Source organism: Thamnophis elegans, chromosome 1 (assembly GCF_009769535.1).
Source record: "Thamnophis elegans isolate rThaEle1 chromosome 1, rThaEle1.pri, whole genome shotgun sequence".
In the NCBI taxonomy this organism is placed as follows: domain Eukaryota; kingdom Metazoa; phylum Chordata; class Lepidosauria; order Squamata; family Colubridae; genus Thamnophis; species Thamnophis elegans.
Genome location: NC_045541.1, coordinates 117,421,497 through 117,565,675, shown reverse-complemented (window position 1 = coordinate 117,565,675; position 144,179 = coordinate 117,421,497). Strand labels below are relative to the sequence as shown.

Below are 144,179 nucleotides of genomic sequence, written 5' to 3'. Positions count from 1 at the left end.
AAGAGGTCCTGACTGGTTGTTGTTCTCTGAGTGTAGCTTCGGAGTAACATGATCTATCCAAAAAATGGTTGGGGGTATGTGTGTCCCTCTGAGCTCCAGTTCATAATAAATGTTTTGTAATTGCGGATAGTGAGAGTGAAGTAGGACAGTTTGGATTTGAAATGTGTTGGACATAACTTGCCAGTGAAATGGAGTGAATGACCATGTAGCCAAGGTCAGGCTTTCAGTGAGGGATTTTCCAACAAGGATAGAAAGAACATGAGTTCTATTCTTCTACAAACAGCAAAGTTTCTATTATTACTCTTGCCTAAGAAGTTTTCTAAAACTTACACTTCGATTTTTTTCCCCCCATGGGAGCTCATCCCTTCTCTGTCTGAAACGGAAATGTTCAGAAATATCATTATACATTATAATGTATAACATAGTTTGTTATTCTTCTATTCCATGTTGACTTTTGGTTGCATCAGAGCGGTGGACTATGGAGATTCTCAGTCATCCAGGTCATGGTTGTCTCAAAGGTGCTTTTTCAAAAGGCAACTGGACAAGACAAAGGTCATTCTTTTGAAGACAGCAAAGTCCACGTTCTGTGCAGAGAGGACCGCTGGTTTACAACACCGTCCTTTTAGCAGTTCCAAGAAAGTTCTAGACCCCCGTGCATCATTCACTGTGCCCGCTGTGAGGTCACAAATAAACCTCCAAGTGGCCTCGATGATCTCAGAAAGAGCGCTAATGACCATATGACTGCAAAGAATATAAATCCTTCCATCCTCCACCATTTAGTCAGAATTGAAGAACTAAAGCAGCTTCTTGAGATGAGAAGCAAAACGTCTTCAAGGGAAAATAAAATCCAGTTGCCTTTTGAAAAAGCACCTTTGAGATCAGAGCTGTGGGTTGATGGGCTCATTATGTTCCCTGGGAATCGAATTCAGAATGAAATGCATGGATTGTAGCATAACTTAAGAAAACAAATCCAAACGGAAATAAAGCCTAGAAATACAGAAAGTTTTTTTAAAAAGTTATTTGTATTTATAAATTGCCTCTAAAAATATCTGGATATGCACTACACAAATAGCACAATGCAAATTTAAAAAGTCTGATAGTAAAATCGTCCTGGCACAAAAAAACAAATACAAAGCCAGTGTGATAAAAAATATAGTCTTGTAAAATACAGGAAAAAGCAAGCTGAAGCCAGGCAAAAAACAAAACAGTAGTTAAAACAAGTGCTGTATGGTGCCAAGCAGAGATGGTGCAAAGTAAGCAGCTTTCAGAATAATACTGTGCATAGTTGATACAGTCTGGAATCTTTCTATGGTATTTGGCAATGCTCCTGGAAAAGGCACAGAATGAGCAAAGCTGAAAAGGAACTTTGTAAAGCCCTTGTGGTTAAGGTACCATTTTGGGTGTATGTATGTATGTGTGTGTGTGTACACACACATATTTATATATTTATATTTTCATATTCTATTTTGGGTGTATACATACACGCACAGACAAATACATACACACTTATACAAATTGGGCCTCTTATCCAACAAGCTGAAAAGAACAGCACTTTTGGAATGAATGCTGTTATTCAGAGCAAGTACATTTGTAATTATCCACAACAGTGGTGGATTGCAGGTGGTACGCCCCGGTACGGGCATACCGGAGCCTGTGTGGAGCACCGGGTACCGTTCCGGTATGGTGCTCCGGAGGGCCTACCCGGCCGCCCGTGTTCCTTACCTGTCCTTTAAAGCCTTTGGCGCTTCCGCCCACACGCATTGCGCGTACAGCACCTGCGCGACGCTCCGCCGAGCAGCTGGAGTGTCACGGAGGCTTGTGGAAGCGTCACTGGAAGGTAAGACGCATGCGTGCGCTGCACTTGTTCATGTGAAGGAACCCGGGCCCCATTGCAACCGTACTAGTTGCAATGGGATCCAGAATCCACCAGGGATCCACAATGACCAGGGAATAGGTTTCAATGAATTGAGGAGGGTTTTCTGCAGATTATATATGCACAGGTTTCTCCTGGATGTCATTCTTTGCTTTTATAATTGCTCTCCATATAACTTATATCTTTTTTATTTTTCCTTGTGACTTTTTATTGTGATCAGTGGGTGAATGAGTGCTGAAGAAAGTTTAAATATGTAAACTGTCATCTTTGAATTACTGCAAAACAGTAAACACTTTTGAAAATAAAATTGTAAAATTGTTTTTCTGAATGATCTTGTGATTTAGTACTTGGCAGCAATTCGATCTAACAATCATTATCCCAGAACACACCCTATTAATTTTTGGGATTGTGCATGCCTACTGATTGCAGGTAGTTACAACCACATCTGAGCCCAAAATTACTGTTGTTAAGTGAGACATTTGTTAGTGAGTTTTTTTCCTAGAAAGTTTTTATTTTCCATTTTCATAGCATATAATCACATGTATACTATTATATAGTCATTATCATGTTGTATTATTAAGTAATTACATCAATTCATCTTACCATCAACTACCAAAGGGGGGGAAACCCCAGTTATTGGCTCTTCTGCTCTCCATACACCATATTTATACCTTATCCGACGCTTTCTTCCCCCTCTCTCCTCCCCCTTTCTACATCCTGTCTTCCCTCCAACATTTTCTACTCTACTTCCCCTTCCTTTCTCGTTCTCCTCTCTCCTTATACCACTCCTCCTTATACACCTCATCTTCCCCCCTCACCCTCTCCCCTATCCCTCTCTTCCTATCTTTCTTCTCTCCTCTGCTTCCCACTCTTCCTCTAATTCACTTGGTTAAGTGAGTTTTGTTGATATTTCTTGCCACAGTTGTTAAGTGAACCACAGAAGTTCTTTAGTTAGTAACATGGTTCTTAAGTGAATCTGGGCTCCCTATTGAATTTGCTTGTCAGAAGGTCGCAAAAGGTGGTCACATGACTCTTGGGACACTGCAACTGTCCCAAATATGAGTCAGTGCCAAGCAGCTGAATTTTGATTGCGTGACCATGCGGATGCTCCAATAGTTCTCAGTGTGAAAAAAGATCTTAAGCCACTTTTTCCAGTGCCTTTGTAACTTTGAATAGTCACTAAATGAACTGTTGTAAGTTGAGGGCTACCTGTACTTCAATTTTCATATGCGATGAGAAAAAAGTTAATACTTCTGCTTCTGATTTGTACAGTAACCATTCCCTGTTTCATGTGGATACTGGAAACTATGGTTTGTACAAACTATCCTTATCAAATTAGAAACTTACTTTGAAATATGTATATATGTATGTATGTATGTATGTATGTATGTATGTATGTATGTATGTATGTACGTACGTACGTATGTATATGTGTGTCAGTGGTGGGTTTCAAAAATTTTTCGAACCTACTCTGTGGATGTGGCCTCCTTTGTGGGAGTGGCTTGCCGGCCATGTGACCTGGTGGGAGTAGCTTGCCGGCCATGTGTTTTCTTTCTTTCTTTCTTTCTTTCTTTCTTTCTTTCTTTCTTTCTTTCTTTCTTTCTTTCTTTCTTTCTTTCTTTCTTTCTCTCTCTCTCTCTCTCTCTCTCTCTTTTCTTCCTTTTGTCTCTCTGTCCCTTTTTCCTTTTTTTCTTTTATCTCTCTCACTCTTTCTTTCTTTCTTTCTTTCTTCCTTTCTTTCTCTTTCTCTTTCTCTCTCTGTGTGAGTCTTTCTGTCTGTGTATGTTTTGTGTGTGTGTGTGTGTGTGTGTCTGTCTGTCTGTCTGTATTCATTCATTCATTCATTCATTTGTCAAACATGTACAAAATAACAAGTATAGGTATGAACATAAACATGAACAAAGGAAGTAAATACAAATAAATGGGGACAGTAAGACAGGGATGGTAGGCATGCTGGTGCACTTATGCATGCCCCCTTAAGAATGACCTCTTAAGAATGGGGTGAGGTGAGAGGTGGATTCCTATCAGTTCGGACCAGTTCGGCCAAGTAGGTAGTAACTCGGCCTGCCACACCCCCAAATTGGTTCTATTGGCGGCGCCTTTGCTTCGCATGCGCAGAAGCTTTTTTTTTACTACTGCGCATATGTGTGTAGCGTGCATCAAGCGTGCGCATCCGAAGTACATCTCTGAGCGAAATGGCAGTAGCAGAAGCTGGAACCCATCCCTGGGTGAGGTCTATGGCAAACAGTTTGATATTGAGGCTGTGAGGGTTTGAGGCTGTAACAACAGAGTCGGGTAGAGCATTCCAGGTGTTGACCACTCTGTTGCTAAAGTCGTATTTTCTGCAATCGAGTTTGGAGCAGTTTATCTTGAGTTTGTATCGATCATTTGCCCAGTGTATTATTGAGGCTGAAGCTGAAGAAGTCGTTGACAGGCAAAACATTTTAGCAGACAATTTTGTGTACTATGCTTTGATCAAACCACATATTGATTTGTTAATTATGGTTTGTGCAAGGGCAAACTCTTAGTATATTTGGATGAAATGGGAAACCACTGAAGCTTCATTTCTCTTTCCTTCCCCCTCCCTCTGCCTTCCCCTCCCTCCCTCCCCTAATAGGTCAGACCTATGCATGTTCACTATCTTTCCAAAAATGCTTTTCAATCGAGATAGCTATTTGAAATTGTTTTATAATCACAAGTTTTGTGACATCAAGAGGTCTCAAATTATCTTCCCTGGTCTATAATAATTAAGAGGTATGTTCTTTGTACTGCAGAAAACTTTTTAGAGTTCTGCTCTTAAACATCCATAATAGTTAAAACCAGTCCCTCCATTTTCCATACTCCAAAAGAAAACAGATTCTATTTTTCTGAGAACAAATCTGCAACAGTTCTGCACATGTTAAACACAGCAATCTAAATAGTGGATCTTTAACACCAGGCTACTGATAAAACCTGATTTGGAACCTTCCCCTTTTATTTATGCATTTCTAGTGATTGTTTGAAAAGGACAGTATTTGTATGAGGAAACAACTTCTCAGCATGTAAATTAGCTGTTTTGCTTACCAGAGTCCTTAGATTGCCATCCCCCTCCCTGCGTATTGTATGGGGTGAATAGCTTTGCTTCGTTTTCTATTCATAATGAGCCTTTGCTTCATGATCTATTCTAGCACAATCTTGACTGTCTTTCAAAGTCACTTACTAATTTTGGAAGGCAACACTTCTCTCTCTATTACAATGCTCTGATTCTATTCAGCGGATTGCTGGTCCTATTGGGAGAAGCCAGGAAATCGCCCAGTATTCTGCTTTACACAAAGCAACTGCTATGGGTGAATTATGCTGCATCTGTAATTAATATGGCCAATACAGTACTGTGGATTGTTTGGAGGAATCTCAAGGCTCCCCTACACTAATAGTATGCCAGGAGTCAACTGTAGTCTTAATATGTAGCTTCCTTGCTGCGTTTCTCCATTTTCTAAAGCATTGAATGAATATATGCAATAGGAAACAAAGGAATTAGAATCAGTCCAATTGGCAATTAATTTTAAAAGTTACTCAATATGTATTCTTTACTTTGTCCCAGTCCTGCCTTTTGTACAGTATATGTATTATATACATATATATTTATAGATCTGTATCCGCACATATCAGTGGTGGGTTGCAGGCGGTACGCCCCGCTACGCGCGTACCAGTGCCTGCCGGAAGCAGCAGTCACCGTACCGGAACCGTGCTTTGGAGGGCCCGCCCGCCCTCGTTCCTTACCTGTATTTGAAGAAAACGGGCCATTTGTGCGCAGCATATGGTGCCTGCGTGACACTCCACTGAGCAATGTAGCATCGCAGGTGGTGGGTGCACATGCATGCTCAGCACACGTGCCCGTGCTGCACGCCTGGCTCCCGTTGCAGCGTACCAGTTGCAACGGGAGCCGAAACCCACCACTGGCACATATATACATACTGTATGTATACTAGCATATTATATGCATATAGTAATTTAGGTGGGGTGAGCTCCCATTATTTGCCCCAGCTCCTGTCTACATAGCAGTTTGAAAGCATGCAAATGAGATTAGCTAAATGCGTACCACTTCTATGGGAAGGTAATAGCATTCCGGGTTCCTTGGCATATCATCATGTGGGCCACATGACCATGGAAATATCTTCAGACAATGCTGGCTTCCTTGGCTAAGAAACGGAGATGAGCACTTCCCTTAGACTTGGACATGAGTGGACAGGGGAAACCTTTAGTAAGTTAAGGTAAAGGTAAAGATTCCCTTCACACACATGCGCTAGTCGTTCTTGACTCTAGTGGGCGGTGCTAACGCTGTCCAAAGACGTCTCCGGGGTCATGTGGCTGGCAAGACTAAATGCCGAAGGTGCACAGAACGCTGTTACCTTCCCACCAAAGGTGGTTCCTATTTTTCTACTTGCATTTTTATGTGTTTTTGAACTGCTAGGTTGGCAGAAGCTGGGACACGTAACAGGAACTCACTCCATTATGTGGTGCTAGGGATTCAAAACGCCAAACTGCCAACCTTTCTGATTGACAAGCTCAGCGTCTTATCCACTGAGCCACCGCGTTCCTCTTTTAGTAAGTTAGGAGCGAGCGATCACTTAAGAGTGGTTTCATCCTTGTTAAAGAGTGGATTCAATCATAGATTGAGAAAGTGGACATTATCTGTTCTAATAATGTCACCCCTTCCTTTTGGAAGGATTCAATTTGAGAGGAGCTTTCTTTCTTATAAATACAGTAGATGTCCTTATTCATCCCTACCGGTTTCTGTAAGATGAGGAGGTGTTTTCTGCATAATTAGTCAGGGAACTAGTTGCTGTTAAAAGGAGTTTTTTTTTTTAAAAAAATTTTTTTTTGTAGATGGCAATACAGTCTTGTCGGCTTGCAATATGTCCCCACTGCCAATTCAAGAAAATTAAATTATTCTGCCACACTGATGCTGTTGCCAAAGGGTGTGTCGTTATTTGCTACAGAGTGGCAAATTAAGTGGCATTTCCTGGCTTTGATTCCTTCTCCTCCCACAGATGTCATCAGCCATCTTTAAATTGCCCTGCAAAAGGATGGGTGGGTGGTGAGCTTACACTGATGACTGGACTACTTATGGGTTTTAACCATTCAGCTGGGACCAAAACAGCTGATCTTCTGAGCTTGGGAGAGTGTGCTGTTGCAGAGCAAGAGAGGCTCTCTTATGTTTTGTGTAACCCTCCTCAATCTGGCAGATTAATGCTGGGCTTGCTTGTGTCATAAAGGGTGGCAAAACAGGAGAGGCTGCCCTGCTTCATTATGGGGATTGACTGAGAGGATAGCCAGGTAAGTACCAGGGGTGGGCTGCTGGGGGTTCAGAGGGGTTTCGAAGAACCTCTAGCTAAGATTCTGCACAGTTCAGAGAACCCCCAAATCCCACTCCTGGCTGGCTCATCCACCGTACCCCTCCCCTCCCAGGAGTCCCCATGTCACCTGTTTTGGATGCAGGTAAGTGCAGGGTACGCTCGGAGAGGGCGAAAAATGGGCCTACTGGACATTCGGGAAGGGCCTCCGGAGCCCAGGGAAGGCAACCCCCTCCCCCGTTGTTCAGGAGAACGGGCTAGGCCACGCCCACCATGGCCATGCCCACCTAGCAACTGAGCAGAGAACCCCTTGCTAAAATTTTTGAAGCCCACCCCTACAAGTAACCATCTATCCTTGTTTCTCCTACTATCCTCTCAGCCATGGCAGCTAATCCCCAGGCTGAGGGAGCTGCCAGAAAAAGGAAGAAGCTGACTTTCCATCACTTGTTAGCAAGCTAAAAGGCCCTGGTGACACTGCATGCTGAAGTAGGAGAGAACCCCACTTTGCCACACACCCTCAACTGTTTTTTAGGGCTATTTTAAAACATGGGTTTAGTGGTCTTCTGAAGTAGAAGTAAGCCCAGATCAAAATCACAGTTCAAAAAAGGAAGAGTAACTGGCAACCAGGGATGGGGTTTTGTCCTGTAGAGAGTGTCAAATAAGGAAAGCTGGCTGTCTCCAGGTTTACTCCTTGTACTTGCTCTCATTGGTCAACTGCTGTTAGGGTTGATCCAAGTTTCTAAGCTAGGAATTGGATGGGAGACTTGGCAACTACAGTGGGAGAATCCAGCTTGAAAGAACCAGGTTCTCTAGTTACGCCTAGCCCATAGGGAAAGGACCATATGACCTTGTCCCCAAAGCAGAATGGCCCCAAGAAGCAGTGCCCAAGGATTGGAGAGGAGAGGGAATCCTGCTATAGGTTAAATTGACCAACAGGTGTAAGGCTCTCCCACCTGATAGGACAACTGTATGTGAAACTCATGAAGCATGTCATATTCCACTCATGACAAAGCTACTTTGGGGTTTTTTTGCCTGCTTAAAGAGAGGATCCTACTTTAATCTTGGAAAAGCTAAGGAGAACTCAAGCTTGAGTTTGGGGATGAGATGAAGCCAACACTGTAAAGATGTGTCAGGAAAAAAAGAAGTGATTGATGCATTTATTCATTAAATAAATATATTTATCCACCCAACTCATACAGAGTTGACTCTAGGAGGTGTACATTTAAAAATACATTGAACAAACATAAAAATCCCACGGAAACACCCCCCTGCTCCATGTGAGAACAACACAATCAAATCAATACTTGATGGGCTCTGTCTCCAGTAGTTGTCCCCAGGCCTACTGACAAAAGTGACAGGGTGAGGTCCAGCCATACCTCAGAGGGAGCTATACCCCATAGAGAAGGGACCACCATGAAAAGGCCCCTTTTTAGGATCCTATCAAATATACATCCCTAATTGTGGGACCTGTAACATATCCTGCCTTCCTGTTCTGGTGGTCTGGGTAATTGTAATGGGGTGAAGGGGCACTTCAAATAGCCTGACTCAAGCTGTGAAGGTCTTTAAAGTGATATCCAATGCCTTGAATTGTACCTGGAAACAGAACAGCAACTAGTGTAGAGATAACACCTGTACAAGTCTAGGCTTATGGAAAACTGGTTGAGCTGCTGCATTTTGAACCAACTGAATCTTCTGGATATAGTTCAGGGGCAGCCCATGTAGAGTGTAGTCCAGATAGGTGGTGACCAAAGCATGGGTGAGTGTGAGATGGGTACATTGGTCCAGAAATGGGCATAACTAGTGCACAACTCATATTTGTACAAAAACCCTCCTGGCCATGATTGTGTTGTGGTCTGCTGGCAGCCTAGGGAACTGGCAGCAGAGTCGGACAGCAAGGAGGTTGGGGAGGAACATGGGCCAGTCCTGGAGTCTGGGGAAGGCTCAGACGAGGGCTCTGCGTCAGAGGCAGAGAGGGGGCCAGGGCCATCTAGGAGTTATGTGCTGCTTCCGGAGCCTCCAAAGTCGGATAGCAGCAAGGCAGAGGAACGGGCTCCCCCTGTTCCCAGTGTGCGCATGCGCAGAGCTGCCAAAAGACAACAACAGTTAAGAAAGAAGAGATGACTTGGGAGTAAGGCTTGGAGGTGATTGGCCCCTCTCATAGAACATAAAGGAGAAGTAAAGGGCACAGGAGCCTTTGCAGGAAGCAACTTGGTTCATGCTGGTCAGTTTACCTTCTGAAGCTTTGTTTTGACTCTTTGCTCCATGTGGCCTTGCCAAGCTAATTGCCAATTAAGTCCTTGGCAGCATTTTAAGGAAGATAAAGGTTGGTGCTCATCAGCCTTATCCCAAAGGACTTTGGCAGCCTACTGTAGGACTCTTTACAATTATTTGGGACTCATTACAGGCTGTAAATGAACATAATTCACAGCCTTTGAAATAAAAAGAGAGTTTTTGGGACTAAGTGTCTGCTTTTTACTGTGTCAGGAAGCCTAGGTCAGAACAAATTGCTACCTGCTCCTCAACTAGGAGTTGCAAATACAGGAGACCCTCCAGATTATGTACCAGGTCAATCTGAGACAGTTGCAACTCCACCCATGACCAAAGAGGATAATTCTCCAAAAGCCAAAGAGCCCTTAACCCAGAGCCATGTTTTAGCCTGTTGCTTCCCATCCAGACCTCCAGCCACCGAGAGAAGGCAGGTGTAGTGTCACTTAACTCACCATGGGCAGAGGTGTACAGCTAAGGATCGTCGGCATACTGGTAATATCTCATCCATGTTGATGGATGATTTCTCCCATTGGGAGAAAATATGTAGGAATATGTTCAATATGTAGTTATTGAACAGGAGCAGAAAAAGTACTGGTCCTTGAGGGACCCCGAAAAGCAGGAGCTGGTTGTCAGTTCTCTCAACCATGATCAACACCATCTGAGAATGATTTTTGGGAGAAGGAAGTGAACCAGGACAACACAGTGCGCGCATGCGCACGCACGCACGCACACACACACACACACACACACACACTCCTGGAACTGTTCCAGAATATAGACCACAGATACCACAGTTGATGGGATCAACAGCTGCTGAGAGGTCAAGAAGAGTGAGAATGGACATGGTATAGCCCCTCTGTCTTGCTTCCATCACAGATAATCAAAAATCACAACCGATACTGTTTCCATCCCATATCTGGGCCCTTATTGAAAGGGGTCCAGATAATCTGTTTCATCCACCTCTGTTTGTGCCTTGGTTATGCTCATGTTGGAAGCCTCTGAATACGTATATTCTGTTTGCCTGACATCCTGGAACAGCTTGGCTATTTTGGCATTAAAAGGGATTTAAATACTCCAGGAAAACAAATGAGATTTATTTGTAAGAGCTGGCAATGGCCTGTGGCAATTGTTTCCAAGCTAAACAGAATGTATTTATTTTTCCCTTTTTCTTTAGCTTGATTTCCAACATAAATATATACTTAGGAAGAAACGTCATGATTGATTTATAAACTATGATTTGGTAAGTACTGCACGGATTGCTTTACAATGACCATCCTTGAAAGTGTCGTATATGGAAAGTTGAAAATCCATTATTTAGGGAACAGCTTCTTTAATGAAGAAGGTTCTTGGCTTTCTTGCCAAGTATGTCTTTCTAATTCAACTGAGTTGTTCTTTGATACGAAGAGGATGATTACATGCAGTTATACTATTTCTTCTTTTTTTTAAAAGAGTTATGAAATCCTGCTTATATCAGACCACATGACTCAAAGAGTCCAATTCCCTTTCTTCCCTTAATGTATTCTCAAATAATAGATGACTGAACTGTAATTCAGTAGTACCTTACTGGGATCCCTTTTTCCAAGGTGGAAATTAACTCCTTTGGGGGCCACAATTACTCCTTGTTGCCCTACAAGGCCTTGTAATTTCTACAAGTAGTCCTCCACTTACAACAGTTCATTTAGTGACCATTCAAATTTACAACATCACTGAAAAAAGGACTTATGACCATTTTTCATAATTATACCATTGCAGCACACCCCATGGACATGTAATTTACATTCAGACGCTTGACAACCGGTTCATATTTATGATGGTTACAGTGTCGCGGAATCATGTAATCACCTTTTGTAACCTTCTGACCAGCAAACTCAATGGGGAAGCCAGATTCACTTAACAACCCTGTTACTAATTTAACAATTGCAATGATTCACTTAATAAGCATGTCAAGAACAGTCATAAAGTGGGGCAAAACTCACTTAACAAATTTCTCACTTAACAACATAAATTTTGGGCTCCATTGTGGTCGTAAGTAGGGGACCACCTATACTCTTTAGTTAACAGAACATCAGGTTGAAAGACACATGTGTAAGTTCAATTCAGCTGATTTATTGCTAAAAGTATATGGACAGGAATCTTCTCAACTAAGGGTCAGCAACTAGTTGGATCAACGGAACCTAAGGGAGTTGCACTTAGTTCACTTGTGGCTACATAAAGATACTAGGCTGACCCCTATTTTAACTCCTTCCCCAGGTTCTGCCATTTTGTCTCTTACACAGAATAATAAAATAACAACTAGAAGGATCAGAGATCTTCTAGTTCAGTCTGCTTCCCAGCACAGCAACGTGAATTGTCTGGCTTATTGCACTGGAAATGCTTTTGACTATCAAGTTAGGACTTGTTGTGCTGCTTGTGTTTAGCCTTCATTATTTTGCTTGTAGTCAAAACGTTTCAGTGATGTGCTGTAATGTAGTCAAAACTTTTCAGTCCATCAAGGAGCATATTATTATACATTCCATGGATTTAAGAAAGCACGTTGAGCAATTAGCAACTTTGTGCTGTTAGATGTATGCAAGTTCGGCCTTCATTGTAACTGACATACAAACCAGTGCTTCAAAATGGAACAAACAAAGCCTTTTTCTGCCCTGCAAAAACTTAGCATTCTGTGAATTCTCTAAACTGGTGTTTCTCAGCCATGTCTGGCTGGGGAATTCTGGGAGTTGAAGTCCACATATCGTAAAGTTGTATATGTTGAGACACACTGTTCTTTGGCACCCGTTGCACTATAGATGGTCTAAATCTTACACTCTGTCAGATGAGCCAGAGGAAGAACAAGATTATTTCCTGTCAATGCTATCTGCAGATGTTTTGCCATTATAATCTATGTGAATAGAAAGTAATCATAGCAAATAATGTAATATTTTCAGTGCAAAAATAATACCATTTTTTAAATATACATATGCACTGAGAATACAGCGGAGCAAAGCTATGAAAAAAGGATTTTAAAATGGAGGACAAGGGTGAATTTGTGCTGTTGGTCCTAAGGTTAGGGTGATTTTTTTTTCCTTTTTGAATGGTATTTTGTTTGTTTAGGGTTAGGGTTAGGGATTTTTTTTTTTTTGGCATCCACTGTTTTATCTCAATATTTTTTTCTAATGTGGTTTGATTGTGGCTTAACATGTTGTATAAACCCAAACATATTCAGTAAACCGTGAAATCCAGCTAGGAGGCTTTGATTCAACCACTCTCTCTCAGCCTAACCCACCTCACAGGATTGTTGTTGTGGGGAAAATAGGAGGAGGAAGAAGTATTTGTACACTTGAGTTACTGTATTTTTTGGACTATAAGACGTTCCAGACTATAAGATGCACATTAGCTGTAGAGGAGGAAAACAAGAAAAATATATCAACCTCTGCCTCTGCAGCCCATTCGCCACTGCCACAGCCCATTCACCTTGGCCCAATCCCTGCCACCTAGAACAGCTGATTGGTGTCACACACACCCCCCCCTCAATATTTGCTCTATAAGACACACAGACATTTCCACCCGCTTTGGTAGGGGTGAGTGCATCTAATAGTTGGAAAAATATGGTATTTGTAAAAATAATAAAGCTGGGGTACAGGTAAGTAAGTAAGTGAATAAATAAATAAATAAATAAATAAATAAATACATAAAAATAGTTGTGATGTGTGAATGACCTAACCCTGTGATGGTGAACCTATGGCAGTGTGCCACAGGTGGCACACAGAGCCATTTGTCAGGACACGCGAGGCATTGCCCTGTCAGCTGACTTCGACCTTCTTTTGAGGCTAATTTTTGCCCTCCAGAGATTTCAGGGAAGCCTCCGGAGCACGAAAAACCAGCTCTGTGGGCAAACTGGAAGTTTAGGAATGGACTTCTGGTTTGCTTGTAGGGCCATTTTTCGTCCTCCAGAGCATTTAGGAGGCTTCCCTGAAGGCTCCAGAGGGCGAAAAATAGCCTACCAGCAAAGTCGGTTCCCAAACTTCCGGTTTGCCCGGAGGGCTTCTGGGTGGGGGGAGGTTGTTTTTGCCCTCCCTAGGCTCCTAGAAAGCCCCCGCTTTTGGCATGCATGTCAAAAAAGATTCGCCATCAGTGACCTAACCTATTTCAGCCAAACTTTATATTGCTGTTGTGAGACTGAATCTATGTTCAGTGCTTGAAAAATGTTTGGATTACAATTTTAAGAAACAAAAACATTGCATTTATAAATGAATTCTCATTGGACAGAAGTATTTTAAATTATATGATATAAAGTTATATATCCCTTTTGCAGCACCTTAAAGCTACAGGACATGAAATTAATTTTGAAGGCACCATGTTAATCTCCAAAACAGAACACATCAACAAGAGAATAAGTATGGGAGCTATCGAAATAGAGAAACACCCCCACAACATGAATAAACGTGATGATACCTCCTGTCTACCAGACAACTGGAAACCAGCCCTAGTCAACAAACGAGCCCCACTCACCACCCAGGCCGTTACAACACGAAACAACAATGGACACATAGCCAGCACCAATCAGCACCAATCTACCAATCATGATACAACCACACAACCAATCATTCCACTTACTGAAACAAAGCCAGTACTCCATACCCCCACAGCAAGATTTATAGAAAGACGGCAGCTCTGATCACACTTTAATCCCAAAACCCAGCCTGAAGATGGCGAGTGAGACCTCACTGAAACATTGCCAAAACAATCTCAATCTTACATGGGAAAAGGCCCAAATACAACAAGACCATATATATTGGAGCTGCCGTCTTTCTATAAATATTGGTGTGGGGGTATGTGGAGTGCTGGCTTTGTTGCTGTAAGGGGATTGGTTGGCTGTGTTCTTACATCTTGATTTAATCTTACATGGGGAAAGACCCGAATACAACAAGACCAGCATTGGGAATCCTCTTATCTGCATTCATATTTTACTGCGTAATATTTGAGTGGTAGATTGCTTCAGTCAGGTTTCCTTTATTAGTCAAGTCTCTGGTGGCACAGTCAAGGATCACTCAGAGGTTACTGGTGGTTTCTAAAGGCTGCCTTACGAAGGTTTGCAAAGTTCACAAAGTGTGGCTTTATGAGTTAGCAGGGAGTCCTAACAGTCACCTAGCAATTGCATGTTGGCAAGTGCTTAGTTTCTATTGATAAGATTTGGTTATAATGTTAACTTAAATATGCATTACTATATACTTTCCTGCATGTATTTCCTTATTAGATACCCTATAATTCTTTATAATTCCTAATAGAACTATAGATACTCTTTACATAATTTAACATTCTTAGAACCTCTTTAAAGACCAAGAACTCACTGGATCAAGGTGCTAAAATTCAGCCAGTGTGGTTTGGTGTGTAGCTTATTTATTAAATTTGTATGCCTCTGACTTGTGTCACACTAGATCTGGGGCACTCAGAAACCTATTACCTAAATAGTGAATTTAGATAATAGTGTACCTCAGTCTTCCTCAAAGGATTACTGCTGTGAGAATTAAAAGAAAGGGGATTCTAGCCAAAAGAAAAAGCAAGCAAGCAAGCAAGCAAGCAAGCAGGATCTAACTGTGTTGGAGTAGAGGAGCAATATAGTGAAATAGGTACTTATAGGTAAAAGTAAAGATACAATATAGTAATACACAGCATGGATTGCATCTAAGTAGGATAATCGCTTGGATAATCCTGAAAATAGGAGGAAATGACTCTCCTAATGAATTTCAAAAAAATAAGATTGTAGAGACTTGTCACAGCCCTGCCTTTTGTGTGCATATTGTTTAAAGTATGTGTGCGCGCGCATGCAGAGGCCTAGACATATATATCTATATGCATATACATATGTTGATTCTGTCTAAGTCATTCTAAAAAACCCTTTCCTATTCCCATATCTGATTAGAACACACATTTTATAGGTTTAAAAAAATGCCATAATACACTTTATGCACTATGTATTAGCAAAAAATACCTCAGCTCTTTGGAGGATAAGGAGTTCCAATACTAAACAGAATAAAATATTAATAATAAATAATATTTAGTAATAATAAAAATTATTATTCTGAAATATAAAAAAGTAATTCAGTATTTAATATTACTTATAATTACGGCAGCAAGGATTGCCTTTGTCCAGAAATGGAAAAACAAATTAATTCCAAGCGAAGATGAAATAATAAGAAAAGTTATGGACTGTGCTGAAATGGACAAATTAACAAAAGAAATCCAGGGAAAAGGAGAAACAGAATACTACCAGATATGGGATAAATGGTATCGGGGGATCGAGGAAAGAAACAAGGATCAATGAAGGAAGACAACAAAGCCCAAAAATAGTAGTTAAGGAGAACTAACACATATCTATGTATCCAAGTGGTTTAAATTTACTAGAGGTAATCAGCCAATATAGCAGACAGAGGAGTAAGATAAGAGGGTTAAGAATGGTGAAATACAAATGAAATATAATAAAAGGGGAAACAATATAAAGTGAGCGATATCGATTGGCAATTGCTTTTAGAAAGAACAGGAAGCTCCTGTTTGTATTGTATTGTGTAAATGTGGTGTACGTCTAAGTTTTGTGTGTGTGTGTATTTTACATGTTTGTAAATAAAATTTAAAACTATTTAAAAAATATTCTTTTGAAGTTAAATAGCTTCACCCTTGCGGGGTATTCCAGGCAAAGATCTATAAAAAATGGGCTGAATATTTGTGTGGACAATTCAGAAATAGGCACAAATTGCTTTTCTGCTTAAATGAAAAAAGTCCATATTTCCAGTTTTTCAGTTTTATAATGCTCACTTTAAGACTTCCTTTGTGACATTCTGCTTCTTCAAACTTTGCTGCTAGGAATATCTAGAAGCTTCAGCTCTTACCTGCATTTTGGTATTACTAAATCTCCCTTTGATATAGTGCTTAGGGAGATCTGTATGATGACAGTGTGAAAGTGCTGAGGTATTAAGCAAAGTAATTGTTGAAGGATGTGGTTTTTCCTGTAGGTAAACACCACTCCCTATTAGATAACATATACTGCTGACTTACATTCTTACAGAGCTGGGCTTCTTATTTGTAAAAACACCCATCTATCACTTACTATATTGAAAGTATAATGCTATTAAGTTCATACTCTTTCATGGAGTGTTACTGAAATGAAGGGGATTTAAGGTGAATGGTGAGATTAAAAAAAAAATAGAAAGGCAGGTAGAATAAGTCTCCTGTGCCTGCCTGTTCATTATGGTCCTTGTTCTGACATTTCAAGATTTAATTCAGCCTTTCAAACACTCCAAGCCTTTTCTGATAATTAATGATTCAGAACATACAATCCTCTATGACAGCATTATCTGTTCTTTAAAGTTATGAAAGCTATGGAAAAGCTGAGTTGATTTGCTGAAGATCACTGACGTGTTTCCACGCAGGAGGAAAAAAAAAAGGACTTCTTCCTTCTATTTTGTTATTTGTATTTCCACATGTGTATTTGATCTCCATGTTCGTATTTTAAGAAATGTTTATCAATAATTAGCTCATAATTATCTTCCTACATGGCTCGTACTGGTAAAGCCCTCTCACATATTTTCCCCCCAGTTTCTATTCCTGTCAATTAGTGTTACTTTTATTGTGTACAAAATATACTTGTCTTCTTTTGGTATAATGTTTATGTTAATTTGGAAGGTTAAAGGTTTAAAGATGAAAATGAGATGCTGAAGAACCAAAGATTTGGAATACGTGAAAAATCTGAATTTCTTATGATCACTAAAAGAATAGTTTTATCTTGATCTGTATTTCTGTAGAACAAAGATGTCAAACTGACGGCCCGTGGGCCGGATGCATCACGCATGCCACGTTCACTGCAGTTCCACAAAGGCAATAACGTCACGATACATCATCTGATGTCATGTGACGCAATCGAGTTTGACACCTGTGGCATAGAGGAAAGTTTACCTAATATGTGGTCAAGTGTAATTCACTGTTTGAAAACAGTGCTTTTTCTTAGATCTTCATTCCATTATATCATTTTTTTCTTGGTAATGTTTGTTATCATTTTTTGTTACGTTTCAGTATTCTTTTTCTGCATGTTAAAACCAATCATTTGATAGAAATATTAAGACAAGCATTGTTATGGATATATGTAGCTGTCTGACTATGTGATCAATTAGATATTTGGATTAGTTGCAGCTCTAACTAGGCTGCACCACTTATCGAAAGATAGTTCAGCATTTGATTTGGTCTGTATTATGTATATGAGTAATAATTGCATGATTTATCCCAATAGGTGGGTAGACTAATGAGACTTAATAGGTAACCCAGCAGTTTCCTGCAATTCATATCCCAGAGGCATGTTCATATAATTTCTCTCCAATGATTAATTAATTATGCCTTGTTTTTAATGTTTATTGTTTAAGGCCTCCTCTTCTTCTGCTATATCAGACATACTGCAATTAAATTCTCCAAATTAAAGAAAGGAAGGAAGGAAGGAAGTAGCTGAACTGGATTTGATGCAGTAGAATAAACTAAAAGCATGTGAGAGAAATTATATTTGGAATATGAATGAATGGTTAACTATGGGCTATTATTACCTTGGGTGTTTCAGTATCTGCCCTTCTCTGCAGCTGCCTCTTCCTCCTCCTCCCATTGATAAATATAATAGATCTTACACCTCACATATGATTTTCTTCTTAACAAAGGTGTTAGTAAACAAAGACCAGCATTGCATAGTGCCTGCAGAAAGAGCCTGGCATGTCCTCTGTTTTTATGCTTCCTTAACCAGTTCAACTTCATTGCATGCTCTGATCCCTTGCCATTGCAATCCCAGGAGAGAGTTCTGTTTTCAAATAATTCTGTTTACAAAGAGATTCAGGGTGGAGAGGTCAAAACAGATACAGCTTTGTATGTTCAAGAGTAGCGTCTTTAGTCTGTTGACATTGATAAAGTGATAAAATTTCAGTGTTTACCCCCTGTGATGAACATGTTGACAGGTCATATGCTTAGAGAATAACCATCTTGGGGTGATTCTGGTTTCTATACTCAAGACATGGCTAAAGGTTATCGCTGCTGTTTTCTGAAAACTCAGCAGGTGTATCCTCTGCGGAGTTCTCGTTTCCTGTTTATGTCAGAGGACGACAGGCTGAGTTTAACTGCCAGAGAGATGAGATATTTATTGATTAAAAGAAAAGGAAAGATGGCAAGATGTAAACCTCATCATCCCCAGATTTCCCCTTTGTGAAATGCCTTGCAATGCATTTCAGGGCATGAAAAATAATTAGCTTTGTAAAATATACATAGTCACTATAAGCATTTCGCCATTTCCTCTATTGCGTTTGGTTTTTTTGTCATTGCCAAACGTTGCTGTCTTCATTGTGTGCGTACGGTACATATTTAAGCAGAGTGATTGGTTGAGGGCTCCCGTTTTGTTGCTGTCCCTTTTCAGCATGTCACTAGCTGGTGAGAAAGTGCTGGGATCATAGCACTGCAGCAGAGAATGTTTTTTTTAAGTATACGGAAGAGAAAAGGGTGAGGTAGTTTAATGAATCTAAGTTCCCTTAGATTCAGATCCTCTTCTCACACAATTCACCTGAATGTATGTGAATGTGGTTGTTGTATCATGTTAGGGCTTGCTTGTTCTAGGGCTGTTCCTGCTCTTATCTCATCCTACCCAGAAAAATTTCATTGATAACAGGTGAGTCATATTTAAATTGGGTAGGAGAGACTATTTACCTTGGAGCAAATGCTTCCTGGATAAGATAGTATTGAAAGGACTTAAGAAATGTTTTTCACCCGAGTACCTTTCTTTCTCCTTCCTAGTGGTTTCCCACAACAAGTGCAGGTCTATTTTTTTTTCAGATGACCTGAGCGTTGATCCATTGGTTTTGACTGATTGGCTTGTCATCCGAGTCTGACATTTGGGCTAGGAAAGAGTGACTGTATTATGGTTCACCCAGCCAGCTTTCATGCCTGAGGTGGGACTAGAACTCATAGTCTCTTGGCTTCCAACCTGGCCTTCCCCAGCGTAAATTGCCCCTTCAAATCATAAATACTAGTCAATATTGAGTGCCTGGTTTATGTGGTGATTTAAGATTTCAAGAACCTTGTTCTTACAAATTATAAGAAAAGAGGCAGCACATAATGAAGACAAGTAGGAAGTGTGAGTTAAACACGTTTTTGGCATCTCATTTTGTACACATTTTGTTCCTTGTGTACAAGGTAGAGTGACTTTTCTTTGCCAACAGCCTGCTTTTCTGTTATATCAACTCCCCAGTTTTTTTAAATGTAAGAGTATGTACATTTAGGTAGACAGGCCCAGGTCAACATAGACATCCTGATTTTCAGCTGGAAATTGGACTGGAGGATTAACAAAAAACTTGCTGGTAATAGATTGGTTTCAAAATAGACATATGGGCATCTCTATTGCTATCTCAAAGGTGGTTTCTTCAAGAGGCAACTGGGCTTTCTGTTTTTACTTTAAAGATGTTTCGCTTCTCATCCAAGAAACTTCAGCTCTGACTGGATGGTGGGAAATGGAAGGATTTGAGTATAAATCCTCAACTTCCGCTGCCTCTTGAAAAAAGCACCTTTGGGGACAACCATGACCTGGATGACTGAGAATCTCCATCTCTATCGCTATATAGCAGCATGCTTTGGGATTTGTTAGAACAAAAGTGAGATATCAGTACATAAGGCACCTAAACAAATTACCTGATTGTAAGATATGGAATTCAAAAGTGGGTTTTTCTTCAGAGGGATCTGCAGTAGAATTGTAGTCCAGTACAGTTATTCAGAAAGGAGGAAGGCACCTTACAAACTAATAGACTATCCTCCCCCACCCATGTTGCTAAAATTATACTGTTTTCCTCTTGACATCACTGCATACAGTTTGTATGGTACATTGTACTTGTATGGCTTCCATTCAAAGAATAATCCTGCACTGTCCTTTCTGGGTGAACAGAATGAAGAATGGCTTCCTTAGGTTCTTCCTCACATGGACATGAATGTAGATGTACAGAAGGGGGTGTCCTTATCTGCAGGATGCCTTACAACAGGGGTCCTCAAACTTTTTAAACAAGGTGGCAATTCATGGTCCCTTAGACTGTTGGGAGGCTGGACTGGCTGGGTGAGTGTGGCTGGAGGGGGGGGGTCATGTGACTGGTGGGCATGGCTAAGTCATGTGTCTGGGTGGGCGTGACCAATTTAACATTCCATTGATCAATGCACACAAATTAAACTTTAATTTGTTTTGCTCCTGGGGCTGTTTTATCTATTTTGTTTGCATGTTGCTCTTTTGGTTGCCTTTTCTTTTTACTAGATTGTTTTTTCAGTTGTTTAGGAGTCTAATCGTCCACTTCAGGAAACTCAGTTTTGCAGCAATTCTTCTCAGCCACAAGGAGCTTGAAAAATCTCTCGCTGTCTCTTTCTCTTGCCCTCTCTTTCTTTCTCTCTCTCTCTCCCTCTCTCTCTCACTCTTTCCTATTTCTCTCTGCCCCTTTGTCTCTCTCTCTGTCTATCTCTCTCTCTGTCTATCTCTCTTTATCTATCTTCTGGAGGTGGTGGAGGTGAAAAACAAGACATTTTCGCAAGTTTTATGTCCTCCTGGGGCATCTGTATGCCGCATTTTTCACCCCACCCCCCAGAAGCATTCTGCAGGCCAAAAACAGGCAAAAATGCCTCGGGCTTTTGGCCAAAAATGAGCCATTTTCGCCAGATTTTTGGCCTCCTGGGGTATCTGTGCATTCCATTTTTCACTTCCCCTGCCTCCAGAATGTCACTGCAGGCCAAAATTGTTGGCCTTACCTTTCAGTTCCAACCCCTGGGGCTCATGAAGGAAGTCCTGCACTTGGCCGAAGGGTGGGCGGAGCGATGTGGGCGGGGCAGCCTCATGATCCTGCACAGGCCAGATTAATGGCTTTGGCGGCCCACATGCAGCTTGTGGGCCGTAGTTTTAGGACCCATGTCTTATAAGAAGTGTTCACGTAATAAGTATTCTATCTTTCGAAACAACAATATTGCACGTAAAATGTGGCGGTTTTGATCTTAGCATGCAATATACTTTTTCCTCCCAATAAATATTTCAATAAAAGGAAGATAAGCTTTTTTTTTCCTTTGTAGTAAAATGCCCTGGTTTTAACTTCGCTGCCAACATTTAACATGCCACCTCTTTTGTGCCAACACCCAGTTTTATGTAACAGAGGCACAGCCCACTGTCCACATTATGTATCTTAGGTTCTCATTGTCTGCTATAATCACACATACAATCCCTTTAAGTAAATAAGTACATGGACACATAAAAAGACCATGTGTTTTTCTGCTTACGAGTAGGCCACTGGGAATTGCCTGTGTTCAGCAAGTCTGGGATTCCTAAAAGAGGTAGCATTGTTAGGAGAAACATCAGTAAAACTAAATTAAATGGTGCTGAATCTTACTTTTTAGTTGTATGGTTTCCAGTACTGTATCTATACATAGTGCATAGTAGTATTTTCAAAATGAATGGTGCTTTCTCTGATTCTTTTTAAAAATGTATGACATTTGAATAAATCTACAAAAGCAAATGGTGAATACAGGGGACTGTAAGAACATGATAACAAATTGTATATAGATCTGGGAAACCAGGTAAACAAATCTAATCATACTAATATACTTCTGTAAGGTATTGGCTTTGTACAAACAGTATGCTAAACAAAATCAGTTGAACTCCTAGCAGATGAATTTTCACAATGATTAGAATTAAGCTTACATAAGATTTGTTTTTGCTTTGTGTTATAGTTTTGCATAAATATATCCAGCCTATTTGATTAATTTATAGTTCACGGTATTATTGCTTACCCAGAAGGTGGATTAATTGAGTCATCACGTTATATAATAACCTAGTTGTGCAGTCAGCAACCTGACCCTCTTAAGGCTGGTCTTTTCTATGCTAACAGAACTGTGGCAGAATGGAAGAGTTAGACACAGCCTGGCTACTTACCTCCTAGATCCGGGATGGCGAACCTATGGCACGCGTGCCACAGGTGGCACGCGGAGCCATTTGTCAGGGCACGCGAGGCGGTTGCCCTGTCAGCTGGCCAGTGTGGATGTGCACACTGGCCAGCTGAGTTCAGCCTTTTTAAAAGCCATTTTTCGCCCTCCCCAGGCTCCAGAGGCTTCATAGGAGCCTGGGGAGGGCGAAAAGAGTCCCCCCGGGGCCCTCTTGAGGCTTCAGGAGCTTCCCTGAAGCCTCTGGAGTGCAAAAAAAAAAATGGTCCTATGGGCAAACCGGAAGTTCAGGAATGAACTTCTGGTTTGCTCGTAGTGTCGGTTTAAGCCCTCTGGAGGCTTCATGGACCTTCAGGAGGTCTAAGCCTTTGGGGTCTAGGGAGGGCGAAAAAAGCATGAAAAAAATGGGGGGAGCGCCTCTCATGCATGCATGCACACTGAGGGGGTCGCACATTGCATTATGGGTGTGGCACGCCCACGCACGACCCCCTGTGTTCCCCCCTTGTGGCATGCGAGGCAAAAAAGGTTCGCCATCGCTGTCCTAGATGAAAGAATTTCAAAAGAGAGGCAGACATATTAAAGGGGTGGGGAGTTGAAATGGACTAAGAAGCTGACAAGAAGTTGGAGGAGAGTTGAAATTGTAGAAAGGAAAAGAAGAAAAAGGATGCTACTAATCACATATGAAATTAGGTAGTCTCAGGTTGCTGAGGAGGTCCAAAGAGGAATTGACATGGGTGTTACTATTCAAGGAAGACTCCACAGCATGGTATTTCAGAGGTCTACACTGTGAAATATGCAGAAAGAAAAAAATGCATCAGAAAGATGCATTGTTAGGTGTAAAAAGGTTGTCAGCTAAGTTTATATCTAAAGTTTTTAATTAACTCTATTGGGAATTTAATAGCAGCTGCATTCTAGACATTCTAGACACAGCTTCTTTCACAAAAACAGTAATGTTGCTGGCAGATAGGTAGTTATTCTCTGGAATGATTATAGAGCAATTAAGTCATAAAATAATTTGGTTCTTCCAAAGGTAGACAGAGAAGGTGAGGAGAACTATAGCTCTATTTTTATGCATTACTTGAATTGGGTTTGCTTAGATAGCAATTGGAAAATCAGTATGTCAGAGAAACTAACATCTTCCTACTCTTGATATACTCAGAATAAAGAAAAGAAATTGGAATGGTTCACAGGGAACAAGTTTGCATGTTCTATCTTGTCTGATCAATCCCAAGGTTGCACAACAAGAATAGTTCATATCATTTTCTCTCCAGCCTTATAAAGAGATATTTTAAGCAGTCTTGTGCAGCTGTGATCTCTATGTATAGTGCAGGGATGTCAAACTCAATTTCATTGAGGGCCGCATTAGGGCTATGGCAGAGGTGGGTTCCTACCAGTTCGCACCTATTCTGTAGAACCGGTTTGTCAAATCTACCGAACCGGTTAGAAGAGGTTCCACCAGTGGACCCGGAAAGCAGGCCACACCTACAGAAGAGGTTCCAAAAATTTTTGAAACCCACCACTGGTCCTTGGATATGATTATTCTACACTATCATGCTCATATTTATAAAACTCAGTGCCTCTGTGAAAAGTAAGGATGACTACTGCGTTTGTGGTGCAATCAGAACATTGCGTGTGTTGAAGTTGTCTTAACGCAAACCAAAGATGCCTTTTAAAAAACAAGTTTACATCATATTCTTATGCATGCCAGTGCTGTGTGTGAGGTAGTTTAAGGTGGTTCTGACAAGTGTCATTGGCATCTTCATAACCGGTCACATGGGCGGCAAGCCACTCCCATACGGTCACATGGGCGGCAAGCCACTCCCACAAAGGAGGCCACACCCACAGAGTAGGTTCGAACAATTTTTGAATCCCACCACTGGGCTATGGTTGACTTGAAAAGGGGCATGGCTGATTGGGTGGGTGTGGCCAGATGGATGGGCATGACCAGCTTGATGCCACTCCCCAAACTGTTGGCATGTTTCCTCTTTGCATTGGGTAGACCAGGCCGAAGCAACACAGGTAGACTGGGCTGAAGCGATGTGGATCGGCCCCTTATATTTTCCAGGAGGGCCCCATGGGCTGGATTTGGCCCACAGGCCTTGGATTTGACACCCCTGACATAGTGCAATTTTCCCAATTTGGTACATTCTAGGTAGTATGCTGGTTGGAGGGTATGGTGGAATTTTCAGTTCTTCACATCACAATGGCACTAGTTTAGCACTCATTATTCTAGCTATAAGTCGGACAACCAGAATAGTGTTTTCCCTTTGGCTTTTCAGATGAATCTGATCTGCTAAAATAAGACTAGATCCAAATGTGGCAACGTAACACATTCTCCACATATTTAGCCGTAACACAGTGAACCTTGAAATTATCAGCTCCTCTCTAAGGTTGTACAAAAGTGAAAAAAAGAAAAAGAAAAGGAAGAGCGGTAATTAGTCTTACCCCCTTTGTTTCTCATTATCATAAAGACATTTAGTGGGTTTGCGTAGGCTTATTATACTGTTGAGTATGAAAATTCAGGGAATTAGGAAAAATGTATGATTTTGTTTAAAAAGAACAAGTTGAAAGAACAAGTTTTAGAGAAACACCCTAGGAGCCATGAAAATTAAGCAGTGTAGGATGGCTAAGCGATAAGATCCCTTTTCCATTCCTAATAATATTTTTTTTTTAAAAAACTCAGTGGTTAAAGCTTGTCCATCATGCCATTTTTCTTACAAATATTTTTAAATAAAATATGCAATTACTGAGTGTGCCTTTTTTCCATTTAGTGGTACTCCAAAATATATTAGCCTAATCTTCTAGAGCAGGGGTGGTGAACCTTTTGGCATCGAGTTGCCGAAAACGGAGCATGTGTGTGCCTTGCGCTTGTGCGCGGGCGCCCATCAGGGCTGCAACCCAGAAGAGGAGTTGCCCAGGGGGCATGCACATGCTGGAAAATGAACTTCCGGTTTGTGGCATGCACATGTGCGCTTGCCAGCTATTCATCCAGTTACTGGTATGCATGCGCACAAGACGATTAGCTGCCCGGCACGCATCATCACACTGGAAAACGGAAGACCAGCTCTTTCAGTTTCCGGCACTGCAGCACGCAGAAAGGCCAGCTGACTGTTGCACACCCATGCATACCAGAAACCCAGTAGAGGAACGCGACACTGTGCGTGCCAGGCAACATGGCTCCGTGTGTCATAGGTTCGCCAATACAGTTCTAGAGTTAGGTATTGAATGGTACATGGTGAGTTTTCTGGCACAATGCTACGAACAGCAATCTCAGCATGGAAATAGATTTCAGCACATGGGTCCAGCAGGTTGTGTATTCAACAGATTGTTTGCAAGTAGAATGGAGAGTAAGTATTGCAAGTATTTACCTGGACAGTCCCTGCAGAAACTGTTAGGTAAGCTCCCCGTTGGGAGAGTGAGTACGCTCAGAGAAGCAGTGTGAGAGTTGTGTTGGAGAACATACAAACCAGCATACAAAGATACTGCAGTTTAAATAGGCTTTTACTTTCGTGGAAATAGAGGTATCAGAGTCCATCAAACAGTCCAAGTCATACACGGATAAGACAGTCAGTCATCATTGTCTTTCAGTTAAGGGATAATCCAAATAACATAGTCCATAATCATACAAACAGTCTGGTACTCAAAGTTTGCTAGCAGTTACAAAACTTACAATAGCTCACAGCACTTTTTAACAGCCAACTTCCAAAACACTCAGATTAGATCAGCCTAGCATCTAACGAACAGAGAGCTAACAGTCATTCTGGCTTTCTCTTATGGCCAATTGAGGAAAACAGCAAGCAATCACATTTTACAGTATGATTTAAAGAAACAGGTACAACATTGTTACATGATTTATATATTGCCAACCCAACCGTTAGATTATATTCCTAACAGAAACAATATGTGTTTTACATTGCAAGAATTTGGGTCAGCAGCTCATTTGAGCAACAGGATTTGCTTTAAACCTGAACCGGGATGGCAATCTGTGCTTAGAAGGACTTTTTCTCACCTTGCCAGTTGATTTGATCTTGATGTAGCTGAAAGATATGATGTGTGTTTGTGTGTGTGTGTGTATGCACCCACACACTGTTGTATTTATTCCCCATGGAGAATAAACACTTTGGACAAAAAAAGATTAAGTTCTATATGAATACATCAACTTGCTTTCATTTAGTCAGTGGAGAAAGTACATAACCCATTGAATTTGATCCAGAAAGGGAGCCTATTCAAAACTAGGTGTGATTCTTCTACAATTTTTCAAGGAATTCTTTTTATTTCATTTGGCCCCTGCAGTGCCTGGTTTGTTGCTTATTTATATTTAAGGAAGAAAAAAAATATTGCGTTAAGGCGTCAGGATAATGTGATCCAGAAAAATGCAAAGCAGAACTCCATATAAGCACAAGGAGAGCATGCCTGAGTTTCATTAGATATTTGGATTTTTGTTAATTAGTTTTATATTGGTGAATCTTAGATAACATGAATAAATCCTATGCCTCGTTAACTTGAATGCATTCTAAATTTAATAGGATTATCAGGATTCTACATGAGGATCTGATTTATCTAATTGGGAAATGGATGGAGGTTTGTAACAATAACTAAATGCTATACCCCTTCATACACTGTGTAGATGTTCATATGCAATTACCCCTTTTATTTTATTTTTTGTGTTTCAGAAAAAGGCATGGCAGACAATAAAGACAATTGTCAATTTGCCAGTCATCAGTCCCTTCAAAAAGCGGTATTCTTGGGTGCAGCTGGCTGGTCACACTGGTGAGAACTTTCTTTCGTTAATTGATCTACTATAGTAGAATGTAATTAAAAATTATGGTTGAAGTTGAAAACTTTGAATCTCCCTGCAAAACTCCTAGTTAAAAAGAATACTCATAATCAGAGCTGATAATTTATTTCTCAATATTCAGATCAAGAGTGTTTACATTATTCCTTCTATCTAAAAAATCCATACAGGATTTTGAGAATTAATAACCATGCACATTTAAATAATGACATAAATAAAGGTGGACTTTATTAAAAAATTAGATGGCTCAGTAAACCATGCAGTTGGATTATGGGCTGTTTGGGACTATGGTCAAGGGTGAGCTGCTGGGGGTTTGCAGGGGTTCGGGAGAACCTCTACCTAAAATTCTGGGCAGTTCAGAGAATCCCCAAATCCCACTCCTGGCTCACCCCGCCCTCCCCTCCCAGGAGTCCCCATGCAGCCCGTTTTGGATGCAGATAAGTGCAGGGTGTGTGTGGAGGCTTGGGGAGGGCAAAAAATGGGCCTAACGGAAGTTCGGGAAGGCCGGAGACAGGCCTATTTCCATACTCCAGAGGGTCTACAGAGCCTGGGGAGGCTGTTTTCACCCTCCCGGAGGCTCAAAAAAAGCCTCCAGAGCCCAGAGAGGGCAAAAAGCTCCTCCCCCTGCCATGGTGCAGGAGGCCAACTAGACCACGCCCACCACGCCCACGCAGCAACTGGGCAGAGAACCCCTTGCTAAAGCTGTGATACTGTTCCAACGTTACCAAAATCTCACAAGAACCTTGAAATCTCCTAACATCAAACTTTCTTGCTTTTAAATATAAAAGCAACCATAAAAACTCTCTCAAAATTCACCATGATTTAACTGGCATGTGATTTAAAAACATGTTTTATTCTCATCCATCTTTCGGTTATCCAAACATGACTCATGCTTTGAATTTAAAATTTGTAGAGATTTCAGAGTTATTCTTTCCAGTTTCTGGGGTAGGAGTTGGGGGAATGCATGCTAACATAATGGCTACCTTTTCTCAACAAATTATTTTGAATTGCTTCAAAATGCATGCTGCATTCCAGAGGTCAGCTTTCAGCATATGTCCCATTAACCCAAGCTTGTTCCTATATCTACTCTTGTTTTATATACTCTAATACCATTGGCCACTATTTCAGTTATGATCAGTTCAAATCATAGCAGTTAGGACAGTGTATTTTTAATCACCGGATCTGGCTCCTGAGTCATTACATAGCTGCTTCTGTGAAGCTTTTGTGCAGCCATGTGTATCTGGACTTAAATATATTTAAATGTTTCATGTAGATGTTTTTCACAGGATTTTTATGAAAGGGCTGTTTATTGCCTGGCTTTGTTTAGAATCAGAATCAGAATAGAATAGAGCTGGAATTGGCCTTAGAGGTCTTCTAGTCCAGCCCCCATTGTTTCTTGTTCTGCCCTCTTTTGCTTTGGAAAATAAATTGATCTGCTCTTCTTTGTGGCAGCCTCTCAAATACTGAAATATTGCTATCATGTCCTCTCCTTAGTCCTTCATTTCTCTAGACTAGCCAAACCCAAATCCTCCACCCGTTCTTCATATGTTTTAGCCTTCAGGCCTTTAATCATCTTAGTTGCTCTTCTTTGCCCTTTACCAAAGCCTTGTTTATCTTGGGGTATTCTTTTTACAGGATGCTGATTTACGTTTCCACAAAATTGGAGCAGAACTGGATAGGGAATGGGGGGAGGGGGGCTCTGCTGCTAATTGCAGCTGAACTGTGAAGAGAGGCCTTTGAAAATTCCAGTAACATCATGGTTTTGTTTCTGCAGGAAGTTTCAAAGCAGCCGATGCTGGGACGATTCTGAAACGCCACTGTGAGAACGAGGAGAAGTGCTTTGAACTGCTGATGAAAGATTCATTGCATTCCTGTGTCCCTGTCTTCCATGGTGTGGTGGAGAGAGATGGCGAGTCCTATTTACAGTTGGATGATCTTCTAGCTAATTTTGAAGGGCCTTGTGTGATGGATTGTAAAATGGGAGTCAGGTGGGAGATCTTAAACAACAGCTTCCCATCTCATTGTGGATAATTTGCTTGATAATTTGGATAATAGATATCCTTAGAGTGCTCATGGAAGGTCAACAGCAGAACTTCACGGCAGATCCCTTTCTATTATACTATCTGAGTTATGGACATTTTGAAAAATAACTATTTGAGAAGCAGCACCTGTAATTTAAGCTCCCCTATAGGCTGCTTAGGGACGCGGTGGCTCAGTGGCTAAGATGCTGAGCATGTCGATCAGAAAGGTTGGCAGTTCAGCGGTTCGAATCCCTAGCGCCGCGTAATGGAGTTAGCTCCCATTGTCCCAGCTTCTGCCAACCTAGCAGTTCAAAAGCACGTAAAAAATGCAAGTAGAAAAATAGGGACCACCTTTGGTGGGAAGGTAACAGCATTCCGTGCACCTTTGACATTTAGTCATGCTGGCCACATGACCACAGAGACATCTTCGGACAGCGCTGGCTCTTCGGCTTTGAAATGGAGATGAGCACCGCCCCCTAGGACCCCCAGGAATGACTAGCACGCATATGCGGAGGAACCTTTATCTTTACCTTACAGGCTGCTTGCTTGTTCCTTTTAGATTTATTAATATGTTTTCAATTTTTCAATTTTGTATTTTTATTGCTTTAAAAACTGTTGAAACAAGTTTGTAGCCAGATCTGTCTATCCACAAATGGCCAATATTTTCTTTATAAAGAACACCACTTTCTAAACCCTACATCGTTTTCAGAAACTGAACTGCATTTAGGACATGTTCATGGAAGTGAGTGGCATTTTCTAGCAAGATTTACTCAATTTGGACACATCCGTAGAAAGATTAATAGAAGAATTGATGTTGCTTCACTGGTCAAGCTTCAGCTGAATTATCTCTGAGCTTGACGTCAGGTCTCACAATCAAATTATGAATTATTTTTCTGTGCAGGAACATGAATTGATTGTGTGTGTATGGTGAAACTAACGTCAGAACTGAATTGTCACAACTTGCACTTCTATGTTTCTAGGGGTAGAGTCAATTTTTTGTTCAACATACAGACTATTATTAGATAAGGAACATTATGCACAGATCGTGGCTATAAAATATACTTGAAGCAGGATTCATTAAATTAAATCTCTTAAATATATGTCCATTTTGCATTGTGAAATTGTCATTGTCCCTACAGTAAAAACTTGCTCAAATTTTATAAGTTTCAAACTAGAAGAAATGTCTACATTGTCATGTTGAAAATATATTGTTGCTTTGTTTCTTCCTGCCATATACATTTTTTACATAGTTGGTCTGTCCAAATATTATGCTCTATTCAATGAAACGTTGTTTAAAAATGTTGGAAAAAACTGTACAATTCTTTGAAATATATTTAAATATTCCTCATCAAATTGTCCGTCCCCCCAATAGTCTTCAAACAAGTTCAGGACCAAAAGTTAATAATGAAAAATTCATTTCTTTTGAAATAGTTTTTTTAAAATAAAACTTTAATGAAAAGAGTTTTAGAAGTTAAACAAACTGACTTTTTTCTTTTTCTTCTTCTAGTTTTATAATTCTAGAGTTCGGTAGTTCCATGTTTGGAAAAAAACTGTGAAATTAGTCTTTTCAATGTGTTTTTTGTGGTCTGTCTGAGTCTGTTATAAAATATCACATTCTTCTATTCTGATTGAGATTAGCTAGCTATGCTAAGAGACCAATGCATTCTTTTTAGGATTACTTAACATATACATTTATAATTTCCCACCCATAAAGATCTCAAATCAGTTCATAATCTAGAAAACCCTGAATAAAAAAAAGGAAATCAATATAGAACTCTTATACTGTGAAAAGAAAAGGAGAAAAAACCCAAAGCAATAATGATGTTACCTATTTTGGTAATGAAACATCTGCAAGAAAACAACAATAATCTTGGAAAGCACGTAAAGGACCCCTCACATAAAATCTTAAATCATTCTGATACTTTTGATTTAAGGTATCTTCTTGGACTTGAAGAAAAACTAGAATCCTTTTGCTATGCCCTTTTTCTTTTACCCATACTGTATCTGCCCTGATCTTAATCTTAAAAATCTTGAAAAGAGAACTCTACTTTGTTAAATTCTCTTTGCCTGTAACTGGAATATTCCATTATATGGGATAGACAGCATGAAATGAAAGCTAACTTTTTTGTAGTTGCTAGAGTTCGAGAGATGCTCAACATCCCATTGTTTTTTGTAGGACATACTTAGAGGAAGAATTGACTAAAGCACGAGAAAAACCGAAGCTCCGTAAAGATATGTATAAGAAGATGATAGATGTGGACCCTTTGGCACCGACTGATGAAGAGAACACACAGCATGCGGTGACCAAACCTCGGTACATGCAATGGAGGGAGACGATCAGCTCCAGTGCTAGCCTGGGTTTCAGGATTGAAGGGATAAAGGTAAGAAACCTTCCCTAGCCTTTCCTGTTTGAAGCATTCATTCTGGTGTGCTTTTCAGAAGCTTCCATAGTAATGTGTCATTCATGGCCACACCTGGGTGACAGCGTCTGGTCTCAGAAGCTACGTAGGACGGAACCTGGTTGGTGATTGGGTGAGAAGTCAGCAGGAAATAGAAATGTGTACATTTGTACTTGACTGGAAAGTGTCTGTAGCTGATTCCAGTGCCCTCAAGGCAGGTATCTTCAGATATATTACACACACACACCCTCTTTCTCTCTCTCACACACACACATACACAAAGATAAACACACACATAAAATGACAGGTTAACAAACCAGCATATTTAGCTGGCTTGGATTACAATTTTTACAGCTACTTGCCATTGGCTATATTGGCTATAAAACAAGGCTGATGAAAGTTATATTCTGTACAGTTTACAGAGCATCAGATGAACTAACTGAACTAGGCTTTTCGAATAAAGCAACAGCAACAAAGCAAACATCACCCTCAAAAGGGAAGCAAAGGGCATGGATGATACGATTGTTGCTGGCCTGGGAAATAGTCATGTTAGAAGCCTGAATTAAAAATGTCAACCTTGATACTAATAAATTTCCGTATCACACACTATATGTGCTTGACTGCTGTTATCACTCTGGCCCTTACCACATTGGCTCTCATGCTGTTGAATGGGTTTAGAATTCTCAAAGGTTCTCTCCGTTTGGGCTTCTTCCCGGCATCTCAGACTTTGATGTTAGCAAAATCATTTGGAGGGTACTGTCAGATTTTTCTCCCTATGATGAAGTTATAGGCTGGTATGTAATAGCTAGTGTGCCATCTGGCAATAGGCAGAGAGAATTCTTTCACTGTACTCACTGAGTTCATCAGAGTTCTGCTAGATTTCTCTGCCCACGATGTGCCCAGCCGTTGCATAACGTTCTTGTGTCTTGTCAGGCACATGCATTTGGATCTATGCCAGACTCACCCTATTGGAGCAGAGGTTTTTCTTCTGAAGGAGGAGAAGCTATTAAAGGGGGAGGGTAGTAGATGCATGCCTGCCATCTACCGTAGATTCTACTCAGAAATAATTGTACTGTGTTTTCCCGAAAATACAACATGTCTTGAAACTAAGGCCATGCCACATTTTTCGGGTGGGCAAAAATATAAGCTCCCCAAAAATAAGCCTCCTGGACAATTCCCCCCCCCCCGGATAGGCAGGGCACCACTCGCTGACCTAGCGGTATCCTGAAGGCACCAAGCTGCGGGAACCCGGTAGGGGACAAAGGGGCTCGCATTGCTTGGCGCCTTCAGGATACTGCTAGGTCAGTCAGCGGTGCTGTGCCCAGCTGGAGAGGGGGGTTGCCAGGCAGCTGCTGTCTTGCGAGCGGGCTCCCAAAGAGCCGGGCATAGCCTCAGGGTCGAACGGCTCTACCAGCCCACAGTCTCCCAGCAACCCAAAACAATAAGCCCTCCCCTGATAATAAGGCCCAAGCTATATTTTGTGTGTCAAAAGAAAATAAGACCCTGTCTTATTTTGGGGGAAACACGGTATCAGTATGAATATATAGAATGTCACATTTCACTGGGCATTCATCTACAGAAAAAGTGAGAATATAAGCAGATGTATGCTCGTTTTAAAAAAAAATTCTTGCATATTTCATAGACAGAAATATGGTTTTAAGCTGCAGTATTCTTTCTATGGGATGTGGTGGCTCACTGGATAGGACGCTGAGTTTGTTGATCAAAAGATCGGCGGTTTGAATCCCTAGCGCTGCGTAACAGAGTAAGCTCCCATTACTTGTCCCAATTTCTGTCAACCTAGCAGTTCGAAAGCATGTAAAAATGCAAGTAGAAAAATAGGAACCACTTTGGTGGGAAGGTATCAGCGTTCTGTGTGCCTTCGGCATTTAGTCATGCCAGCCACATGACCATGGAGACGTCTTTGGACAGCACTGGCTCTTCTTTGAAATAAATGGGACTTGAAAAAGTTCAAGCTAAAGGAATTCAACCAATTATTCCAGTGAATCAGCTTTTAACCATGACTCTGTAATTATTGACGCAGTATCACTATCACTCTGGATAGCGATATGGGCGACATATAATAAAATAAAACAATATTCCAAAATATATCTTGTATTGCAGAAAGATAGTTTTTTTCCTATTTGTCTTACTACATTTCTCTCTTTCCTTTCTTCTTAGATTCTTAACCCCACTCTTCCCTGTTCCCACTTTTGCAAGAGAGATTAGTCTGAGTGTGTGAATGAGCCAGGGTCTTCCAGGAAGTTTCATGATAGTGTGAATTTGAACTTGGTGTTTGCAGTGTAACAGTTTAACTCCATCTTCTGGAGAACTGAATTGCAGCTAGATCTGTCAGTGTATGCATTGGGAGGATACCAGATTAGGAAGGACTCTGTATATCTGTACATCTATATGGACCTTCAAGTCAATGTTGACTCCTGGCAATTGACTGGACAAGTCCCTGAAGTTTTCTTGGCAAGATTTCAAAAGGGGGTTTCCATTGCCTCAATCTTCCTTAGGGCCAATAGAGAATGACTAGCCATGGTCATCCCACTGACTTTGGATCTAAGGTGGGATTAGAACTCACGGTCTTCAGGTTTCTACCCTGGTGCGTTAATTCCTTGACCAAACTGATCCTTTTTAGTTGAGAGGATTACTAAGCAGTTATGCTGTAAGATGTAGATTTTAGTGGATAATATACACAACTAGTTTTGCCATACTAGTGGAGCTACCTTGAGTTGCCTCAAAAGAAGACTTCTCAACCTGGGTCCAGTCCTGGGTCCAGTGTTTGAATACATTGTTTAAGATTTCCTCCATTCTTTAACTTCTTTCCTGGTTTCTTATTTCCACTGCCTGCAGAATGACTCCCCCCCCCTTTTTAATATTTACAGAAGGCTGATGGGACTTGTAATACCAACTTCAAGACAACAAAGACACGAGAACAGGTTTTCCAGGTTTTTGAGGAATTCATTAAGGGAAACACAACTATATTGGTAAGCTAACCATGGAAGTTTGTGGTGACAGTTTAAATTCTCGATTAGGGCTTGGTTGCCCAAACAGGTGCGGGATTTTGTGGATGATTCCTTACAGCAGTGGTTCTCAACCTTCCCAATGCTGCGACCCTTTAATACAATTCCTCATGTTGTGGTGACCCCCAACCATAAAATTGGTGTCTCGGTTCCTAAGACCATCGAAAATATGTGTTTTCCGATGGTCTTAGGTGACCCCTGTGAAAGGGTTGTTGGACCCCCAAAGGGGTTCCGACCCACAGGTTGAGAACCACTGCCTTACGGAGAGCCAGGATGTCATTATTGCCATCAAAAAAGAGATCTTAAATCTCTTTGAATTTTTCTTTTAAATCAGTGTCGTACCGGGGTGGAATGGGGTGGTCTGGTCTGTCTCAGGTGCAGGCAATAAGAGAGCTGCTGCCAAAGGTGAAGAGCAGGTTAGCAGAAGGAGTGCAGTGTAGTTACTTCTGCCAGCGTGCCAATCAATTGTGTAGTGATGGTGATGGTGGTAATGGTGCAGCAGTGGCAGAGAAAAAAAATGTGTGTCTTCAAGTCAGAGCTAAAAAGAAGCTTCTTGCTTGAGAAGAAAAACGTCTTCAAAGAAAAAACATCCAGTTGCCTCTTGAAAAAACACCTTTAGGACAACCATGACCTGGATGACTGAGAATCTCCATAGACATGTGGGCATTCAAGTCAGTTTTAATTTAACTTTCACTTCTAGTTGTGTTGGCAGCATTTTTCAGAACTGGCTTGCCACTGCCTCTTTCTTAGAGCTGAGAGGGTTTGATCAGCCCAAGGTTACCAAGATGGCTTTATGCCTCACACGGGACTAGAACTGGACTGTATCCTATTTATAACAATGCCTTAACTTCTATACCAAACTGGGTCTTAGTGATGGAGGAAGGGGATGTTAAATATTATTGTGATAAATAATTAAAACAATATATTTTGGGTGTCAAATATAGTAGATACAGGAAGTCTATTCAAATTAGACGTTAGCTCTGAATCAAAGAAAATCCAAGCTTTCTTTGATTTGAATTTTGGGTCTGGCTGAATGAAAATGCTTGATTGCCTTGAATTCTTTTATCATCCTCTTCAGCTTTTGATGAACTTTCGTACGTTATATTTCTTGGCTACCTGATCCGCTTTTGTACAATATATCTACTGTGTTTTCCCAAAAATAATAATTATTTTGACCCCCGAAATAAGCACTTGGCCTTATTTTCGGGAAGGTCTTATTATTTTTCAGGTGCAGGAGGCGGCGAGCGTGGTCACCTAATGGCTGCTGCTGTGTTGCAATATTTTCAGGAGAGGGCTTATTTTAGTGCATGAGCTCAAAAGCCTGATTGGGCTTATTATCCGGGGAGGGCTTATTTTCAGGGAAACAGGGTAGTATTACCTAAAGAGCAGGTGCAGAAGATGAGGCTGTGGAACAGCAAGTTCCCTCTTGTTATATATGAAACTACTTAATCAGATTGTTTATGGAGCAAAGTGTCACCAGTATATTGATTACACTCAGCTTAACAGAGACCAACCGGTTCAGCAGTGACACTATTGCATCAAAGGTGGGGGAAAAGAGATGATAGAAATAGATTACAGGGATTGGCAGACATTCTGTTATAGTTTTCAGCCAACTCTAGGATGGGTAGGAAATACCGTATTTTTCGGAGTATAAGATGCGCATTCAGAGTATAAAATGCCCCTCTAAAAGATCATGGAAATGTTGGTGCATCATACACCAAATTCAGCCATTTTTGGCCTCCCAAAGCCCTGTCCTCCGCATCCAGTTTTTGCAAAAAATGCAAAAAGAGGGTTTTGTCCTCCCTGGTCCCCAGGAGTACTCTGCAGGCTTCAGCAGGGCTGGGGGGAGGCAAAAATGCCCCAGTTTTTGCGAAAAATGACCCATTTTCCACCCATTTTTTGCAAAAATGGGGGCATTTTTGCCTTCCCCCAATCCTGCTGAAGCCTGCAGAGTACTCCTGGGGATCAGGGAGGACAAAACCCTTTTTTTCTTACTTACCTCTTCAAAATCTTGGTTCATCTTATACACCAGTGTGTCTTATAGTCTGAAAAATAAGGTACTTCAACCCCGCAGTCAGGAATTAGGTTTCTGCCACATTGTTGGTAGACTGTATGTCAAATGGCTCAATAACAATATACTTTCTGATGGTTTTTCCCACTATTGTGTTAATTTTCCTTTTGCCAATGTGGAAGAAATACTTTTAAGTGATTCACTGCTTCTGTTCTATTTTGGACAGAAAAAATATTTGCGGCGTCTGTGTGAAATTCGTGGCATTCTTGAGACTTCTGTCTTCTTTAAGCAACATGAGGTGAGTTGCTCTGATTGATCTAGTAAGTAGTGTTATATTTATTGAAACATGCTTATACAGATAGTCCTCAACTTACAACAGTTCATTTAGTGACCATTCAAAGTTACAACATCATGAAAAAAGTGACACGACCGTTTTTCATACTTACGACCGTTGCAGCATCCCCATGATCACATTCAGATTGTTGGCAACTGTCTCACATTTATGACAGTTGCAGTGTTCCAGGGTCGTGTGATCACATTTTGTGACCTTCTGACAAGCAAAGTCAATGGATAAACCAGACTCCCTTAACAACTGTGTTACTACCTTAACGGCTGCAGTGATTCACTTAACAACTGTGGCAAGAAGGGTTGTAAAATGGGGCAAAACTCACAATAAATTTCCTGCTTAGCAACATACAATTGGGGTCATAGGTCAAGGACTACCTGTATATGATCTGCTTCTCTTCAACAATTGCACGAAATTTTAAATACAAATGTGCTCAAATGTACCACGAAAGTCATCCCGTTCCAGGGCCTTTTTCCAATACAAAACCTTCTCTTTCTATGAATCAGCCTGAAACCAAATTGTGATACAATTCAGAAAAAAAAAAGCTGGGAATGGCGTGCTGAAACAGTGTACAGCCAAGCCTTACTGCTTGTTACAAAAGATGTCTGATACATATGCAAGGAATCCAAATTTGTGGAGCAATTCATGAATCTCTTCATGGCTTTGGCTTCAAAAATGGAAATATATGCCTGAATAAGCTTGCTTGTATCTAGTATCAAAAACAAAAAAATTGAAAGATCTCTATTGCCTTCAACCCATTGCTTTCAATATTCAACAATATTAGCTATTTAGCTCTGTGTCTATAATATTCAGGTGAAAGATATTAAGATACCATTAATACTGTATGCTCCTCTTGAAGTTGAAACTACAGTAAACTAGTGAATATAAAATAATCCCAGTAGATATTGTCTGTGGCAGTTTCATGTATGAATTAAGTGCCTCCTGTACATATATGAATTATGTATCTACTGTACAACAAGCAATATCATCTTAAAAACACCCAGGAAGTGGGCCTTCTCTTTTACAGCGGCAATGACATCATTCCAGATATATATATATGGATCCCACGCTAATGATGTTCAGGAAATCACTAAAACTTGATTGTTTTCATAGTCTGGGATACATTGGTTGTAGAGTCTCCATTATTTAAGTATGGTTAGTTGTATTGTTCCTCTAGTTGGGTATAATGTCTTTTTCTATATCCTGGGTGCAATTTTTGGGGGGAATTTGTAAGTTGCTAAGAAGTTGGGCAGCCTGAAAATTGGATAAATCAATCAATCAATCCAACAAAGTCCAATTATCCGTTGAGATAAGTCTTTGTTGGACAGAGCACGCATTTGTCTGTTTTATTAGTCAAAGGAGATTGTAAATGCACACATTTCTTTATAAACTGTTTGTGTGTTGGTTCTAACTATAGGTAACCTTTGATTTATGTCCACAATTCACCCCAAAATTTACCTTTCTAAGTGAGACATTTTTTAAGTGAGTTTCAACCCATTTTACAACCTTTCTTGCCACAGTTGTTAGATGAATCATTGTAGTTGTTAAGTTAGTAACTCGGTTGTTAAGGCAATCTGGCTTCCCCATTGAGTTTGTTTGTCAGAAGGTCACAAAAAGTCATCACATGATCCTGGGACACAGCAATTGTCTTAAATCAGTTGCCAAGCATCCAAATTTTGATCACGTGACCATGGGGATGCTGCAATGTTGTAAGTGTGAAAAACAGTCATAAGTCACTTTTTCAGTGCCGTTGCAACTTTGAATGATCACAAAGTGAACTGTTATAACTCAAGGACTACCTGTATATGGAGACTGGAATCACAACCAGCCAATCATCAGGTAACATGTAAAGTTTCAGGAAATTTAATAAATCAGGTTTTGGCCTTCATCTTTTGTCTCTTTCTATTTTCTGTAGGTAATTGGAAGTTCACTGTTATTTGTGCATGATGAAAGTGAACATGCCAATGTGTGGCTCATTGATTTTGGAAAGACCACTTTTCTTCCGGATGGGCAAATCTTGGACCACAGGATTGCTTGGCAAGAAGGAAACCGGGAAGATGGATATTTATTTGGACTGGACAATTTAATTGATATCTTAGAAAGTATGTTGGAGAGATGAGAAATACTAACCTGAAGTTGCTAACCTTTCTATAATTGCTCCCTCCGAAGCCTTTTAAAATTCTTCCAGGACCTTGGAGGTATCTAGAATATGGAAGACTTCAGCAAAAAAGATGTAATTCCTAACCAACCATGAAACCTAAACAGTTCAGAAGCTAATCTTGAATGCACCAAGCAAAGATAAGAGTTATGCAAGAAATAGGATGGTTGTGAACATTTGGATGATGATCAGGACATTTGCTTACATGTAAACCAACTAATTCAGTATTGCTGTTTATTGACCTTGGGCTTAGAGTAGAAAAAAAATATTTATATCAGAGATCTCCTTCAAAGAAGAAATCCTCAAAACCAACAAGCAGGCTTCCCTCCTTTCTCCAGCGTTTACACTGTAAATATTCCCGCGTTCGCATATATGCAACACATCTTGGAACTTGGTGCAGAATATATAGATTCATAGTTTTCCTTTTTTTAAAAAAAACAAATACTCTAGTTTCTATTCTTGTACAGAAAAAAAATGAAAATATGCACAGAATGCTGCTGAAGCTTTAGAAACCAAATGGCATCTCATAGACAAGGCAAGAATTTACTCTTGATCCTATCCTCACTGTCTAACTTTCTCTTTTTTTGTTTTTGGCTTAGCCTTGTTTCCTTTGAATTAGTTTTTCCCCCCTTCCCATTCCTGCAAAAATATTATGCACTTTGTCAGTACAACTAACCCTCCCAAAACATTGAATACCAAATTAACCTGTTTAACCTGCTCACATCTAAGTATAGATAGAGTTTTAAATTGCCATATATAAAGAACTCTGGGTATAACTGACATAAAATCAATTTGTGCAAAGGACACAAATAGCCATATTTATTCTGTTTCAGAATAATTAGTGAGTAACTGTCTCTGTGTGTTTGACACTCTCTGGTAGAGATGCTTAACAATTGTAAAAGGTAAAATGTTGGTTCTCATCTAAAGAGTTTGGTTCCTATCTAATTGCATTAATGTCTCTAATTGCTAACATGTTTAAAGAGAGGCTGGGATTGATTTTAAGGCTCCTAGATTTAAGATTCTTGTAATCCAAGAAATTGTAGAGACAAAGAAGAGCCATGTATTTTAAGATATTTAGCTTCAGGGTAATTCAGTGACTTTGGTGTGCATGAATACAGAAGTGACACCTAAGCAGTCACTATGAATTTGAATGTTTGTGGTATTATCCTACTTTAATGATTCAATTTACAAAATGAAACAATTATTAATTTATCTAGTTGAAACAGACTCCCCCCCCACACACACATCTAGAGATTAAATCTTCAGCCTTGTCATTCAGTGATAAAACAGTTTAATCACCAAGTGACTTCCCCACTTTGTACTTCTAGTTGGATCTACTAGCAGGCTTTTGAAGGTATAAGGGAAAAATTATCAAGCAGAATGTTTATGGGGGTTTTCAGGCCTTTAGTGCTTAGGCTTTGTGTTAAAAATCCACTTGGTACATCAATTAATCTAGTATGTTTAATTGATTGTTTGGATAAAGGCTCAGGAAGTGAATGCAACAAAATAGAAACTTTGCAATATTAATTCTTGGGTCTTGTGATTTGCGGTAGGCTTAAAATCACACTGATCAAAAATGCCCCCTCTAGTCTGCGGAAAAACCTCCCTTCACAGAATCGGTCTTTGGACCCCAAGAGGTTGGGGGGCTGCTGCTGTAGATAGTCTGATGAGCATTAACTTTAAAAAAATGGCCTCCCATTTGCTTGTCAGTTTCAACAGACTCACAAGTCAATTTTAGCCACACTTTAATTCTTTCATCTCCATGTCTCTTTTGGTCTTTTGGTCATGGATGAGACAATATAAATATTTTGGTATTTCATGGTGCAAAAAAACTAGAAGGCACTAATCTACACTAAAAGTCAGATAAATAAAATATACCCTCACTTATGTATAGATAAATTCTTGTTTAATAAATTGAAGCCGTCCAGGCCACACAACCATCATTAGGTTGAAGAATTCAAAGTTGCTGTTCACAGTTTTTAAACTTTCATAGCAACCCCTGAGTGTAACGTGAGAATCTTCAGAAATAACTAATTTTAAATTAAATTAGTAATTGGTCAGAATTTTTAAAAATGGCTACTAACTATATTTTTATATATGTAGTTTATTTTTTAAAAAATAGATCTTATAAAGTTGATACAGGGTTACCTGGATGTAGAATTTTGTATAATAATTAGAGATGGGATTGGAAATTATGATTTGGAACAAAATTATTTATAAATGTACCGTATTTTTTGGAGTATAAAACGCACCAAGATTTTGAAGAGGTAAATTTTTTTAAAAAAGTTTTTGCACTCTGCAGACCTCCCAAACCCTCTGCATGCCTCATTTTTTGTGAAAACTGGGGCATGCAGGGAGTTTGAGAGGCCTGCAAAGTGCTCCTTGGGGGAGGGGGCCAAAAACAAGCAAAAGAATGGCCCATTTTTTGCGAAAATAGGCATAGCCTTTAGGAGGCTTGTAGAGTGCTCTTGGGGGATAGGAGGGCAAACTGGTCAGTTTTTCGCTCGTTTTAGCCCTCCCCAGCTCCCAGGAGCACTTTACAGGCCTCCCAAACCTCTGCACATCCATTTTTGTAACGTGGGTGGGGTTTCAGGAAGCCAAAAATGCTGTATTCAGTGTATAAGATGCATCCAGATTTTCACTCTCTTTTTGGGGTGGAAAGATATTCAGTGTATAAGACGCACCCAGATTTTCACTCTCTTTTTGGGGTGGAAAGGTATTCAGTGTATAAGACGCACCCAGATTTTCACTCTCTTTTTGGGGGGAAAGGGTGTGTTTGATTCTCCGAAAAATACGGTATTTCAGCCTAAAAGTTATTTGTTTTTTAAAAAAATGAGAACAACTCATTTATATATTGCTGCTTCTTTGAAAAAGAGCTCAGGACACCAGAAAGTTTTATAATAAACTTTGCCTGTGACCTTCCATTCCATTTTCAAAGCATTCCAAGCCCATTCTTTCCCCAAAGGACCTTTCTTCAGTTTCTTCCACCATGAGCCCAATGCTTAACTCTTTTCTTGAGGATGAGGCAGCTGCTCTCCAATTGAAAAGTGAAGAATGAAATAAATGAATAAAATCTGCATTTTGGCCGCCTCTGGAAAAAAGGACAGTCCAGATTTGCCAAGATCTGAAATGTTGTTGTTTGGAATGCATCCCAGCTGGATTGTATGTCAAGGCTATGTCAAGATGCAGAGATGCTGTAACACTATCATGGAGGTAAAACTTCATAGAACCAGATAGCAAAAGTGGCTTGGGAATAATTTTGTTTTCATTTTCTTTAGGGTTTTCCAAATGATGGCTTGTTAGAGGGATATGCAGATGGTATCTTGGTGCCCTGTTTAAGATTATGCGTTTCAACATTGTTGGTTAATTCCAAGCCACTGGAAGAAGTTATATAAGAGTTTTGGATGAAAATATCTATGATTACTATGATACCAACTCCTAGTAGAGATTTCAAGGGAAGAGTTTAAAATAGAATCTTGTCAAGTTTTATCTTGAGTGTCATGGAAGATAACACTATAAAGGCAAGCTCCATATATCCACCTCCCCCCGTCCCAAAAATGTTTTGGGTAACCTCCGGTTTTCTTTTTAAGACTTTAGAAATACTTTGGTATTTCTCTGTACTTATGTATGGAGACACTCCTTCTCTTCCTTGTATACATTTTGCATCTGACAATCTCTTACCTGCTGTTCAAAGGATCAATGAGTTTTTGTTGCCTTTTGCTATTTTTTTTTAATCATTATCCTAAGTTGCCTCTCCATCTAAGATCTGATAACCAATCTGTAATTTCTGACTAGTTATTGCTCAGGCTACAGACGTATAGTAATACAAAAAGGATAGCTTTTGTCATTTCTAATTTCTCTTCTTCGTATCCTGATCTTTCCAAGCTCTCTCTGGTAGGATTGGCCTACCATATTTGACCATAATTATCTTATCTGGTGCCTTTTAGCTGTTTTATTAAAATGTGGTCTTTAGGGCTATCTAGGAAAAACAGATAATTCCTAAACAAATCCTGATCAAGGAAATTTTACGAAACACTTTTTTGGTTTCCCATCCCCTCTTAAAAGAAATAGCTGCCATAAGTTTCAGTGAGGAAAATGACACACTGAAAATTACTTCAAATTCAGTGCCACAAACATTTATCTTTCCATACACCTTCCAAGAAATATATTTTTCTTGACTTTTTTTAAAAAGTAGACATGCTTTTCACACAGGTTTGTTGTGGGACTCCATATATTGTTGTGATGCATTTACTTAAGAGCTGAAAGGAAAAGTGCAATATAGAGAATGGCAAATAATTTTGTACTTAAAAGAGTTTTACAATCCATTGAGAATTTAGAGTTGTGGGTTTTAAATAGAAAAAGCTGGACACTCTCCTGCTGAATTCTATGAATCAGATAGCCAAGTTGACTTTAACTACAACTCTAATTTTATTACTACTTGCATACAAAAACTTTTTTCATTTATAGACAATGTTGTGCCAAACACTACAGTGTGAAGAATTTGGGTATCCTAATTGTATGGGTTTAAGAACCTGAATAATCAAAATGTGCTATAACAAATAAATATAATTAAAAACATGTTCATTAAATTTTTATATTAGATGTCCTCCTGTTCTTGGTATCATGTCTCTTTCTTTACTGGGGACAGATGCATATCAAATTAGATAAAGAAATGGGTGCACAATAATAGTATTAAAGAAAACAAAGAATCCTTGGGATTTGCAATATTTTCCTCAGACCCATAGTGCAGAAGGAAAGATTTCATTAATTATTAGTGGATACTATTGTATGAGATTTTTTTTAAATGGAAGACTATATTGCCAAATGGTGGGAAGAGGAACTGTAAAAGAAAGTGATACAACACTCCTGAAGTTCTAAAACTCTTATCAGAAGCACAAGAGAGATTCTCTGTTTTGTTTCCTCTTTTTTTCTTATCCTTATCCTTACAAGGGAAAAAAAATATGCATTGAGATCAGCATATTAGTTGGTCTAACCTTCTTTCCATGATAAGTATGTGGGGGTGTTAAAAAGAGTGATGGAAACTGCACATGCTTTACTATTGCTGTACTTTTGGGCTGAGGTTGAGACTTCTCTTTCTTGGAATGAGGTTGGGTGGTAACAACAAATGTGACATATCAGTGTATATCCCCAACAGCCAGAGCCTGAAACAGAAAACTTCCTCCCACCCTTCTGGCATAGTTAAAAATGATATCCTGAACCACTAGGTCAAGCCATAGGAAGGAATAAAGATGTCTTCGATGGAGATATGCAAAATATGTTGCCTAGGCCAATGCCTGTTAAAGTGAGGTCCTCTGGAGGTCCCCAAGACCTTCTCAAGGGTCCAGAAGGTCAACATTATATGCCATCTTATGTTGAAAAATAATACAATATTAAACTCCCATCAAGTGCTGTGAGAAGCAGTAACAGTAGTGAATGTGTCAAGTTTAGTTTTTAAATATAATCCATGCAAACAAAAGCTCTTTAGATGTCCTCCATAATTGTTTAAAAGTGGGACAATATCATTACAGAAAAAAGTTTGAAGGACTGGTCTAGGCAAAAGGGATTGAAGTGTTTTTCAGGTCCATGATTGGATGACATTCAGAAGCAACTCAGGCATGTCCCTTCCTAATCCGCTGAGGAGGAGGTACAGAACTAGGGGTGGTATACACTTAAATTCCCTACTGGTTCGCAAATATGAGTGCTTGCTCGTACTTGCTTCACTCCCATGCACCAGCTCCGCGCATGCACAGATCTGTGCATGCGCTTTTGGTGAAAAAAGGGCCTAAATGGGATGCCTTCGAGCCAGGCATGGGTAGGCAGAGCCACCTGTGATTTAAGCTACAGGTTTGGGCGATCCGGCCTGAACCGGTAGAATACCAACTCTCTACAGAACAATTGTCTTGCAAGTTTCTGTTTTTATAGCCAATTTCAATAAAAGTAGTTTTAATCTGTCTGCGGAGCTGACTTCGTGTTCTGGTTTACTTACTTCTGGGGCTGACCGCATCACCCATATTTTCTAAAATGTAAACTGCTATGGGGACTGGTGAGCTGAGTTTTCATTAACATATCTTGATTGAAAATAGGCAGGGCTAATAAGATGATTTCAAAAATGCTTTTTTTTCCTTTTTGAAATGATGGGAAATTATGTGGAGTGCATAATTTTCACCTTAAAACAAGTAATAAACATTCTTCAGTCAACATAATGCCAAGATACACCCTGAAATACAGGTATATTCTAGTGAAGCAGCTGAAAGGATTTATCTTTTTACAGTTACTTTTATTGTATCAGGAAAAAACAATGAAAGTATATAGTGCTGTTTTTGCTTTTATTGCACAATAGTCTTGCCTTAGCATGGAATTTTATGAAGAGTCAATCTTTCTTTTTTCAATTTATAATCCTCTGATCTTACATATATTGCTACCATAATTTTTCTTCTAAAGAACTCTTCAGAGGCTGGAGAGAGAGGAAATAGTTCTAAGTAATTATAATGCAGGCAAAGGATAATGTTGCAGGATCCAATCTGGGTCAGTCTCTGGAACCAGAGGTTTAGTCTTCTGAGCTTTTGGACTTGTGCTGGAATCCTCAGAGAACTTCTTTCTCACCACAACGTGGGACACATTCTGATGAGAGAGTAGTTCTCTGAGGATGGGCTCCAGCATGAGTCTGAAACCTCGTAACACTAAACCTCTGGTCCCGGTGACCGACCCAGATTCTACCCTTCAATTATACAGATGCCTCAACAGACCTGAATCTGGAATTGACACTGAGTCTGCGGAGAAATTACAATTTTGGGAGAGTATTTTATCCATTAGCATCCATCTTCTCTAGGCTACTACAAAAAAAGAATGTCAGAACAGGATGGTAAATCAAATTATGCCTGGATCAAAGTAAACTATGAAGATAGCACAGCAAGCCATAATAAGTCGTGGAAAGGTAAGAAGTGCAACCAGGATCTTGGGATCCAGTGAGAAATTGTATAGCCACATAGATTATAGAGATACAAAATAAAAGGACTGTGCACTAACAATAAGGACTTTATTTTTCTAAAACGGTATTAAAGATCTTTGGGAAATGTTTCTTAATCATTAATTTTGCTAAATAAAGTTTTAACAGTGGTCTTCAAGAAAACTTTCTGCTCTTGCTGCACCAAACTAATGAATTACTTAGGCTTTACTTCATGATTCCAAAGTTTTGCGGAGTTTGTGGAAAGAAGTCCATTACTGCCAATAAGGCAGATAATTATATTGTGATTAAAATGACATACAAACATAACATATATACCTATTATTTGCACATTACACCAAACTCTAAGACAAGAATATACTGGTGTAAGCTTTTACAGCCAGTATCTGTTGAGCAGTGTTGGGTTTCAAGGTTTAGTAACGCTGGTCGTCTTGACAATAAATTTCATGACGTTTCACTTGGGCTTGTGGCTGGTATCTTCACAGACAAGGTAGTCTGTGTACCCTCTGAAAATCCCAGCCATAGTTGCCATCGAAATGTCAGGAAATCTCTTATCTCGACCATGGTCACTAAACCAAGGCCAAGAGAAAAGCTTAGCTAAGCTCAAGAACTGATAACAACAGAACAATACTGAACATCTTCTGAAGACTTTACCTTTCAGCTGGAGAACTGTAAAATAAAATAAATACAGCAAGACTGATTCTAAAAAGTAGCATATATAGCCTTGAACATGTCTCTTGAGCATCTATCCAGTTTATACACCAGGTACATGAACATACTGTACACAGTCCTCTGAATCCTTTGACAGCTCTGAAGTCTGTATTGATTCCCTGCAGTGAAACACGCTCAAAAGTTACCTTGTGTAAAACAGAAATGCATCCATGAAATGACTAGGGCTAAAATGGAATTTTCTATGAAGATTTATGATTTAAAGAGTTACATTGCCTAATAAATTCATGCTGCTTCTAAATATCCTTTTCTGTCCCCCAATCCTGTTCTGAACTTGCTAATAGGGAACATGGACCATAACTCCTTAATTTTCAAGAAGGTTGGTGACCCTTGGTCTGGATTCTATTGAACACAGACTGCTTGTACGTTAGGGCTGCCTTGTGAGGTCCATTAAAAGCATTTAGCCCACTGAGTATAACTAATGAGGAATAATTCTCACTAAAGAGACCTAAGTTGGACTTTGTGGGGCAAAACCATTTTCAGTAATGAAAAGGAAGGCCTCTGTTCTGCTTGCTCCTTTGCAATCTTTTATTTGTTTTCTGTGCTTTTTCTGCAGAAAACAGATAATTTCTGTCCTTTTTAAATCTAGTTTCCTTGTTCCCATTCACTTTGGGCAATAGTGCCTTAAGTAAACTAAGTATATTTAATTTCCCATACAGCATGATAAATCAGGTGGAAAGTACAATAATTTACAGACCACTGGTCTAAACCGGTAATGATTGGTTTTTGCCATTTCTTACATATTCTGTTTTATGATATAGATAATTTTTATTAGAGGTGATTGGGTATGACCAATTCCAACTAAAGCCTGAACCAATGTAACAAGGACATCATTTCTTTCTGTGACCATGAATTTAATAGATTGGAACCAATGTTACATTTTGAACTGCTTCATTGGGCATTCATAGGAAAGGAGGCCAGAGAGTGATATTAATCCGCCCAATTTAAGAATAGGGATGGAGGACATTTTAATTGCTCTTGCAGCCGTACCCAAAGTTGAAGATATGATTCTTCGGCATCCCCTGTTACATAGGAGTAACATTCAGATCATCAGACAAGGAGAGACCAGAATCTCTCTCCCTTGAGGTTTTCTCTGTCTTGAAAACAAACTTGCTATCCCTGTGCAGACTTCCACTCCTAATGACCGTGGCTGGCTCTGCAGCCAAAGGTGAAGGGTGACCTATTTCATAGCAGAGGTCGTCATAAGCATAATTCACATTGCCGCAAGGGAAATTCTGCAGCTTCACCAGTTCAATCCCGCCAATATCAATGTGAGGAGAATGGTTCTGACTTGGAGATGAAGGGGATGCCCGAGAAGTAGGGGAGGGGCTATAAGTCCCATCAAATCCAGAATCTTCTCGCTCTTGCATTGTGTTGAGTTTAGAGCTGGGACTGGATTGGCAATTATTCTCCATCACCCAGGATCCATATGTTGGATTCCAAAGGTTTTTGGTTTTGTTCTTCAACTTATGTGCTGGCTGACTTGTGGAATCCAGTTTCTGGTTTAAGACTGGTTGAGCCCAAGCCCCACTGCTGGAATAATTGAAACGTGGCAAGCTGGGTCTTCTTGCTCTCCAGTTACTAAGGTTCTCCACTAATAGCTCTTGGGGACATTGTCCATATTTGTTCCCAGAATCATGTTCTTCAATTGCTTGGTGGCTTATCTGAGGGCACTGATTCCCAAGCAAAGGAACTATCCCTGTGTTGCTATTTGGATGTAGCACAGTGCTTCCTTCATCCTCTGGTATAGGGCTGCATTCAATGGGCAATTCGGTATGGATCACGTCAGGGTCCTAAAAGACAAACCAAGATGTTGGATTTCTCGTGCTACTCTTCGTAAAAAGGCTTAGCAGACATTCTCTCTTAGAGTTGCACAAGACCAAACTAAACAAAATCCATAGATGCATGGTCTTACTTAACTTAGAAAAGGCTTTTTTCCAAGGCAACTAGGCTTTCTTCTTTTTTCTTCAGTTCTGACTGAATGGTGAACTGAATATGGTGAATGGTGAATTGAAGAAGCACCTTGGATGAGAAGTGAAGTATCTTCAAGGAAAAAAGAAAGTCCAGTTGCCTTTGGAAAAAGCATCTTTGGGACAACCATAATCTGGATTATTGAGAATTTCCACACATATGCTCTGGAAGAGAGATGGTGATTCATTGAGGCAGTAGATATTATATGTATGTGTGCACGACTCTTCCTTTTCTTAACATTTCCCAGAAGTGAAGTACACACCATTAATTTCTGATTATAATCAATTGTGCCTCTGAATATAAAAATATATAAAATTCTTCAGAAAACCTCTCCAGGATGTAAGGAATTGTGTGCAGGGGTGGGATTCTACCTGTTTGGACCGCTTCCAATGAATTGGTAGCTCCAACTATCAGCTGGTTCACTCTGACTTTAAAGTGAGCCCACCCCTGCGCTATACTCACCTATATTTCCTTTTCCGAAGCCCAGCTGATAGGCGCAGCAGAGTGGATTGCTGCGCCTCAGCTGTTTTCCTCACCAGCAGTAACACGGAAGGTGAGTTTTCTATAAACTGCACATGTACGCTCAGTGAACCGGTTGTTAAACCCCTAAGATCCCACCCCTGATTGTGGGGTTGTGGATGGGTAGGGTAGGAGTGAGGAAGAAGACAAATAAGAGTTCAGAAGGCAATCACAAACTAGATTGGCCAATAATCAGGATCATCTGATCACAAGTGAGTGAGGGTCCTGAAAATTTTTGCATAAGAAGACCACTTACTTGTGTGCAGTACTTGATCCTTTCCAGGATTGTAGAGAAATTTGGACGGTATTCGGGACTGTGCTGCCAGCATTGTGTCATGATCCGATAGCTTGAAGAAGAAATTGGAATAAAGAATAATTTCTCGCAAACAAGCGAAGAGAGGAAGGTTTCCCCTTTATTAGAGAAGATGAGGTTTCAGTGTCAGCAAGGACTTTAAATAAGGGTTCAGTGCCTCGGTCATAGCCTCGGGAGATCTCCAAGATGATTCACTTGTCCTCATACCATAAGCAAATGTTCAGATGGTAAAAAAAAAGGGGGGGGCATGTTCATAATTTTACAACAAAAAGTAGCGCCAGAAGTTTTTCAGCCAGCTACAATAGGAAGCCAGGCACCGTCTTCCTTTTTTTTAACTCTCTTCTTGCTTATTTAGAAGATCCTAATGATTTTAAGGAAAATATAATGCTGATATCTCTCTCCCCCCCTCCCTCCCCTCCTCTCTGGTCTGCCTATTCTCCAGTGTGGGTAGGTAGTAAGGACAACATTTATCTAAATTGGTACAGTTTTGATAATCCTAAACTTTAAAGAGTGGAATTAAATATATTAAATATAACCTTGATTGTTTTCTGAATGTCCCCCTTTTTATTTGAATAAAGCAGTCATACTCACACAGGTCCAGGGCAGTTCTTGGGAGGGTCCATTCTTCCTCCACTGGTAACAAACTCTAATACTTCCTGGTTGGTTTTGCAAGGATAAGGCATGTAGCCCAAGGAGAAAATTTCCCAAAGCAGCACTCCAAAGGACCTGACATAAATGAAGTCAGAGTATTATCCTTTGGGTTAAGTACCATCAAAGCCGTTTATCCCAGTCTCTACCATTGCTTCCCAACCACCCTCCCATTAGTAATGGAAAGAGAGCTACCAAAATATTGTTTCCGCCACAACAATCCCTGCCACTTCTGTTTATCTCAAAAAAAGTGATTTAGCCTGTAATCCTATCTGCAGGTAGCTGAATGTTGAATGTTGAATGTTTATTATACTTGTATGCTGCCCTATTCCCTGAGGATTCAGGGCGGCTAACAAACAAGTGGGGAAGGGAGAGATACAAAAAACGAACAAGACAAAAAACAAAATACAAGAAACAGATTAAAAACTTCACAACAATCGTAACCATTCAAGTGGAGCTGGGAATAAGCCTCCCGAATGCTTTTAATGGACTTCTCAGCCAATTCCACAGGCCAAGATTAAAGAGAAGTATTTACCAGGTATCTGTCTTGGAAGTGAAGATGCCTTCCAGGAAAGCTTCTGGAGGCATCCACTTGACCGGAAGCATGGCTCTCCCACCTTTCCGATAATAGCTTGCTCTGGCCAAGTAGAAAAAGAAGAAGCATTGTAAGGCAACAAAAAGATCCACTCTTTCCTTCTTCCCTGCATTTTCCCTTCCAGACTGCATTTCACACAAGTAGCAATAGCAATAGCACTTAGACTTATTTACCACTCTACAGTGCTTTACAGCCCTCTCTAAGCGGTTTACAGAGTCAGCATATTGCCCCCAACAATCTGGGTCCTCATTACAACCACCTTGGAAGGATGGAAGGCTGAGTCAACCTTGAGCCTGGTGAGATTTGAACTGGCAGTCAGTAGAAGTAGCCTTCAGTACTGCACTCTAACCACTGTGCCACCATGGCTCTGTAAGTAAGTCTGAACATCTGCTCCTAAAATGAAACATTCACTAGCATCAATAAATAAAGCGTCCATCATTCCACCTTCCTTCTTATTTCATGGATAGATAATGTCTCTACTGCTGCATAATCAAGTAAAAGTGCTGTGGATTGCTCCCCCAATTTAATCTTGTTAGACATGGATACTTTTTCTTCACATTGAAATAAACTTTTAGCCATCCCACTTCCCTTCTCCTTACCTATAGATATCTCGGGCCATTCCAAAGTCACCGATTTTGGCTACTCGCCCAGAACCAGAACAAGTCAAAAGGCAATTCCTTGCAGCTATGTCCCTTTAAAAAAAAGTCACACGTTTACAAAGTGGAAGTTAGTAATATTAAAAGACAAGTATTAGACACTTCTCATTTTTGCAAGAACATGTTGTTCTCCTAGCACTTTATTACATTCAAACAGTCAAATATTGTTTCCTCTGAGTAGCCTGTTTTACAGGGTGAAAAACCTACCACAGAAATATAGTGTGCAATGTGACCAGCCTCAGGACTATCAAATCTTCCTAATGCCCCCCCAAAATCTAAGCAGGATTGGATTTAGTTAGTACAAAGCAAACCACCTCCATGCTGTTGCTGAGAAAACTACATACTGCTGCTCTCTGAGCTTGGTTGTTTTATTAGATAACAACAGCATTGATTATGTTTTCTAGTTTGGTAATTAAATGTCTTCCAGAAAATAACCAAGCCCAGAGAGTACCAAGGAACCCACATTTTAACCCTTAGCTACAAATATTCTCCTTTACTGGTACATGCTGTTGAGCTTGACCCAAGAGAAGCATTTTTTAACGTGACAGCTGAGGAAAATTACTAGATACCAGAAATGTGCAAAATGTTTCTGAAGGTTTTCAGAGGGCTGTGGAACCCACAGTTTTGAAGACTCATTTTAGCTTTCAAGAAGCACATGCCCCCCTTTAAACAACTATGCAATTGCCTATGCACACTTTTAGTCCTTTGTTAATTTAGTTACTGCTTTAAATACATGGACGTATTCTGGTTCCCTACCATTTGCAATGTTGTCAAATTTCCTTGGAAAAGTTAGAAGTAAGTCAGAAAACAGAGCCTGGAGCATTCCTTATATGCATCTCTGAATTTTGAACCATAATTTAATTTTACTACTTGATTTATTTAGTATTTAATTTATCATACATTAAAAAAAATGGATAGCCCAGATTGGAATTGCCAGTCAAACAGTGTAATAATGCATCAAACCAGGTTTTGGTCAGTTTTTTTTAAAAGTGCTGAATAATTCAGAATCTCCCTTCTCCCCATGGATGATCTACTCACCTAATCCCAGTAATTATAGTCTTAAAACCGTCTGAATTAATAGCAAAAACAAATTTCACCATGAGCATTTTTGTTTTTAAAGAAGCTTGACAAATGCTCATTTTCTAAAGTTATATTGAAAAGGAAATTGAAAAGAAGGAAAATAGGAATTATATGAAATTGTTTCACTTCATCACCAGTCTGACTCCTGCTTATGACAGATGTCTCAGGAAATGGAGGGGAAATCTTGGTCCTTCTTTGCCCTCCTGTGATAAAACAGCCAACATGTGGCCAATACAGATTTTGTAATTTAAAGTAGAGATGGGTAACATGCACTCCTCCAGATACTATGGAATTCCAACACGTATCACCCATCCAATATACATGACACTGAAGAAGGACTCAAAGTGCAGTCTAACAATGTTTCTAAACATGCTTTGCTAGTTGTAAGTTTTGGGAGACTTAAAAACTTCTATAAGGCCCCACATTGCGGAAAGCTATAGTCTCCAAATACAGGATTGTAGTCAATTCAGTATTAGCATCTTTATCATATTTATAGACAGCTCCTTTATAGCCGCATTACTGAGATGTGGCTCACACTTTGCACATTGCTGATAGCTAGTAATTTCCCTCAGATATAATATGTTTTCTCAGCAGTAATATAGAAGTGGGTTGCCTTGCATTACATCCAGTCCTGCTTAGCTTTTTGGGAAACAGGCAAGGTGGAAGGAAGAGAGGCCATCTTAATCTTCTGATGCAACACTGTCATCTAGTGGAAACTGGAATATTGAAGTTAGTATCTAGTATCTATATATCTATATATATATCTCTCTCTCTATCATCTCTCTCTCTCTCTCTCTCTCTATATATATATATATATATATATATATATATGTGTGTGTGTGTGTGTGTGTGTGTGTGTGTGTATCTCTCTCTCTCTATATATATATATATATATGTGTGTGTGTGTGTGTGTGTATGTGTGTATGTATCTCTCTCTGTCTGTCTGTCTGTCTGTCTATCTATCTATCTATCTATCTATCTATCTATCTATCTATCTATCTATATGGCAGGTACCTATCTGAATCTCTAACCAGAGTCAGAAGTTTGACTTTTTTTATTGGGGAGAATGTTGCACAGGCCTTCTTTGAAAAAAAAATGAAAGTATTTTTAAAAATGAAGGTATCCAAATTGCATTTGGCTTTTTAGTTTATTATTTTACATAATTACCTTACATCATTGTTTTATATTGGACATGTTGGATATATTTAAATATTGCTCTTGGACAATAAATAAAGAAATATAGTTCACACTATAATTACATAAATTACTTGAAATAGTACCAAGTAAGGCTGCTGCAGGTAGTTGCTCTTCATCTCAGAAAATCTCAAAGCAGAATTCTGAGAATTCTGCTTGAGATTTTTAGAAAGTCATGGTTCTTCCCAATATCCATGGAACAAGTTTTTATCTGTTTGGAAACAGATCTGCCAGAGAACACTTTGGATGTCTCCAAAAGTACCCATCCTAATATTAGTACACATTATACAGCTTTTCCATCTTATTGTGTTTGTGTAAAAAACAACAGATGAAGTGTAGGAAGGCATTGGGTGATTACTAATGAAGGAATTCCTCAGTGAAACAGCACAATATCAGCACAATCAGCGAATGCTCTAATCACAAGTTTCCATAGTTCTAGCATAAGAAATTGGAAGCACAAGTTGTCTATGGAGATTCGTAGTTGTCCAGGACATTGGCTGTCCCAAAGATGCTTTGCCAGTCAGAACTGAAGAAGCTTCTTGGATGAAAAGTCTTCAAGCAAAAACAAAGAAAGTCCAGTTGCCTCTTTGAAAGCACCTTTGGGCAAATACAGGATTTTTGTACAAGTGACATAACATGAGAAATGTAACTTTATGTAGGACCATCAATAAAAAAAAAAGATATGCATAGGAACCCAACCTAAAAAAAAGCATGTCTCAATCATTATGTGGAAAAACCTTACTCACCGGTGAATGAAATGGTTCTCCTCAAGATATTTGCAACCACAAGCAATGTCCCTGGCAATGTTTAGCAAATCCAGCATCGTCAAAGCGGATGGTTGATTCTGTAGGGCATGCCATTGAGAGAGAGAGAGAGACAAAGAGGAAGGCAAAGGAATTTAAAACCAGACAGTCCTTGTTTAGCAACTGCCTCATTTAGTGACCATTCACAGTTACAATGATCATCAAAAAGTTAATTTCACAACCAACCCTTGAATAGACAATTTTTGCGGTTCATAAATATATAGCAAATGTAAGTTGAAATAAGATCCTAAGCACAATGGCGGTTTTACTTAGTCACCACTTTGTTTGAGTTGCCAGTTATGGTCGCTAAATGAGGATTACTTGCCAGTAAAGGTGGAAGTGAGAGAAAACTATTCACAATGTTTAATTGTGCCCAGGACCAGTGTGAAGTGTTACCCCCTTCGGCTTCAGAAACTGAAAAGATAGGGAAATATTGGGTTGGGTACAATGATCTATTTCAGCTCAGCTCCATCCCTCAGTTGGACCACCTACTGCCAATTACCTCCACTAGGCCAATAAGATCCCATAGATTAGGCCTCCTCCGAATTCCATCAGCCGGCCAATGTCGACTGGCAACTACCCGGAGGAGAGCCTTCTCAGTGGCTGCTCCGACCCTCTGGAATGAACTCCCCATGGAGATTCGTACCCTCACCACCCTCCAGACCTTCCGCGTAGCCCTTAAATCCTGGCTGTCCCGACAGGCCTGGGGCTAAAGACTTCAACCCCACTCGAATAGTATGACTGTTGTGCTTTTTTAATAATGTATTGTCTTCATGTTTGTAACTTGTTTCTCCTTCCCTCCCCCTGAATTGTGAACCGCCCTGAGTCCCCTCAGGGAAAAGGGCGGCATACAAATAAAGTAAATGAAATGAGTTGAAATGTTGGGTACAATGATCTATTTCAGCTCAGAATGATGTCCCTTTCAGATCATGGAAGTATAGTTTGTTTCTCTCCCATTTGAAAGAACAAACAAAAATAGAGGGAACAGAACCAAATTAAAAGTGGAAAAACTGTCTCTCTCCCTCTCCCTCCCTCACCGTGCCTTCTGCCCTGCCAGCTCAAGCCAAGAAATATTGGTGCTTTCCAGAAAAAATAAACATCTCTACTGTTATTTTTCCAAAGCACTACATGCTTATTATACATCATATCCTGGGGTGTGCGTTTCAAGTAAGAGGAAAATGTGACTTTTGAAGCTTTTCTTTTTTTGGCTCAGAGTGTCTAATGCCATTCCCACAAACTTTGTTATGCATGTAGAAACTCAGCTAGGATCGTGCAGCATGCCAACCCATGATATGAGATAATGTTAGAACAACATGGCAATCTTTTTGATGAGTAGAAAAAAAATAGGTTATAGAGAGAAGGGAGTTATGATGAAATGTTGAGGAGAGTGATTTGATTAGAATTGTATGGATAACTGCGGAGGAGAGGAAGGCATATATATACATACTTCATGTTTCCTGGATTTTAGATTCTTTTTCCTGTCTTTTCTGTTCGTCTATTCTTTTTGTCTTTCTCACATTTACTTTACTATTTTTTCTTTCTTTGAATGTATTTCTTATATAAAATTCTCTCTTTCTTACATACTTGCAAATAATCTGTGGATAAGACAAAACCAATTTTGGAGGTGAATTTTGAAGGGTCCCTGGTGTTCTTTGAGCTTGATAGTTTTCTTGCAGATGCTTCATTACCCAAACTAGGTAACATCAGCAAGGCTGGTCAGTACAGTGGTCTAGGACTTAGGATGTTTCCTATCATGGGTAATGAAACATCTGCATGAAAACAACCAAGCTCAGAGAGCACCAGGGACCCTTCATTTCAACACTGAGCTACAGATATTCTCCTTTATTGGGGTGTATTTTGGCAAGTAAAATTCTTGGCTTATCCATGAGTGACTGCAACTGGGACTGGCAACTTTATTATTAAATGACGCTGTTGCTAAGTGAAACCTTGACTACCATATTTTTCAGAGTATAAGATGCACCGGAGTATAAGACGCACCAATATTTTGAAGAGGCAAATTAAAAAAAAAAGTTTTTGCACTCAAAAATGACCCGCTTTTTGCAAAAACGGGCCCATTTCCCTCCCCCCCCAAAAATGACATGCATAGCCTTTAGGAGGCTTATAGAGTGTTCCTGGGGCTGGAGGGGGGGGGCAAAATTGAGCAAAAAACAGCCCATTTTTGGCTCATTTCTGCCCTTCTTAGTCCCAGGAGCACTCTGAAAGCTGTATTCAGTGTATAAGGCACACCCAGATTTTCAGCCGCTTTTTGAGGGAAGAAGGTGCATCTTATACTCCAAAAAATACAGTATGCTTAACATCTTATATCATCTTTCTTTTGTTTCATAGACCTGCAAAATGTAAAGATTGGCCATAAAGTTATTTTTTCATCACCACCATAACTGCAAATGGTCACTAAACAGGACAGTCACTAGACCTGCATATATGGCAGCTACTTTATTCAAACTGTGAAAATAAATCTTGTTTGAACAGCTCATTGGATGTCAGAGCGGGAGAAGGTTGGGGAAAGGAAGAGCTGACTCACCTCCCGAGGACGATTTTGCCGTAGGAAGCTCTTCATGTCTCCTCCAGTCATCAATTCCAAAAGGATAAAACGAGGCAATGTCTGTAGGCTCACCCCAATGCACTGCACTATATTCTGGTGACTGAACTTACTTCAGATTAGCCACCACACAGCAGCAAAGCAGAGGAAGAAAAAATAATAATATTGGTCTTTGATAGCCACCAAGTTAATCTCTTGTTAAATTCTGGTTAATTGCAATTTTATGCAGTGAATGATTTTAGACTACAGATGTCTATTATCAGAACCACTAAAGGCCTATAGACAATGATTATGCCAGGGTTCCAAATAGCATCCTTCATCAAATAAAGAATCTGAGGCTAAAGGTTCCTTGAAATTCAAATTTATTAAAGAAGCCATGTTGGCACATCTGGGAAAACCCGAATCTGAATGCTTCCAGGTTTCCCCCACCCAGTTGAAAGTTCAAGACCCTGCCCCAGCACCCACATGTCCATCACATCACAAAACGACCTTCACTCTCTGAGAAGGAATGTTATTATGGCTACATATTTCCCATGCTGCATACAATACTCCTTCCCAATTTCCCACAGTAGAATATGTCTGAATATGTGACAGGCTTGAGGCCCAATACAAAGATGGCTTCCAAGCCTGACAGATTAATTACATTAGAGGGTTAATTTTGAGTAGGGTAGCTCCTTGTTACCACTTCCTACACTGATACTTGCATATGTTAAATTTCCCAGCTTTTTTGTGTGTAATCCACGGAGTCCACCAATACTCCACTCTTAAAATTTGACAACAAATTATGGCAGTAGAGGTCTTGACTTTTTTCCAGACACATAACCAGTCAAATGGGAGCACTAAAGCTGTGATAAACTTCGGATACTTATTTTAATAAAATAAAATCATAGTTTTCCAAAAAGTAATTATTAGGTGCAAAAAATAGATGACCGATCTTATCTATGTGCTTGACAGTATAACTTAGCTAAAAACCAATCTCATACCTCATTGCAGAATGGCACAGTGGTTATGTTATTTGGACTAGGGAGACTCAGGTTAAACCCACTTCAACCATAGAACTCAATGGTTGACTTTGGGCCCATCCCATATAGTTCACTTTCCCCCTCAAGATTACTATGGTGATAAAATCAGGGATGATTACCATGTAAATCACTTTGATTTATCTAAGAAACTGTTACTATGAATACGATAAGCAAATTAGACCAAAAAAATAATGCTGCTGAAATTGAAATGGAACCACTAGATTTAAACTTCTCCCAATTGCCATGAAGTTGATAGCTTGTTAGCCTGCCCCAGCTTCCCATGTCCCCAGGATTGCTGTTGATAACAGGAAAAGCAGATATGCTTTCCATACTTAGATGGAAAATGTTTATATCATCACATTCTTAAAAAATAATGATCCCAAGATGGATGCCATCTGTGCATATGTATAATTAGGTTTCCCAGTGAAGAAATGCTGATGTGAGTACAGAAGGCAGGAATTGTTGATATGATTTGGTCTCTCATAACAATCCATAGCATTACATTGCTAGTGAACATCTTATTGAGAAATAATATCACTGGGGAAAGAACAGGACTTAAAACTCTTTGAAATTCAACCAAACTTTAAAATAAATTTTTAGAGGTAGCCCTTTCCTTTTGTGTAAATAAATTTGCAGATGGATGGAACCACATTGGTTATAGTATGTTTAACTGATCCATGGCAAAACAGTCATTTTATGACATTAAATGACACACATAAACAGACAGTTCTGGGCAACTAACTCATTATTGCTGCTTTGGACAATCAATGTATTTAATGTTTTGTTTGTTTTGGCTTTCAGACCAGGATTCTTATGAATTCTGGGTGTGGAGAGCCTTAATTACTTTCCCTGTGTTGTAAAAAGTACAAACATAGCTCTCCCTCAAATGAGGCTTGAAAGAAATAAATATAAATTATTTAAATAATTGAACTATAATTTATAAGTACTCAGAACAACTCTCCCTGCTTCTTGTTTCAAAAGGATTAAATTATTTTTCTGAAGTTCTCTTCTACAAAGAGGAAATAGTTACCCAACTGAAAGGGTGTCCATGAATATATAACAATTTCATACATTTCAATATCAATCATTCGAATTGTGACTCAACTGAACTGTTTTGTTGGTTATTTACTTATCTTTAAATTTTCTGATTCAAAGAGTTACATGCAGACCAATATGCAAGCCATACTGGGGTTGAGTCCAGATTTTTCATTCTCCCTTTTTTGGGGAGCATCTCTGACAAGCATCTTTTTGGGTTATTGCTGGATTATTTGCAGGAAATAGGAATGGCAAAGGCTACTACCTCCTCCACAGTTCAGGCAATAGAAGTCATCCCAGTTTGCTGATGGATACATCAACTTTGATTAAAGAAAAGTCACAAGCTATCATTCATTGGTGACGAGAAGCTTTCAAGCTTTGGCATGAAAAAATAAACTTGTGATTTATGCTTTGTTGATTAGACAGGATCGATTACAGAAAGAAAAATATTATTATGTAACTTTAGAAAGCTTAAAATATAATTGTAGTTATAATTGCTGTGAGAAATACTGGAAGCTATTTTTTAATACAATTTTCCCTATTTTTCTTCATTTTTTTTCTTTTTCTCTGGCACTTTTTTGCTTTCTCTTTTTTTAAAAAAATACCTTATTAGTTTGCATTACTGTAGCTTGGACGTGTGAACAATTGTTTGTATAGGATTTTAATTTAAAAATAATAATAATTGAAAATGCATCCCAGTCACAGAGGTTGCTTCTTGATGGAAGGAGCTCTCTTCATAACATCAGCTTTTAATGTATCCAATCCATAGAGCTTCTCAAGATTATTACTTATTAACTATAATGGTGTCTTTAACCGAAGGAGTTAGCCAAAAAAGGATTTCAGGAGAGTATGGTTTAGCAACAACAGGTGCAGAGGTCTTAGGGTTGGCTGAATTTCCTCTTAGGCCATGTGTACAATATCCCCAACTTCAGCTTGAAGTTCTTGAAACTTCACACTTCCACATCATGCAGCCTTTCCTCACCCCCAATCCTTGGCTAATGTTTTTCTACCCCCCCCCTCAAAACGAAGCCTTCTTAACTGCAGGATATATGGTGATTCAGCTGCAATTGAGCTGACCATGCAATACCAAGTAGGATCTGCCCAGCTCCTATAATCTGTTTTCAGTTGCTGGGGGCACACCCCACCCCCTGCAGTCATCCACAGTGGGTAGGGGCTGACAAACAGGATGCTTGGTTTTATGACCCTTTGAAGTAATGTTTACTCTTCCCTCCCATATCCTCTGTGCAACATGCCAGTTGGCAGATTGCACAGTGGAGCAAGGCTTGTTGATGGGAGGTTATCCTTTAGTTTCAGCCAGTGCCACCCCCAGCGCAGTGTTTTAGCTTGTTACGTAGGAGATCTGAGAAGACAGAGCATGACTGAAGTCATACTTTTATCTCTCAGACAGCCAGCATTGCTGTGTCAATCACCATCATCCCATCCTCTTGAATCAGACAGGCACTGCAGGTAATCCAGAGATGGGTAGGGTCTTATCAATAAGACAAAAACAGAAGTTCCCAATCCATCCCATAGGTCAGGTTCTAACAGACTACTAAACCCACCACTCTAGCCATGTGGTCCAGCCCACACTGAGGAAGGTTTCAGGAAAGTTTTTCTTGCCAAGAGAGTAACATATCAATTGTGCACCTCAACTTTTGCTGCAGTAAACTGTTAAGACATCAGCCCTCAGACCTTCATTCATGAAGCAGTGTTGCAAAGGATTATGAGGACAGATCAAGTTTATTCTGGGATACTTTGTGGACTAGAGGACAGCACTTGAAACCAGCTGTCTAGAGTGCTCTTAGATATTTTTTTTCAGAAATACAGCAGTGTTATTTGGAGAGATGCTGAAGGTGCGAAAAGAAAACATAGGCTAACAAAGACAGTCAGAAAGATTTTGGGAGAAGAGACCTAAGGAAAAAAGAATCATAAGGAGGAATCTCACTTCCCAATCCTATTTTGGCTATGATTCCTGAAGCTTTCCCTCCCTGTAGCTGGCATGGCCTGTCTTCAATAAATGCATCCTGTATATTCTAGGCTTAGGAATTTGTATTTCAACTCAGGAACTTTAAAAAGATTTTTTTTCTTATAACAATCCACTACACTTGCTCAGCATGGAATAATTAAAGAAATATTCCATTGCCACTTAATTGGGTAATGTCTCCATTCTCTTGAGAGATGGAAATAGTTAACCCTAAGAACATATTTGAAAGGATCCATTGGACATGTTTAAAAAAAAATGCAAACATGAATAAGTGGCCCATCAGTTTGGGGGAGGGATACAGTCATCTCTAGTTGGGTCTCAGCCAGTTGTTGGAGCAGAAGAGGGAAGTAATCTTTTGCACATGGCTCTAGGAATGTTTTTCAGGCCAAGCATTTGGGGAGAGGCAGATAGCAATTAAAGCTGACCAGCTTCTAGCTATAAATCAAGGTACTTTTCTGAAGTGCCAAAACCTGCTGAAATTTTCCTAAGGTGTGTCTCATGAAGCTGCTGGGTGAGATCATATGCCGGCACGGGATCAAATATCATCAATACGCGGACGATACTCAATTGTATCTGTCCGCCCCATGCCAACACAGTGAAGCAGTGGAAGTGATGTGCCAGTGCCTGGAGGCTGTCAAGATCTGGATGGGAGCGAACAAGCTTGCACTCAATCCAGACAAGACCGAGTGGTTATTGATGTTGTCTCCCAAGGATAGTCCAGACATTCCACCTCTTAGCCTGGGGGGTGAAATCATACACCCCTCAGAAAGGGTCCGCAATTTGGGTGTCCTCCTGGACCCGCAGCCGACGTTAGAACACCATCTGTCAGCTGTGACCAGGGGGACTTTTGCCCAGGTCCGCCTGGTGCACCAGTTGTTTGGAATGTTTATTCAACTTGTATGCCGCCCTATTCCCGAGGGACTCAGGGCGGCTAACAAACCAAAAGGGAAGGGGAATACAAACAGAACACAAGACAAGCAAGTTAAAACAAGCAACAGTCATAACAGTTTAAGTGGGGCCGGGAACTCATCAGCCCCAGGCCTGCCGGAACAGCCAGGTCTTAGTGGCTTTGCGGAAAGCCGGAAGGGTGGTGAGGGTCCGGATCTCCACGTGGAGATCATTCCAGAGGGCCGGAGCAGCCACAGAGAAGGCCCTCCCCCGAGGGGTCGACAGTCGATATTGGCTAGCGGATGGTATTCGGAGGAGGCCTAATCTGTGGGATCTAATTGGTCGTAGGGAGGTGATTGGCAGGAGGTGGTCTCTCAAGTTGCGGCCCACCTGGACCGGGAGGCACTTCGAATGGTCACTCATGCCCTCGTCACCTCAAGACTGGATTACTGTAATGCGCTCTACATGGGGCTGCCCCTGAAGAGTGTTCGAAGACTACAGTTGGTCCAGAATGCAGCCACGCGAGCGATACACCCATGTTACACCCATCCTTCGCGAGCTGCACTGGCTCCCTATTGGTCTCCGAATGCGCTTCAAGGTGCTAGTCGTTACTTTTAAAGCCATACATGGTTTAGGACCTGGCTACCTGAGAGACCGCCTCCTGCCACATACCTCCCAATGACCAACAAGATCCCACAGGTTGGGCCTCCTCCGGGTGCCGTCGGCCGGACAATGCTGGCTGGCGGCCCCCCGGGGGAGGGCCTTCTCTGTAGCTGCGCCGGCCCTGTGGAACAATCTACCCGTAGAGATCGGGACCCTTACCACTCTCCCAGCCTTCCGAAAAGCCACCAAGACCTGGCTGTTCCGGCAGGCCTGGGGCTGTTGATCAATGTCCAGCCTCACTCAAACAGAATGGATGGTGTGCAATTTTAACAATTGTATTTTTACCGTGAAATCTTTTACCTTTAATTTTTAAATGCTTTTTATCTTGTCTGTAAGCCGCCCAGAGTCCCAAGGGAGTGGGCGACATACAAATTTTATTAAATTTCAATTTTCTATTTTTAAAAAAAGTGTGTGTCTGTGTGTGTGCGTGTGTGTGTAATACAATGTTGAAACTGTCAGTCACTAAGAGTCAATTCAGTCTTCAGGTTGTCCTGGGATGCTGAAGACCCTCTTTTTTTTCAAGCTATTATCCAATTTTAATTGGAGGTACTATATAGCCCCATGATGGAGAACCAATGGCATGTGTGCTAGAGGCGTCATGCAGAGCCCTCTCTGCTTTCACTTGCACCGTCACCCCAGGTCAGATCTCCGTGGCGTTTCTTTCGTGAGCTTCTGTTTCCCTGCAAATGACGAAACAGAAGCTCACAAAAGAAAAAGATCTTACCTCTCTCCATGCTGCCGGTGTTGGGATGCCCCGCCTCCTGCCAGCTAGCTGGTCTTCGGGTCTCTGCTGCACATGTGCGCATGACCATGCATATCTGCATTCACACACACACCTTTCAGTTTGGGCATGCATGCATGCATGCACAGTTTGGGCACTCGATGTTTAAAAAGGTTTGCCATCACTGCTATAGCCAGAGACTCAAGATGTGTTGGTCTATAGATCCAACAGTCAGCATGGTAGGCAGAAGCTCTGCATAATGGTAGTATTTATTTTCTGACTCTTCCTTCATACCTTAAGCACCACACAAATAACACTGTCTAGGTGGAGAAGATGTATCTGACCAGAATGACCTTGAAAAGCTGAAGAAAGTCACATGTAAATAATATTTAGATATGAGACAACCAGGAATCGGGAAGTTAAAAAACATCTTAGAAGAAAGCAGCGGAAAAATATTTAATATTGGCAATAAAACTATATGGACGCTTACTGAATCCTGACCCAGTTAAAAGGACACCTGAATACAGAGTGATTAAATAGCAACTGAAGAAGTGCCCATGGGGTGAGAGGCAAGTACAGGAGCGTTTCCCTCCTGGTCTGGAATATGGAGCAAGTCTCCATTGCCCTTACTCTTCTCAGGCCACACAAGGAGAGACTGGGAGGGGAGGGCGATGGGCAGGGCCAGCCAGCCAACAGGGAGCCACAGCAGGGGGACAAAAGAGCTGCATGCGGCTTGGGAGCCACACGTTATCAACACCCGAATTAGATGATCCTTCCCTGTGTGACCATACATGAAAGTAATGGACTTTAAATTCAAAAGGACAGGAATAAGATGGCCAACTAGTTATTTAGTTGGGCCTCTACTAAGGATGGCTGAAGTTCCCAATCGAACCTCATGAGATTTTTTGAAAGAAATATATTAGCAGTGATCATATTGATAATATCTAAAAAGTCATCTCTGGACCTCTCAGTATTAGATAATTTTTGCCCACTATCCAAAAGTCATGTATTGGAAATGAAAGATTATATGTACATATTTTGATTTTTAATAATAATTGTACTGAAGATTGCAGTAGTACAATAAAAATTAATAAAAACTACAAAAAACAAAATAAAATGAAAAAATGAAATTTGCATAGAGAGAAAAAGAAAAAAAACAGAACAGAAAAGAGTAAAATATAACAGTGAAAGTATAATAAAAAAGAAAAGAAATATAGTATATAAAGAAAGACTTCCCCATCACAACAGTATAAACAATTTTAAGAACTTATTATCTTCTCTTAAAATATGGCAGATAATCTCTTCATTCCATATCTTATCAGAGCCTTCAAACCTCCTCATTAAGTCTTGATCAGCAAAAATCCATGGTTATCAGAAATAACAAGGTATCAGTTTTAACCTTGATCAAATAAATTCACTTTATATTCCTTTCTTTTATCTTTAACAGTCTTGATCTTTAATCCCTTCAAATCATATCCTAGACTTTGTTTATTTTTTTCTTTGTCCCTTCTCACAAATCCTTCAGAACTTTTAAAAGTCTCTTCTGTAAATCCAGTACAGGAGAGTCATTCCTATCATTCTTTTGGTTTGCGTTTTGTGTATCCCTTGTAATTATTAATACATTAGCTGGTTTCATTTGCAAATCCAGTATAGTATCTTTTTCCAAATTATTCTTACAGCTTATCATCACTTTCAGATTGGTCTCAATCTTGTTCAGTAAAACTTGTTCCTCTTCCATAACATCCTTTAAACACAGTTTATCTATAGAGGTAGATATTCCTAAAATTAATTTCTGGGTCCAGTATTCAAACATATCCTCCAACACATCCAATATTAAAGTATTTTGCTCCATTCTGTGTAAGATACATTAAATATTCTTCCTCTTTAATTGTAATCTTTATTTCCTTTTGATTTCTTGGTTTCTTGTAGTGTCCTAAAATCAAATTGTTCTATCATGTCTTCTTTAAAGATGTCAAAACAACAGCCTTTTCCCACATTATCCAGAGAGTTTGGCTGGCCAGAAAACCCATATTTGGTCACCAACTTCACCGCAATGCTGTTTCTACTCCTTTAGAGATATGTAATTTGCCATGTCCCCACCGGAAGTCCTCAGTACGTACAAAAGTTGAATGAGTGTAAGTCTCAATTGCACAGTCAATATATAAAACTAGATTTCAGCAGCCTGCAAGCTTTTGCTCACTAGCTTCTTTCAGGACACTGTGAAGTTAGAATTTCTATAGAAACACTCTTAAAAGCTCTATTACCAACTGGCAGTTTCTGGAACAGAACTAGGTATATGTGGCTATATGTGTATCATGCATACCTTATTACTTTCTTTTTAAAATTGGTGCTGCTAAAATGAAATTCAAATCAAGTCTCTTGAGACAGGTTTTTAGTTATGTCTTGTTCACCATGTTAACCTACAATCCTGTCTAACAAGAAAGTTTTAAAACCCACCTGATTATCAGTGCTTCCATTAGGAAATCCATCTCATCCTGCTCTGAGGAAATTTCTGGCAATGTCTGTTGAAATGAAAATGAAAAACATGAATCCATTGCAAAGGAAGATTACCATTAGGAGAAAATGGGAAGGCAGAATTCTTGTTTATTAAGACAACATGTTGGTTGTGCTTGTTATACTACTTCTCACCCTGAAAACTAACAAAATTGAAACCCAATTGAAACCCAATGGTTTGAATAAACCATGTAAAACAAATCCTGAAAACATGGTTATAGAATTGATGTCAACTAAATGCCTCTGATACGCAAGATATAACACAGAGAGATGCTCATTATCTGCCACCATTTACCTTCCAATTCAGATCACGGCGGTACAAATATAGGAGATTGTTTGAGTAATTAAAGGGGAAAAATAGAGTTGAGTGGGAATAGAGAGGATCTTTTGGTGATGCCATCTGGTTTAGAAATGTCCTCTTTAAACAATTCATTGGCATTACTTTTTATATATTTTTGATGTCAGGCTAAGTATGCCCTGCTTATTCATACTTTTTCAAACACATCCATCAGTTTCAATTGCTTCTATTCTTTTAACTGTTTAGCATGGCTTTTGCTTTTTGGTGCACAGTGCTATGGTTCCTTGTAAGATACTCACATTAAGTATTTTTCTATCAAGGCAACCTGGTCTACCCAATATGGGCTGAAGCATACTGCTTCCACTTTGCCTTTCAGCCCCAATCCAGGAGCAGACAGTTGCTTTCGCAATGAAGTGTTTTGGGTTAAATTTATATTTACCCACAAAGAAATAAAGGGAGACTAGTATAGATTTATTTCAAGCTATTTAGCTCTCAACAGCTAGCCATACCCTTCTGGGATTTGAAACCGGGCTGATTGCATATTAGGTAAATGTATTAACCTCTAAGCCATGGGTGTTCCTCACTTTGTCAACTTTACCAGGGAGGAGATTAAGTGTGTGTTTTTTAATCAGGGCAACCTAGTCTACCCAAATATGGGATGGAGCATACTGCTTCTGCATTGTTTTCTATTGAAAACTGTTCAGATGTTTGTCACAATGCCACATCACATAACATTTCAGAAATAAAGAAAACAAAAAGAATGTAAAAGTCATTAGTTGTGATGAGAGATAGTACTAATTGTGATTAATCATGAAAAAATAAGCAAGATCAGATATGGTTAGTTCCTGGATAACACATTCTCCATGAAATCTGAAGACTAAAGACCATGTTAGAAAGTTCTAAAAAATCGCCAAAGGCAATAGGTACCCATGTGTCCATGAAGTTATCAAGAGTCAAACTCAGCTAACATTAGCTGAAGACACTAACCTTGATAGCCACCTGTAGAGGACTGGAATCTCCTGTGATTCCTACTACTGTTCCTTTGTAAACTTCACCAAATGCCCCATGTCCAAGTTCCCTAAAGGGAGGTAGAAAACAAAAACACACATTCAGGTACTATGGACACTACCCGTATCTACACCAAGTAAACACTTTTGACTACAAAAAGTTGAAAGATCTAGGAATTATTGGAAATGTGCATTATATTAGTATGTTTGTGTGTATGTGAGTGTGTATGTGTGTCTGTATACACACACACACACACACACACACACACACAAATTAAGCATTGTTGATGAAACATGCATGATAGCAGTAGCATTTCCCCACAAAACAATTGCTTGGATTTAGGGTTCTCTAACTGAACTCAGGTTTTCTTTCCTGCAACACAATTATAAGTGTGTGTCCAAATGCTAGCAAGAACACAATGCAGCTAAATCTTACTGAAGTAGAGAAATATTCTTTCGTGGAATCTCTTTAAGTTCACTGAGAGTGGCCGTTTTTCCTGCAAAGCTGTAATTGGGGTTATAATCTGTCATGATGGTAGAAGTACGGATTTTGCTTAGGTTATAATCTGGATTCTGCAGATGGGCTCTGGTTCCTTCTAGCATCTTTTTCTTTCGATGATAAACTGAAAAGAAAACATGAATGAGAATCTGAGACAAAAAGAGAAGAAATTAAACCATGTGAACAACAGATATGACATTCCAGAACGCCTGTCTCAAATTTTTTTAGACTTCTCTTCGTTAGTATTTTTAAATTGTGTTACTATATTTTTTGCAGAATTACAAGTTAGCTTTTTTAACTGATCAGGCAACATACAAATGTTTTTAGACTGTGACCTGGTTAAGAGCAGATACAGTCATATTGGTGAGAGGAATAACCCAATTCCTGAAATATTACACTTTTTAATGAGTTCTAATTCTACAGCAAGCTGTGGGATTCATGGTTGCTTAAGAAATTGGTATAATACGGTACAATGGCAGGCTTCAAATTACAAGACTTTTCCTCTCAGGGTGAAGCAAAAAATTCAGGGAAAAAAACCCATTGTACTCAACATTTAGCCTTCGCAAACACAACTCTCAGGGGTGACTTAAAGGGGACTGTGAAGCAGATGGTGGATTAAATATACCACACAGAAATACATACATGGCTGCAAATGGATTTAAACATTAAGTAGCTCCTTTTAGAAGAAAAGTGTGTTTGCTTATTTAATCAGAAAGCTCTTCTAAAACATTTGCCTAGGCTTGAAAACCAAAGATGAGATTTTAACTACAGATGGACTGAATTATTTCCCTTACTCATCAAAAAAAGACTGTAAGATGAAAAACTCATCAGTGTGAAACATACAAAGACAGAAAGAGACACAGACACAAATATTATATATCACAGCTGTTGTCTTTCTGACGCCTATGTCCACTGAAATGTTGAATCTCTTTGGATTAGCTGGCAAATCAAGCCATGTTTCCTCACATGGTTTTGAATGACATTCATCCCAAATGGAACAATAAAGCATCGCCTTGCTTCACTGGATATTTTATAATATTAAAATAAAGAACAAGGCAATTCTTTATCACCCACCGCATTATGCAATGAATAACTCCTCCTGGATCCAAATCAAAATGCATAGGTTACAAAACCAAGTATTTTGGCATATGAAAGAGGAAACCCTGTTTTATAAGTATCATCTCTTACAATGAAAATATTGAAATTACAAAGTAAATAACTAGCCATTTTCTGTCCTTCCATGGTATTTAACATAGTGCTTTAAATAGCCAACTCACTTGGCTAATGTTACAACTGTCTTATTCACACTAACAAACTGAGGACAAATCAGGAAACTTCACATGCTTTCAATTATTCCATTCCCATGTTTCAAATAAAATGTTTAATATGTAAGTTATGTGTATCTTTGTTCAACCAATTTAGTGCTTTTTAGGAATCCTTTGTCCCTGATTACATTTTTTCAAATCTAGTAGTTCAATGAGACTGCAGCTCCATGTGAAAGCAAGTTGATCATGCTCCTTTGAAGTGTTCACCTTACTCTCCCAAAAACAAAATTCTAACCTCTTCTATGGAAGAGGTTCCACAAATCTACAGAGCTGTTTAGAACCGGTTCCAGCTCCCTTCCTCCGCCCGTCCGCACATCATCAAGATGAAGAGCGAGAGGGGTTTTTTCTGGGGTTTTTTTTCTAAAGGGTTAGGGGTGCAAGGGTCTTGTAACTTGACAGCTTTAAGACTTGTGTGCTTCAAATGCCAGAGTTTCTGAGCTAACATTTTGGTTGCTAAGCAAGAGTGTTGTTAAGTGAGTTTCACCACATTTTACAAGTTGGCCACACCCACCCAGTCACATGGCTGGCATGCCATGCCCACCCAGTCACATGGCCAGCAAGCCACTCCCACAAAGCAGGCCACACCTACAGAAGAGGTTCTAAAATTTTTTGAAACCCACCACTGGGTGGATTCAAACTTGCTTTCAAACATGAAAAGAACTGAGATCCAGTGGGGACCTCTTGGTGATGGAGGGAGATAAATTGTTAAATTCTGGTTCTTTTTGTGCGTTCTCTCCCACTATCTCCATTGTAGTTCTAATGGTCTTCTGAAGAAACTTTTCAAGAAGCCACAGCAATCTGCACAGGAAGGAAAAATCTGTCCCCGCCCCCCCCCCCCCACCTCAACTCTCATCCTCCAACACAAACAAAACATTATTAAGTGCTAATCTGGAACCAAACCACTGTTTTATAGACTGTCTCTAGTTTTTCAACCTTCCTTCCCGAGAACCTACATAAATCCTTTAAAAAGGCCTGAGATGTGAACACATGAATTCAGATATGCACAAAATATAGCAGATGCAACTTACCAATTGATAGGCTACCACAAGTGAGAATCATAACAAGCACCACAATCACAGCAATCACTGTCAAGAGGAATGGAAGAGGCAAGTGCTCTTCTGGAATGGGTTCCCGGATAACTAGACAAAACACGAGATGTAAGCGTTTAAATTTCAGTTTAGGACTTTAAACAGGGTTTCTAATAAAGCCCAATCACTGAGTTAGAGCAAGAGTCTAGTCCAGCACTTCCTTTTCACCCTAACATCTAAGAAGAAGTTCATAAATAGAATGTGGACAATTCCTTGTGATAGAAAACTGAAAGAAGAAAGACTGGGGGCAAAAATGTGTTCCCAAATTACTAGATATAATGTAGAGAAAAAAGGATGGGCTGTAGGTGAACTAACAATAGTATAAATACATTTATAAATCAATTATAATAAATAATTACTTATGTTATATTATTTTATAATAAATTAATAAGATTGGGTTTGTCTAGCTTAGGGAAAAGAAGGACTAGAGGTGACATGATAACAGTGTTCCAATGGCTCTCACACAGAAGAGGGGGCAACCTATTTTCCAAAGCACCAGAAACAAGGCAAGAAACAATGGATGGAAACTAATCAAGGAGAGAAGCAAACTAGGAGACATTTCCTGACAGGGAGAACAATTAACCAGTGGAAAAGTTGCCTATAGAAGTTGTGGATGCTCCATCACAGGAGGTTTTTAAGAAAAGACTGGACAGCCACTTGACTGAAGTGGTATCAGGTCTCCTGCTTGAACAGGGAGTTGGACTAGAAGACCTCTAAGGTCCCTTCCAACCGGCAGGGCTGGCAAGAAAAGGGGTGGGAAGGGAGAGAGAAAGGGGAGGCAGTATTATAGCAAGGCAGCTGGTGAGTCCTGCCCAATAAAGCTTCCAGGAGGTGTTGGTCTAACCAAATATCAAAATTTGCCTCTTCCATTAAAAGCAGTGGTTGGTTGCTTTTTTCCTACTGGCAGGTACTATAATGATACTATAAGAGTTCAATAATTTCTTCCCTTAAATATTCCAGATTAAAGCTTTGAGAGCACATATAGCTATCCTGGTTGCAAGGACAAACAAGCTTAGTCTCCGGGTCATGGGTTCAAGCCCCACATTGGGAATGGCAGCGTTCCAAATATCATGCAGAATTAAATCAGAGTCCAAGGCAGAGCTATCCATAGCCGTTGCCAACATGCCTGTCTTATTACATTGGAACTTTAAGGATAGCTCTGCCTTGGACTCTGATTTAATTCTGCATGTTATTTGGGACGCTGACACTTAGCAATAGACCAGTGAAAAATACAGCAGCATATTTTAATGCTGCTTCATGGACTGGAAAAAAGCATGTAATGCAAAAATTACGAACAGCCCGTAGTTAACCTCACTGTTCACCCTCAAATCCTGGGGAGTTTAGTTCAATGGGATTGTCAAGGGATCTTTAAACTACATAGTTTTACCACACATTTTTAAATAAATATAGTAAATATCTATTTGCTATTAATACTTGTTACTTTTAAAACTTAGATGCTACCTCTTCAGAGTCACAAGTAGCTGACAACAATTAGAACGCAACAATACAGAATCACACACTCTCTCAGTCCAATTCATCTCACAGGGTTTGTTTTTGTGGGGAAAATAGGAGGAAGAAAGTGTGCTGCAGGGGTGGGTTCCGGTAGAGACTACTGCTGGTTCGCTTAGGGATGCGCTGTGAGTGCATGTGCAGTACAACTAAAATTGCTCTGCGCATGCGCAGAAGCAAAAAACAAGATGGCACTGCCTATGGTGCCGCCAGGAGAACTGGTTCGGGAGCGTGGCAGGCCTGGGTCACTGCCAGTTCCAGCGACCCAGTCCACCAAACTACTGGTCCGAACCGGTAGGAACCCACCACTGGTGTGCTGGATATATTCACTGCCTTGAGTTATTTGTAAAAAATAATAAAGGTGGTTATAAATTAAAAAATAAAGTCATTTGTTGAGATAATGTTCCATTTAAATTAAATTAATTGATAATAAATAAACGCATACCACAAACCATAAATAAAACAAAATGAATAGTTTAATGTATAATTTTAGAGGCATTCCTTAGGAAAAAGGATGACTGGTTATTGTGTCTTTGATCTGATAGTGGTGAATCTTGGGGAAAGCAAGAAATAGAACATTTTATTTGCAAACCCTTTTTCATATTTTACCTGTGCAGGAAACGTTGTCATTAGCCAAGATGGCCCCCGCTGAACAAATACAGACAGGTAAGTGACTGCCAGGCTCTTGTTTGCAGATACCTGACTGACAATGGCTGCAATTCACATAGACTTCAATGACTACTTCACCGTGACTTTCCATAACTAAAGGAGGAAAAGAAGGAAAGGATGGAAATTATAGTTCAAATGTTTCTGAAAAGCACATCTCTAAAAAGGGGTACAGGTTTAATATGCTAAGAAACAAGAGACATTTCCTCAGTAGATTTTCTATCTGATAAATAATAAGGGCACATCTTGAAAGCTACAGAAGAATATTTTTCCAATGCAGAACTAAAAACTATGGTAGGCAAAGACATTCGCTTTGATTACTGACTATGTAAGCTATCAATCAGTAGAACAGGCTGCCACATGGTGGGGTGAGTTCTCTTTATTTAAAAATTGTCAAACAGAGAGAGGTTGGTCATCTGTCACAGATGCTTTAGTATAATGTTGCTCAACCTCAGGATTGTAAAGATGTATGAATTTCAGCTCCCAGAATTTCTTAGCCAACATGCCATACTGGCTTTCTGTGATTTCAACAGGGGGGGGGGGAAGCTTGTGGCCTCTTAAACATAAACATATTAATTACAGCAGTACATTTCATTAACTGAAGAGCATTCTAAAGTAGATTCTAATTGAAAATTTTCATGCCATACACAAATCTTTTAGTCATTTAAGTATGGAGTTCTACCTTACTTTGATTAAATCAAAAATGTATTTTTTCAACCTGGGAAAATATATTTACTATGGAAAATAATTCAAATTATGGAATATTCCTGCATGCCAGCACTTGCCACATTGGCACAAACTGCATAAGCAGCTTCTGGGGTGACTGAATTTGAGCGTCAAGCATGCTGCGACATATTAATGTGTCAGAAGAACTGAAAGCATTTTTAATCTGTTTGGATAATGCCATAAAAATGATTCCATTATATTGATACAAGTAGATATAAGTAGAGTTCACAGATAAATGGCATCATTCTTATGTGGTGTTGAATCTCTGTACTTCCCCTAATCTCCCTAATCCTCCTTTAGTCCTAAGAGTTGATACAAAAGGAACATGTGAATAGATCAATATACTTGAAGGATAAGATAAATGATAGTCCCAGATGTGGAACTACATCTGACCTGCCAGAGGGCTCAAGAAGATCTCCCCCATTGGATTTACAAAGGATTCCCCATACTGCCCATCAGCTGTAATGTCATCTGTTTCAGAAGCATGTCCACCTACAAAAAAAACAAAGAGACATATTTTGCAGGCTACAGGGATCCGTAGCTTGTCTACTTGCCAAGTGATCCAAACTAAAATATTTAAATTTCATTCTTTGTACTGAGATTACACTGCTGTTCTTTTTTCTCCTGAAATTTGCTGGAAATTATTTTTATTCTATGGTTCGGAATAGATTTAAGTAGAATCTTGTCTCTTCATTCTAAATGTACTATTTGAGTTCCTGGACAAATGTGGCACTACATATTTAGTTTTGCTACACCCTCAAATTTTTTATGGGTTTGGTTTTCTCAAATGATAAAACATTACTGGGAATATGTTCCTAACGGTTTATCAGAAATGGAAAATACATTGGCTATGAATGCAAGTACACACTATTTGCTTCGGCACTATCAATGATGAGAACTAAATTGTTCAGATAGCTAATGTTACGCAGGTTAATAAGTTAATATGAAATCATGTTTTCTAGATATAACATTCTCCATTTCTTTTTACTGTGGATGCCTTGGACATGGGGCAACACAATAATTTTGGAAAAAAATGAAGGTTCAACTTGATATAAACTACATTTTATACCTTTGTAGCCTCCTCCTCCTCCACCAGATGTACAAGCTCCTCCACCACCACCAAAACCACCAGAAGTGGCCCACTGGAGTTTCTCTAATGCTTGTTGGCAGGCCTCACCACCTTCTCCACCTTCCAGAAGTGATTTTCCAGCCCAGGGAAACTGAGTAATATCTTCCCAACCACCACCTCCCCCTGTACAATGTGAAGAGAAAGATAATGATATAAACAGGTAGAAATTGCACATCAGTTAGAACTCACCAATAGATACAAATACATATATTTTAAAAACAAATTAACAAACATTAATGTAAGCATCTATAAGCTATTTCCAATATTTTGCTATTGTACAATTTCCGTGCTATAAATTATGGGGTTCCATTTGTTGGAGAACTACAAGCCAGGCAAGGAGGAGGGATCAAATGGGGAATTAGCCTTGAATCCTTGTGCAGGTGCAGGAGACCTAGGGCTGACCTCTCCTAAGTTCCATGGAGCCTTCTCTGTCCCAAGAGAAGTCAGGCAGTCTGGGGAGAGTCTTGTATTATATAATAAAATAATCAATTTGAACCTTTCATATGTGAATGAGGTTGTTTGCACCTGATACCATTACAGGAATGAAAAACAAATAGTTTACATTTCTATAATGTTCTCTCTGTCTCTGTCTCTTCCTCCCCTCCCTCCCCCTCTCCCCCCTCTCTCTCACACACATTTTATATATGTACAAATATATTGTATTTGTGCTGATAAATAAATAAAGGGAGACTAGTATAGATCTATACTAGTCTCCCTTTATTTATTTATCAGCACAAATACAACACAAATGTAACAAAAAGGCAACAGTAAAAATATTGGGTTTCTGTCTGGATGGTCTCTTGTGACGAATCGATGGACAGAGAATGGAAGCAGTAAACATCCTCCCATATTTGGGCATACCTATCTATCTATCTATCTATCTATCTATCTATCTATCTATCTATCTATATAAAATTGTGTGTGTGTGTGTGTGTGTGTGTGTGTGCGCGTGATATGCATATAATTATTTTTAACTTAGTTTTCCAAAACTTACCCAGCGTATTTATTTCCATGCCTAAAACATGCAGGGATTACCTCTATAATCCATGAAACTTTAGGTATGGCTATTGTTCCTTAGGGCTGCTACATTTAGGCTGCAAATATCTGAATGACCACTAAGGGCACAAAAACGTTTTTTATTTGATATCTGTATATGGGAATGGGTATCTGCTGATGCCATTTCACAATCAATTAGATTTTATAAAGTAGATATAGTGGGCCTAGCTGTTCCTCCAATTTCCAGTGCTAACACTGGACCATCAAACAATCATGAAGATTGCCAAGATTCCCATTCCTTGAGTCTACTTCCAAAAGTCTAAGAACATTTTTTTTAAAGCTTAATTCCTGTTTTGGACAACTGCTGTTATGCTGGTCAAGGTCAATTATCCTTCCCCAGTGCTACAAGCCTCAGAAAATCCCAATGTAGCAAGCTAAACTGCACATTAAAGGATAATAAAGCATAGGGAAATAAACATAACTTTAAGAAGTTATTTTTCTAAGTTTCATTGCAATCTAATGTGAGGAATTTTCAGGCAGAGAAGGAAGAATTCATCTCTAGCTCCCTGCGTGCTGTGATGGCCCCTGAATATTTTCTTTCTCACACAAAGCTAAAGAAATGCTTTCTTTGGTGCTGAAGGAAGCTTTCTTCTAAGTTTAATTGCCCAGTGAGGAGAGAAATTTTCAGGACAGTGGTGAAGAACCAAAAAAATTGCCCAGTAAGTATATCAATGCTCTGAAAAAGAATTTCACACATGGAGAACAATCAATGCCGTGGGCTTCATCTGGAAAATCTTCTCCTATGCATTGCATTAAGGGGTAACTGAGCCAGTCATTCTCTCTTGACCCAACCTACTTCACAGAGTCTGGTTGTGGGGCAAAAATTAGGGGTATACATCCTTGGATACCACCTTAGCTTCCCACAGTATAAAGAACATAGGACACATTTTCAGCTAAGAACAACTAAAATACCAGGATTTTCAAAAAGAAAGAATGGCAAACTGGAACCAATCTGAGAAAAGAGCTGGAAAATAATGGCAAGAGTAAATTTCAGAGTGATATGGAAAGGACCATGACAATAAAAAGAACTCACAAGCATCTTAAAGATTACTAAAGATAAAGGTAAAGGTTCCCCTCGCACATACCAGCATGTGCTAGTCGTTCCCGACTCTGGGAGGTGGTGCTTATCTCAATTTCAAAGCTGAAGAGCCAGCACTGTCCGAAGACATCTCTGTGGTCATGCGTGACCCGTCAAAACCGCGCTTCACTAAACCGCGCCCGACTAAACCGCGTCGCTGACGTCATCAACAGGGCGACAACAGCCAGCGCGGAGAAAGAAGGGCGCTTTAAATAGCGCTTTGAAAGCAAGCCGATTCAACTTAAGGTAAGTGTTAGGTTTAGGGTTAGGTTAAGGGTTAGGGTTAGGTTTAGGGTTAGGTTAAGGGTTAAGATTAGGTTTAGGGTTAGGTTAAGGGTTAGGTTTAGGATTAGGTTTAGGGGGGTTAGGTTTAGGTTTAGGTATTAATTTTAGGTTTAGGGTTTACAGCGTGCTTCTGTCTCCGTGCCGTTGTTGCCCTGTTGATGACGTCAGCGACGCGGTTTAGTCGGGCGCGGTTTAGTCGAGCGTGGTTTTGTCGGTGAACCATGGTCATGTGGCCGGCATGACTAAACACCGAAGGTGCATGGGATGCTGTTACCTTCCCACCAAAGGTGGTTATTTTTCTACTTGCATCTTACATGCTTTCGAACTGCTAGGTTGGCAGAAGCTGGGACAAGTAACAGGAGCTCACTCCATTACATGGGGCTAGGGATTCAAACCACTGAACTGCTGACCTTCTGGTCGACAAGCTCAGCATCTTAGCCACTGAGCCACCGTGTCCCTTCTTCCCATATATAATGAAGTGTTAAAAGCACAGAACTTGATGGCTAGATTTGGCAGGAATCTTTTTTTTAAAAAAATAACTGTGATATGTTCTATAGCAGGAGTGTCAAACTTATGGCGCTAGGGATTTTGAACCGCCGAACTGCTGACCTTTCTGTTTGATAAGCTCAGCATCTTAGCCATTGAGCCACCACTCTTAAAGACTACTAAGCATGCCTATTCTTGCAAAAGCTTTCAGGTTATGAAAAATATTGATTCAGCATGCATGTAGTTGCACATATTGTAACCCACAATAAATCTTCACCTTAATACAGCATACTTCAAATGCTTAACATTCAGTCTGTTGTCTTTGTATTCTTTTAAGTTTCAAGGGAGACCCCCAAGGCGACAATAAGTTCTAACTGGCCTAGGTTTGCATCTACAAACGTAAAATTAGCATACGGTATATAAGTCTCATGCTAATTCATTTCCTGTGAAGTATCTTCGCTTTATATAATGTCAATAGATGTTGTTTACCCAGCTGCTGGCCCCTTATCAAGAGCAGATCCTCACCTGCTGCTCCAGTTCTCCCATTGACCCCAGGTATTGCCGAGCTGTTCACATATTGTTCCAAGAACGCATCGTCCAGGGCGCTCTCCTGCGCCTTCAGATAAGCCTTTCCTCCACCCCCTGCCGCAACAAGCAAAGGTTCAAAAGCTCCATCCTTCTGCTGCTCAAGAAATCACACACACACATACACACACACACAAACACAAGGAAACATTAAGGAAACATCGAAGGTTCAAAGTCAAGCACCAAGCAAAACAAAACCCCAAACAGGAATAAAAACTTGACTGGAATAGCTGACATTCTTTGGCCCGAGAGGCAAGCAGTGTTGCCAGTAACTCTTGAATCGTTTTAGGCCTGCTTCTAAAATCAGGAGGGTCAAGTCACGTAATTTCAATAGCAATAGCACTTAGACTTATATACTGCTTTACAGTGCTTGTACAGCCCTCTCTAAGTGGTTTACAGAGTCAGCCTTTTTTCCCCAACAACCTGGGTCCTCATTTTACCTACTTGGGAAGGATGGAAGGCTTGAGCCTGATGAGATTTGAATTGTCAAATTGCAGTCACCTGGCAGTCAGCAGAAGTAGCCTGCAGTACTGCACTTTAACCACTGTGCTACCGTGGCTCCTCAAGCTTTCTATTCAAGCTTTCTAGAACAAAGTTTAGGAAGGGCTAGGAAAAGCGATAGCCTTTCAGCTGTTGCGGGACCAACAATGGTCTGATCTGGCTTAAAATATTCTCTCTGTCTGAGGAACTCTAATAAGTGCCATACTGAACATCTATGGAAAATCTCACTCATCCAGTTCATGGTTGTCCCAAAGGTGCTTTTTTCCCCTCAAGAGGCAACTGGACTTTCTGGTTTTTCTTTGAGGTCCTTTCAACAGTTCCAAGAAGGCTCCACATCCATTTCCACCACTCAGGTGACCCTGACGACACAGAAAAGCCTCCAAGTGGCCTCAACAACTCACTAAAAGAATGCAAATGGCCAGTTGTCTGCAAGGAGTATACATCTTTCTATTCCCCATCCTCCAGTCAGAACTGAAGAAGCTTCTTGGATGAGAAATGAAATGTCTTCAAAGAAAAACAAGACAGTACAGTTGCCTCTTGAAAAAAAAAAGCACCTTCCATACTGAAGATTTCTCAGCATTTTCAGCAAACCACCCCAGAAATCTTTGAAGGAAACCTTGCCAATGAAGTTGATATGCTACCAATTAACTCTATTCTTTTGAACAGCAATGGTAACCATTCAAAATGATTCAGAAGAGAAGGACAACAAAAGGAAAAGGGCAGGAAATGTTAACTCAATGTTAACTCAGGGGTCATTCATAATTCAAATTGTCTTGGGCTGTTTTAGGACTGCGTGGTGGAGGTTTCAATCCGGGGCCATATCATTTATCAGCTGCTAAGCATTTCAGCAATGAACATTTTGATATCCCCCATTGCAATGACTCTCTCTCCATTGCCTAGAACTCAATAATGTTTGCACCACTATGGTTAAATATTCTCCAGATGGGAAGCTGTTTCAATTGGCCCTTAAATATTGTTAACTATAGCTAGCTATTGCTAAATAATTGCTAGCAGTCCTTAGTAATTGCTTGCAAGAGATCATGAACACTTACTCGAAATACATAGGTGGCTCCTCCACCCCCGCCCCCTCCTCCAGCCCATTCAGTCAGTCCCTTCGCTTTTTTGTATTCTTCTTCAATTTCTGAGGATTCCCCCAGGCAAATCTGCTTAGTGTGATAATTAATCTGAAAGAGCAGAGGGGAGAAAAAAAAATGAAAATCTGAAGAACATTTTTATTTAAATACACAGACAACTGAAAATATTTCTCCTTGAATCTTTGATTTAGTTGGTTGATAGATTTAGATTTTCCCTTATTCCAGGAGCTCAATGAAATAGTTCCGGAAGCCATTTTTTTAGTTGTATCACAATGCGATGCTGAGCAATGATTAACTACAGGTGGGAACCTATGGTAGACATCTGCAGCTAATGAGAATAAAGTGGGGGAAATCCCAGATTGGAGTTAAAGTGCTAGGAATTACTTGAGAATGTAGCTGGAAGACTGAGCGTGCCACCTGATCTAAATCAACCAATGAGCTTCAGTGACTGTATATGAACCTGAACCCAGGTTTCATCAGAACTGATCCAACATGTTAATTATAGAAATCTGAATTCTTCTAAAACAAAGTTTCTCCAACCTTTCCGGCTTTGCTGACTGGGGAGGGGGGGGGGAAGAGGGGATAGTTCTGCCCAGGCAACATGTGCACGCATGTAGCTCCACTTGCATGAGCAGTGGGCATACAAACTATCACTTGTGCAAATGGAGCACATGCACACACGCTCGCCTGCTGCTTGTGCAAGTGGGGATGCATGCGCGTGCTTGTCCGCTGCTTCCAGGGCCCAGTTTCGAACAACTCAGGGGTTAGGGACCCCTATTCCAAAATGATATTAATCTGCTTCAATATTTGTGATCAATGAATTATGATTGCATGTATTTACTACTGCAGAGAATATGCACTTTTAAAAAAATCCTGAACACACATTGGGCTCACTTATTCTTCACATTAGGCAAAAATGCCACTTTTAACATTTTCTGTCTTTTGAGAGATTCCCCACCCCTCTCAAATGTATCCATTACAATTGTTTAAAATACATTCAGAGCTGATCAATATTAGATTTCAAAACAGTCTATAGCAGTGGAAGTCTACCTGGTCCCTACCGCCCACTAGTGGGCGTTCCAGCTTTCATGGTGAGCGGTAGGGGTTTGCTGTAACTCTGGTTTATAAATTTTATAAAGTAAATTTACTTCCCTCCTTTATAAATCACCATGACTGTGGAACCGGTGGGCGGTTAGAAAATTTTACTACTAACAGAGATACAAAAGTGGGCGGTAGGCAGGGGTGGGTTTCAACCGGTTCGCGGCGGTCCCTGCGAACCGATTGGTTGGCGAACCCGGAAGTAAATAACTTCAGGGAACGGCGAAGGGCCCAGCCGCCTGCCCGCGCTCCTTACCCGGTTTTGACGAGTTCTGCACTTCCACGCATGCGCAGGACGCATACAATGCCTGTGTGATCCTCCAGAAGCAGCTGGAGCATCGCACAGATGCTAGTACGCATGCGTGCGCCCCGCGCATGCACGTGGACGCCACTGGCCCCGTTCCAATCGAACCGGTTGGAACGGGGCGAGAAACCCACCCCTGGCGGTAGGTATAAAAAGGTTGACTACCCCTGGTCTATAGGTTCAACAAAGAAGACATTGATTGGAAACTCAACAAAAAGATGGCAGAACTTCAAGCTAAGCCAACCCCCCCCACCCCAAAACAACTCTTCTTTGCAATCCTTTGTGTACTATTTCTCATTTTGGAGCTATCATTATTGAGAAGGCTGACTCGTGAAATATCCCAATCAATCTTTTGTCCCAATCTCAAAGTGCACCAAGTGCTTGGAGTGGAAAGTGTGTAGGCCTCACCCTTAGGCAGGCATCTTCCCCTTGTTGCCCCACCAACATGTAGAGGAGCTCATCTTTTTCCAGTTGGAAGTTAGCTGAGATAAAAATCCCATGGGACCGTTTGTTGTGGTTCTTGGCTCCCTTCCCTCCAGCTGCTCCGTAGGCTGAAATCCTGGAGAAGAGTAACAGCAGTTAGGAAGAAACTCCCTGGCTCAAAATGAGGCTCCAAGGTGTTATCATATTGATGTGTTCTCATTCTGTTCCTTTGCCATTGTTAACTTTATTGTTCTATTATTTTATTTACTTTTACAGGCCTTTTCATTTTTATTTTTTATTTTTTACAATCTTAATTAAGCTGCCTAGAGTAGCTCCACGGTGACATAGGCGGCAAATAAATTTAACAAAAGAATGAACAAACTAAAACAAACATCCAGCCCATCTTTAATGTGATTGGTGGATTATATGCCATTAAGGTTGTTGACCCTTAGTAACGGCATAGATTTTTTCCACAATGATCTGCTCTTTCGGTTTCTCAACAGTTCATTCTTCACTACTTGTCCTCTTCTTCTCTTTCCTTCCTCATGTTTTATTATATAACACCTTCAAAATCTTTCATTCCTACATTACAGATTTTATGTATTTTTTAAAAATACACTGATAGGAAATACAGCATATTTAATGTAGGAATAAAATCGATGCCCTGTCTTAATGAAAATATTACATGGCTAATGTATTGAAATGAGCAGGGTGAGGGTGGGAATTCTTATAATTATTTATTATATTTGTTTGCCATCCATTTTGCCACTATTCCAGATATATCTGGACTACGGCTCTCAGAAAATCTTGGACCACTGCTCATAGTGATTAGATTCATGGGAGGTACCATTAGATGTCTCAGCTTAAAAGTTAATACATAAACAGTCAGTCATCCTTGATTTATGACCATAACTGAGCACAAAATTTCTGTCATTAAGTGAGACGTTTGTTACGTTTCAACCTATTTTACAATTTTTCTGGCCTCAGTTGTTACGTGAATCCCTGCCGTCGCTAACTTAATAACCCGGTTGTTAAGTGAATCAGGCTACCCCATTGACTTTGCTTATCAGAAGGTCGCAAAAGGGGATTGCAGAACCTTGGGACACTGCAACCGTCATAAATATAGCCAGTTTCCACGCTTCCATTGTTGCGTATGCTGCAAAGGTCACAACTGTGAAAAGTGATCATAAGTTCCTTTTCTGTGCCGGTGTAACTTTGAATGGTTGCTAAACAAACTGTTGTAAGTCGAGGGCTACTTGCATTCTTATTTCCTCATCTCATCACATTGATACTCACGTATATCGGTTTGACACTGGCACTTTCCAGATTTGTACCCCTCGTAGATGTCCCTCTTTTTCCACAGTCACGGACATATTGGTGTTGTGGTAAGCACTATCGCACTGTGCTTGCGTCGGTCCTCGAGGCCCACTAGCCCCACAGGCTGTAAACCACCAGAGATTAACAGGTGTTTCTCCTGTTAGAAAAACATTCAGAGCTGTGAGTAGCATGTCAGCTTCACTTTCTTTCCCAGACCGTATTCACACATAATAAAAAGGAAAAAAAAGTATCATTGTTCCGGCAGGTCCAGCTTTTGATTTCTCACTAGTTGCTTGTTTGCTAAATTTATTGGGCCGTCTTATAACAGGGGAGTTCTTGGGTTGCGTACAATGTTAAAACTCTACAAAACACACAGACACACACTCAGACACATCTGCGTGTCTCTCTGTGTGTGTGTTTTGTAGAGTTTTGTCTGAAAAAGTTTTTTTTACTACTGTAGAAAGGTTTTTTTTACAGTATGTATGTATGTGCACACACACACACACTTCCTACAAATTCATTTCCCCTCTGGGGGATGTTTTAGTAATAATTTTGCATTTCTAGCATTAACACAGTTGTCTACATCTTTATGCGCTACTGTACCTTTCACTGTACAATTGCCTTTCTAGTAAACCACATGCTTGATTGTGCAACTCTACTTTCTCCTACCCAAAGGCTTTCAGCAGCTATCTGATCACAAGATGTAGCCTTTCAGTGGTTTGAATGGCTCTGTCACTTATGGCAATGAAGCAGCACCAGAGGTGGGTTCCTACCAGTTTGGACTGGTTCGGCTGAACCAGTAGTAAATTGGCGGCCTGGTTGCTGGAACCGGCAGCGACCCAGGCCTGCTACGCCCCTAAACCAGTTCTCCCATGGAGGTGCCATCTTGATTTTCAGTTCTGCACACGGGCAGAACAATTTTCACTGCAGAAATGTAATTTTTTTCCCTTTTCTAATATTTTGCGCAGGCACAGACCTTTTTAGTTGTAAATGCGCACCGTCGAACTGGCAGTAATGCCGGCAGCAACCCACCCCTGAGCAGCACTAAAGGTTGTGGAAAGCTTCATATCAGAACTGCTTCCTTTCTTGCTCCATTTAAAGCTCTCTTTCATTTTTGACTCCTTTTCCAATGAAATTTTAGCCAGAATGGCCACCTTAAGAGGACATTGGATGAGACAAGCCTGATTATCATGTAAGATTCTGAATCTGCTGATGTGGAAACTGGTTAAAAATCAAATGTATGTTTTGATCACAGTTTGATCCCAACCTAAACCAAATGAAAAAAAAAACAATAAGTAAAAGTGACTTTATGGTAGCAGCTTTGTTGAGCATGATCAAATAAAAAAACCTGAAATGTGGTGGAATCCTAAAAAGTTATGTCAATTTCTACTTTGCTAGTTTCATCATAATAACTAAAAAACAAAATATTGCATAGATTGATTATTTTTGAACCAAAACAATGAACCCTTGAACTGGAACTACTTTGAGAAATATTTGTATTTTAATAACCATCTCATTGGACAGAGGTGGGTTGCTCCCGGTTCAGCCCGGTTCGGCTGAACCAGTAGTGGAATTGCACACCCCTCAACTGGTTCCCTGGTCTGTTTTGCCATTGTTGCCATGTTTCTGCGCATGTGCAGAACAATATTTAGTCAACTGCGCATGCGCCGGCAATGTGTGGCTGGCACGTGAGTGAGAGAAGTGAGTGCAGCGAACTGGTACCGACCGGTATAAGAACTCACCCTTGCATTGGGAGGATGCAACTATAATACATCTATAACACACTGGATTTCATACTACTTCTTTTTAACAAAATTAAGACATCTATATAAAAATGTAAGTAATAATCATTGATTCAAACATGACATAGTTCAGTTCATATAAGTCAATAAGTTTGGAAAAGAAAACAAAAGAGGGGGTATGTATGGGAGCTTTGAACCAGACTGAAACTCAGGCAGGAATATTTAACTTTTTTGCCTTGTATTATTGTCTCAATTCAGGGACCACAGTCAGACTCCTGAAAATGATCTGCTCTTCACATTGGGGGAAAAATATATCATAATATTATTGCTCCAGTACAAAACGTTATACATTCTAGGGCTGAATTAGAATTACAGTAGGCCTATTCTTCACAATTCTACCCATGCATTACCCACAAGACTACTTATGCCAAGGAAATAAGGATATACAGGAAATATGGTTGAAAATTTAAAAAATGCTAATTTAAGAATTATCCTGTTCTTTCTGTCCTGAAGGATCTAAATAGTTCCTGTAGCTTTCTATAACTGCAATGTTGTTCAAAAGCTGTTTTACTTCCGATGCCTAGATTTAGCATTATGTCAGTAACTATGCTGGAATTAGCATTATGAGAATAATAAGTTCACTATGAGAAAATCTTAGCAATAAATTAGTTATAAATGAAGTGGGTAGATAGTAATAGTCACCTAAAAGAAGAGGTTCTTCCAAAGGGTTAAAAAGACGCTCATCCAATCTATCAATTGCCAATGAGTAGTGCTGCTCTCCATCAGAGTGGCTTTGTTTTCTTCCTGCCAGAATTTGAGAATGAGTGAAATGAAATGACAGAAGAAGAAAAGGTTTGGATTTGGGGAAAAAAAATCAGGTGCAGAATTTTTTTTTTTGCCTAAAATTAAGAAATTCTATTTGTAAAACTTCAGAAATAAATATTTAAAAAATGTTAATCTTGTACAAGTGGAACTAGGAAACCTGAAAAAAAATGACACAGCAAAGTCATTTCTTTCTATCTCTACAGCTGTCCAAATTCTGTCACTAATAATTAACATGGATTAATATGAAACACAGATCATTTTGCATTTTCTCCTGTTTTTATGAACCCCGTTTAGATTGAAATGCTGGTTTTGCTTCTCTTCCTACTCACTGCAAGCCCACAGCAATTTTGCATTTGGCTTAGCAAAATGTTGATTTTATTCTTTCTAAAATATTGCGATGATTTGTATGTAGTAGCAAGAATTGTTACTGAACTGGAAAAATAATTGCCTTGTCTCCCCAAGGACAATGTTGTCATTTGGTAACCTAATTTTGCCAGTAAATAACCATCTGCCATATAGAAAGCAGATCTTTTACCAGTAGCAACCACAGTCACAGAGTGAAGTCTGAAACAGTTGTAATGGCATCTGCAGTGATGCGAATAAAATAAATTCATACAGCAATGTAACGGAAAACACTAAAAACTACCACATTATGTTTTCCCAGGAAAACCATCAATGCCTGAACATTAGTACAGAAGCCTTAATAAAACAAATAGCATAGATCATGGATGTCAAACTCAATCATGTCACATGACATATTGTGATGTATTGTGATGTTTTTTGCCATTGCGAAGCCAGGGTAGGCGTGGCGTGTATGTGACACATCTGGCCCGTGAGCCTCCAGCCTGAGGTAGGATGCAGCACTAAAAGAAACTGATTTAATAACTATAAATTCGGAGGTGAAAGTCTTAAGATGTGTACATGTTTTGGGCAATTACCAACTGAACATATGATAATGATAATGAAAACAAAATGCACAAAGAGATTGATAAGTGCAGTTTTACTATTAATAATAATGTCCCACTTTAATGAGCATTGATCATTGGTTAAAACTTAAGGTTTTTTAATTCTTTGTATGTATTTTGGGGTGGAGGAAGACATTAGCTACAGAAATAATTGGGGTATCATCTACTGTAAACATAAATTCTACTTATGGTGGTAACTCTGGATGAAAATCCCTAATGCAATATACTTACATTTGTTTCTCCCAATTTATTGAGTGTAATCTATTGCAGTATTATAAGGACAGAAACCATAGGGCAACCTTTTAGCCCCCCGTGTTAGTTATCTGAAATTTTGTACTATATAAAGCATTTTTGTTCTTGACAGACGCCGAACACTGGCAGAAATAATTAACTTTCCCCGCTCTTCCCCTCCTTGCCAGAGAAAGCTATAAACAATTTCTCTGGTGAGGCCTAGAAAATTTCCCAAGTATCATGCTGGAACAAGGATACTGGAAACAACTGTCAGCAGATGATAATTAAAAGGTGGCAAGGTGGCTCAGTGATTAAGATGCTGGGCTTATTGGCTGGAAAGCTGGAAGCCCAGATTTGAGATCTGAGCTCCAAGTGACAGAATGAGCTCCCATACTTGTCCTAGCTCCTGCCTGCCAACCTAGCAGTTTGAAAGCATGTAGATGCAAGTAGATAAATAGGTATCAGTTCAGTGGAAAGATAACAGCACTCCATATCATCACGGTGGCCACAACACCACAGAAACATCTTCAGACAGCAATGAAATGGAGATATGCATCACCCCTTATAGTCAGCAATAACTAGCGGAGTAAAATTCACAAGGGCTCTTTGATCTTTTTTTCCCCTAGAGTAAGAGCCAAATGAAGATCAGTAGGAAGGATTGTATGAAATGCCTCCACAATTTTCTCTTTTTGCATGCCCAAAAAAGTCCCTTATAGATACAGACTAGGAGGTAGTGGAACTAAATAGGCAGGATTTCTCATGTAGTGTTATTCAGTTTGCGAATACTCAGTGGATGACAATGGAACTGATTTGTGCTGGATAATTGTTTTGTCACGGCCGTGATAAAAATGAAATTAATGTAAAATAAACTATGAAGATTAAAGAAAAGCCAAATAGTGGTACTTATAACTGAGCACAAAGAAGTTATTGAACTCCTTGGCCTTTGGTTATTATTTTTAAGATGCTAAAAATCATGAAATATTTCCAACACAGTTGCTGACACCCAGAGATACAAATCAACTTAGTCAACTGTTGTAAATCCAACAGTTGGATTTAACTTTGGACTATTGCCTTGGTTTGTATGCTTGCTCAAGTCTTTAACGGAGCAATATCTCAAACCAATTGTCCTCGGGCAGTTCTCCATGTTTAAATAACTTTTCCTCCTTTTCTGAACAAGATTCAAATTGTAAGGGTTTTCTCACTATCTCAGTAATAAAGCAACCATGTTCCTAGACTCAGTGATAATTGTTGAATTCTATAACTTCTAAGATTCTATAGTCAGTTCTAAAGCAATAGTATTTATATATTGCTTCATAGTGCTCAGGAAGGCTGAGTCACACTTTAAGCTGGTCAGGATGTTAGTACCTTTCATTGCATATAATTTGTATCATTGGATGAGAGTTCCATCTGCAATTTTTAAAAGAATTTGAAGGCCAATTCGAATATGACTGGCTTCTATAAACTAATTATTTCATGCACAAAGCAAGGCATAGCTTCTTTCTTTTTTTTTAAGTTTGAATAGTAACAGCGAATTTGATAAAGCTTTACCCACATTTCTTTTCACAATTTACCTCCCTTGCCTCTACATAGCCAAATTCCCACTTATTCTTCATCATTGTTACTTTTAATTTACTGTTACTATTCAATAATTATATTAAATGTCAAGTACTACTGTGTTCCACTGCATTAACACAACATCTTATGGATTAGATCAAAGGATGGTTCTGCTTATGACCTGCTTATGATCTTACCTGATTAAATTTTTGAAGTTCCTGGAGATGGGCCATATCACATTTCACTTTTATACAAGCTATCAGTAGATAGATTCAAGCAAGGTAAAATACCACCACCAAGCTGAAAACTATCTGTGTCAAAATAGGGATGCTTCTGGAAAGAGATAAGGATGCTTCTCTCCAAACTGGTTTCAGATCAATATGGGTTGCTAGTCTCAGAAAAGAAAGCATTGGCGGTAACCCGTGCAGTGGCTATCTAGGGCACAAGGCTGACTTGATGTTAACAGAAGGGCATCTGTTAACAGAAGAAATTAAGAGGAAATTAAATCTAATTGTAGCACCTGCTTACCCAGTGGTTGGATTCAAAAATTTTTACTACCTGTTCTGTGGCTTGGTGGGCGTGGCATGGCTTGGTAGGCATGACTTGGTGGGCGTGGCAGGGGAAGGATACTGTAAAATCCCCATTCCCTCCCGATCAGCTGGGACTCGGGAGGCAGAGAATAGATGGGGGTGGGGCCAATCAGAGGTGGTATTTCCCGATTCTTCAAACTACTCAAAATTTCTGCTACTGGTTCTCCAGAACTGGTCAGAACCCACTGAATACCAACTCTGTGCTTACCTCTCATGCACAACTTCCACAGAGATTTTCAGCAGCAAAGCTTATAAAATAAAGTTAGTAATACAGAAGTATTATAAGCTGAAGTGGGAAGTAGCAACCGAGGCATTTTTCTAATCAACAGATTCTGGGTCCAGACTGTTAATCAGGGAACTACACTAAGCAATAGAAAAAGCATTCATTATCAGCTAATCAAAACTGCATTTTCACAAGCTGTAGCAGTGAAATATCATTCAACTCCTCAGCCACTCCTTCTGATTCATACAAACTACAAAACATTTTCTGTAATGAAAGGAGATGAGTTAAATAGCCGGAACGCATGAGGGAAATAAATACTTCCATCTTAGCAAAAAGAAAATTAAGCTTTCTTACGGCTCTGTTTCCTTCCTTCCTTCCTCTTCCTCCCACTTCCCTCCTGCAAAACTTCAGACTCTTTGCCTGATTAATTAATTGGAACTGTCAGGGATCTCCAAAGTCTCTCTTGGCAAAGAAGGATGTAATTTTATTACAGAAAGCTGCTGGGTTTCTCCAAAATGTAATTGAATTAGAAGAGATGAACAAACAGCCTTCTTCTCTGAAGGAAAACAATACAGCTTATAGAAATTCAGGGAGCATCAGTGAGCCTGAATGTTTTTTAAAATATCACCTTATTGATATATTCTGGTATTTTAAAAAGAAACATGCTGTCTTACTTGTACAACAGCCTTTTCTAATGTGATGTATGCCAGTCGGGGTGGATCTATAGTGAGATATGATGTCCTACTCAAGGAGAACTCAATTCCGACCCTGTGGAATCAGCTACCCCCAGAGGTCCGGACCTTACCCACTCTCATGGCCTTCAGGAAAGCCGTTAAAACCTGGCTGTTCCGGCAGGCCTGGGGCTGTTGACCTTAGTGTTAAGGTCCAGCCCCGATTAGAACGTATGTGTGTTGTGAATTTTAAACTACTTTTTAAAATTTATTTTGCTTTTCTTTTTTCTTCTTTCGTTGTAAGCTGCCCGGAGTCCTCCGGGATTGGGCGGCCTATAAATTTAATAAATGAAATGAAATGAATGAATTTGAAGTTGAAAGAAGGATTGGAGTTGCAATGGCATATTTGACATTAATAAAGGAAAATATTTGTAGCTCAGGGTCGAAATAAGGGGTCCTTGGTGCTCTCTGAGCCTGGTTGTTTTCTTGCAGATATTTCATTAGCCAAACTATGTAACATCATCACTGCTCACTGATGATGTTACTTGGTTTGGGTAACAAAACATCTGGCAGAAAACAATCACGCTTAGAGACCAACAAGGACCTCCTATATTTGATATTAGTTCACTATTTAGAATTAAAAGAAAGATTAACTAGATAAGAAAAGTCATGCTTTTGAGTACAAAAACCGAGTTTAAAATTGTGTTGTGTGCCAATGATGGACATTTATATGATTTATATAGATTTATAAACTCTTGTCTACACTGAATTTGGAAAATTAATATGTTAAACATTGTATGATCCAATGGGTAAAGAATTTTGGTGATAATATAATGTTTGAACAGTGGAATTACAGGTGGACTAATGGACTGAAATTTTACTGAATAATAATTTGATTTTTTTTAAAAAAATAAGATGATGCATTGTTGGTATTTAACATCTGAAAAATTGTCAAAAATGTATATAGGAGTTTCAAATGTAATTGGAAATTCAACTGATAAGAGAGTATTTTTTATCATCTCTGGTAGATTTGTGACAAAGAAATACTGGGACCAGACTTTTACTTTAATTCACAGGATTCTTAAAATAAATATAAAATTGCAACCAGAAGTTATCCATTTAGATTTGATGGACGAAGAACGTGAAATAAAATTTGGAACTTTGTTATTGTATATCTTGACAGCGGTGAGAATCTTATATGCACATAGATGGGAAAACATACTAATTCCCACGGTGGATGAATTGAATTGAAATGTTATGAAATGTAAAATGTTGTCTTTTTTCCCCTGTATTTTGTAAAATACTTGGAGATCATAGCTTCTCTCTCTTTCTCTCCACTTTTTTCCCTTAATTTTCTAACATTTTTTGTATGTTTATAATGTAACTTATAAAACAATTTAAAACCCAGCTTATATTCCATTCCTCTATTTTTTCTTTCACTGTGAAAAAAAAGCGGGGGAGGAGAACCCAATCAAACATGATTATGGGTTATCAAAGCTACTCTATCAAAGGAGAGGCAGCAACTGGTAATGATTTGCTGTGGGCACAAAAAGAGGGGAGAAATTCCAAAGGTTGAGAAGAACTGAAGATCGTGCCCACCGCACAGAGTAACTTTTAAAGTATTTCCTTGGTTCAAAGTTCAGCTTCTTGTGCAGTGCAAACACAGGGTGGAGATTTGGGCAGGTTTTAAATGCAGAAGAATCAAGAAATAAAGCAGTAAGGCAGCAGAGATATCTCAAGTGGGGTTAGGGATTTCGAGCCAGTTTTTCTTGGTATGGGGGATTTCTCTTCCCTTTTCCCACTTTTAAACCCATCTGACAGTAACACAGACATTTTCTACCAAATTATTATTTGATAAATTGTCCCAATGGTGCTTTTTCAAAAGGGAACTGGATTTTGTTTTTCTTTGAAGATGTTTTGCTTCTCAACCAAGAAGTTCCTTCAGTTCTGAGAAGTGAAACATTTTCAAAAAAAACCAGAAAGCAGTTGACTTTTGAAAAAGCACTTTTGGGACAATCATGACTTGGATGACTGAGAATCTCCACAGACATTTAATAGATTGCTACCATATTTCAGTGGCATAATGTTGGTATGCACTAGCTATGGACTATGAATATACATTATTTGGCTAATTAAAATATTACCACAGAAGAGGCCTTCTGATCTCAAGGGGGAAAAAAACCTGGCTTACCATTTAATTTGCTTTATTGTGGCAATTATTTCTAAAGACATTTCACATATGTTACATTTAGAAAATGCTTATGGGGGAAAAATTGTATGTAGAAGTAATAATTGCTTGCTTTTATACTCTCAGAGCATAGCACTTCCTTAATTAGAAATAACTCACCATTAGAGAAGCAGTCCAGACCAAAAGTTATGTTGTCCACAGCAATATCAGCTTGTGAATTCCAACCCCAATTAGCGAGAAGCTCCAGATGAAAGCTTTTTTTTTTTAACAAAACATATTGGGAGAGCAAAAAAGAGATATTAAAAAAAATTAACCTACAGAATAGAAGTCAATAAATAAACATGAAAATGAACAATTTCAAAAAGGATACTAATTAAAACGGGAGCTGTAAATCTGCAATACTGTTTGAAAAAATAATAAGGGTGCTCCTTACTTTAGCGCATTTCATAGCTCCATGAAAACAAATATATTAGAGTTTTTGAAATAAACCTCCCAAAATTGCCTGTTACAACAGAACCAATTAAGAGTCATGTGGCATTTTAAGGACTAAAATCTTAAAATGTTTTTTATGATTGTAAGCTGCCCAGAGTTACCCTATGGTAAAATGGACAGCCAATAATAACAATAATAACACTAACAACAACAACAACAACAACAATAACAACAACAACACAAATGCCATTAAGGCCAAAATCGAAAAATCTTCTGATGATGCCAAATGCAGACTTTGCAAAGAAGCTGATGAAACTGTTGATCACATACTCAGCTGCTGTAAAAAAATCGTGCAGACATTATAAATTGCGGCACAATTGACATCACAATACCAGGTGATAGCAGGGTCAACGAGAAGGAATATGAAAAAATCGCAAAATACCAGGATTTAAAACTCGAAGTTCAACGATTATGGCACAAACCAGCAGTGGTAATTCCAGTGGTAATCGGCACACTGGGTGCTATTCCAAAAGCACTGGAATTACATTTAAAACAGTTAAAAATTGACAAAATCACCATCAGTCAAATGCAAAAAGCCGCACTGCTTGGATCTGCACGCATATTACAAAAATATGTTACGATGTACTAGGCCCCTGGGTGGGGCCCAACGAGTAACCAATGCCAAATCCGGCAAAACAACTGGCCGCTGTGATACAATTGTATAATAATGATACTCACAACATCTTATATTTTAAGAAGGTATTTGGTTGATACCTAGGACACTGGCAGTAAACCGTATCAACTATTAGCACCAGTCAAAGGTATTTGTAATGCATTTTTGAATGTTCAGTTGGCTGAGTTTCATATTTAATGAATAAAGTATATAATGATGATGATGATGATGATGATGATGATGATGATGATGATGATGACGATGATGATGGAAGCTGATGTGTATTGCAATCTGTGTGGATTGCATATCTTAGAATTCCCAGCTGGTGTATCCTCTTAAATATTAAACAAGATTGTGCCCAATCAGGGTACGTATTTAGCTGCTATGGCTATAAAGCCAAGTTTTCCATATAAAAAGCAGCTTTCTTTTTAGTCCATTTGTGCTATGAAAGGCAGGCCTCCAAGCCTGGTATCCCAGCTGTCCAAGTTAAATAACAATTACATGACTTATGAGTTTTAATTAACATGGATTCAGAAGTGTTCTGGACTATGTCACGTACGGGGTCAAATCCCGCAAACCATCTCTTTCTGTATAGGATGATTGCAGTACATATCTTGGGGAATAGAGAGAAACAAGAAAGTCAACACTAGGGCAGAAAGACAAGAGATGAGGCTATTCTTCTCGAGCCCCTATTTATAGTGAGGTTCCAGAAGCAGGAAATGTCTAGGTGATTAGTAGAATAGAAGAAGCATCTGTTTCTAGAGTTTATTTTGTATGGGGATAGAGAAGTTTGTAATTTAGGACTTGGTTAAAATCCTTTAATTTGCTTTGCCTGAGTACTGCTAACGAAGTTAATGTTAAGCCTTTTTATCTGTGCATGAATACAATGATTTGCTTTGAAAAATCTTCTTTTTAAAACTCTAAACTGGGGCATCAGTCATCTTACAAAGCCAGTTACAATCTATCTTGTGATCTGTAAAAATGCACTTATTTTTATATACTCTATATAATCTCTCTCTCTTTGGAGTAACCTTCTATGAGAGTAATTTTGAAATTTTTACTCTTCTATATTATGGACTCAGTCCTGCTGCAACAATACGGGAGAGCTAAAGTGCACACCTTAAACTCCAATACTGTAACTGCAGGCAGCTTCAGTGAGATTATTGTTTCTAAACTGTAATGCTTAAAAAAGCATAAATGAGAAATGATATAAATGACTAGAAAGTGAACATTATTTCTTGCATCTCAAACATTTCTGAGGTTTTAGAAAACCTCTTTTGTAAATCCAAAATAAATTCTTGCTTGAGCCCTTTTGCATCTTTTGATTTGTCATTCGTATTTCCACTCTGTCACCTCTGTCTTACAATTTCTTTATTTTCCAATATTTCTCCATCAGTTAGAATTTGTATCTCCTCTTTATCTATGGACATTCTTCCATATTATTATCTGTTGTCATCAGCAGCAGCAGCCATTCAGTTGTGTCTGACCCTCAGCCATTCAACGGATCAGTACTTTCCAAACTCCTCTGTCAATCACTGTCTCCATCAGATCTGCCATGGTCATCCTAGTGTCATCCTTTAGTGTCCTGCCAGTAGGTACTAGGACAGCCGTTTCTCCTTTTTCTGATGATCACTCCCAACATGATTGACTTTTCGAGTGAGTCAGCTTCCATGACATGAACAATGTATGACAGTCTTGGCTTCAAGTGAGGTTCAGTCTAGGACCATGATGGCGAACCTATGGCATGTATGCCACAGGTGGCACGTGGAGCCATTTGTTAGGGCACACAAGGCGTTGCCCTGTCAGCCAGCTGACTTTGGCCTTCATTTTTGGCCATTTTCAGGGAAGCCTCCAGAGGGTGAAAAATAACCCAACGCGCAAACTAAAAGTTCGGGAACAAACTTCTAGTTTGCACATTGGGCCGTTTTTCTCCCTCCGGAGGGCCTCCAGGGGAGGCCGTTTTCACCCTCCCCAGGCTCCCAGAAAGCCTCTGGAGCCTGGGCAGGTCAAAAAATGGGTCCATCGCATGCCAAAAGCAGGGGGTGGGTGGGAGTCACACGCGCATGCACACAGGGGGGCACGCACATAAAATTATAGGTGTGGGTACGCCCGTGCACGACCCCCCCATGCTCCCCCTGCTTTTGGCATGCAGTGGCAAAAAGGTTAGCCATCACTGGTCTAGGACTTCTTTGTTCATTGTTTTGTTCATTATTTTTGCAGTCATGGGTTGTGTAATAGTTGCCTTCAGCACCACAGTTCAAATGCATCCACCCTTCTCTGTCTGCCTGTTTCAGAGTCCAAGTTTCACAGCCATAAAAAGCAATTGGAAAAATTATTACATTAACTACTCTTCATTTAATTGTGATTTTCCAGATGTTATTCATACCAGACATTGCAGTTCTTCCAGTTTCTTCTGATCTGAGGCCAACAGTCATGACTTTGGTTGATTTTAGAGCCCAGGAAGATGAATTCCCTTACTGTTTCTATGGTCTCATTGTTGATCTGCATTCTGACCTGTGTCTTCCCTGCAGTTGACATTATCTTTTTTTTCTTGATGTTAAAAGTGCAGCCCAAATTTTTCACTTTCATCTTTGACTCTCAGGATTAGCCACTCCAGATCCTCCTTGTTTTCTGTTAGCAATATTGTATTATCTGCATATAGGAGGTTGTTGATATTCCTACTACTGATTTTAACCCCAGTGGTAGACTCCTCCACATGAGCATTTCTAATAACTATTTCTGTGTGCATGTTGAATAGTGTAGGTGACAGGATGCAACCTTGCTGAGTGCCTTTTCCAATTCTGAACCATTTTGTGTCTCCATATTCTGTTCATAACAATAGCTGCCCGATCAGAATAGAATAACTGGATGAGTTGGATGTGGTGTGGTGATATTCCCAATTCTTTCAGGCAGTTCCAAAGTTTGCCATGGTCAACATAGTTGAAGGCTTTTGTGTAATCAATAAAGCATATGTTGAGGTCTTCTTTTGCTTTTTCCATCATCCAATGTAGATTGGCAATATAATCATATGATCATGTGTTTTTTTTTTATGAAATCCTGCTTGTACATCAGATGGTTTTCTGTTGGCAGTTGGTTATCTGTCACATTGTTCAATTGTTCTTTATTTTTCCCAAAAAAATACGCTTACATGTGCAGAAATTATTGCTGTCAAATTATAGTTATAAGTTTATCTCCTAATTCTTCAAGAATCCTTTGAAATGTCTCCAGTGTCATATCTTTGCTTGTCATTTTTCTTGCCTGAAATTTTGTAGCAATCGGTGGTCCATCTGTATATTTATGAAGTCTCGGGGAGGGAGGTTGCTTTGTTTTTTTTAAATTTTCAGTCAATGATCTCTTTTCTGATAGATTAAGCAATTCATGTTCCCATGGAGAAACTGGCTTGTTTCCACAATTAAAGATCTTAACAAATGTCCCAATATTCCAAATTTATCCAGTCCATTAATCTATTTAAAACTTTCTTAAATTATTATTTAGCTTTTGGCCACTTATTTTAGATACCTTACATTCTTTAAGCTGCTAGTTAGCTTTTCTTTTATTAGGGCATGAAATTTTATTCATCAGATAGCTTTTCAAACTTGTTTGGAAGATCACTTTTAGCTGTAAAATAATTGTAAATCCAAGGATGATTAGAAAATGTGGTGACCTTAAAAGCCCTGTCATAGTTGAAAGCATGATTGCTTCCTCATTTCCCAGTGCCTATACCCACAGGATAACCCCTATACTGTGGCTAACTTGTATGGAGTAACTATCCAGACCACAAGTGGCTAATTTCTCATCTTCTTATCTGGAGAATTTCCATTGGTCTGAACTTTTTGCCAGCCTGTCAGTTGTCACCCCTGTGTCTCTGGTCTTTTGGAGAAATCTACTTCATCATTTCCCTTACCTGGAGCACCAAGTAATGATTTTGAACATGAAAAAGTTATGTAGCTTTGCAGTATAGGCTCCAAAAAGGAGATAAATTTAGAGATTTGTGAACAGTGGGAGATAACATCCTTTGCCAAAGATATGTTACTCTTTTCTTTATCACTGAATAAGTGAACAATGACAACATTTTGCTTCTAGCAACAACATTATATATCCAATCAGCACAGCAGCAGGAAAAACACAGAGTAGGCCGTGTTGCTATGGCAACACTTTCCTTCACTACCTTTATCAATAGGACAATAATTATTACAATAGGTTTGCACTTGCCACTGTGGAGTTGCACTTTGTTGGATATATAGTGCCATGGCATTTTCTCTCTCACACACACAACCTATGATCTCCAATTAGTTACAATAGTGGTAATACAAACTTTTTTCAAAGGAATTGAATAAGCCTAAAGAACAGTTGATTGCAACAGTCACAGAAAATGTTTGGTGTGTATATGTTTGTATAGACAGAGATTCATCAGCAACAATTAGCAGAATTCAGGACTTCTTCAAATGTTCAGAGTTTGGACTGGAATAGAGAAGAATTCCAGGAGCTTTCTATTGGAGGAAGACTTTTATAAGACTTGTAGGTTATTTAATGAAAGTGATGACAAGATCCTTCCATGCTGCTACCTAGGAAACTACATCATTGAAATCCCCAAGAGCCAAGTATGCAACTTGAAAGGTTTATCTTCCTCAATGGTCAATTCATAACTATTGGTTGACAAGTACAGTTTTCACTTTGGTTTCCTTCTCAGTCTTGTCTTGCAGTTTCTATCCTAGGATTCATGTAAGCACGTAAAAGACTGTGGGCCCTTCTTCAACCCTACTTCCTTTCAATAATACCTAGTATTCTCTTCAGAACACTATGTTTGAAACCCCATCCTAAAGCCATTACATCAGGAGTGGCATTCTGCTGGTTCGGCCAGGTCCGGGTGAACTGCTTGCTCTGAAGATCAGCTGAGAACAAACCGGTTCGCTCAGATGGGTCAGCATAACCCTGGGCAATACCTACCTATATTTCTTTGTTTTTTAGCCCAGCTGATAGGCGCAGCAGAGTGGATTTCCGCCCTTCAGTTGTTTTCCTGTGAACTGCGCACACATGTGAAGCGCACACTCTGCAAACTGGTTGTTAAACTGGTAGGATCCCATGCCTGCATTACATACCATTTTGGATTGTGTCTCTGTGTGTATGTCTCTGTCTCTGTTTCTGTCTCTGTCTCTCTCTCTCTCTCTCTCTCTCTCTCTCTCTCTCTCTCTCTCTCTCTCTCTCTCTCTCTCTCTCTCTCTCTCTCTCTCTCCCACCCTCCCTCCTCCCTCTCACCACCTCTTCAATCCTCACTAAGTCTAGGAAAATTTTCACATTACTACACTCTCCATTCACCAAACTTTCAGAAGCAATTAAAGACAATCCACGTTTGTCTTCACTTCTGCTGACTTGAAATTCTAATCAACAAAAATGAACTGTGCTGAAGTTCTGGGGTAAAAGATACCTTCCACTGCAGACAAAAGACAAGAGAGAAAGTAACTCCAGCATGATACTTTGCAGACAAGTTCTTCCAGTGCTAAAAAGAACTAATTTTCACCTTTGCTTGCTTTGTCTGGACTATTGGTGTGTGTCTATGTGCAAGTTAGCATTTCTCCTAGGATTTGAAGTTCAGCAGGTGGGAGAAGGTGTGAGGCAAGAATTCCTTTCTTGGGGGAAATTAAGCACAGCCCCACTATTAACTCCACAAACCCCAGCTTAGTAACAGTTTAAAACCGCATCACAACACAAGTGAGAAATAAATTGTTCATGTTGTGGGCCCCAGAAGTCCAGAGTTACTTTCAACGTTGGGGCAGTTTCCTTGTGATGATGTCTTAAGAACATGTATTAAAGCACACATATATTCTTATTCAATTTCCTTCTCCATCCTGTATTATGACTTTACATGGTAAAATTCTTAAAACAATTTTTTTTTCCTTTGGAAAAGTATCTTGCACATGGATGGTACAATGTAGGGCAGGGGTTTTCAAAGTTTGCAATAGCTTGACCCTATAAAATAAATGTATGTGCCTCCCCTATTAATAAAATTAAAGACTACACTAGGGGTAAGAATGAGCAAGGAATAAACATATACTTTACTTTTAATAATTTAAATTTAATCTTATGTATAAGATAAAATTAAAATAGTAGTTTACATGATAAAATAAACCCATTAATAGGAAATGAGTAAAAAACCAAGATAATTTAAAACCACATATTTATTGGAAGAATGCTCTTGCTTCCTTTTTGTTAGTCACTAAAATCCGGATTTCATTTTGAAGAAAGCCACTCTTTCACAAAATCAGGAGGGTGTGGGGAATAGAGTAGGAAACAAAATTGTGTTTAATTAATTAGATTATGCAAGGTCCTTGGTGTTCTCCAAGCTTGGTGGTTTATTTCAAACATTTCATTACCAAACTAGGTAACATCATCAATCTACCAAGCTCATAGGACACCAAGACTCCAGAGTTCAACCCTGATATTTTCTTCTATTGGTAATTGGAAGCTTTTAATTGTTCCTAAAATTCTGCAGGTTGCAAAAAGATGGCAGACTTATGTTGCTTTTGATGCTCTCTCTGCTACCATACAGTAGGTGCTCTAAAAACCAGAAGCTATCTTCTCTTTCTCTTCCACCTTGGCCCTTGTAAATCTCACCTTCCTTCCCACTTGCAATTTCCTCCTCTGTCCTTCTCAGTCCTCCCTCCTCCCCTAAGCTGTATAAGAGATAGAACTTTGCATCTATGCTTTGTAAGATAAATAATGTTTAGGGGAAAAAACAAAGGATGCCCAGGCTTCTTATCGGGTTACGCAATAGCATACTTTTGTGACAAACTAGCAAGCTTGCTTGGAGGACATGGGAGGAAGACACTGTCTAGGAATCCTCCATCTATTGTCACATAATCCCCCTTGAAAGTCACAACCCATATAGATAAGAAATGCACAGGTAATGATAGTAATGATGAATATTTCAAAAATCACCAAATACAAGCTGGGCGGATACAACCTCTTACATGACCCTCATTCTGTCAAAGACCTAGGAGTACTCATCTCAAACAATCTAAGCCCCAGAGCTCACTATAATAGCATTGCCAAAAAGGCATTAAGAGTTGTTAACCTAATTTCGCAAAGCTTCTTCTCCAGTAACATTGTACTGCAAACTAGGGCTTACAAAACCTTTGCCAGACTAATTCTCAAGTACAGCTCGTCTGTCTGGAATCCACACTGTATATCGGACACTAATGCAATTGAGTGAGTCCAGAGGAACTTCATGAGAAGAGTCCTCCGTTCCTCTGCTCACAATAGAATACCTTATGCCACCAGGTTTGAAATTTTGGGCTTGGACAACCTAGAACTACGCCATCTATCATCTGACCTGAGCGTAGTACACAAAATTGTCTGCTACAATGTCCTACCTGTCAATGACTACTTCAGCTTCAACCGCAATAATACACAGGCAAACAATAGATACAAACTCAAGGAAAACTGCTCCAAACTCGATTGCAGAAAATATGACTTCAGCAACAGAGTGGTCAATGCCTGGAATGGACTACCTGACTCTGTTGTTACATCCTCTAACCCCCATAACTTTAAACTGTCTACCATGGACCTCATCCCATTCTTAAGAGGTCTGTAAGGGGGCGTGCATAAGCGCACCAACATGCCTACCATCCCTGTCCTACTGTCCCCATTTCCTGTCTTCATGTCCATGTTTATGCGTATGCCTGTTACCTCATACATGTTTGACAAACTAACTAACTAAATAAATAAAAATATTCCTGATGCTATAATTACCTGTTCTGAAGGCTTGGCATTTCCAAAGTTATGAGAAACCAATGATCACTCCAGCTCCCTGATTTTTCCCATATTTGTAGTGCCGTACTGCCATTGGTTGCTCCTTCATCTTCTTGTACAGTGAATGAAATGGTGCCATTGTAATTGCCAAAAACATATGCTGAGAATTGGACCTAAAGTGAAGATAAAGTGGTGAGACAGACAAAGGCTGTAAATGAGGTCCTTTATAAGCACTATATTTGAGGACTATAACCTTGGTTCAGACATTAAAAAGTTTTATATTCAGAGGGGATCCTGTTATGAGCTTCATAAAAATAACATCACACAATTTCCTGGGAATGAATCACATGAAGATGAGAAATATAAAAAGAAATCTTGACTCAAGCATTTGTACATTCATTAGCCAGGCGCCATTCTGCCTTTATGATTTTTATCACATATAAAGTGGAACCAAAATTTCTGGTTTTGAAAATCTTACAAAAAAAAGCTACCCAGAAAGGATATCCATTACTGCAGGCATATGGAGGAAGCAATGAATGAGCTGATATGTGTACAGGAAGCTGTGTGATCTCAGTTTATGCTCTGTTTCCTCTAATTTGGGCAAAAATGAAAACCCCTTGAAAAAATGCCAGGCCAATATATGTACTTTTTGCTCCAGAGTGAAGGCAACATTGTCACCATCATGTATCAGAGAAGAACTTAATGAAAATGTGTCACTATATAATTAATTACAATATAATGAGTTAGTTAAATTTATATGCCACCCATGTCACTGTTGGGTAAGTTGGAGCAGAAGTTGAAAGAAAGTTTACATGTATTTATTATAGTTTTAACTCCCATGGATTAACATCTACTTCATCAGATCAGATGCATGAAACATTACAGCTGATCAATGCCATAATCATTATCATTCTACATGGATACAAGAGAGGAAAAAATGTCTGCCTTTCAATCTATGTGTATTCATAGTCCTTAACTTACAACCATTTTTTTTTTGTCTATGGAGATTCTCAGGTCATGGTTGTCCCAAAGTTGCTTTTTCAAAAGGCATTGGGGGACTGAATTTTGCAGTAACACCAGAAGAGCTACCAGTTGTAGATCTCCTCACTGCTACAGAGTCAGCCATCAGGAACAATAAACTGGCAGAACCAGAATCAGAACAGTTAAGACACACACAGCCCGAATTGAAGAAGTTCTTGGATGAGAAGCTAACCGTCTTCAAAGAAAAAAACAGAAAGCTCAATTGCCTCCTGACAAAGCACCTTTGGGACACCATTCAAAGTTATAACAACAATGAAAAAAAGTGACTTGTGACCACCTTTGTAAAGGTAAGTGATCAAACAATGGGTGCTTGATAACTGGCATGATCTTATGATGGTTCTAATGTCCTGAGGTTCTGGGATTGTGATCTGCAACCTTCCTAGGGAACTTCTGACAAGCAAAGCCAATGGGGGAATTCAGATTCACTTAACCGCATGATTCACTTAACAACTGTAATGATTTGCTTAATAACCAGGACCAAAAAGGTCATAAAATGGGGCACATCACTTAACAATTGCCTTGCTAAACAAAAGTTTCGAGTTCAATTGTGGCCATAAATCAAGGACTACCTGAACTCATTTTCTCTTCTCTGAGGTGGGGAAAGGGGGAGCTAGCTGAACTATTAGGATATGAATTGCTGATTAATCTAATATTTAAAAATCCCTGGAACATACAAAACCATCACAGCCTTACATGCATAAGTGGATTGCTATTTTCTTTCCTTGTTGGATTTTTCAGATGGCCAGTCTTAATGCAGCCTATCTACTATTTATGTTACATTTCTTTATTTTATTTTAAGTATTTCTACAGTCAAAACATCCAGGAGAGCAATATGTTACAAATGAGTTACAGTTTCACATTGAGTATGACAAATTAATATATTTTTAACTTAAAAGATAATTACTTATCCAGCTTTTTGGTAAACCTTTCCGTTTGAGAGGAGAATGAAATAAACAAGGCAAGAGAATTGAATAACTGGGCTTGTATAAGGAGAGAGTTTGGTTCAATGACAGGAATGAGAGAAAGATCCTACTTCAGAATCCTTGTATCATTTTCATAGGGCAGAAGTAGGCAAAGGCTTAATAAGCTAATCTATGAATAAGCCTTTTGTCTATACTTGTCCTCCCTTTGGTTGTTTCTTTCTTTAGAGCAAGAGGATAGAAATCCAGACATCTCTTATCATAGTTATCTATTCCATCCAAGCTGAGAAACTATGGTAACTAGCTTTAGAACAAATCAGGGTATTATGCGCAAATTTAAAGCTGATCTAATATCCTGCTATTTCTACGCTTCTTAATCAGACCTTGCTAATTCAAATGAAAGGGGTCTCTATGTTGTCACTGGGATAAAGTGTTTGGGGTGGGTGGGTGTCTTTTTCATACCAGAGTTGAATCTGCTGTTACTCAATCATCCCACTTCTGTATTTCAGTTGCATGAACACTTTTCCAACTTTGATTATAACACCAAGGTAGCCCAAAGTTTGTCTGAAGAGACCTTTGATTCTAATACCTGCAACTATTTCTTTCTTTCGTATAATTCATGATGTGATCGTTGGCCACAGAAAAGAATTTGGGAGTAGAGGTGTGCAAGCTGGTTTACTTTGAAACTTTTCAACTTCGAAGAGGTTGTTCTAAGTTGAGTTTTGTTTCACATGCCCACAACCTTGGATCATGGTTTGCAGAACAAAACAATGTTATTTCGAGCATTCTCATTTGCAGGTGTTCTGAGGGCTGTGATTAGGCTGTTATTTTGTGGCTTGGGTTAGTTTCTTGCAAAGCCTTTCCATGGGCATGCTCCAGCTGCTGTTGCCTGAGGATAGGTGGAATAATGTGGGGGCACAGAGCAGAGTTGGGGTGTTAGGCATTTGAGAATGCATGTTTCAGCAGAGACATTCTGGATCTGAAGAAAGAAAGAGATAAGCCAGGACTGCTGTGTCTGGAACTGGTTAACCTGTCTGGCTGTCTCACGCCACTCCCTTTTCTATCTTAGGAGTAATGCGTTATCTGTTTTGCTGTAATTTAATTTTAAAAGCAGTTGTAAGGAAGGAGAGTGGAGACAAACGTCCACATTTGGGTTTTCATCCACTGGAAGAAGTGAGTCAGCAGAGGCAAGGACGTAAAACATATTTTAATGCAGGGATGCTGAATCACCTGCTTAGCTGGCAGCAGAGGGCAAGCCATGCCATCAACCTGTGGCAATGCACTTGCACTTAAGCAGAGTAAAGTGCCTGTTTAGAAAGAGAAGCGGTCATCAGCAGGCGAATGCCAAAAAGGCCTCAGAACTGATGTGAGGATGCCTTTGGACGTTCAGCTCTTCAGGACGATGGCTGGATTTCAATATCTCTTCTTAGCAGGTTGCTCCCCAATGACTCTTTCCAGCACTCCCATGGATAGAACTGGTGAATGATTTGGGGTTTCCTGGACTTGGAGCTCTTGCTTGAGAAACAGGTGGCAGGAGTTTGGGGGCTTTGCACAGATACATTTTGTGCACCAACTGCATTCTTTTTTAGACTGGAGCAGGAGTTAGCAAACTTAAACACTCAAAGAGCCACAAAAGTCCTAACTGGAAGTCCTCTGTTTATTCGCAATTCGCAATTTAATGAGCTTATATGCCGCCCAATCCCAGAGGACTCCGGGCGGCTTACAAATACGAAATAGAATAAAATAACACATAGGGGAAAGAAACATACACAGTTTAAAAAACACACAACATACATTTGGCTTAACTGGGGGTTGGACCTGATTTAAAAAATCAGCAACCCCAGGCCTGTCAAAACAGCCAGGTTTTGGTGGCTTTTTGGAAGGCCACGAGAGTGGGAAGGGTCCAGATCTCTGCTGGTAGATCGTTCCACAGATCCGGAGCAGCTACAGAGAAGGCTCTCCCCCGAGTGGTCGGTCATTGTCCGGTCGACGGCACCTGGAGGAGGCCTAGCCTGTGAGTTCTTATCGGACGTTGGGAGGTGTGTAGCAGGAGGCGGTCTCTCAGATATCCAGGTCCAATGCCATGTAGGGCTTTAAAGGTAATCACCAGCACTTTGTAGCACAACCGGAGACCAATGGGGAGCCAGTGCAGCTCGTGAAGGATAGGCGTAACATGGGTGTACCGTCACATCACTCACGCGGCTGCATTCTGGACCAACTGTAGTCTCTGAACACTCTTCAAGGGCAGCTGACCAGAAGTCTGGTTCCCCCACCATAGAGTCTCTTCTTAGAGCGCATCCATTTTCCTCTACCTGTCCTAACTGAAAGCTCTATCAATTGTAGAGCCAACCAGCGACAGGAAGCCACAGCAGAGGGATGAAAGATCCACATGCGGCTCCAGAGTTGCAGGTTGCTGACCTCTGGACTGGAGCTTTGGTTATTTTCTGGTTAGATTATTGTAATAGAGTCTACAGTCCTCGAAGATCATCCAGAATACAGTTCGGGGTGCTCCACAGTTTCCCAATATTATAGTGCTTCTGCACTGATGGTTTGGATGGCATAGGAACAAGGGAATATCTCCTGCTATATTCTCCTGTATTGTCAAGGCAATCTTGCTATTTAAGTTATGAGAAATCTCACATTTCACAATCAATTTGATTTTTTTAAAATCAGAAAATTGAATCCAACAATCAAATAGAATCATATGCTTGTTTTTTAAAAATCAACGTGGAGCTGGTTTCAAACCGTATTGGGGTTGAATGTACGCTCTGCTTCTATGGTATGTACAGCGGTAGTTATTAAGCGTAAAACTGTTACTACAGATCTTTTGTGCAGAATCATTTTGACACTCTTGACCAAAATAAATATAGTATGAAAAAATATACATACATACATACATACATACATACATACATACATACACACACACACACACACACACACACTCACACACAAATACACACACACACACACACACACATTCTGCATATCACTAAAATCACACACAAAAAGTCTGCAAAGTGAAATTTAATTGTCTAAGGAAGAGGTTAAAGTACCTTATAGGATCCATTGGCAAGAATGGCTGGAAGGTCAGTGCTGTATGTCCGGGCAAGGCCATCTGTATGTTCACTATTGACATGCAGATACAAAAAATGACCTAGAGAAAAAAAATTGGAACTAGATTTCAATGGTATTTTGGGACTGAGCTATAGTAGAATTTAAAATATATTAGAACAAACATGCTGATGTTTCACCAAGGATATTATTTTATGATATTTTGGAAACTAGAATATTTTATGATATCCTCAAAGCTAACATAAAATAAAGAGAATTAAAAAAGCGAGAGAATATAGGACAAAATGCAAAAGCAAAAGATAGAAAGAAATAATAAGCGAAAAAACTCTGATTTCTTTGAGGCAAATACAAGAATGATTAGAAAATGATCTCTTAATCTATGGTTACCAAAAACCATATCCTGATCATCGAAACCATAGTTAATTTTTCTGCCTCATGCAAAAAGTCTATATTTTCAGTCAGCCAGGAATACAGATGTCTTTTCTCTAATCACAGAGGTGACTTTAGTCATTTTAGCAATCATTCCTCCATCATGGGTAATGCCACACCATTCCTCTTTTGAGCACATAACAATCTTACTGAAATTGTCATACATAAACACAAGGTTCCATGACTCCCCCCCCCCAGCTGTTTATCCATTAGTCCCAGAATAAAAGCTTCTGGTTTCAATTGTACATTAATCTATCATATCTCAAGACCGAAAATGGAAACCTAACATCAAAAATGTAATAAAAAAAGCACAACAAAGAATGTTCTTTCTGCGCCAACTCAGGAAGCTGAAACTGCCCAGGGAGCTACAGAGGAATTATTGAGTTTGTCATCTGCACCTCTATAACTGTCTGGTTTGGTTCTGCAACCCAACAAGACAATCACTTCAGAGGATAATCAGAACTGCAAAAACAATTACTGTCAACCTGCCTTTCATTGAGCACCTGTACACTGCATAAGTCAAAAAGTGGGCCGTGAAAATATTTAAAGACCCCTCACATCCTGGACATAAATTATTTCAACTCTTTCCCTCAAAATGACTCTATAGAGCACTGCACCCCAAGACAACTATACACAAAAACAGTTTTTCCCCAAATGCCATCACTTTGCTAAACAAATAATTCCCTCACCACTGTCAAACTATTCCCTAAGGCTGCTATTACTATTACTATTAGTCTTCTCATTGTTCCTATCACCCATCCCTTCCCACTTATGACTGCAGGACTATAACTTTGCTGCTTGCATCCTTACAATTTATATTGATACTGATTATTTCCTGATTGCTAATCAGTACATTAAATGCTGTACCTTATGATTCTTGACAAATGTATCTTGTCTTTTTATGTACTCTGAGAGCATATGTACAAATTCAGGACAATTTCCTTGTGTGTCCAATCACACTTGGCCAATAAAGAATTCTATTCTATTCTTTAAAATCTTTTAATTCACATATCCAACATAAATTTGAAATACCTTCTTACATTCTAAACAATTTCTCTGGCGACATATACCAATAAACATTTCCTTTAACACTTATTGTAAATTTTCTTTCAATCACATATTTTCCCATCATTCCATTTGTATATTGCAACTAATATGGTGTCACATGATGTATCAGGACTTTTTCTCCCTTCGCTAAATCGGGTGTGAGTGTGGCTAGCGTGTAATGCATCTGGCCCATAGGCCGGGAGTTTGACAGTCCTGCTCTAATTCATATCACACATGATTTTATATATTTCAGTTTCCCCTTAGCTAATTTTGCTCTAAACAAAAAAAAACAAAAAACCTAAATGCTATACTCTTTCCTTGTTGGATGTCACTCTGATTCCATAGACGGGATACACAAGCTACATATTAAGGAACCTTGCAGGTATGTGGAAAATCCATCCATTTCTATAGGTTTCCTGGTGGGAATTGAAATGCACAAATCCCTCCCTCAATAAAGCATGTAGGGAGTGGAATCCTTATTAGAAGAAGGTAAGAATTGTAGAGGCCCATCTCCCTTTTTACCTCTCAAAAGAGATATTCTAGAGTAGCTCTTAACAAAAGTGAGGTAATTCTTCCCAACATCTTAGAAATAAAGGTTCTCACTTTTTCTCTATAACTATTTCACCATTTCACTCTCCCTATAGACTTCTAATGTCTTTCAAAGTAAGTTTTTCATATGGATTTTCACCTGCTAGTCCATGACTAAGAATTCAACTTTAATATCAGTTGCATACAAAATGTAGATAATTTCGAAACAGATTTTATAGATTGCATTCTCCTGAAAATACAAAGCTTCATGTTCTCCTTAGGCCATTTTCTGATTTCATACATAAGGAGACTGTGTATGTTTTCCTTCACAGCTGCAAACTCTCTCAAGGCAGCACTATGAATGTCCCTCTACAACAGATGTAGCTCAGAGGTTGCTCAACATTTCAATAAATAAAAGAATCCCAAATGGAGATGCCCTTCCAGCTAAAACAGAAGGTGAAGAATAAGGAATATACCTCCAGTGGCTTGTAAGGCAGATCCTCCAATCTGGTTTTCGTGCATCCTTGAAAAATCACTAATAGACCAGGAAGAATTTATATTTCCATCTATTGTCCAGCCACAGGCACCTTCCTCAAAAGAACAATGTGCCCCCTCTGTTAGGCTATCTGGAAAAAGCAGTAATTTTTATAAGAAGCAAGCAAAAAAAAAAAATCAGCACAGTATATTGTGAAGTACGATTAACTCTGCATAGAAATTCATCACTACAAAAAATTTACATTTCTACCAAAATCATTAAATAATTTGCTTCTTACTATTCTTTAATATTAAATATATAAACTGAAAAAAATCAACTGCTTAGGAACCAGCATCCATCAACATGTCAAGACCCAAATAGTAGGGTTTTTTCTGTTCTAAGAAATAATGCTAGCACTGGAAATAATAGTCACAGCCAATGATAGAATAACAGAGTTGGAAGGGACCTTGGAGGTCTTCTAGTCCAACCCCCTGCTTAAACACCATTCAATCTCTTCTTAAAAACCTCCAGTGTTGGAGTACCCACAACTTCCAGAGGCAAGTAGTTTCACTAACTAATTGTTCTAATTTTCAAGAAATTTCTCCTTAATTTTAGGTTAGTTCTCTCCTTTATTATTTCCATCCATTGCTTCTTGTGCTGCCTTCAGCACCTGGCAAGCAATTTTTTTTTTCCTTCCTTGCTGAGGTTTTTGCAGGATTAAAAAAGGTTGGGCTTAATATTTTCTTTCTTACAATAGTTGACAAGTAAGAAGTCTCTGACAGAAAGAGACAGGCAAATTCATATTTACCACAGAGGGATTCATCTTCTTCTTTGGTTGGACAATCAGAATAGAAACTGCAAACCTCTAGGTAGCTGACACAGCCCTCATGTGGGCAGGGGATAGGAGATCCCTTATCAAAGCTGTAAAGATCTTTATCTGAAGGAAAAACAAGCAAACAAACAAATATCAACACTTAAATCAGTCTTCTCTGACACGACTTTTAAAATATACCACAGTTATGGCCTGGACTCTGTAATTATGAGACTTCTAAGATGAGTATCGGTCTGGCAAAAGTCTGATAATGCTTTTTATCATCCTCTGGATCTGCTCCAATTGTGCAATGGATTGAAACTCAAACTGGACTACACTGGGTATATGCAACCCTCAGTCCAAGGTCACCTGAAGCTGTAAGTAGTAAAGAGAATGGGCCCATTTTCAGGATTAGTGGAAAATCCTGCCTTCCATGTTTCCAAACCTATACAAAGGCTTAGCAAACATTTTATTTCATTTCGCATTAAAAACTGGTGGGAATTTTCAGCAGTTTGGCCTGCGTAATGCCGGGAGAGCTCCATAACGCCTCAAAATAGGGGTTAAGGGTTAATCCACATGTGGCTTGAAATCCACAGTTTGCTTACTCCGCTTATAAAACAGTAAAATTTAAATTGATAATAGATTTTTAATTTTTTTTTTTACTTCACAACTTGTTGTTGAACCTTAGGCCAGAAGCCGTCAGTGGGACGTTTATCTTATCCAATGATCACAATTTTTTCAAATACAAATTCCTACATACCATGAAGGCAATTTTGAAGTTGCAATGATCCCAGCGCCAAAAACCCAGAATTCTTTTCATCACAACTTGAATACAGCAAAGTAATCTCAAAAGGCCTTTCCATTTGTCCAATCGAGCCTATTAAGATTTTCCATTTTACCCTGAAAATCAAAGCAGTTGACATGGTTAATAAATGTGTTTATCTATAAAAAGCATAAATGTATCCAAAGGATTTCACATATCTTATCTCAAGTTATATTTTTACAACTGTGCAACTTTGATCAATTATGTAGAAAACATTTACATGTTAGTAATAATATTTTGCTATGATATGAACCTGACATGCCCTCTAATATCGTTTATAAACTACTATGCGACTAAACTATATTGTCAGCAAGTGCATGAGAATCACTATTTTAAGTATTTTGCTTGACCAGTTATAATAGCATATATTGTGAACCCCTACCAAATAAGGTAAGCATCAATTAAAACTGATTTTTATTAATTTGTTTTTAATGTGGTTTGACTTATTTTTAGTAATGTAAACAGGAAACTACGGGAGCAACAGGCAAAAAAAGTAGATGAGTAGTTGTACAATGAAGAAAACCTAGATCTATTATGGTGATTAAAATAACTAAATGTGACAGACAAATGGATGGATGGAAAGGAAAGGAAAGGAAGGGAAAGGAAGGGAGGGAGGGAGGGAGGGAGGAAGGAAGGAAGGAAGGAAGGGGAAGGAGAAGGAAGGGAGTATGGGAGGAAGGATGCAAGGAAGGGGGCAAGGAAGGAAATATATAGGGGGGGGGAAGAATGAATTTATATAACTATGAATGGTTATATAATTAAATTTTAAGCTTATCATTGCACATAGACCATATTGAAACAAATTGCTTTATCTTCTAATTTTTAGAACACAGACTTTTCAAAGATTGATAAAATATTCCTCTCCTAGATCCATTCCTTAAAATGAGAAGAATAAGTTTCTTTGCATTTATTAAAATTATTTCATCATATCCCTGGCTCAATCAAGCCAAAGCTCTTCACGAGGAGACTAATTTCACATTCTAGGAATACAGTTCAACATCACATCCTCCCCCCACTTTGAAATCTGCAATGTGAACAATGTTTTTTTTTAAGTATACAATATTTATGAAGATCAATAATGCAAATATAAGTGATGAGTGAGAAAATGGCAAGTAACAAGAAGAAACAAATTGGTTCTCCATCATCTGAATAAACGTTCCTACATGTGCCTTCCAAATGTGTTGGATATAACTTTCAGAATTCCTGCTTGTCATAGATAGTTCAGCTAGGAATTCCAGGATGTTTCTTGACTATTGAATTATAGCCACATTCTAATGTCACTGAATGAGGCCAGTTATAGCCTTCTAATTCTAGTTTTATGGCAGTGATTGGTAGCTTCCCTGCCAGCCTTTTTCCTACCAGCAATCCCATTCCTTATCAGTAAGAAGTGAACTGAACAGACTAGTAATCATTGGCACCAAAAAACTACTTTGTACTCACACTGTAGTCTCCTGGCTAATGTAACATCACCATATATGCTAAATAAAATAAATAAAACCAGTAAGAAAACCAACCACCAACTAATGTGGCAGTGCAGGCACTCCCTGCTTTTTCATCTCCCATTTCTTCTATACTTCTATACTCCAACCAACTGGAATATTTGGATTATATGTTTGATATAGGAATGGATGTATATGTATGTATGTATATATATATGTATATGTATGTATATGTATGCATATATATATATATGCATACATAAATACATACATATACATACATATACATACATACATATACATATACATACATACATACATACATATGTTGTATTTGTGCTGATAAATAAATAAAGGGAGACTAGTATAGATCTATTTCAAGCTATTTAGCTCTCATCAGCTAGCCATACCCTTACTGGGATTCGAACCTGGGCTGTATTACATATTTGGGCATACCAGGGGTTGTGACACTAAATACATACATACATACATACGTACGTACATACGTACGTACGTACGTACGTACGTACGTACGTACGTACGTACGTATATGGATGAATCCAGAGGAATGTATATATGTGAAGATGCTCTGGAAAGACTAAAACCTAGTGGAAAGAAGGTAGTTAAAGCAGTGCTGTGGGTTTCAGAGTTGTGGACGAGAAAACAAAGGATCTTATCGTTGATCAGACAATAGAGACCAAGCGTTTTCTTACATATGTCAAGATGGTACTACAAGACATTGGATATATCATTGATTTATAGCTTTATGGCTGTAAAAGACACGAGAGACAATACACACACACACACGTATGTATGTATGAATGGATGGATGGATGGATGGATGGAAGGATTATATTTCTTTGCAGTAATCTGCTTAACACTCTTTCTGAGAGCTGCTGATGCCACTTGGGGTTGATAGTCTCAACTGATCTCAGGAAGAGTGCTAACAACCAGATGACTGCAAAGTAATATACCGTATTTTTCAGACTATAAGATGCACCTAGTTTTTTTTGGGGGGGGGAAACAAAGGTTAAAAAAATCTGCCTCCCAACATCCATCTGGTATTTATCTTGCCCATTTGCTGCTGCGACCCACTCTGGAACAGTGGATCAGCACCGCACTAATCCCCTCCCCCCTGCAATGTTCGCTACATAAGACACACAGTCATTTCCACCCACTTTTTTTGGGGGGGGGGTGTCTTATACTCCAAAAAATACAGTAATCCTTCCATCCTTCTCCCACCATCCAGTCACAACTTGATGAAGCGTCTTGGATGAGAAGCAAAATGCCATCATCGTCTTCCTCAAGGAAAAAAGCACTCGAGTTGCCTTTTGAAAAAACACCTTTGAGACAATTATGACCTGGGTGACTGAGAATCTCCACAGACATTTGGACACTACAGGGAATTCGAAGGAACTAAAAATGACTATTAAAGAAGAACCCTTACATAATACAGAATGGAGCAAAATATCTTAACACTGAATATACTGTATTGAAGAATATTTTTGAACAATAGAGCCTGAAGTTAATTTTAAGAACATTTACCTCTGTAGATGGATTGTGTCTAAAAGATATCACAGAAGAGGAATAAGTTTTACCAGACAAGAGTGAGAGTGATTTGAAAGTGGGTTTGAAAATGACAAGTTAAAAGATTGATGTGGAAAATAAAATGCTGCACTAGAAAATAAATGAAATTATGTTTTCATAATGAAAAGGGATATATGAATAAGACATCAAGAGTGCCCTGGATAACTTTTCTATATTGGATTTACAAAAGAGACTTTTAAAATGGAGTATTTGAGGCTCCCTAAGCTTGGTTGTTTGCTTGCTGATATTTCATTACCCACCTAGGTAACATCATCAGTGTTAGTGAATGCGGGATTTTCTCCCTGTTTATAGGCATTAATGTTGAAAGAACAGTCATTCTTCAATGGACTTTTGCCTACATAAAACATATAAATGGGAGAAATTTGCCTAATCTCCACAGAATTCACCCCCTACAACAAAACATTTAAAGATTTGAGGCCCAAAAGCCAGGCACACTGGCAAATGAGTCTTTCACAATTTTGCAAGCCAGTTTGGGAAGGAAATTTGCCAACACCTTCAACAAATCGTGAAAGCCAGAGTCATAAAGTAAAACTGGCTGCTGTTGATATGTCATACTTGTTGATGCCTTCTAAAAAAAAGTTTCACCAACCTCTCCCTTAATTTTCGTGGGGCAAGCCAAGGTCAAGAGATTTCTTTAAAGAGAAACACACATAAAACTAGATTATGTATTGATCAGTTGATGAAATTGTAACCAGAGGCTTGCAGAATCCTATATGTGTATTTCCCCTAGGAGCAATTCTTCAGTATTCACTAATTCAGTAATCACAACAGCTTCAAATAACATATCTACCACAAATAACAAATATATATATTTTTGATGTTCAGTTTCGCCCTTAACACAACTTAGATAATTATATTAGATCTTTCAGTTCTTAAACAACAGTACTTATGGATGTTTCCTGCATGTTGTTCAGCTCTCCAGCTCTGAATCATCATTGTGTCACTAGCACTGCGCAGTGACACAGTAAATAAAAGCCACTAACTCTATGAGTTTTCCAGATTATTGTGTGCATTATAGTAAGTACCTAAATAGTTTTCAAACCGCTACTGTACACATGATATATAATTACAATTTTTAAAATATGTTCTTACATTTAAGAGCAATATAAGCAAAATAATAAAAAACACCACACATTTTAAACAGCATCAGAAACAACAAAGTAATAATCAATTTAAACAACTAACAATATTTCAAAACAATGCTACATCTAGTAAGTGCTAGAAGCAGCCACATTTGACTTTTAAAAATGTATTTATCAAGACTTTCAGAAAGAAATTGTAAAGTTGCTTTGAATTTCAGTAAGATTCTTGTGGAAGCTATCAGAGAAGCCTGGGGCCATTCACTTTTATAGTAGATTCTGGAAAGATCCCAAACTGCAAGGTATGAAAGAAGCAGTTCCTTTCCAGAGGTATCAGTAAGAACCCTTTTCTGCTTGAGCCAAGAAAGGGGCTTTTTGTGCCAATTTAATTTATTTAATGGAATTCAGAATGAAGCCTAGGGTGTAGACAGTGGAAGATGGATTGTTGCAGCAGTAATTCAGATGAACTCAGGAGGGCAATACTTTTACCGCTGATTTTATGTCAAAAGGATGCATCTTGTTAAATTAGCTAACAATGTTCCATGCTCATATATAGATACAAACATAAAGTGGAGGTCAACACACCTCTGGCAATGATGGATTGACGAAAGGAAGGAATAGTTTGTGCTGATCATATGCTAACCTGTGGTTTCCAACTTAGAAAAAAACAATAATGTACCTATTATGTCTGAGCTGCAAATGGCTACCAAGTCAAATGTCAAGTATCCCTTAATCAGTCTCTTGGGAGGGAAAAGACTGGAGTTTATGGCTTATAAAAACACTTCTTTACAATGCAGATGGATGGTGATATGTTTGCTTCATTCTTGCCTGCAAGAAGGAGTCTTATCCATCTGAGTTGTATTTGAGAGTTTTCTGCTGAGAAAGCCTCTTCCTGAGGAAGGCATGAAGGGTCTGAAACAAAATATTTATTGTGGAGCTCTACAGGAGAGGTCTGTTTACACAAACCTGCATCTATATAATTTTCTGGTTCTATTGCATTAAAAAATACAATTTAGTATATACAATGTTAAAATGTTTTGTTCCATTCCATATTAGTAAGTCAAATTTAAGTGTTCGCCTTTAATTATAATCTTTAGTTCCTTCTAATTCCCTTTAGTGTCTAACATTCAAAGTCTCATCCTATCATAGTTTCTTATGGGAAGGATTCTTATCAATAATATAATTTCACAAATTAAATAACAATATAATTTTATTTCAGATCCATCTGGATTCTTACTCTCTGTAACTTTCCAAAATCAAAGTTCTAATCAGCCCTTTGCTGTCATTCTCCTCCTCAAAAAATATCTAGCTCCAATTGTCCAGAACACTTGTGGGTGATCTCAGGTTCTCTCCTTACTTTGAGAGAAATTACAAACAGTCTGTTTGTCAATTTATTCCACCATAATTATTAGCTCTGCCTAGCATAGCCATCCTCAGTTTGCCATGTCTTCTCTAAGTGTGTCTTTAGCAGTTCACCCTCTGTGGGAATACAGTCCTTAATAGAAAAGGAAAAAAATAAGTTGTCCATCCCAGGATTGGTATTTTTTTATTTTAATGAAACAGTTTCCCACACATGTGTTTAAGAGATTTATTAGAACTGCCTCAAGGATGCAACACAGTGAGTTACACCAGAATCAAATTATTTTGATGCTTCTCAAGATGTTTGGCTTGTGTGACATACCTCTATAGTCACACAGCTTAGAGTATATCAAAGAAAAATCTAGGTAGCTACATATTATTTCAATACTAATAATATTTCAGAGGAAAAATGAAGGAGAATATTTGTAACAGGGTTCAAATGAGGGATCCTTGGTGCTCTTTGAGCTTCGTTGTTTTCTTGCAGATGTTTCGTTATCCAAACTAGGTAACATCATCAATGCTAGTAAGGACTGGAGTTTGCTTGTCCTTTCAGTATTGCTGGGGCTGGTCTTAGTGGTTCTTTGGTTGGGCTGTTTACTGTTAGCTTGTTTGGCAGTTCCTTGACTGGGGTATTGTTTATTTGATTGTTGGTCTGAAGTTAATCTTGGAATTAATCTATGTTCATGCAGCTTCTGATTGCTGGTGGGGAGGCAGCTCCCTTTTTGACTAGTTGATTGTCTCTTTTGCATATTATGTAGATATTGTTTATATCTATGTGCCTGTTGATGACTAATTTGTCAGAGTGCCAAGATCTAGAAACACCCTGGAGTTTTTGCTAGGGAAAACTAATCCTTTGCAAGAGAAAAGCAAATCTTTCACTAAATTCCTTAGCAAAGGATTTGCATGCTTAGCTAAGGGACAAGGTGTCAGGGTTCCAAATAGCACCCAAAATTAAATCAGAGTCCAAGGCCAAGTATTGCTCAAAGTTCCAATTTATTAAGAGAGCCATGTTGGCACATCTGGAAAAAACCCGAATCTGAACGCTTCCTGTTTTTCCCCACCTAGTTGAGAGTTCATGATCTTGCCCCACACCCACAAGTCCACCACATGATCCAATCTTCCACTGCATGCTGGCAGTTTCATTCATCCAGTTCCGGTCAAGTGCAGAGATGTAGAGATAAAGGATGACCTTGGCTTCTAGGAAAGAATTTTATTCTGGCTACATGGCATTTAACTCCGTACCTTCCCTCCTCCCATTTTCCCACAATAAAAATGGCATAGTAGAATAATAGAAAGTGTGGCAGGCCAAAGATCCAAAAGGAATATGGCTGCAGGCCTGACACAATAATCATTAGGTTTGGAGTTTCAAACTCAAGTGTTTGTCCTAGATTTGGGAAGATTTCTTAATCTTGGTTTAACTGGGACCCTCTATTCAGAGACCCTAATACTCTCAGTGTTCTAGTTCTTAACATTAGATGATAGAATAAATGGCTTTCAAGATAAACAATCTGTGTCTCATCAGTTTTCCTTAAATTATTTGTGGCTCAGAGTGCAGGTTTCCTGGTTATTGTTTAATATCCATCTTCCAAGTGATCAAGAACAAAACTCACCAGACATCCTCCTCATGGCCTTCTTGCAGATGAATTGCTTTACTTTGGTTTGTGTCCACATAGTGCACTTCAGCAGAGAGGCCTCCAAGACTGAGGCCCTGGGAATATACTGCTAGCTCCAACAGACATGAACTGGAGCTCCATGGCAGGATTGGACTATGGAGGCTGAATGTGCATCTATCCAAGATCCTGCTAGGGTTCAGGAGAAGAATATCCCCTACAGGGAAAGAAAAGGTTGGGGAGAAAATACATTAAGAGCAAAGAAAAATAACAAGATGAATTAGAAATAGTGAGAAATAGTGACAGATTGAGAAAATAGCTTCAATAAAAATATGAATGAAGTTATTGAAGAGAAGAATAAAGAAGCTGGAAATAAATGAGGAAAATAGAATTTAAAATCATACATTGACCTTTCTGTAAAGACCTACAAAGTCTATGGCAGATGTTCTCAAAGATATAGTCAGATTTTATCCATTCTCATTCAAAAATAACCCCCTTCAATGAGGTTTGTAGCCATAAGGTTGCAAACTTAATTGTTATGAACTTCCCTATAAGTATCAAACTGTTGTTCAAGCATTCTGCTCCATGACTGAAATGAAGCAAAAAATAATAATCAGGAGAGATATTTATTTATTAAGTCTCATTTTTAAATAAATCCTTGGGATAAATGAAATAGAAAGTTATATGAAAATGAGAGGGATTCTTGCATGACCAAAATTTTATCTAGTTGGATAATGATTATCTGTTTTCTAAAGCAAAGATAGATTTTGAGATTGTCTGAAAGAGGTTTTCTCTGGCCTTGATATACTGACATGATCAGAAAGGAATGGTTGTCCCCTACAACTGGCTGCCCTTTCACAGAAGAGAGTTGAGAGAAATTATTTAGCTTAGATTTGTGACTTCATGGTCATCATATGTTGTGTGTGTGTGTGTGTGTGTATTTACACATATATGTAAATGAGCACCATGGCAAATAGATGACTCAAACAACATGGTCTTGTACCATGAAAAGTTTTATAGATGAATACTGAACTTGGAATCCCACTGTAGCTCTTTTTTCAAGATTAATCTTTTATTACATTTTCATTTTCCTTTATACAATCACTTAAATACTGTGCAGTTAAAAAAAAGAAGCAATAAACAACTCATAACACTTCTATCCTACATACACCCTTCCTTCTACCCCTCCAACTTTCATTTCTCCCTTCCAACAATCCCCTCTTCTACTTCCCCTCCCCCTCAGCCATTCCTTTCTCCCCTTCCCACCATCTCACCCTCCTTACATTCCCTTCTCACTCCCTCTTAATTCCCCCCTCTTCTTTCCCTCTACACCTCGCTTCGGTGTATTTCTAGTATTCATTGGTCTATTTGTTTTGTACTAAAACAAAAGAAAAATAAAAGGAAAAGAAAGAAGAAAAGAAAAAAAAGAAAAAAAGCAACAGTATCCAAGTGCATTCATTGTTCTGAAAATTGAGTCTATATTTCCACCCTCCCCCCCACCCACCCCCTGAACCCCCCTCCCTGACCCCCTTCCGACTTCCCAGGTCCCATTCCCGGCATCGTTCTTTATCAAGCAAAGTCTGGAGTATATTGAAACCAAATAGATTAGAAGTTACAAAATAATAAAAAATAAAAAAAATAAAGAACAAAAAAGAAAAGAATAATAAAAAGAAAAAAAGGGGGGAAACCCCCCCCAGAAAGAGAAGTCAATATACTCTCTAACATTAAACTCAGCTTCTCATTATTTTTAAAATCTTAAACAATGTCTTTACCTGCTTCCGCATATAAATTTTATACCTCCCATCCTGCCTTTACCCGTGTCCGCATATATATTTTATCCTCATCCATTGCTCCTCTCATATTTACTCCACCCTCGTGTAGACTCTCCAGATAATCTTTCTTAACCTTGTATTCAAATAACAATTTATACAAAAATCAACTTACATTCTGGATCAAGGTAATCTAATTGAACTTTCACTACCCTTCCATCTACCCCACGCCACCCGACTCCATTCATCCCAAACCACAATCCAAGAAAACTACGATCTCCGCTCTCCTCGCCCCAAAGAATAGATCATGCGCAGTTTAAATTAAGATTCAAACAAGTCTTATATAAGTCCCATACAATATATGTCCAAATTCAGCACCGCTTCTTTCAGTCTCAATATCTCTTCATCGGTATACAGCTTTGTCATTTTATACCAGACAGGAGTCCTGAAATTTTATTCAGATTAAAAATTTAAGAAGTATTTTAAAGGCATAGCTGGATCTTTATTCTTTACTCTTCTGCCCTTCCGGAAGGGGAAAGCAACACCCTCCGCCTTGTAGCCACGTGTCCCGCTGCTTATCTTCTCCTTCTCCTTGTCTTTCTCCAAGTCCGGGTGAATCAGGAAGTCCCGCCTTCAGAGTTTTGTAGTAAAAATCTCGGGCTTCGCAAACAGAATTGAGACGATATTTTTGGTTCTCAAATGTGACTGTGATACCAGATGGCACTTCCCATTTATATTGTATCTGAGAATCTCTGAGTTTTTCAGTTAAGAAAGTGTAGTCTCTCCTTGCTCTTAATATTTGAGATGGTATTTCTTTAAAAACAATCAAGTCCTGTCCATCGATTCGCAGCCTGTTATTGTAGAACTTCTGTATTATCGCATTTCTGGATTCTCTTGTGGTGAAATATATAATTATGTCCCTCGGAAGCTGTCGTTGTTTTGCTACACACGAGTTCTGGCGATAAATTTTTTGAATCTGCCAATCAAAGTTAAATCCCGGACTTCCCACCGAACGTCTGAAAGCCTCAAAAAAGGTCTGTTTCAAATTCTCCTGTTCCTTTTCACACAATCCTCTGACTCTTATTGCAAATGCAGTCTTATTGTAATTTATCATAACGAGTTGTTTTTGAGCATTTTCAACTTCCTGTTGTAACGTTTGAATTTTAGATGTCAAATTAGAATTAGCTTTTTCCAAAAGTTCCAATTTGTCCTCCATTTCAGAAACATAGTCTGTCATAACAGTCATAACTCCGATCATATCTTCCCTTGTTTGAGCAATCTTGGCATCCAGTTTATCATATAAGTCCGATACAAGTTGTTTAATTTCCTGTCTGAACTCTTTAAGGGTTTCAAAAAGAAATTCTTGCGTTAAGAGATCTCCAGTAGAGGGCGTGGGAGGCAAGGGCAGCGATTTTGTAACAATTTCTTGAGATGTATTATTAAGGAAACGCTTAGACTGCTTCGATTTGGGAGCCATTATAAAAAACGCCCAAACAAACAAGCAAACAAACAAAGTCTCTGCTCCCCTCGGTTTTAAATGGGATACTATTTATAGACTTTTAACAGTTAATAAGGAGAAGTCTTCAGGAGAATAGAGCTGATTGAGTGTGTCATATATCAAACGCAGAAGCTATAAAATCGCCATCTTGTAACGCAGCTGGATAAGAAAGCCTTTTACAAAATTGAAGCTGGTATTTTGAATAGTAATAAGAAAAAAATTTACAACTTCAAGTTAATATTTGGTTTTGAAGCCATTTCAAAATGTATCTGCCTGCAGTTAATAAAACTCTATTGCCTGAATATGCAGCTTTAAGTAAAAATGCTGAGTTCCCCTTTTATTTTGAAGTTTAAGGCTTGGCAAAACTTTCAGTGAGTAAACATTGTAACAAGACCGTTCAGCAGATTCATCACCATTTAACTTCCAGATAAGCAAAGTTAATGAAGGAGTAAAATTCTTGTAGAAATGAAACTAATTAAAAAGCTTCTGCTGGCCTATTGTGAAACCAAAACATATGATAAGCAATCTCTTTTGTTTTGAATTCTTGTGAGAATTAACAAAAAGTGTTCATTATTACCGGAGAAACCAGCCTGCTCGGCGCCATTTTAAAAGCCTCTAAGTAAATAATTTTTTGGAGGAGAAAAAGAAAAGAAGCTAAAATGTTGATAAACAATTATTGTCCACAGAAACGGATTCAGCTCGTGATAAGATTAAATCAAACAAAACTTTGAACTGAGTGGGGGAGTCCTACTTTGTCCTGCACAAGGCAGTTTGAAATTCCCAGCACGGACAGCCGTTCTGCCTTGGGCTAGCCCCCCTTTCCCTGCAAGCACAAAAGCTGCAAAAATCGAAGAGCATTTGCCAGCAAAACAATTTCTTCTTTCCTTCTTGCCTGAAGGATAAGAAAACCTGATAAGACGTCAGATGGAAGATCCTCTAAACAGGTACGTAGCCAGGAATTCGGAGGCAGCTGATTTTTTTGCTGCCACCACCAGCAGGCTCCTCCCAGGAAGCCCCCACTGTAGCTCTTAAAGCAATAGGATACATGGATACATCAAAATATAAAGCATTGCTAGCAGTGCTGTCTTTTGGACCAGTTGTAGCTTCTGAGTGATCTTTAAGAGCAGCCTCATGTTGAACACATGGCACATCCAACTGTGAAGTGACTAGAGCATCAGTAGGAGCTATCAGTTCAAGACAAACCCTAGACAGCACTGAAGACTTAAATGGAGAAGTGCAATCCCATTAAACCTAAAAATAGAAAGTTTCCAGATTTTTTTGTGGTTGCGGGGTGGGGGAAGAGGGGGGTATAATCCAAAGCTACTTAGTTTGAGGATTAAGCCTGAGTCTGCTTCTCCCCATTCAGATCTGCAAGGCTTCTGGCCATTGGATAAGATCATTGATGACATCCCTTGGCTGTCCATGGATCAAAATATAAAGGTGGGCATCATCCCTGCATTGATGATATTGGACTTCAAATCAACAAATGGCCTCCTTTAATGATTTAGTGAAAAATCTTAATAAGATATCTTAGAATGCCTGGAGGCATCTGTTTTGTCACTCTGAATTTGAGAGACTATGGAGTAAAATCATTCCCAATCTCATTTCAGCAATAGAGCAACATTAATCTTCCTTTTCTCTTTTTATTTTCTGCACAGTAGATAGATAAATAACTGTTCTCTAGGAAGCTAGTCTCCATATAGCTTCTGGCTGCATGAAAACATACGCCATAAGAGTGTATTTTTTCAGTTCTCAATCCTCTGCGGGGAAACAAGGGAGAGTGCTTTACACTGAGATCTATTTCTTTTTTTATAAATTTTTATTAAAAGCTTTTCAAAGCATGTATAAACTAATACAAACTAAAATAGAAGCAAGAAAAACAATGCAGAAAGAAAGATTTAAAAACAAAAAGATGCTTCTGATTTCCTTTGCAGCAAATGTAACTACAATTACAAAATTATCTTAGTCTTTGTTTACACAAAAGCTTGCTTTTTCTATTTGCCAGGTTTTTTTTTTAATAATGAAGATCATAAATCATTGCTGTGTTTTTTCCTGTTTCATGGAATAGTCATATAAGAGGTTTACACCCAACTATAAATGTTGAAGTTAGATAATTAGTCCATCTAGTTCAACAGATAGATAGAAATCTATCATTTCTTAATCAGATGTAATTGACCTGCAATGATGCAGCTTGGTGGACATCAAATGGAGAATAGTGGTTCTACAGGTTATCAGGTCAAGGAAGAGTAATCTAGTTTGATTGACAGCAGCTTCCTAGCGGCTCCCTTTCAAATAGCAGTACTTCCAGCCTTAGCTGGTACCCAATAATATTTAACGCACATGCTCTGTCGCTGAGCTGTGGCATTCTTGTGAAGCATTAGGAGCAAGCAGAAATAATGGCTGATATACCAAGTTAACACTTCAAACACTTCAATATGCGTGGGCATATAGCATAATTTGTTGCAGGAGAAAGGAAAGTAACCTGAATGTTATGGGAACTTGACTTAACAGAATAACAGAGTTGGGAGGAACCTTGAAGGTCTTCTAGTCCAACCTTCTGCTCAAGCAGGAGACACTATACCATTCCAGAAAAGTGACTGTCCAGTCTCTTCTTAAAGCTTCTTGCTTTCTGGTGCTTTGTAGAATAATTTATCACCCTCTTCTTTGTGGCAGCCTCTTAGATATTGGAACACTGCTATCCTGTCATCCCTAGTCCTTCTTTTCATTAGACTAAGCATATCTAATTCCTGCAATTATTCTTCATATGTTTTAGCCTCCAGCCCCCTAATGATCTTTGTTGCTCTTTTTGGCACTTTTCAGAATCTCGACATCTTTTTTTATAATATGATGACCAAAACTGGATGCAATCGTCTAAATTATTTAACCTAGTTGACTGTTAACTTAAGTCAACAGTTGTCTGTTAAGTTACTTAACTTATTCCAGTTAATAGAAGGGAACGTGAATAAGCTGTAGCATGCCAGTGCCATTAACATATGAATTGGCTCTTAGTTTCAGCATTTTCTGAAACTATTTTTTTTATTTTTCATGAGACAAAATGTGTTGGATTCTAGTAAAGAAAAAAGAGAGAATGAATGTTCTGCAACTAGGGCTCCCTATAACATATATAGTTTTGTCTGCATTCATTTGAATGATAGATAAGCAACATTTAACACATGATGATGTACATGGAATAGAGAATGTTCATTTGAGAAATATTATATATATTAATTCTATTATATCATTAAAGACTAATAGATATGGAGAGGAGAAGAGAGCCATTCTTGCAGGATCCAACCTGGGTCAGTCATCAAGAGCAGAGGTTTTGTCTTCTGAGCTTTCAGACTCGTACTGGAGTCCATCTTCAGGGATGTTCTCTAGCAGAGAGAAGTCCCCTGTGGATGGGCTCCAGCATGAGTCTGAAAGCTCGGAAGACAAAACCTCTGTTCCCGATGACTGACCCAGATTGGATCCTGCAATATTGTCCTGAGACATGTATATTTGCCTTCATTCATGAGAACCGTTCTTGTTGGCTTCAGCAGTGTTGGGTACCCTAAAGTAGTAAATCCAACTGGGAAAGGAAGCTCTCTATGCAGACAGATAATTAACCACAAATATAAAGATGGAGCAAAAATGTATAACCTTCCAGATCTCTGTTGGATGAAATTATGTCCATAATGTGTTGATCTTCTTGAGAAGTCAGAGCAACAACTGAAGATAGTAGCCAGTCAGGTTGTCCAAAGCTATTAGCAGACATAATCCAAGAACAGTTCCATCCAAAATTACATGGAGTTTCTATTATAAAAAAGACAAAAAAATCATTACAGCCAACCAGTCAATCAAGATATTATTATAATCAATGATACTAACTTTAATAAACGAATTACATTTATTTTTTTAATCAGACACAAGTTGTCCTGCTATATGCAAACATAAAGTGAAAGAAATCCTTTGTCCCAGATTATTTCCTACTATATTTTAATAATAGTAAAGAAGTGATGTAAAATTAATTGTTGCACTGCTGTTATTGATAAAGTCCCGACTTTGCTGATCGGATGAATACCACAGCATGATTAAGCTATCTACAGGGGATACTAACTCATCTTTTTTTCTGGATGCATTTTAGTAGTTGGTCACTGATTCAAAGAAAAAGACAGATGTGTCATATGGAGCAATTATAAAGGCACTCCATTCATTTCCACAATGTCCTGATGCAGTATTCCCCTTTAGGATTAATTTTAAGAATGCAGGAAATAAAATTTTGCAAGCTTTAAAAAAAAAGCTAAATTGTCTGGGGTGCTGATTGGCTACCATTTCAAAACTTTCTCACATAGCAGTTATGCTTTTCAGAATGTCTCCTTTAATAAGAAAAAAAACCCACACTAATTTATGCATACATTTCTAACTTGCATGGAACTTATTAGATGGAGAAGAATGATGACTGAACAAAATTCAATTTACTAGCATGTTTACTTATTGCTTCACTCATAAAATTGGTTTAGCCTGTGACACAAGAGCAACTTAAGTGCTCTTTTCATTTGGCTGCACATCCACTCTGACGTTATTCAGACTCCAGTTTACATTGGCTACTTCAGTAAAACTAGCAGAACACTTTGCTCCACCCAACAGCCTTCAGAGATGACAGCTTGTTCCATAATTAAAAATGTAACTAAGCAAAATGATAGAAGAGCAACTAAGATGATGAAGGGCCTGGAGACTAAAACATACGAAGAAAGGTTGCAGTGGCCCCTAAATGTACCATAGTCTAAATTGATTATAAGACACTGGATATTTTTCTTTAAACTAGGACAGATTTTCTTTTCAAAAATGCAGGGTGTTATCTAAGCACTGTTAGCCGCAAGCAAAACGGGTATATCTGTCTCATTCCCATTATTTTTACATGTATCTATCCTTCAAAAGTTTAAAATACATAATTTGCATTATTATGTCTGTGTTATTCCAACCATCTCCAGATTATGTGTCACGAAAGAAAAGTACCCTGGAAAGGAGAGGAGGGGAGGTTGAGGAATTGGATGTATTTGCAAATTAATCATTCACATTCCAAATATTTTTTATTCTGAAGGATTTCAAGCCTCAGTGAGATGTAGGCATGAAATAATTAAATAAAGCATGTGCCTTCTCTTCAGTTTGTAGTGCATGTTATTTAAAGAATGCATGTCATATGGGTTCTGGCTTGAAACGAAAACAAACTTCTCCAAATAATACTTGATTTTAAAAATGTTTTCTGTTACACAAGAAGTGTTTTCCACTTAGCTGAATTAATTTGGAGGAACAAATAGGGTAAGATTTTTTTTTCTAAGGCTGCATGTTTGAATATGGGAACAGCAGGGGGAAAGCACACAGAAAATATATGCTAAAGAGAAATGATTACAAGATTAGTAATATTACTACTACTACTACTAACTACCTGCTTGTCTTGTCCAGTTCCTTTCTTGAGAAACAGTTGCTGCAGAAAATAAATAAGACTTTATTGGGATTAAATATTTATTGAATAACTTGATCTAACGATTAACACTGCCAATACATTACTCCTTAGGCTCAAGAATAATTGAGAACAAAATATATTTTTCTACAGTTTTTTGCAAGTTAATTTACAAATATTTCTTCATACATTTTGAAATTTATTGATGGATCGTGCTGTCAAATGTATCTGGAAAACACTATTTAAAATTAAAAGAACTTGCCCAATTTCTATGGAACAAATAGAGAGTAATCACTGCTGGTGGTGCAGTCATTAAAGTGCAGTATTTCAGGCAAACTGTGTCCTCTGTCTGAAGTTTGACCCTGACGGAGTTCAACTTTGATTCAGTCCTCAATCCTTCCAAGATTGGTGAAATGAAGACCCTGATTGTTGGGGGCAATATGCAAAAAATGCTTCTACATTGTAAACTACTCAGAGAGTGCTGTGAAGTACTATTGGGTAGTATATAAGTCTAAATATTATTGCTATTTCATGTCATGCTTCTCGGTTCTCAGAAGCATTTGGCTTGCTACAATTGGAAAGAGGACGTCAGACAAGACTGATCTTATCAACATGTACACGAAAGAAAAAAGGTCAGAACAAAACAGGTTTGCTAAAAATACTTCCTTGAAACATCAAGTTGACTATGTTCCATTGCAACAGCACTTAGAATGGCTCAGTATTTTGTTCTAACTTTGAAATAAAACCCTTTCAACACTTTTGTTTTGTTTTAGGCTGTGCAAATATCTACAGAACCCTCACATCTTGGACATAAATTGTTTCGACTTCTTTCCTCAGAACAACACTATAGGGCACTGCACACCAGAACAACTAGACACAAGGACAGTTTTTCCCCAAATGCCATCACTCTGCTTAACAACAAATTCCCACAACACTGTCAAATAATTTACTAAGACTGTATTACTATTATTCTTCTCTTCCTTCCTAGTATCTATCTCTTCCCATTTATGACTATAACCATGTTGCTTGTATCTTTCAATTTATATTGTTCTATTTGTTTAATAGTACGATTTGATAGCTTATTAGTTACCTTGACTATCACTAAGTGTTGTATCTTTTTATTCTTGATGAATGTATTTTATTCTCTGTATGTACACGGAGAGCATATGCACCAAAGACAAATTCCTTGTGTGTCCCATCACACTTGGCCAATAAAGAATTCTATTCTATTCTATTCTACCTTGGGAGCATTTAAAAAATTCATTTTGAGATCTGAATGGTTTGATGGTTTGGATGGACTATTTTCAGATAATATTCTATGACTGTTGAAAACAACCAAGTTTTGTCTCAATCTTGAGCCAAGTCTTAAAATACACACATTTTGTTTCAAGCCTAGAATGCTTTAAAATGACGATTTCAAGCTTGACACATTTTTTGCACATTCCTGAACTTTATTCATGAATTAAATAAATATCATGTTTTTTCTGAAGGCTTGGTTTAAATGAGAACTAATGCACCAACTATGTAACATATTATATCTCTTATCATGCTCAGACCAGATTTAATGTACATTCATTTAACCTTACATCAAAATCTATATCCCTATCAGATGTATGTACACTGAAAGTCAGCACTGGCTTAAAATATTTATTCAGTTCACTCATTGTTCATTCACCTGTTCCCTAAATCTTAAAGGTCTACAGCACTTGTATGTCTTCTTAGAATCCTTAAGGTAGATGAGAGGTTATTGAAAATTATTGAATTCTTTAGATTCTCTAGATAAGAATAAGAGAGAGCAAGAATCTGAATGTTTCACCAAGGCTGTTTTAAACATAAACTGTAACAAAAGACCAATAACCACCTGAGCTCTTCATTGGAAATAAGAGAACTGTATGCAGGGCAAAAGAAAAGCAAACTGCTTCATTTGATAGAAATGTTTTAAAGAAGAAAGAGTAAAGTACCTGGAAGGGAAGAATGACCAGAAGAAATAATCCAGTTCCTTTCTGGAGGTACATAGGGAAAAGATGAGTCTTTCTCATCTGATTTAGTTGAGGCCACACCTGCAACAGAGAACAACAGTATGAAAACAAAAAAATTAAAAGGTACCAAAGACTTCAGTGAATATAGAGAGAGTGACAATATTGGCTTATGGAAGTTCCTGGAATTATAGTGAGTGACTTGAAAATAATCCAACCATCCAAGAATGGTTTATTTACAAGAAAACATGTCTGTTTCATTCCTTATTAAAAATTTTGAAAAGGTCTCTTCAGTGGTGGGATTCACTTACCTTCCCTATTGGTTCGCAAATGTGAGTGCACACACCTTGTCTGCACATGCATGCTGCCTTATGCACATGTGCAGTGCTCATGCACTACGTTGGGGCGCATGGGCAGAGCATCCCACAGCTGCTGCTACCAGTTTGCCTGAACTGGACAGAACCGGCTGAATACCACATCTCTCTCTCTCCGTTCCTCCCTCCCTCCCTCCGCTCTCTCCCCACCCCTGCCCACACACACACTTATTAACAACTAACCCACTTCCTGAGGACTTGAGGTGAGTTATGGTAAAAAATAAAACAAGCCAATACAAACATTACTGCAGTTGACTTAATCTAATGAATCCAAGGCAGCTCTTAGACTTTCAGTACCCATATAACAACAAGGCTTTTTGGAAAGCTAGAAGGTTGGGGCTTCTTTATCACAGTAGGCAGGTTGGTCCAAAGAGCAGGTGCAGTCAAGGAGAAGGTATATTCAGCCACTCACCTCTCATAGCTTGCAGGGGATGGCTTGAACCTGTGGCAAATGTAAACCCCTTGTATAAAATTTTACAGGGGCAATCAGCCTATTGAATTGAAGCTAGACACAAAGTAATAACCAACGCAAATAACTTATGATATGTGGGCTCAGGGGAGGGGAGTGCCAAGCAATTACAAAAAAATCTATATATACGAGTCCTGGGAAAGCATAAACTGAAATAGAGAAGGGTTTTGGCAGGCTTTCAGGATTCTGTTACAATACTTCAATTGCTTTAAAGCTAGGAAAGCTCCTAGCTAGCACATCCTTTTCCTGACCTTGCCTGCCTTGAAAGGTGACAACATTCCTGAAAGCCTTTTTGCTCTCTCATCAAAGAGACTTTGGATCTTGCCTTTCAGTTCTAGAATACGACGACAGATCCTCAACACATCCCTCTCTCTGCAGAGCATCCATGCGCTACAACTTGCCCATCAGTTTCTTCTGAAATACCAAAGCAAGACCCATCAACCGAACTGTCTTCAGATTTGTCATATAGTGACAACCTGCTTCCTGCCATAAATGTTTCCACATTGCTGTTGTCAGACAAGATAGGAAAAAGCGTATCCTAGCTTTGCCTAAATCTTTCATTTCAGTCTTGTCGATTGATCTTGACAAGTTGCCTAGCCATTCTTGGACACAAATGTGTGGGGATGGGTGGGATGGGGTGGAGAGAGGCAAGATAGTATGATGAAAAGTGGATTTGACTCTGAGAAGGGAGAAGAAAAAGCTGAGCTTTTACAGAAAAGTTATCAAAACCCTGGGAGAATAGAAAGTGTGAGAAAGAAACTCAGAAAAACTCTGCCTTGATTTTGTTTGATATAAGTAACGAGGGGCATTGACTGGCCTTTGAGATTTTATTTTTGTACCTTAAATCCATTAAAGTACCCCCTGAGATATCAAGAGATTTCTGGGTTTTTTTATCTGGCCAGTCTTGAAGGGCTGACCCAATATGTGTAATACTGCTAAATATGTTCTCTGTTCAATTAGCAGGTAGTCCTGCATTCTATACACCTTGACGCTTCCAAGTTTGTCTTCATGTATCATCTACATTTCATTACCTATGAAGCAACAAGGACATGAATTACTATTGTCAAGGGAATCTTAGTCCAAAAAGGCCTGTAACTGGCATATCAGTCAAAGCTGGACAAGTCCATTTTTGATAACTAACTTAATAGATAAGGGGAATGCCATGGATATATGTATGTTAACCTCAGGAAAGCATTCAACACAGTCTGCATTGATAAATTCATTAATAAACATAGGCTAGATGATTAAATGAATTAAGAAGTGGCTGAATAGCTACATTCAGAAAGTATTTATAAAGGGATTTATATTTGTAGCATTGGGTGGAATGCCACAGGCTTTATTTTGGGCCTTATTCAACATGTTCATTAGTGATCTGGATGAAGCAATTTGATTTTTGATCATGGGCTTATTTGTTAGATGTATGTGCCATCTTTTATTCTGGAATGCATTAAAACATTTATAAGGCTCTGTTCTCTGATTTTTCCTATAACAGTCAATTCTGTGATATATTATAGGTTGGGCTCAGAGACTGCTGGCCTATCACAGTGAATTTCTCTTGCTGATGTAGACTAGTACTTAGGATTGCCCAGTGAAAATCCAATGCTTTGACATTTTCACCATGACTCCACAATTGCTTTCTCAGCTAGCCACTCCAGGCTCAAATCCCATCCATTGATTTATGAAAAACAGATGTTGGTGCCAGCATGCATGATTGTGCTTTTTACTTTGAACTTCATCTACACTTTGAAACCTTTCACTCAGTATAGAACAATTCATTTTTGATTTTATTCTCTTGAATTGTTAGGTATCATCAGCAAATGCAGCCACTTTGCTGCTCAGCAATGAAGATTACCAGATGCTGAAACTAACTATAGTACTAAAAAAAGTAAAAACTAATTATAATAATTTAGATCAAAGGCTGTGATTGGGAATTTACATACTCTAATGCAGACAAAATCTTGTAGACTGGAAATGGGTATCCTGTAAAACCTTGCTTACATTAGAGTTGACCCAGACAACTGATACTCTTCAGGTCATCCTATTTCAGGACACTAGGATAATCATGTTACTTTAGGACCTTGGGGTTGTACCCCTCATCCCTGAGAGGGTCTAGGACGTATGTCCCATTTCAGCTGGAGATGAGGATTTTGCACTATAATAAATATTCTGCTCAGGGCAAAGCAATCTACCTCTGTTCTCTCAAACTCACTACAGCCATTGACATACCTCAAAAGTCCATCTCTAAATGCAGAGATTTCAAAATAGTAGGAGTAGGAAGACGGACAACAGAAAAGAGGAGTCTGTGGAAGCCAGCTGTTGTATAGTTCCTCCTTTCTTGCAACCAGCATTGGTTGCTGCAGATAATACAGAATAAAAGCTAACAGAAACAGAAACGCAGATCTAAAATCAAGCCAATAGCAGACACGGCCAAAGTTATATCATCAATTGTCTCCACAATATTTCACAATCTCCCTAGCCAGAGGAAGTGGCCTTTCTCTCTCTTGCTTGCAATTTCAGACTGTAGTTTTCTTTTTTTAAAAAGTGACCTGATTAAGAGTTGGCTGTAAAGTAAGCCAGTAAATAAAACCTGATATCCAGGAGGTCAGTCACTTACAGCAAAGTCAATTCATGATTAATTCAGAGAGTTCAAACCAAATATCTAGTAGCAGGCAAAGTGAAAAAAGAAAAGAGAAACTAGGCTCCCAGTATTATAACTCGGGGAAATAGGAAGATAGTATTTCCAGCACTCAGAACTTTTGCATGCCATCCAAGGTTCAGCATCAACTTTGTAAAAAGCGCCCTTTTTACAAAGTTCATGTTAGGATCTTACTCTTGAAGTTAACTTTGTGATTTCTGTACCTACTGCTACCCACATTCTGAAAACTGAGTAGATGTCAACCAATGAGTTATTTCACAAATCTCTTTGGGCTCCTCCTCTTTGGTCTCCTCCATGACATCTATGGAAGGACCCAAAACCCAAGCTTGTAATTGCTGCAACACACAACTCCACTTCCCTTTTGAACATTTGTGCATGTATCATCATTTGTACAAAGAGATGGGGATTTGATCACATTGCCAAAGCACTACCTTGATTTTGTTTGCTTTTCCCAGAAGGTCTTCTTGTTCTTGTATGAGTAGCACAAAGATGCCTTACTAGATATTTTTAGAGGGCATATATCTTCATGACATCATCTCCACATTCATGTCTAACATAGAGGCAGTTTTAAAATTTTATTTTAATGTTCTGGTTTTAAAGTAGGGTTTGCCTTCTCCTTCCAACACCCTTTGTGATCTGAATGATCTGTGGTGCTTTAGTTACATATCAGCAACAGCATCATAAAATATGATTTATAATAAGGTTATTCTGTTATCATTAGTGTACTGATGATATTATACTCCATACTGTTGGATGACCACCAGTTTCATATAGATGTTAAAGAGGAGATGGGAGAGAGTTGATCCCTAGGGCTTACAGCCCCCCAGTCACCAAAATTGACTGAAACCAGCCACAGAGAAAGGAGAACCACTGCAAATTCTATCTCCTCTTTCAAACCCATGAAGGTGGCCCAGAAGGATATCATGACTGATCCTTTAGGGGAAGGAGATAGTGAGTTGAAGCAAGGATATCTGATCTAGGATGAGCCCTGGTGGCCCAGTGGTTAGAGTGCAGTACTTCTGCTGACTGCCATCTGCCTGCAATTTGGCAGTTCAAATCTCACCAGGCACAAGGTTGACTCAGCCTTCCATCCTACCAAGGTTGGTAAAATGAGGACCCAGATGGTTGGGGGAAATATGCTGACTCTGTAAACTGTTTGGAGACGGCTGTAAAGCGCTGTAAAGTGGTATATACGTCTAAGTGCCATTGCTATTGCTATCTGAAACACCTCTAACTTCCACTGCCTGGTGATGCTCATCAGGGAGATTCTGCAATGGAAAGAACATTGCCCAGTGTAATCCACTTGGCCATCATCCAAAAAAAAATGTTGATAGAGCTCCAGTGAAGACTTCTAGCTTCTTGATTCAATGCCTCTGTGCTCACTTCCCCATGGCTTTGTTGCTGTTGCTGCCATTTTTCCCATGGCATTCCCCTTGCTGGCTAACTGGTACCAAAGTTGTTGGCTATCTACCAAACTGGCAGGACCACCAAACATCCCCAAACACACCATCCTCAAAATTCTCAACAAAATGAGTCTATGAAGCAGACATCTACCTCAGTGTCATGATTGGGCGGTGGGGGTGGAAAAAGCTTACAATCAAGGAGGAACCATCACATGTCACATATATTCATCATAAATCCTGCTCAGCTAACATCAGTGATGATCATGATGGCAACCATGATGATATATATGTTGGATTGCACATCTGCTACTGTTGTTTAATCAGCTAGGGGATGATTGAAATATGTGATACCTGCCTACCAAGAGAGAGACAGGGAAAAAGCTGAACTTGTCTGAAAGCCTCAGGCACCACTGCTGTTTGTTTTGACTTTTTAAAAAAGTCTCTCCCTCATACTCTTCAATCCTGCTATACAAATAGTTTAGACTTTTTTTTACTGTAAATCCTGCTGATGACAACCATCGCATGACTAACAAACCGGTGGGTTGTTTCTTCCTTCAGCATGAAGGAAACCCCTTGTTTTCTCCAACTTCCTTGAGGCCACAATATTTTTGACCAAAAATATATTTTCCTGTCAGATTTCTTTTCCTTCCACGATGGTATCTACATTTATTCAAAATTACTTTCATTCTATTTTTCTTCCTAAACAAAATTAATCAACAATAAAGAAAGTTAGAATAGAATAGAATAGAATTCTTTATTGGCCAAGTGTGATTGCGCACAAAAGGAATTTGTCTTTAGTGCATATACTCTCAATGTACATAAAGAAAAATAAAATAGAATACATTTATCAAGAATCATAAGATAACACTTAGTGATAATCATAGGTTATAAATAAGCAATCAAATTATACACAGAAACAAATAACACAATATAAAATTTAAAGATACAAGCAACATGGTTATAGTCATAAGTGGGAAGAGATACAGTAGATACTAGGAAGGAATAGAAGAAGAAGAATAGAATACAGTCTTAGTAGGTAATTTGACAGTGCTGTGGGAATTAGTTGTTTAGCAGAGTGATGGCATTCGGGAAAAAACTGTCCTTGTGTCTAGTTGTTCTGGTGTGCATTCACTTGGCTCTTTTGGTATTTAGTTTGCTTCTTTTACAACATAGATAAAATAAAAAACAAAGGAACCAACAAACCTATCCTTCTATGCATCTATATCTGTTCAGAATTCTCCGGTTAATATGGAAGAATGAATGATTTAATCTTGAAGTATTTTCACTGGAGCAGTGACACTTTAATTCAGACCATGCACAGGAAGCTATGAGCACTTCCTTAACTCAACCACAACTTTTCCTAACGTCTTGTGGAAATCCTCAACTGTAAACTTATTATACTTGCTAAACAGTTGCAAGGCCTTATCTCTCCTTAAAATCAGGAATAGAGGAATTGTGTAACCTAGGGCCCAAAGGTAACTTTTACCAGCATCCTTTTGTGATAACAAAACTCTCCATGGCTGAGCTCATTTTATAGATTTTAGGGAATTGTGGGAGTGTAAGAAGAAAATTTGACATCTTAAACTTTGCAACTGCTTAAGGATTTTTCACCCTACCCATTAGAACCTCACCTAACACTGGCCTGGTTCCTGTTATGATGTAATACTCCACCTTTCCTCTCCACCGTCCAGGCCTTCCGCACTGCCTTGAAGAACTGGCTCGCCCGTCAGGCCTGGGGATAAGGATTTCTACCCCGCCCGAATGTTGTATGCATGTTGCTCATTATTTTATTATGTGTTGTTGTCTCAATGTTGTATTTCCCCTTTCCCTGGTTTCTGTGAGCCGCCCTGAGTCCCCTCAGGGAAAAGGGCGGCCTACAAATGCAAATAAAACCTCTAAACCTCTAAACCTTTTCACAAACGTACATGAGGGGCAGAATTAGCATAACAGCAATATATTTCTCTGTTGTCTGACAGCATGGGTGCTTGCTAAATTTGGAATGGGGACAGGCTGCCTAGCCATCAGAAATCATGTCCAGAAGCAGTCTTATTTTGAGAATGGTGATAATTTACATCAAATTGGAAAGAAGCAATGCTCAAAATTAATTGGATCCTAGAAATGGAAAGGGTTAAGAGGCACTTCACGATGATTCCCTACACACTATCTGGAAAAACCTACTAGTGTAAGGTGACCAGACATCCCGATTTTCGCGGGACGGTCACACTTTCACACAATTTGTCCCGTGTCCTGGAGCGTTCTTAAAAAGTCCCGATTTTTGTGACCGGACCCGGAAGTAAGCCTGCCCTGCCCCCAGCCCTGTATACCCATCCCAGCCGGCCGGTATTTTATCCCTTCTGTCTCCCTGTTGCTCAGAAAAGCAACTCTGGGAAGGTCCTTTGCTAGCAGGCAGGTTCTAGGATGCCTGCCGCCACCAAAGGACTTTCCCGGAGTTGCTTTTCTGAGCAACGGGGAGACAGAAGGGACGCAATCTCCTTTCATTCTCCCTCTGCCTCATTCACTCGTTCGGGCAGCAGAGAATGAAAGAAAATTGAATAGCCAAGGACAAAGGAGCCTGCAGCCTCCTTCATTCAAATGTTCAGGCAGCGGGGATGGGGGGGAGGCTTTCTCGCACGCCTTCTTTCTCTGAAGCCGCGCCGGATTTAGCAAACCAGGCAGCGGGTGCCCTTGTGATTGTGTAGCAGCCAAAGATCGCCTGGTTAAAAAGGAGGAAGAGGAGGCTCCACTAGTCCGGAGCCCATCTGCGGAGGCAGGGATCCACACACAAACACACACACACACACACACAGGGAGGGAGGAGAGACAGAGGGAGAGATAGAGACACACAGAGAATGACAGAGAGAGAGAGACAGAGTGTGGGAGGGAGATAGAGGCAAAGAGCCACACAGAGAGTGAGAGACAAACAGAGAGAGAGAGAGAGGGAGGGAGGGAGGGAGGGAGGGAGGGGGGGAGTGTTTATGCACAGAAGGGAGATTTAAAACTTCAGAGTGAATCCAGGAAGAGGGAAGACATGGAGGACTGTCTTTTCGCTCCGATTTCTGAGCCCCCAGCTGTTAGTGATGGAGGAGGACGAAGGAAGGGGTTGCATTTTTGTCAGGCTGAAAGAAAGCTCATTCTGTGGCATTTTAAAGAAGTCCCGTTCTTTTTTTTTAAGCACAAAAGGAAAAATCTGCAAAAAGCCCGGGGAATGTTCCTTGCAAAGCATCATGGTCGCAGAGAATGCAAATGAAGGTGCTTATCTCCCTGCCCCTCTGTCCTTGTATTCAAATCGGAGTCACGCTGAGTCCCATTCAGAGGGTGGAGGGACGCTGTGCTTTTTTTTGTTTTGTTTTACCTATGTTCTCACAACCATGCAAAGGTGGGTTTTGTGCTACAAGGATCATTCTTTCTTTCTTTCCCTGTCTGCGGTTCCGATTGCAGTTGCTTCGGATTAAAGCACCGTTTCTCATTCCTTGCCAAACTGGGGCAGGGCTGCCTCTCCTTGCAGCACCCTCAGTTGCAAAATGTTCCCCTGATTTATAAGTTCGCAGCAATGCGATCCAACAAATAGGAAAGTTTTAATAAGATTTTCTGACTTTATTTGGTCTCTGCTGCCCCCACCCCCACCCCCTCCCAAGGAGAGAGTGGAAAGGAGAGGGAGGAAGGAGGGAGGGGGGAAGGAAAAGAAGAACGGAGGGGGGAGAAGATGGAAGGAAGGAGAAAGTATAGAAGGAGGAAGGAGAAGGAGGAAGATGGAAGAAGAAAGGAAGAAAAAGAAGAAGGGACGGAGAAAAGAGGGAAGGAGGTAGGAAGAAAAGGGAAAGAGAGGGAAAGAGCAGAAAGAGAAAGAGGATGAAGTTGATAGGCAAGAGGAAGGAGGAAGGAAGGAAGAAAGAAAAAGGGAGGGAGGGAGGAAAGGGGAAGACAGGGAAAGAGCAGAAAGACAGAGAAGGTGAAGGTAGATAGGCAGAAGGAAGGAAGAACGAAGAAATAGGAAGGAGGGAAGGTGAAAGGATGGAAGGAGGAAGGAACAGAAGCGAAGAGGAAGAGAGAAATGGAAAGAGCAGAAAGACAGAGAAGGTAGATAGGCAAAAGAAAGGAAGCTGAAAGAATGGAAGGAGGAAGGAAGAGAAAAGGAGGAAGGGAGTGAGTGAGGAAAGGAGAGAGGATGGAAGGAGAAAGGAAGGAAGAGAGGGAAAGAGCAGAGATGGATAAGGTGAAGGTAGATAAGCAAGAGGAATGAAGGAAGAAGTGAGGTGTCTCGAGGAGGGGGAAAACATTTAGTGACCAAAGTTACAATGGCATTGAAAAAAGTGACTGATGACCATTTTTCACACTTAGTGACCGTTGCAGCATCCTCATGGTCACGTGACCAAAATTTTGTTTGGCAACCGATTTGTATTTATGATGGTTTCAGTGTCCTGGGGTGACCTTTTGACAAAATATAAAATTTTTAATCAAGCCCCCCCCCCCCCTCAATGGTGTCCCTCTTTACAAATCTGAAAATCTGGTCACTTTATACTAGTCATGTATGAAAATGAAATTCCTATGAATAGTTTAGAAATGTCTTGGGGTTGAATGTGTACCAAGCTTAATTTTGAGGTAGCTCCAGTTTTCTTAAAAGTCCAAAAAGGCGTCCCATCTAAGTTTTATTCTTAAATTTTCAGAGTGAAAATTACTTTCTCTTGTAAACCTGGAGGCTTATATTCTAGCAACACTGAAAACAATTATTAACTGCATGTTCTTGACGGGTCACTATCAAGTAGGGAGGGGGGCTTTTCCTTTCTTCTAGCTTGTTGGGGCAATTAAACATTATAACAATGTCGTATGTGTTCAACTCTTCAGTGTGCAAGTTGAGATCAAGTGAGCCTTACCAAAGGTTCTTTCAAAATCCTAACTGCACTTCCAGGTTCAAAAAAGGTCAAGCAGAGCCACTTCTCTTGCCCTTTGTGACTCATTAGCAGCAGTTTAGGAACTGACCCTAGGACATCCTGATCTTTGAACCTCGTTAAACCATTAGATCTATCATCTATGAGAAATGTTACATGTAGTGCTAGGAAGAAATTCTAGCTCATCAGCCTCAAAGAAACTATTCTAGTAATCAAATTATTGAAGAACAGAAAAGGAAGGGGATGATTTCTATTTTCTCCCTGCATAACTGATGAATGGCTCTGGCATGAAAGCTCTTCACTTGGACCTCATTTCCTCAATGATAGCACTAGCATGCAAAACAAACCATTTTGAAAATGAATAAAAAACCACTTTTGAAAAAAAAAAGCTAAATATCCTTCTGAGTCACTCTCACTCCCAATTAATAAAAACAAGGAATGGTTGTGTTTCAAGGAACAATAGCAGCAGGTCAACATGTGGTAGTGTAGTGGATAAGGATAGAACCCGATGTTATAAAAGAACTGTTGCTGTTTCTTGTCTCTTATAACATTTAGTTCTCATGAAGTATTAAATGTTGAGTATTTATTTCTGACCCAGGTGAACATTATTAAAAATTAATCCTCTTGCCATATGAGAGAGCACTCTCAATTTATTGTCTCAGTTGGCTGTTGTTACATTCCTGAATTTGCAAGGTCTAGTTGGGACCTTCATATGAATTAATATGCATTCCCTCTGTGTGTGTGTGTGCACGCGCGCACACACACACACACACACATTCATCCTTGCTGTTACATGCAATAATAAATATTTTCGAGATCTAGTTTTGAAAAAAATATTTTTTTAAAAACCATCCCAATTATTATGGCTTTAAACTTTGATCAAGATAACTCTCACAATTGGTTGTCTCTGAGTTTGTGAGAGTTTATGCAACTGCGGTCTTAACAAATATTCATCTATTTTAGACCTATCTAATGCCTGTGTAAAGTACCCTAACGATGCCTGCTTCATAATAAGCGAACTGATATTGTAATACAAAAAGCTGTGATTTATTAACAGCTTCATTAGGTATTCTTCATTAGGCATTTCTTATTCGCAGCCATCTTTTTTGCTTTCTTTATCTGCTTCTGAACTTTGACGGTGTTCCTGTCCTCCCTTCAGTCTGTGTCATAAATCCAATAGTTTCATTCATCTCAACCCAGCTACTGTAAACTGAGATCCAGCTCCGCCGAAGCTCTGCGTGGAATGTCAACACAGAGAGTTGACAGTCTGTTTTTTATACAGGTCCAGAGGTGGTATACTACTGGTTCAGACCAGTTCGCCCAAACTGGTAGGGGAAATCTTGGGTTGCTCTGCCCACCCACCCTGGCTCTATGGCATCCCATTTAGGTCTTTTTTTTTTCACCAAAAGCGCATGCGTAGAAGGCTGAGCAAATGGGCGGAGGCGCACGCTCACATTTGAGAACCAGTAGAGAAGGTAAGTGAGCACCACCCCTGCACAGGTTAGAATAAAAATTATGAAAATCCTTTTTTATATGCTTGTTATTTGTTATTACATTATTGCCTTCACAAATTTTCTCAGTCATTCTTTTTTCCCTTTCCTTTCTTAGCTTATATGCCAACCACCTTCCTGGTTTATTTCTGCTGTGACATACTTCATCTTTTTTTTTATCACAACCATCATTTATTTAAGAGGATTTCATAGATCTTTTCTAAATCTCATTTTAAAAGGGTACTGTAGTTTCAAGTGGGTTAACACGAAAGTGAATTTATCGTGTTTATTTATTTTTATTTATTTTAGTTATATCCTTTATGAAAACACTATCAGTATTTTTATAAGCAGCTTAAGGTAGGGAACATATTTAATACTCCAATGGTGGGATACGACTGGTACTCCCAGCAGGCACCAGGCATACCAGTGCCTGCTTGGAGCACCAGGTACCAATTTGGTACAGTGCTCTGGAGGGGCCACCCACCACTCACCCTCATTACCTGTATTTGATCCGATCGGGGCTTTTGCGCACACGCACAGAGCATATGGCACCTGCATGATGCTCTGCCAAGCAGCTGGAGCATCGCGGGTGGTAAGTATGCATGCGCATACTGCGCGCATGCTGCACGCATGCTGTACGAGTGCACGTGATGGACCCCGGGCCCTGTTGCAGTGTACCAGTTGCAACGGGATCCGGAAACCAGCACTGTAATACTCCTTCCTCCTCCTATTTTCCCCACAAGAGCAAGTCTGTGGGGCGGGTTTGGCTGAGAAAGAACAACTGGACCAAGGCTACTAAGCTAGCATGAAAATCTAGGATGGGAGTAGAACTCACAATTCCCAGGGTTCTCTCAGGTTCTTTAGAGTTTAACTTTAGAATAACCTTATTATCACTTTAAATGTACACTAATCGGCATACATTAAAATGAAATTTCATTGCATACTGCTTTCAAATGGTGAATCACCACACACAATATACACTACATAAACATGACAATAAATTAAATAAATTATTATGCATATGCACATATACCCACATATATTATAGGACACAGTGAAACACCACAGTCTAGTTTGGATGTATACCAAAGGTGGTATTCAGCCAGTTCAGACTGGTTTAGGCAAACCGGTAACAGAGATCTTGGGTGCCCCCCCCAGTGCTATGCAGCCCTATTTATTCACGTTTTTGAGGCTGGGTCCATGCGCGGAAGGCTGGGTGCATGTGTGGAAGGTGAAGCGAGCGTACATGCGTGGGCCTAACCAGTGGTAAAAAAATAAGTGACTCTATACATGTGCATGGCAAGAAAAATGAATCTTAAAAGATTAAGCAGCCACAGGACTTATTGAATTATGACTTATTTAGATTCTGTTTTGGAGTGAAAGAAGATGGAACACAAGACACATCCTCATCTCTTTCAGTGCTCTAATTAAGGGAGAACATATACTGCAATCATGCTAGTGCAGTACAGCTATCTGAATGTGGTCAATTACAAAATATCCATTTACAAGAACCAAACAAGTCAGGTGGTTCTCTGCCAGTTGATTAGACTCCTGAAATATATTCCACCACTATAACCTCACTAGTGTCATTTTCAGTCTACCAATCAGGATGCAACTACCCAGCCTATCAACCCACTTACAGCAACAAAGTCAGCACTCCACACACCCCACTCTTTTATAGAGAGACGGCAGCTCTGACCACGCTTTACACACACAAGCACGAAGCCGAAAACACCAGCCTGAAGATGGCGAGTGGGACCTCGCCGAAATGTTGCCAAGACAATCTCAATATATATAGGAAGTGTCAATTGATATTTTTTTGCCTGTAAAGACTACACTGCCTAACCTGGCTCTAATTCTGCTCTAGACTTGCAACTAGACATCTTTTCCCATTACTGAGTTGTAGTGCTCTTCACTCTTCCTTGAGTTGGAGGACAGCTATACAGACATAAAATATACTGTCCCTATTGTCAGTCCCTATCCTGCATGTACTACAAGTCTTTTCTCCCCTGTAACTGGTGACAAAGCAATAAAGGAGAATATTTGTAGCTCAGGGTTGAAATGAGGGGTCCTCGGTGCTCTCTGGGCTTGGTTGTTTTTTTACAGACATTTCATTAACTGAACTTGGTAAGACCATCAGTGCTAGTAAGGAGTTGGGTTTGCTCTCAGTTTATATTCTAGTTGCTTGCCCTGTCAGTGTTAATGAGAGGTGCTTGGAGGTCCTTTTGTTGTGCTGTTTACTGCTAGCTTGTTTGGTAATTCCTTGATTAGGGTATTGTTTACTTCTAGATTGTTGGTCTGATCTTAATCTTGGCGATAATCTATGCCCGTGATGGTGAATCTATGGCATGTGTGCCGGAAGTGGCACGCAGAGCCATCTTTCCAGACATGCGAGCCATTGCCTGTTGCTCTTCTGGAATCTGCCGGGCTGGCCAGCTGGTCTTCACATACGCGGGAGCATCAGAAACCAGAAGAGCAGCCTCCCGATACGTATGCATGCACTGGGAAGATGAGCTTCCAGTTTCCAGCATGTGCATATGCACCGGCCACCTGGTCTTCCAGTTTTTGGCGCACATGTACATGTGAAGACCAGCTGGCCAATGTACATGCACATGCCGGAAACCAGAAGATCATCTTCCCGGTGCTGCATGCACACTGGGCAACTGCTCTCGGTGTTGATAAGTTTCACCAACACTGATCTATAATCATCTGGTTGTTGATTGCTGGTGTAGAGGTCTTTTTGTTCCTTTTTTGGTTATTGATTGTGTCTTTTACATAGTATGTAGATATTGTTTGTGTCTATTGATAGTTAATTTGTCAGGCTTCTCAAAATTCCCTAGTATTTTTTGTCTTGGCTTTGTTAGAAAAAGTATCCAGGTCCAGTTCCAAGCTGGGAGAAAATCACTGGAGACAAAATGGAGGCTGGAGGCTGCTTGGAAAGAGGATCTGTTTATTGATGAACAGAATCACTAGGGTTTGTGGTTCTGGTGCAGCTGACAAAACGGAGTTGAGAGTGAGGGGTTTTTACATGGGTTTTGCACTTGAACTTCCTGCTCCTGTGCAAGAACATTTATTCTATTGGCTGTTGTCAGATTCCTACAGGGTCATGTAGTGTCATAGCTGGCTCTATAGGCAAAAGACGAAATGCATGTCCTAGGTGCTCGTCTGAACTAAGTTTGGTTGATGTTTGGACTGCTCTGGGGGTGATGTAATGAAGGAGCTTGTGTTCTGAAAGGTCGTTGGGCAATTTCTATTGTCGCTTAATGGCTTTTTCCTGTGTTGGATCTTGAGTGAAGGCTAATCCTACCATTCTGGCTTTGTTCAGACTTTGCTGCAGGGAGTTTCAAAATATCCTGTCTTGAATGGATTACCAAATCTGCATTTCTAAAAGGTGGCCTCCACAGTTTTTGCTTGGGGCTGGTTTCTGAATAGGCTGGCCCAATCTTTCTTATTGGGCACAAAATGTCTGCTGGGGTATTAAATAAACAGAGTCTGCTTCCTGCCTCTGAAAAAACTACGTTTCTCCATTTCTCCCCTTAGGGAAATATAATATTCTACCTTTTTAATATTTCCCAAAATATTTCATTCTTCTGGGTGTGGGTGCTAACTTTCTACAACTTGATCTAGCATGGTCACAGTTTTCCAGTTGGAACTATGGTAAAATATGTAAGTGGGTTAAACTGGCCTGCACAGAAACAAAAGGACCTAGAACAATGAGGAACCCAAAATCAGATAAATCCAAAAAAGGAACCACAAAATTGTCCATGTATAATTTAAAATGTGCAGTTGTTTGACTTGCCAACTATTCTCTCCAAAAGAGCAGCCTCAGATTGACATGAAAGCATATTTTTAACAGCAAAGATTAGTTTCATTGATTAGTTTCCTCCTTGTAGGAAAAGAAGGTAATAGAACAGCATATATTAGTTCCGGTGTTCCACAAAGAAATTTCTCAGCCAGTGTAAAGAATGAGAGTTGACAAGATTATCTTAAGAAAAAATAGAATAGATTTTTTTTTAACAATGCAGGATAGCAGAATAAATAAGATTCTAATCAGTGTCCTGTGATGATTCTCTTTCTCTTGTTCTTTACAAATTGTACAAATGATGCAAGGGTCATTTATTCTAATATGCTACAATTTTTTTAAAAAAATAGGCAAAAAGAGATAATCCTTAGAAACAATTTGCGTCTCAATGGCTCACCTGAAATGGTGAAACTCTGAATTTAAACCCTAGTTTACAGATTGCACTTTTGTATTGTTGGAAGAAATGTCCTTCTGGGTTCAGTTCCAAGCCGGGAAAAAGACCCTGGAAACATGGAGGCTGCTTGGAAAGATGGTTTAATGGTGGACAGGAACACATGTCTTGAGCTCCTGAACTGAAAAGGGGGATCACATGCTTCAAGATGTTGGGTGAAGAAAAAAAGAGAGACAGATGCTGAAAATCCCTGGTTTTATGCCCTCTCTGGGCTTTGAACCTGATTGGTTGTCAGACTCCCATGGGGCCATGCAAGGGCAACTCTAATCCCAAACTTGAGTCCATGTTTGGTTAAGCATTGCTTCCCTGTGGTGAGATGGGTAAAGGCCTAATACTATCATGCCTTAATCCCATCACCATGGAGACGAAAGGGGGATCTTTGTTACGTAGAATAGACTGACCCAGGCTTTTTAATGGCCCAATGACAAAGGTGAGGGCTATTAAAAGTGAGTCTGCTTCCTGCCTAAAACATGTTTCTCCATTTCTGATCCAGGAAAATATAATATTTGGCCTTTTCAATATTTCCCATGATATTTCATTTTTCTAGGAGAGGGGTGGGTTTTAAGTTCCTACAGTATTAATATAATTCTGAATCTGGCATTCAATCCAGCTAAAGTTTCTTCCTTTTTTGCATTTTTTTAATTCAATATTAATTGTTTTCCATTGGCTGACTCAAAGTTTTTTGCTCTTCCTAGGCCTCCTCTATTCTATGAACTGGATAATAAATGTTTTTAAAAGTAGTAAAATACTAGATTGCACCATTGCTAATCTGCTTTATTTGAAAATAGTTATGTATACATAAGCCCCTCTGTTGCAATTTCTTTTAACACTACTGATGCTTCAGGCCACTCTGGTTGCATGCCGAGGATGAGCGTCAGACCAAACTCCCTTGATCTCAGCATGAAACTTGCAATCCAAAATCAAAGAGTAAGAACACAGAAAGGAGTGTCTAAGAGGGACAAGGGCTCTTGGGGAAAATCCCAACTCTTTTTCCATCCATAGATGAATTGATTAAGCACAATGATCCTAATAGCCAATTACAAGAAACAGACTTTCCAGGCAGTGGTGACTTGCTTTGGTTTCAGATATTAAAAAAGAAAATAATGGCTATTATTTGGTTAATATTTCCATATTTCCATATGAAGGAGTTATTCTTACACAAACTGAACAGAACATTTAATTAGCTTCTGACTCTATCTCTTATGTAAGTACTTGTTATTGGTTCTAGCTTGATATCTAGATAATCAGAGGTGGGTTCCTACCGGTTTGGACCGGTTCGGCTGAACCTGTAATAAATTTGTGGCCTGGGTCGCTGGAATCGGCAGCGACCAAGCCTGCCACACTTCCAAACTGGTTCTCTCAGTGGT

General features: G+C 39.3%; 2 protein-coding genes across 3 annotated transcripts in view; one reads left to right on the top strand and one right to left on the bottom strand.

The window, feature by feature from the left end:
- Positions 1-41,011, top strand: part of ITPKA (inositol-trisphosphate 3-kinase A) — a 56,577-nt gene extending 15,566 nt beyond the window's left edge. The window contains exons 2-7 of one of the 2 annotated variants that reach the window (XM_032229344.1): positions 27,096-27,192; positions 28,992-29,205; positions 31,415-31,619; positions 34,526-34,627; positions 36,901-36,972; positions 38,936-41,011. In XM_032229344.1, coding sequence (XP_032085235.1) covers positions 27,096-27,192; positions 28,992-29,205; positions 31,415-31,619; positions 34,526-34,627; positions 36,901-36,972; positions 38,936-39,139 — 894 coding nt within the window. In that variant the 3' untranslated portion in view covers positions 39,140-41,011. The remainder of the gene's footprint in view (positions 1-27,095; positions 27,193-28,991; positions 29,206-31,414; positions 31,620-34,525; positions 34,628-36,900; positions 36,973-38,935) is intronic. The other variant, XM_032229351.1, reaches the window with a different exon arrangement.
- Positions 41,012-47,862: 6,851 nt separating this feature from the next.
- LTK (leukocyte receptor tyrosine kinase) lies at positions 47,863-128,074 on the bottom strand. The gene is made up of 29 exons (XM_032213506.1): positions 128,068-128,074; positions 127,267-127,365; positions 123,505-123,657; positions 116,599-116,815; positions 109,441-109,580; positions 108,678-108,806; positions 107,871-108,020; positions 105,372-105,472; positions 100,355-100,527; positions 91,660-91,754; positions 84,956-85,057; positions 82,491-82,668; positions 81,180-81,330; positions 79,328-79,459; positions 77,715-77,871; positions 74,225-74,407; positions 73,549-73,647; positions 72,373-72,525; positions 70,195-70,305; positions 67,779-67,965; positions 67,323-67,413; positions 65,981-66,045; positions 57,193-57,322; positions 54,594-54,691; positions 51,517-51,609; positions 50,858-50,959; positions 50,266-50,400; positions 49,618-49,708; positions 47,863-48,664 (listed from the first exon to the last, which is right to left on the bottom strand). The coding sequence occupies exons 1-29, from the start codon at positions 128,072-128,074 to the stop codon at positions 47,897-47,899; spliced, it is 4,290 nt and encodes a 1,429-aa protein (XP_032069397.1). The 3' UTR covers positions 47,863-47,896.
- Positions 128,075-144,179: the final 16,105 nt, after the last annotated feature.

What these genes read in the sequence shown, in the direction of transcription:
- LTK (XM_032213506.1), bottom strand. An exon ending in TTGTGGTAGCCTATCAATTG is followed by an intron (nt 67,966 to 70,194) that starts GTAAGTTGCATC and finishes TTTTCTTTTCAG; the next exon opens with TTTATCATCGAAAGAAAAAG. An exon ending in CTCTACAGGTGGCTATCAAG is followed by an intron (nt 66,046 to 67,322) that starts GTTAGTGTCTTC and finishes TCATTTCAACAG; the next exon opens with ACATTGCCAGAAATTTCCTC.